We start from the raw sequence: 144,179 nt of genomic DNA on the forward strand, positions 1-144,179 counted from the left end.
ATTTACACTTAAGGTAAGTATTGATAGGTCTGTACTTATGGCTGTTTCGTTCATTGTTTTCTGGTTGTTTTTGCAGTTCTTCTCTGTTCCCTTCTTTTCTTGGTCTCTTCTTTTGTGGTTTGATGATTTTCTTTTGTGTTGTACTTGGAGTCTTTCTCTTTATGTTTTCTGCGTATATTATAGGTGTTTGAGTCATAGCTACCACTAGGTTCATGTATAACATCTTTATTTGTACAGCACTCTCTATAAAATTAATGGTCAGTTAAGTTTACCAGATTCTAAAAGCACTAAACTTTTATGAAGTTACTCTTTTCATTCTACAAAATGTGAGGACAGATATTTTTTCTAAGTTAATTTAACTTTCATTCATCATTTTTTCCCAAATTTTTATTTAAATTCTAGTTAGTTACCATACAGTGCAATATTGGTTTCAGGCATAGAATTCAGTAACTCACCAGTTACATATACTACCCAGTGCTCATCACAACAAATGCCCTCCTTAATACCTATCACCCATCTAGCCCATGCACCAACCACCTCCCTCCATGAACCCTCAGTTTGTTGTCTATCATTAAAAGTCACTTATGGGGTTTTCTTCTCTCTTTTAGTTTTGTTTCTCCACAACCCATATATTCACCTCTTTTGTTTCTTAAATTCTACATATGAGTGAAATTATATGGTATTTGTCTTTCTCTGACTTATTTCACTTAGCATAATACACTCTAATTCTGTCCATGTCCATTCTTGATAAAAACCCTCCACAAAGTACGGATAAAAGGAACATACCTCAACATCATAAAGTTAATATACTAAAGACCAACAGCTAATATCATCCTCAATGTGAAGAAACTGCGAGTTGTTCCTCTTCTGGTCAGGAACAAGACACAGGTGTCCACTCTCACCACAGTAATTTGACATAGTACAGGAAGTCCTACCCACAGCAATCAGACAACAAAAAGAACTAAAATGCATCCAAATCAACAAGGAAGAAGTCAAACTCTCAGTATTCACACACAACATGATACTCCATGTAGAAAACCTGAAAAACTCCACCAAACAATGGCTAAAACTAATACATGAATTCAGCAAAGTCACAGGATATAAAATCAATGTACAGAAATCTGTTGTGTTTCTATACACCAATAATGAAGCAGCAGAAAAAGAAATCAAGGAATTGATCCCACTGACAATTGCACCAAAAACCATAAGGTACCTAGGAATAAACCTAACCAAAGTGTTAAAAGATCTGTACTTTGAAAATTGTAGAATACTTATGAAAGAAAATGAAGAAGAAAAAAAGAAATGGAAAAATATCCCACATTCATGGAATGGAAAAAGAAACATTGTTAAAATGTCTGGACTACCCAAGGCACCCTACACATTTAATGCAACCCCTATTGATTTACCACCAGCATTTTTCTTTCATTATTATAGTAGCCTCTCCATTATAGCTGCAAGTATTTGACTCATATTTCACATTTGGTTAATTTAGCTTTCTCTCAATTAGCCTATTGTAATTTTTGTCCCTTTTTACTTTCAACGTTCGAGTGTCCTCATGCATTAGTTGTTTCTATTATGAGAAGAATGTAGTTAAACTGTTTTACTTCCATCTCTCTTTACTTTAAATCTCTGTTCTCTGGCTCCAACTAAGAGTTTTCTCTTTCCCACGGAGCTTTGAAGCCCAGAGGTCTGTCATTTATCACTCACACATATACTGAAAGCAGCTGCACTTTCACCATTACGCTTCTCATTTTTTTTCTCAGCAGATTCAAATTATATTTGTTTGAGCACACTACTTAGTTTGAAAATATTTATAATTATTGGGCACCCAGATGGCTCAGTTGGTTAAGCATCTGCCTTTGGCTCAGCTCAGGATCTCAGAGTCCTAGGATCAAAACTCAAATCATTCTCCCTGCTCAGCAGGGAATCTGCTTCTCCCTCTCCCACAGCCCCCCCAACTCATGCTCTTTCTCTCTCTCTCTCTCTCTCAAATAAATAAATAAAATCTTAAAATACATTTTTTCTACTCTTTGTAATAGTTTTTTTAAATGATTTTTTTATTTAAATTCAGTTAGCCAAGGTATAATAGATCATTCGTTTATATTTATAATTATTTTATTGAGATTTTATCTGTCTACAAGAAAAGATTTTTGGTTTTCTAGTATGTCATACTGTGATACACTGGAATTGTTAAATATTTTAATAGAAGTCCAAAACTACACAGATAAAAATTTCTGCTATTGATACAAAAAATATGTCTATAAAAATGAAGTGGAAATTGAAGAAATACTTCCAGTGATGCAAATAAATCCAATGTAGAACAACGTGGGTTTCATAAAGTATTTGTAATATATAATATTCGTGTTTTGAGGAATCATGATTAGTATTCACTGTGTGAAGGGAACATAGTTACATTTACACTTACATCACTCTCCATAATTAAATCAGATATAATCAGAAGCATAGAGTAAACTCATGTATTGTTTGGGTTTAAAGTATATAACAGTGTAGACATAAAATATTTTTGACCGATGAAGACAGTCTAGCATAATCAGCAAGTGTAGTTGCTGTAATTTATCTGACAGATACTTCACATTAGAGAAGATCTCTAAAAAAATAAGGGCATCCAAATAATCATGAGCATAAATATTTGACAATTATTTTAGGAAAGGTCAAAGACGGCTCCATCCATGTACAACAGTCTAAAACGTTTTTGTAAAGATTTATTTATTAACTTGAGAGAGAGAGAGAGGGTGTGAGCAGGGACAGGGGCAAAGGGAGAGAGAGAATCTCAAGCAAACTCCCCACTTAGCTCAGAATTTGATGTGGGGTTCGACCCATGACTCTAGCCTAAATCAAGAGTCAGACACTCAATCTACTGAACCACCCAGGCACCCCTCAAACATGTTTATTCCATGTATCTGGTCATTTATTTTGTATGTTCATGACGCTGGAGGGTTTGATGAAGTGGCAAAAGTAATAATTATAAATGCCTTTTCAGAATTTTACCTCCTTAAAATTGTGGTGTGGGAAATTCTAATCACTTGCCCTCTGTGTCAGAGAAATGTGTGAGTGTTTTCAAACTCCTGGGGGAAATAGTTTATAGAGAGGACTTTCTCTTCTTTGCGAAGGCACAGTTTAGGAAGGATCATTTGTTATTTTTCATCGGTACAATTGGATAGATTGCTGGATAAGAAGAAGAGAGAAAAGTAGTGATGTTCTCCAGCCCTTGTACATTACATTTATAAATTCTTTAGACGGTAAGGCAGCTATGGGCTGAGTAAAAACAAAAACAAACAAACAAACAAACAAAAAAACTAAGCAGCTCACAAATGCCAGGATCCTGTGGGTGGCCTTAGTTTCAGGAAAGGGTCTTGGGCAGAGGCTGGTCTTACGGAATGTTACTGTGTACACACTCGTCCAGATCGTGAGGAACACAGACAGGAAATCTCATAAACCCATTCCCCATAGAAAATCAGCCTCCTGGAGTTTATCAGGTTCTCTCCTGCTACAGCATGTCAGATAACACATGTGTGCCACTTCATTGGTGTTGAAGGGGGCCACAGCACTTCTGATGATGTGGATGTAGATCTGATGTTAGTGATCTAGAAAGAAAAGACAGATGGAAAAATGTATGTGAAGGCTTTGGGTGTGAGCCATGCCTATCGTTGTTGTTGGAAGGGATAATTATGGCCTGAAAAATACTGAGAAAAGACGTGGTGCTGATGGAAAGTACCCCCGGGTGTACTAACGTACACCACTGCCATACAACAATGTCGTCTAGAAAATTTCTTACTCCAAAGGCATTTAATACTTTTGGAATCCCACTTAAACGAATTGTTATTAGCTAAAGTGAAATGGGTGGATATCAAATCTATGTGCTTCTTTGCCTGGGGCTGGAATAAGAAGGTGTTGATGAGTAACACAAGGAGCAACGTGTTCCCAATTAACAGTCCCAATTGAAGAATGAGGAACACTACTAAAAGATAGTATCATTTAAAACTATTATGTTCATTGACCACTTATACTATGGATAGACTTTTGCAGAGCTAAAAAGGGAAACAAAATGATTTGTAAGCTTGATGGAAATAAGAGAACCCTAAGAAGACTCCATGAGGTTTGATCACCATCAGCAGTAAGTTGTGCAGATGCTCTACCAATATTCAGGAAATGAAGAATCAGTTCTAGATGTAAATGTCAAGAATTGTTAAAGTCACTTCAGAGGAATGTTAAGGTCAAGACAAATATGCCTTATTTATAATAATTCTTGAGATGTCTTTGGTGCAAAAAGGTGGTTTTATTAAAGCAGAGGGACAGGACCCCGGGACAGAAAGAGCTGTCCTGGTGTCTTGAGGAGTGGCCAATTATATACTTTGAAGTTGGGAAAGCGTTAAGGACAGCACAGGCCTCCAAGATATTTTGGAAACTTTGTTGGAAACGACCTTGAGGGGGTTAGCTTTTGTTAGGAAAAGGTCATTTATTACTGCTTAGTAAAAGTCAGGATTCTTTTCAGGTGTATAATGGTGGGTCATATGCTTTGGGGATGATTGCCAACATGTACCTTGGGGGATAGAGATAAAGGAAATTTCCAAAAGAATTTTTATATGCTAAAGCAGACTAACAGGATCCTGGGGGTTGGGCTAAGATTGCCTTTTGCCCTTAGCAAAGTATTAACTTGAAGGCAGCAGACTTCCTTGAATAACGTCACTCAGCCTGTTTCAAGGGCTTGCCAATCTGCTGTAGGCAGTAAGGAAATTTAAATTTTTCTTTTGCCTTTGTTTCCTACATCAGTATGATATGGTTTTGGAATATAGATGAGGTTCGGTGGGGTGGAATCCGGAACCCATGACTAAGAAAGAATTCTTGAGACGTCTTTGGTACAAAATAGTGGTTTATTAAAGCTCGGGGACAGGACCTGTGGGCAGAAAGAGCTGTTTGCCTGGATTGTGAGGGGTGGCTGATTATATACTATGGGGTTGAGGGAGGTAAGGAAAAAGGGAGATTGAGAAAGGACTTTCATATTTGTTAAAGAAGACTCATAGGATACCAGAGGTCTTGCCATTGACAAGTTAAAGTTGTTTTTCCCCCAAGAAGGCATTAACAAGAAGATATTTGGGAACTTCCTGGAGGAACATTATACTCTGCCTGCTTCAAGTATCTGTCAATGGGCGGCAAGTTATAAGGACATTTAAGTGTATCTACATTTCCTTCTGGAAGCTAGGTTATTGATAGCAATTCTTTGTTCTTGTAGATTGATAAGACATTTGTAAACTGAGGGAGACTCTTGTCTTGCAGGACTGTGATCTCTATTTTTTTTTTTCTTTTCCTTAGCTTTAGGTGAGCCAGGAGTGCCTGAGGAATGTCACATATATGTCAAAGGTTGGGGAGGGTTGTGGGGTTGCAGATTCTGCTTTGTCCTCAGCTTGCCTTCTCTTTCCTCATCAGTAGTGTCTTTTTCTGATTTTTTAATTTTCATTTCCCCGTTGGCAATATTTCTATATACTTTTTGGCATATTGTCCATGTGGATATTTTCCTTCTTTGCTATTATGCAGTTCCTGTACAAATATTTCTCCCATTTATTTATTGAGGTATTTGCATTTTTGATTTATATGAGTGATTTGTATAGCATGGATACAAGTCCTTTGAAAGATATATGTCCTATGAATATTTTTTCACATTCAATGTATTCTCTATTTTCTTACTAAAACCTTTTGATGAATACAATTTTTCAGTTTTCTTCTTCTTTTTTTAATTTTTTTTTTTTTTTTTTGCTTGTTTGAAAGACAGAGAGCATGAGCAGGGAGGGAGTAAAGGAAGAAAGACAAGCAGTCTCCCCGCTGAGCAGGAAGCCCAACTCAGAGCTCAATGCCAGGACCCTGAGATCATGAGCTGAGCCAAAGTCAGATTCTTAACCAACTGAGCCACCCAGGCACCACTTCAATTTTCATGAAGTTCATTTTTCAGTATTTTCTTTATAAGTAATGTTTTTGTGTCCTGCATAAGAAGTCTTTGCCCACCTTAAGGTCACAAGATATTTCTCTATGTTTTATTTCAGAAGTTTTATATTTTGGGGGTGCCTGGGTGGCTCAGTTAGTTAAGTGTCCAACTCTTGGTTTCAGCTCTAGTCATTATCTCAGGGTCATGAGATCTAGCCCCATGACAGGCTCTGTGCTCACCACAGAGCCTGCTGAAGATTCTCTCCCTCTCCCCCACCCTCTGCTCCTCCCCATGCCTCAAACAAATAAATGAATAAAATCCTTAGAAGTTTTCTGTTTTTACCTAGTATATTTAGATTTATGGCCAATACTTTTTGAAATATAAACCCCAATGTTTATTCTTATATTCAATAGATTTAAAAAATCTATCAAATTGTTAAAGAAGTTACTAAGCACTTTCAATTTCTGATTGTATGTTATCATGAACTAATAACAAAAATGCAGAAGAGCATTAGTTCATGGGATTGTATGTTATCATGAACTAATAACAAAAATGCAGAAGAGCATTAGTTCATGGACCGCACTTGGAATACCACTGCTCTGTGTGGGCCAGATCTGACAATGACTTTAAATGTGTTAGGATGGGCTTTGGTTAAACTGAGTAGTCACCAAATAGTATACAAGTGTCCAGTAACATAGACTTGTCAGAAAGTACACTTTCCTCTTGGTATTCCTTCCTTTCTTGTGTTGATTTATTTGTATTATCCTTGACCCAAATATCCTTTTTGAGTTAATATCCCAAGCTGATAAAATAACAAGAGTCATCCACCCACAGTGATTTGGGATTTAAGAATGCCAGCTGCTTTGGACTTCAGATTGAACTCACATATATAAGATACACCATGCTAGGTGCTCCTGTGAGCCCATTGACACAATAGTTCCATAAGGCTGGTATTTTTATCAAAGCCTCAGAAAGGTTAAATGACTTGCCCATGTTCTGTGATTCCAAGCTAGGTATTAATTCTATGGTCAACATTGAATCAATTTTTGTTTATATTAAAAAGATGGTGTCAAGGAACATCTTTGTCTAATGGTTATGTAGTTGTGTTAGCACAAAAACACTGATTTATTTTATGTTCATTGCTACATTATTTATAGTAGCCAAGATATGGAAGCAACTCAAGCATCCATTCACAGATAAATGGGTAAAAATGTTATACACACACACACACACACACACACAATGAACTATTACTCAATCACAAAAAAGAATGAGATTTTTGCTATTTGCAACAGTGTGCATGGACCTAGAAGGTATTATGCCAAGTGAAAGAAATCAGAAGTGAAAAACAAAACCATATGATTTCATTTATATGTGAAACCTAAAATACAAAAACAAATGAACAAACAAACAAAAGCAGAAACTGATCTACAAATACAGAAAATGAATTGGTGGTTGCTAGAGAACAAGGGAGTGCAAGGATGGGCAACATGGGTGAAAGGGAGTGGGGATGTAGAAATGTCCAGTTACAGATGAATAAGTCAAGGGATAAAAGGTACAGCATAAGGAAAACAGTCAATGAATGGTGACAGACGGTAACTACATTATGGTGATCACAGTATAACATAGACTTGTTGAATCATGATTCGTACACCTGATTAATGTAACCTTATGTATCAACTATGCTTCATTTGATATAATAATAATAATAAATGCACTAGTTGATCCTTTGAAAATATCACCAAAAGAGAGAAATTTTTAACTATACCTACTATGTCACAAAGAAAGAAGACTCAAATTACTAAAATAAGAACTGAAAGTGGGGACATTAATGCCAAACGTATTGACATCAAAATGATAAAAGGATACTATAAAAATTACATACCAATAAAGTGGAAAATCTACATGAAATAGATCAATTCCTAGAAACATACAAACTACCAAAGCTAACTCCAAAAGAAATAGGAACCCTAAATAGACTTAGAGTAAGTAGAGACTGAAACAGCAATCCAAACACAGGAAACACCTCTAAACAAAACAAAGTAAAGCCTAGAGCCAGATGGCTTAATTGGTGATATAATGGAGAAATTCTACGTAACACTTAATAAGATTAACACTCATATTTTTTCAAACTCCTGTAAAAGTATCAAAAGCAGACTAAAACATTAGAAGAAAAATGTAGACCAGTATTTCTTATGAACATAGATGAAAAGTACTCCACAAAATATTAGTACACTGAGTCAAGCATCATCTTTTTTGAAGTTCTTATTTAAATTTCAGTTTGCTAACACACAGTGTGACATTAGTTTCAGGTATACAAAATAGTGATTCTCAACTTCCATACAACACCCCGTACTCATCACACCTGCAGTCCTTAATACCCATCACATATTTTACCCATACTCCTGCCCCTATATTTCCCCTGGTTACCATCAGTTTGTTCTGTATACTCCATACAGAATCTTACCAGTTTCTCGGTTTGCCTCTCTCGTTTCTTCCCCTTGCTCATTTGTTTTGTTATTAAATTCTATCTATGAGCGAAATCATATGGTATTTGTCTTTCTCCAACTGACTTATTTTGCTTAGCATAAAACCTGCTAGGTCCATCCATGTCATAGCAAATGGCAAGATTTCATTCTTTTTTAAGGCTGAGTAATAGTCCATTGTATAAATATAAATCTTCTTCTTTATCCATTCAGCATTTGATGGACACTTGGGCTGTTTTCATATCTTGATTACTGTAGACAATGCTGGTTTAAACATTAGAGTGTATGTATCCCTTTGAATGAATATTGTTGTAGTCTTTGGGTAAATATCTAATAGTACAATTTCTGGATCTGAGAGTAGTTCTATTTTTAACTTTTTGAAAAACCTCCATACTGTTTTCCAGAGTGGCTGCACCACTTTCCATTCCCAGCAACAGTGCAAGAGTGTTCCCATTTCTCCACACCCTTGCCTACACCTGCAGTTTCTTATGTGGTTGATTTTAGCCATTCTGACAGGTGCAAGGTGATATTTTATTGTAGTAATGAAGAAGAGTAAGTATTCTTGTTTTTCAAAAAAGATTTTATTTATTTATTTGAGAGAGAGTGAGAGAGCACAAGTTGGGAGAAAGGCAGAGGTGAGTGAGAAGCAGACTCCCCACTGACTGAGGCTCCCAACACAGGGCTCAATCCCAGGACCACGAGATCATGACCTGAGTTGAAGTGAGAAACTTAACCAACTGTGCCCCCCAGGTGCTCTAGTATTCTTTTTTGTTGTTGTTGTTTATTCATTTAAGTAATCTCTACACTCAATATGGGGCTGAAACCCATGACCCTGAGAACAAGAGTCACATTTCTTCCAACTGAGCCAACCAGGCACCTCAGAAGTAGGTATTCTTGTCATCTTGCTGATCTTACAGAAAAGTATTTCTCTTATTTTCTCTTTTTGTATGATGATAGATGTGGGATTTTCTTTATTTTACTTATTTATTTATAATGTATCTTGATTGAGTTATAATTGATACATAAAATTATGTAAGTTGAAGATATGCTACATGTTGTCTTGATATATTTATACGTTGCAATACTGCCGTAGCATTAGCTAACAACTCTATTATGTATGGCCTTTATCATGTTCAGGTAGTTTCCTACTAAAGGTACTTTATTGAGTTTTGTTATATTTATCATGAAAAGGGGATGCATCTTGTCAAATGCCTTTCTAAACCAGTTGCAATGACAATGTGGTTTTTGTCCTTCATTCTGTTGGGTTGATGTATTACATCAACTAATTTTCTTATGTTGAACCAGCCTAGTTTGGATCCACCACATCTTGTTCTCCTCCACATAGAAAGTATACCCTCCTCAGGGCACCTGAGTGGCATCTGCCTTTGGCTCAGGTTATGATCCCGGGATCGTGGGAGAGAGCCTGCTTCTCCCCCTCCCTCTGCTGCTTCCCCTCTTTGCGTATGCACTCTCTCTCTCTCTCTGTCAAATAAATAAATAAAATCTTTATTTAAAAAAGTCTATTAAAAAAACAAAATGAAAAAAAGCATACCGCTCCTCTCCCCAACTGGGATCTGGAGAGAAAGTAAGCCCTGCATTCCTGGCTGTGCAGTCTGCATGATGTCTCCACCTCACAACGTTGGGAGGGGCAGAAGGATATGATCTTGGTTAAAATACCACAGTCTCTCAATTTTTTCCCAAATGTTCATACATTTTCTTGAATAGATATTTCTCCAGATGCTCTGCCTTAGGGCCAGTTCCAGAGACTTAAATTTCTTTGCGTTTCTTTGAGGAAATAATTTACACCACTGTCAGTGGGAATTGGGGAAACAGAGCTCCTTATTCAGTGATGCTAGAAGTCAGTCCTCCTTGTCAATATTTTATTATCTGCAGAAAAATACATTCATTGAGTAGTAAAATTTCTTGGACATATTTTTAGTAATAAAACTTTAATTGGAATCTTTCTTATCATTTCCATTCTAGTTTTTTATTTGTATTTTTTTGTTTGCTTGTTTCAGAGGTAGAGTTTAGTGATTCATCAATTGCATATAACACCCAGTGCTTACATTATGTATCCTCCTTAATGCCCATCACCCAGCATCCCCATCCCCCCACCCACTTCTCCAAAAACTCTGATTGTTTCTTACAGTTAAGAATCTGTTATGGTTTGTCATCCTACTGCTTTTGACTTATTTAATTTTTCCTTCCCTTCCCTTATGATGATATGATTTGTTTCTTAAATTCTACATATGACTGAAATCATAAGATAATTGTCTTTCTCTGATTGATTGATTACACATCACATCATACCCTCTAGTTCCATCCACATCATTGCAAATGGTAAGATTTTGGTGTTTTGATGGCTGAGTAGTATTTCATTGTACGTATATTCCACATCATCTTTATTTATTCATCTGTGATTAGGCATCTGGGCTCTTTCCATATTTTGGTTATTGTGGACATTGTTGCTATAAACATTGGGGTGCAGGTGGCCCTTTGGATCACTGTGTTTGTATCCTTTGGGTAAATACCTACTAGGGCAATTGAGGGGTTGCAGGGTAGCTTTATTTTTAACTTTTGGAGGAATCTCCACACTGTGTTCCAGAGAGTTTGGACCAGCTTGCATTCCCCCCCAACAGCGTAAGAGGGTGCCCCCTTCTCCCCAACAACATCTGTTGTTTCCTAATTGTTCATTTTAGCCATTCTTACTAGTACTTTATAGATTTTTGATACTGGCCCTTTATATCATGATACATTTGCAAATATCTTTTCCCACTCTGTAGGTTGTCTATTGGTTTTGTTGGCTATTTCCCTTGCTGGCAAAAGCATTTTATCTTAATGAAATCCCAATAGTTTGTTTTGGCTTTTGTTTAACTTGCTTTGAAGACATGTCTGGCAGGAAGCTGCTGCTGTCAAGGTAAAAGACGTTGCTACCTGTGTTCTCCTTCAGGATTTTGATGGATTCCCGTCTCATATTTAGTTATTTCATCTATATTGAGTTTATCATCGTGTATGGTGTAAGAAAATTGTCCTATTTCATTCTTCTGCATGAGCCTGTCCAATTTTCCCAACATTATTTATTGAAAAGACTGTCTCTTTTCCATTGCATATTCTTTCCTGCTTTGCCAAAGATTTGATGACCATAGAGATGAGGGTCTATTTTTGGTTCTCTATTCTATTCCATTTTTCTGTGTCTCTTTTTGTGCCAAAACCATACTATCTTGATGATTACAGCTTTGTAATACAGCTCAAAGTCAGGCATTGTGATGCCATCAGCTTTGGTTTTCTTTTTCAACATTCCTCTGGCTATTCAGAGTCTTTTCTGGTTCCATATATATTTTAGGATTATTTGTTACAGATTTGTGTATAATGTTGATGGTATATTGATAGGGATTGCATTGAATGTGTAGATTGTTTTGGGTAGCATACACATTTTCACAATATTTATTCTTCCAATCCATGGCATGAATGTTTTTCCATTTCTCTGTGTTTTCCTCAATATCTTTCAAAAGTGTTCTGTAGTTTTCAAACTACAGATCCTTTACCTCTTTGCTTAGGTTTATTCTGAGGTATCTATGGATTTTGGTACATTTGTAAATGGGATTGATACCCTGATTTCATGTTCTTCTCTCTCATTGTTAGTGTATGGAAATACAACTGACTTCAGTGCATTGATTTTATATCCTGTAACATTGTTGAATTCCTAAGAGTTGTAGAAATTTTGGGGTAGAGTCTTTTCGGTTTCCACATAAAATATCGTGTCATCTGTGAAGAGGAAAATTTTGATTTCTTCTTTGCTGATTTGGATGCCTTTTATTACTTTTGTTGTCTGATTGCTGAGGCTAGGACTTCTAGTACTATGTTGAGCAACAGTGCTAAGGTGAACATCCCAGTCATGTTTCTGACCTTAGACGGAAAGATCTCAGTTTTTCCCCCATTGAGAATGACTTCTGTTGTAAGATATGGCTTTTATGATATTGAGGTATTTTCCCTCGGTCCCTACACTGTGAAGGGTTTTAATCAAGAAAGGGTGCTGTACTTCGTCAAATGCTTCTAGTGCATTTATTGAGAGGTTCATATGGTTCTTTCCTTTCTTTTATTAATGTGGTATATCACATTTATTGATTTTTGAATGTTGAACCACGTTCCAGCACAGGAAGAAATCCCACTTGGTAGTGGTGAATAACCATTTTAACGTACTGTTGGATCCTATTGGCTGGTGTTGTTGGAGCCTATTGTCTCGTATCGTGGTGGGAATCTTTGCATCCATGTTCATCAGACTTATTGGTCCATAATTATCCTTTTTGGTGGGGTCTTTCTCTGGTTTTGCAATTAAGATAATGCTGGCCTCATAGAATGAGTTTGGAATTTTTCCTTTGATGTCTATTTTTTTTATACAGTTTCAGAAGAATAGATATTAATTCTTTAAATGTTTGGTAGAATTCTGCTGAGAGTCCATCTGTTCCTGGACTCTTGTTTATTGGGAGATTTTTGATTACTACTCCAATTGTTGCTGGTTGTGGGTCAGTTCAGGTTTTCTATTTCTTCCTATTTCAATTTGGGTAGATTATTCTTAAGATTGCATCCATTTCTTTCAGATTGTGTAATTTGCTGGGATATAGTTGCTCATAAAATGTTCTTCAAATTCTTTGTATTTCTTCGGTGTTGGTTGTGATCTCTTGTCTTTCATTTATGATTTTATTTATAGCTGTCCTTTATCTTTTCTTTTGGATAAGTCTGGTTAGGGGTTTATTGATATTAATTCTTTCAAGGAACCAGCTCCTGGTTACATTTATTGGCCTACTGTTCTTTTGGTTTCTATTTCATTGATTTCTACTCTAAACTTTATTTATCTCTCCTGTTGGATTTACCCTTTATTTGCTTTTTTTTTTTTTTCCAAATCCTTTAGGTGTAATTTTAGGCTGTGGATTTGACACATTTCTTGTGTCTTGAGAAAGGCCTGTTTGGCTATATACTTCTCTCTTACAATTGCCTTTGCTGCATCCCACAGGTTTTGAACAGTTATTTTTCCATTTTCATTTGGGCCCATGATTTTTTTCTTCTGTAATTTGCTGCTTAACGCATTTGTTCTTTAGTAGATCTCTTTAATCTGCATGTATTTGTGTTCCTTTTAAATTTTCTGTTGCGATTGAATTCAAGTTTTAAAACATTGTGATCAGAAAATACATAGGCATAATCTCAATCTTTTGGTACCAGGTGAGACCTGATTTGTTACCCAGTAGGTGATGTATTCTGAGAAGGTTCCATGTGCACTTGAGAAGAATGTGTATTCTGTTGCTTTAGGGTAAAATGTTCTGAATATATCTGTGAAGTCCAGCTGATCCAGTACGTCATTTGAGCTCTTGTTTTCTTGCTGCGTTCTGCTTAAATAATCTGTCCTTTGTTGTGAGTTGGGTGTTCAAGTCCCCGACTATTTTTGTACTACTATCAATGTATTTCTTCACTTTTCTTATTAATTGGTTTATGTAATTGCCTGTAGCCAAGTTAAGGGCATATTGTTTGGTTGTTGTTTTTTTTTATCCACTTTAATTATGATATAGTGTCCTTCTTCATCTCTTATTGCAGTCTTTGCTTTAAAATCTAATTTGTCTGATAGAAGGATTTCTACCCCAGGTTTCCTTTCATGTCCATCCACGTGATAAATAGTTTTCCACACTCTGACTTTTAATCTGGAGGCATCTTTAGGTCTAAAATGTGTCTCTTATAGACAGCAGATGAATGGGTCTTGTGTTTTTTTTTTTTTACAATCTGATACCCTATGTCTCTTAATTGGAGCATTTAGCCCATTTACAGTCAGAATAATTATTGAAAGATATGAATTTCATGCCCTTATATTATCTGTAAGATTGTTGTTTCTTTAGATTGTCTCTGTTTCCTTCTGGTCTTTGTCACCTTTGGGCTCTCTCTTTGCTCAAAAGATCACCTTTAATATTTTCGCAGGACTCATTTAATGATCACAGATTCCTTTAGTTTCTGGTTCTCCTGGAAGATCTTTATCTCTCCTTCCATTCTGAGTAACAGCCTTGCTGGATAAAGTATTCTTGGCTGCATGTTTTTTCTCATTTATTACTTTGAATATATTATGGCAGTCCTTTGATCTGCCAGGTCTCTTTGAACTGGTCTGCTGCTAGGCTCATGTTTCTACCTTTGTTGCTTAAGGACCTCTTCTTCTGAGCCACTTTCAGGATTTTCTCTTTATCTCTGAAATTTGCAAGCTTCAGTGCTGTATGTCGGGGTGTTGACCTGTTTTTATGGATTTTAAGGGTGCTTATCTGTGTCTTAAGGACTTGAATGTCTGTTTCCTTCCCCAGATTAGGTAATTATTCTATAATTTGTTTAAATAAACCATCTGCCCCTCTCTGTCTTTCCTCTTCCTCTGACCCCAATTATTTGGATATTGTTTTGCTTCATGGTATCAATGATCTCTTGAATCCTCCCTTCATCATCCAGTAGTTGTTTATCTCTCTTGTTCTCAGCTTCCTTATTCTCCATTATTTTGGTTTCTATAGAAAGCAAAATCAGAGAGAGGGAATAAAATTTAACAAGATGTTGCACAGAAGAAAACCATAAATTAGATCCTGGGTGTATTTTGGTCTGTTTGTTAGAAGAAACTAGATCTCAAAATAGGAAAGAAAGAAAAGCTTATATACATTCAAAAATAAAATTGTATACAATGAAAGTAAACCAAAAATGAAATATATATATATCATGTAAATGTAAAAATGAAAATTAAAAAAGATTTAAAAGAAGAGTTCATAAAATAAGAAAATAGTTGAAAAGGAAAAAAAATGTATGACTCAAAGTCTAAAGAGTAATAAGAAAAAACCATGAACGCTAGGTACTGATTTCCTGACAAGCTGAGATTTTGCAGTTCTCTATGATCAGTAAATTCTGTATTAGCCAGAAATTCCTGCTTCTCTTATGGGGGAAGGGCCTGTTGCACTGATTCTCAGCTGTCTTTGCCTGGGAAGAATTGTACCACCTCTGTCAGGTGTCCAGGCTCAATGTAAAGGGCTCCAGTTTGCTTTATGTGGTTGTTTTGTTCCCTGAATGCTTTCAGCACTAATTGGGGAGTGGAGATGAAAATGGCAGTGCCCTGATCTCTAGCCCCAGAGCTGAGAGTTTGCACCCCCCACTCTTCAGTGAGCCCTCACAGAAAAGCAGTCAATCAATAGTGTCTCCCTGGTTTCCATTGAAACTCTATGTTCCCCCAGGATGTGACTGAACATTTTTATCTCAGGCACATGACCCCATTTCGAGTCTCCAAAATTTATGGACTCCTGCAGCCCGCCCTTTCACCACCCCTCCTGGGGAAAGGAGTGGTGTCTCCCTTTGGTTCTGCCTCTTGATGGGTCCCTCCTTGGAGAGCCATCACTGGACCATGTAGCTATTTGCAGTTTAAGGGGACTCTGAGCAGAAAGCCAGCACCTGGACTCACTGTTTGTAGCTGACTCCCCTCGGTGATGTTTGGGAACTGCCATGCTCAGTCACCCCCATTCTTTTTGTGCCCTTGGGGATCCTAAGACTGTGCTTTCCCACCTGGGATTCTGCTGGCTTTGCCCCCTGAGCACCTTTCAGACAGACTTCTAAAAGTACTGTTTGAGTTCCACTGCTTATAACACTTTCTGCTACCAAACTTATGGAAGCTCCCATTCCCCCCAGCCCCGTGGTTTATTTCCATTATGTCACCTCAGATTCACATCTCCACACATCCCACCTTGCAAAATGTGGTCACTTTTCTATTTGTAGAATTGCAGGAATTCTTTTCTCAGGTGTCCAGGTGCTTTCACAGGTGTTCAGAATGATTTGATAACTATCTAGCTGAATTCCAGAGACCAGATGTAAGTAGGGTCCCCTACTCCTCTGTCATCTTAACTCCTCCTCCCATTTCCATTTTGTCTTGCCATGTTCATACTTTGGCCTTTTAAATTCTCTTCCCCAGAGGCAATACAGTTATTTTGAACTCTATGAATGACTTCTGTATCACTTGGTACCCCATCTCTGTGTTTGGTTTTGTTTTTTTTTCATTCCATCAATGATCTCGTTTTTTCTTTCAGGTTATGTTCCCTGGAAGGCTGAGCATGGTAAATAAAACACCATACAAGTATCTGAGGCTTTGGGTTATATCTGCTCAGAGAGGCTTTACATTTGTTCTTTGCAGATAACAAAGGGTTGTATTAACCATGCAGTGATGGTTAAACTATATGTGTCACTTGACCCAGTTGTTTGGTTGAACACTAGTCTGGATGTTGCTCTAATGGTATTTTATACATCTACTTAACAACAATAAGTTGGTTTTAAATAAGGAGGATTTTCTTTCAGTATTGAGGGTGGATGTCATCCAATCTGTTCAAGGCCTTACATGCAAAAATTGGAACTTGCAAGAGAAGAATTTCTACCTCAAGTCTTTAACATAGAAATCCTACCTAGTTTCCAGGTACCATATGGAATTGGATATTATGGCTTCCTCACTCAGGTCAACTTTCTCAATGGTCCAAGTTTCTAAATGGTCTAAATGTACATGTGAAGAAACATATATTCTCTAAACTCAGATGTGAAAATAATTTCTAATATGTACTTTAAATTAAAATTTTAGGCATATTTTCCAATGATACTTATTCTTTTTTTTAATAATGGCTTTATTGAGCTCTCATTTACATACCATATAATTTACTAATTTAAAGTGTACAATTCAATACTTTCTAGTATATTCACTGTTCTGTGCAACCATCCACACAATCTATGTTAGAATGTTTCATTACCCCTACAGGAAACTCTGCACCCAGCCAAAGCATGCCCTGTTTCAGCCCTCCCTCCAACACCCACTCCTGCCCATAGCCCAAGTAGCTACTAACCTATTTTCTGTCTCTACGGATTTGCCTATTTTGGACACTTCATATAAGTGGAATGATACATTATATGGTCTTTTAAGATTAGCTTACTCCAGGGGTGCCTGGGTGGCTCAGTCAGTTAAGCATCTGACTCTTGATTTTGGCTAAGTTCATGATTTCAGGGTCATGAGATCAAGCCCCATGTTGGGTCTGCACTCAGCACAGAGTCTGCTTGAGATTCTCTCCCCCTCTGTCCCTGCCCCATTTATTCTCTCTCTCTCTTAAAAAAAAAAAGTTCCCCTTCTTCCATTTAGCATGTTTTCATGGTTGATCCTTGTATCAGTCCTTCTTTTCTTTTTATTCCTCAATATGATTCCATGATATGAATATACTACAGCTTTTCATTCACTCACTGGTAGGTTGACATTTCAGTTGTTTCCATGTTTTTATATTATGAATAATGCTGCTATGAATATTCACATAGACTTGGTTTTGTTTGGAGAACTCTTCTCAGTTCATTGGGAGTGGAATTGCTGGGCCGTAGGTTAATTCTGTGTTTAACTTTTTGAGAAACTTCCCAGCTGTTTTCCAAAGTGACTGCAGCATTTTACGTGCCCACCAACAGTGAAAGAGGGTTCCAATTTCCCCACATCCTCTCCACCCTTGTAATCATCAGTCTTTTTTATTTTAGCCAATCTAGTGGGTGTAAAGTATCTCATTATGGTTTCGATTTGCATTGATCCATGGTATGTGTTTTAAGTGCACAATTTTTCCCTATAAGGGTATCAATTACTGAAATAATTGTGTGTGAATCTCCCACTAAAATCATGGACATGCTGTCATCTGCTTATAATTTGTCTTCTTATATTGAAGTTAACCTTTTTAGGGTCCAAAATTTTAGGGCAACTTCTTCGTACCAGTTGTCTTAACCTTTATCATTATTATAGTACCCTCTCCATCACAAGTCCCACATTTTGTCTCAGATTAGAAATACTCACATTACCTTTTAAAAATTAGTATTTACCTTTTGTAATTATTTTCAGTTTGAGTGTCCTCATGCCTTCCTTGTTTTTATCTAGCTGATTTTTTTTTTCTTTTTTACCTCATCAGTCAGTCTGTGTTCTCTGGCTCCAGTTCCGTTTTCTCTTTCCCGAGAAGCTGTGAAGCACAGAGGTCTATGCTGTAAGAGGCACTCATGTGCTGAGGACAGCTTCACTTTCAGTGTGATGTTTTTTCCCTTATATTTGAGCATAGTTCTTAAGGAAAAGAATATTTTTAAATACTTTGTTGAAAATCTTAGCTCTTTTCTAGCAGAATTGTTGAGGTTTTCTGATATAGCATAATGTGACAGAAGGGAATGGCTCCACATTTCTTTCTAAAAGTAGATCCACAAAGAAAACATATTTTGCTATTGACACAAAAAACATGCCTTCAAAAAAACAAAACTATTCAAGAAATACCTCCAGTGATGCAAATAGGTTGAAAGGTGTGCATAGAGGAAGTAAAGTGGGGCTTCATAAAGTGTATGAGGATGGTTCTCTGGGGTTTGGGGTGTTATTCATAAGATGAGGGAAACATGATTATATTTACACATATCACTGTTTATGGTTAAACAAGATATAACTGACAACATATGATGAACTCATGTATTGACTCCAAGGTGTAAAGTATGAAATAGTGCAGATGTCTTTTGGTCTAAGCGAAGATCTGTCTCGCATAATCCAGCAAGTGTAGTACCTGTAACTGAACCCATATGTCTGTCATATCAGAAAAGAGCTCTTAAACATAGGGCAGTGCAAAAATATCGAAATGCATTTTTGAGAATCATTATAAGATGATTCCCATCCAGGTGTAACTATCTCAAACATGTTTTGATCCACAAGTCTAGCCATTTATCTCCTATGTTCACAAAGCTGGAAGGTTTGAGAGATGTCCAAAGGGAAAATTCTTAGCACTCATTCACAATTTGACCTTCCCTAAATTAAGGGTGGGATATTCTAATTGAGGCACCTTGTGACAGAAAACTGTGTGAGGGCATCATGTGTTGATGGAAATTGTGTGTTGAGAGGATTTTCTCATCTTTGCAAAGGCACACATCAGAAAGAATTGTTTCTTATGATTTTTGATCAGTACCAAAGGACAGATTGCTGGATAACCATGGGAGAGAATTATAGTGATGTTCTCCAGCCCTTTTATATTATGTTTATAACTTACATAAATGGTGAGGAAGCTATCACTCCAGTAAAAGAAAACAAAGCAGCTCACCAGTGCCAGGATTGTGTGGGTGGCCTTGGTTTCAGGAGAGGGTCTTGGGCTGAGGTTGATCCTGTGGAGATAGTGGACTGTCTTGTGATGTGTGAAAAGGAAATTTACCATGTAAACACTGGTCGAGATCATGAGGAACACACACAGGAAATCTCGAAAGACCAGGGATCCTCGAAAGACAGCTGACTGAATATAGTCAGGATCCTTCCCAACACAGTAAGTCAGAGAATAGAATTTGTCAAGTTCTGTGCTGTTGTATGGCGCCACAATTTTTATGATGACACGGATGTAAATCAGCATGTTAGTGATCCAGAAAGAACAGAAGGCAGGAAAAATGTATGTGGAGATTTTGGGTTTGAGCCATGCCCACCTAGAGTTGCTGGGAGTGATAATGATGGCCTGAACAATACTCAGGAAAGATGTGTTGCAGAGGGAAAGACCTCGGGTGACTCTGTACAGGTACATCACTACCTTGCAACCAATGTCATCTAGAAAATTTCTTACTCCAAAGGCATTCATTACTTCTGGAATCCCACTGAAAAGAATTGTCATGACATTCGCGAAAAGCAAATGGATAAATATCAAATCTATAGGTTTCTTTGTATGTAGCTGGACTAAGAAGCTGTTGATGAGTAACACCAGTAGCAATGTGTTTCCAATAAAACCAATCCCAATTTGAGTGAGAATGAACACTCCCAAAATACTATCACGTGAAACTATCACATTCATTGCCCTCTTTACTTTGATACACTCTTGCACAGATTCAAAAGGAACCCCAAATGGGTTGTAAACCTGATGGAAATTATGGGATCATATGGAGACTCCATGAGGTCTGATCATCCTCAGCAGGAGGTTGTGCAGATGCTCTGTAACAACATTCAGGAAAGTAAGAATTAGTTCTAGAGGTAAATATCAAGGATTATTGATGTGACTGCAAAGGAATATATGGGATGAGATAAAGCATGCTTTTTATGAAAGCATAACTGTAATTCTACAAAATAAATTTAATATTCAGAAGAAGTTGTTTTTGTTTATTAAAAACAACATTTTGGATTTATACAGATTCCAATTTGTTCTATGTGTATGTTCTGATCTTCACCTGAAACATTTGAACGAATTTCCATCTTCTGTCATGAATAATAGAAAACTATTATGTATTTTAATGCATATTATTACCTTTCTACTGTACATGACATACATAATTGTTATAGTCATTCACCATGAGAAGACTCCATCCCCATAGTCGCTCATGACCATCTGGCTCTTTAAAAGTCTTTCCTGACCCTGCTACACACCTTCCCAACCCCAAGACCCTTCCAATGTACATTATATCGCATCATCTCCTGGGTCAGCACACTGCATCCTCTAGTTCTGTTTTGGAAATACACTTCATCTTTTTATTCTACACTAAAGGCACTGATTCTCTTGAAACTCTCTCAGGTAGTGGGATCTCTCTCCCCCCTGTTCCTTATATCACCACTCCTGAAAGTGGGAATGTCTTCCTTGATCCCCAGCACTTTCAATAATTCTTCATCACCCCAACTTTAAAGCAACTTGTCATCAGTCTACATCCACCACTGTCCATTTGGAGGTAATCTACTCACCCCAAATCACTCCCCTTCTAGCACTTGACTCACTGTAACACTCCCCAGTTTACCTCCTGTCATATTTTTGGTGATTGTATGATCCACACAAAGGACCTGTCCAGTATCCTCAGCCTCTCTCACATTTGTGATTTCCTCTCTTCCGACACTCCTGCCTCTGCCTTCCCCACCTCAGCCACACTCTCCTACCCACATACTAGAGTTTGTCAATATTGTAAATTCATTAAGTGTCACTTCCAAGCATCTAATCCTCCTGTTACCAGATATTTCCAGCATAGTTTATGTAATCTCTGTCTCCAAAATAACTTTGACATCACCTGGGTCTGCAAAACATTGATCTCTTTACTCTCCACAATATCTCCCAATCTCTCCTCTTCATCCTAACTTCCTTGATCCAGGATTATAATCATTTCCTGCAAAATCATGTGATGCCATCACTTTTTTTCTGCTTCTATAGCCCTCACACACATAGTCTGCCTAGTTCACATCATTCTACTCAGATAAACAAGGCTAGAGAAAAATAAATAATCATACCAAGTGAACTTATATTAAATTCTTCACCTCTTATCTCGGTCGAGTTTTCATTTCACCCAGCAGTCACACTAAATTTTCTAGACTTTTACTTGAGTATTCATGTTCTCACTCCATTTGATGACTGTTTCATATCTTGACCATTCTCAAACTACCAACAAATCCTCAACTCTCATATTCAAATGATGACTCATTGCATATTTTCTACCGAGATAAAATTGAGATGAAACATTCTGTTGGTTTCAGATATACAGCATAGTAATTTGATATTTGTATATATTGCAAAATGATCAACATAATAAGTCAGTTTAACATCCATCACCATGCGTAGTTACAATGTTGTTTCTTGTAATGACAACTTTTAAATTCTACACTCCAAGCAACTTTCAAATATACAATACAGCACCATTCATTCGGGTCTCCATGTTGCTGATAACATCCCCATGACTTATTTTTAGAACTGGAAGTTTACACCTTTTGACTCCCTTCATCCATTTCACCCACCCTCCAATCTCCACTTCTGTCAACTACCAGTCTGATTTCTGTATCTATGACATCAGTGGAAGTTTTGGGAATGTTTTATTTAATTCCACGAGTAAGTGAGGTCATACAATATTTGTTTTTCTCTGTCTGACTTATTCCACTTCACATAATACCAACAAATTCCATCCACGTTCTTGCAATTGGCAAGATTCCCCTGTTTATTATGGTTGAAAAAACACATTGTGTTTGTATATATATACATATTCCATTATATATGAATAATATACCATTATATATGTATACCTTGTATCTGCATATTATATATAATATTCCATTGTATATATTTGTGTATATATATTCTGTTGTGTGTGTGTGTATATATACATACACCATATTTTCTTCATTCATTCATCCATCAATGAACTTCATATTTCATTTAGAAAAATAAAGCAATGAAAAGATATTCCCCTAAATTCCATCTGTACAACAATCCTACTTTCTGTATCCTTGCTCTGAACCTCAGCTTTGTCCTCTGGCTCTGAGAATGGGTTGTCTATGCCTTTGTCACAGTCCATCACACTTTTGTGCAATAAATCTGGAAGTATCTTTCCTGCTCAAGACACTCTCTTCCATTATTCTTTTCTCTCTCAAGCATTATCAAAGTTCCCCCATCAACATGCAAAAGTACTGTGTGTCTTGCACATTTCTGAATAATTTCTCTTCTTTTCTTTTGAGCAATTCTCCTCTGAGGAATTGTCTCTACTCCCTGTCTCCAATTTCTTACATCTCATTTGCTCTTGATCCTAGGAAGTGGTAGACTTCAAAACTGCGTATAAATTCTCCCCTGACATTGAGGTTGCACCGATGAGGTAGCTTTTCTCTGTCCCTTTAATGTGGGTTGTCCCTTGGCTTGTTTTGGCCAGTCAGTGTAGAGTAAACATGACACAAGCAAAATCTTGATAAGTGCCCTTAGGTGGAGCTTGCTGTTCTGCCTCACTGCAAACCCACCACACCACCATGTGACACATCTTAGCCTTTTATGGGATGAGCATCCACAGAGAAGAAATCTTCAGCCAAATTCCAAAACTATATGTGAAGCCATTTCATTCCAAACAACATCAAAACGCATATGGGACACCAGTCATCCCCTAATTAACTACCGACATGACCACATTTGCATGAGAAAGCCTAGCCTAGAAGTAAAACACTCACAATCAAAAAATCACATATAATATGATTGTATTTATACAAAATATCCAAAATGCATAAATCCTTAGACAGAAAGCAGACATGTGGTTGCTAGAGATTGGAAGGATGATGGATAGAGGAGTGACTGGGTGTGTGTGGGTGGGTGTCTGTGTTTTCTTTGAGGTGATGAAATGTTTTGAAACTTAACTAAGTGGTGGTTGTACAACATTGCAAATATTATACATGCCACTGAAAGGCACATTTTAAGATGGTTAATTTTATGTTATATTCATTTCACCTCAATAAAATATATAAATATCCATCTACATAATTGTAAACTGTATGCACCAAGATATAAACAAGAATAATGGATTGTGAAGAGTTCAGATTTACCAAGAAATGCTAAGATGTCTTACCTTTAGGGAATCTATTCACAAAATTGTCCATACTAACACCCTAAAGAACAAAGGAGCATGACTATCACAGTATTTGGGAAAAGTACATTCATATACATTTAATATCCATTTATGATAAAAATAAAATTCTATACTATATTATAAATATGAAGGGAATTATTAACTTTGTGCAAGGTAGTTACCTAATATAAACAGAACAAACTAATACATTATGAATCCCCACTAATTATTTGTCAGAAATGTTAGAAGTGTACCATATTGCATGGTGCACTGGGTGTTATACACAACTAATGAATCATCGAGCCTTACATCAAAAGCCGGGGATGTACTGTATGGTGACTAACATAATATAATAAAAAATCATTATTAAAAAAAAAAAAAGAAGTGTACCAACTATCTGGTCCACATTTTTTTTTTTTTTTTGCGTTTTATCTCTTCACACATGTGGTAAAGAATTTAAAAAGGATAAGCACTACAAAAGACCAAAAAAGTGATATTACTATCATTTACTGATGAAAATGGTCTAAACTGAAAATTACATTAAAACTCTAAAGAAAAATATTATAATAGGTACTGCAACTCATGATTTTACAAGTTATTTCCTTGACTAGAGAATGAAATTTTAGAAAATAATGGATTTACAAGAGGTAATACTATGATATAAACTCAAATTTCTGCAAAAATTTCATGGATCTTTTATATAACTCAATTGACAGAAGTTAAGAAAGACAGAAATAAGTAGCACTACACTGACATTTGTAAGTCAGAATATGCACTATCATAAAAGGGCAATTCTTATGAATATTTAAAATTTCTTAAATGAAATGTAAAATTTATGAAATGAAATGAAAATGCAATTTTCAATAGAATCTAAACCCTTTTGTTGCATTGAACTTGACAAATCATTTCTATATTTTGTTTGCCAGATCAGAGGATGATGAAGAGCCAAGAAACATGAACAAAAAACCAAGGCAATATGTGGAGAGAATGGTTAAAAGAAATGCGGACATAAGTGGAAGAGGTGAAAGGAAATATAGAAGAAAGAGAATTAAAGTCAGGAGACGACAGTTAACTGAATTAAAAAAGTAAAGAGAACAATAAATATGAAGGAACAAGTGAAACTAAAAAGAACACGATGGTGGAGGTAGTGTCATCCCAGCAGGAAAATCAGCTAAACAGAATGAGGGGAAAGAGAGAGAAAAAGCAAACAACAAAACACAAGTGGAGGGAGGCAAACAGCTAAAGAAAACCGTGCAAATAAAAAAGGCACAGAAGCAAAGAGAGCATTATGGGAAAGGTAAAGTTTAACAAGAAACAAAACAACTATTAAAGAAACAGAACAACTATTAGGATATATTTCTGTCAGAATAAATTAGAAAACATGAGATGGGGAACGTTAGGAAATCAAGAAAAAAGAATAATTTTCCAGAAGCATCAGTGATCTGAGTAAGAGACTGCTATGAAAATATTTACATAAGATTGTGGAGAACCACATAAACTCTCAAAGTTACGATAAAGATTATTTTAAACTAAAGACATTTGAGATTCAACGGTTGCAGAAAAAAGACTTCTAGGAGCTTCCTTTACCTCACTGAAAGCAGGAAATTCTGGGAATCAAACTGTTAAAAAAAATCCCTTCTCTGGGTGGTTTTTATCACCACGAAAAGGATGAAAAATACCACTGACACCTGCATAGACAATGATCATCACAAACTTTTTGTTTCTCCCTTTTCTTCCCCTGGAAACCTACTTGTTCATCTCATAATCCTCTTCACCTTCACTTCATTTCGTTTTTGAGATTAGGTATAAAAGACCATAATTTTAATAATTTACAAGGTTCTCTTTTGTGAGCTCCCATTGGCCATGAACAAATTTGGGATTTTTTCCTCCTGTTCATCTGTCTTTTGCAGGTTTAATTTGCAGGCCCCAGACCCAACATAAAAGAGGAGAGGAAAAGGATTTCCTCCCCAACATAATCAACAGGAATCATAAAGCTCAAAGAAGATATAAATTGGTATAATTTAAATATCAGAAATCACTTACAAGTGTGAGGGACAGGGTGTCAAAGCAATCAAAAATAAAGAACCAATAACAAAATTAACAAACAAACAAAAAAAGAAATTTATTACCATATACGGCAACAAATGGAAAAATGATTTAAAAATTAAAACTCCAGAAATAAGTCAATTATCATATGGTTTCACTCATTTGTGGAACATAAGGAATAGCAGGGAGATCCGTAGGAGAAGGAAGGGAAGAAGGAAGGGGGGATAAACAGAAGGGGGAATGAACCAGGAGCAACTATGGACTCTGGGAAACACACTGAGGGTTTCAGAAGGGAGAGAGTTGGGGGGATGGGCTAGTCTGGTGATAGGTATGAAGGAGGGCACTTATTGCACAGATCACTGGGTGTTATATGCAAACAATGAATCATGGAACACTGCATCAAAAACTAATGATGAGTATACTGTATGGTGACTAACATAACATAATAAAAATGTAAAAAAAAAAAAAAAACTCCAAATCAACAAAAAGAGCTGTGAGACTAGAAAAAAAAGAAAACAAAAAAGAGAAGTGGGCATGAAAGAAAGAGGAAAAAAGACATTAAGAAACAAAGGTTGGGAGGGAGTAGACAGAATTTGTAAGAAAAGAAAAACAAAGAAAAGAAACTATAAACAAAATATAAATTTATATAAACTTGGATAAGTAAAAATCATGGGAGCAAACACCTAGAAATGCACCTTAAAGAAAACAGCTTTTATTTTTGACATTAGTTTATAAATCTGAATGTGGGAAAGATATATTTTATAGAGAGTATTCTATATAGATATCTAAAGTTTGGAATAAATTGAAATTTTTATAGCACCTTTTCTTATGTTTTTTAAAGTTTCTGAATTGTGTGCCACTTTATTGGTCCATAAAAATATTTTAAATGATTTTTAAATTAGACTCACAAAGAGAGACTTAGAAGACTTATACAGGAAAAGAAAACTATACAGGAACAAATGTGAGTGAAAATAAACTCACTAAAAGTAAGTTTATTATAAAATTAGAAAATGTGCAAGAGTAAGGCAGCACATATATGAATCACAGGAACAGGTGCTTAGTCTTATGTGAAAGGACATTATAAAAGAATGAAATATAGTACAGAAACTATGTTAAAGGAGGTAAAGAAATGACAGAAAGGTATAAAATATATGTATTTAATAAAATAGAAGCACAGGGGCGCCTGGGTGGCACAGCGGTTGAGCGTCTGCCTTCAGCTCAGGGCGTGATCCCGGTGTTACGGGATTGAGCCCCACATCAGGCTCCGCTGCTATGAGCCTGCTTCTTCCTCTCCCACTCCCCCTGCTTGTGTTCCCTCTCTCACTGGCTGTCTCTAACTCTGTCGAATAAATAAATAAAATATTTAAAAAGATAAATAAATTAATTAATTAATACAGACAAGGGAGTAACAAAACTGGATGATAAAAGGAAAAGCAGGGGAAAATTCAAGAGGAAATTAAAAACAGAGTTTTAAAGACAATAAATAAAGTCAGAGAAATGAGAATGGATGAGAACAGTCCCAGAAGGTGGAAGATTAGTAAAGGCATAAACAAACATAAAAAGTAAGGTACACTAAAAATAAAACAAATTTCAATATAAGAGTTGAGTTTGAAGATTGCAAAGTGAAAGAAAAATTTTAATTTTAATCAGAGCAATGAGATTTATAGATGAGTAATGAAAGAAGAAGACAGAAGACTAAAAAGTGTAACAGGAAAGAGAGATGAGAGAAATGGAATAGAAATGAAATAAGGGAAAAATGGTAAGTGTGGGAGTAGGACCACAGAGAGAAGAGACTTACTGTGAGACACAAAGGACTTAGCATAAGAAGAATCTGAAACAAAAAAAGAATTGAAGAAGCAAATTCTTGGAAAAGAAGGCCAGGTCTCTCCCTTCATGCAAGAGCTGCAGACAGGGAGAGGACTTACTTCATCTGAGCTCCTCAGCCGTGCAGGGGACACCTCTGATGGCTGCAGCTGGGTGCAGGTGCCTGGATCCAGGGCTGTAGGAGAGGCAGGTTGCTGCATCCCCAAGGACTGGAAACCAGTTTGTGCACGGTGAACTTCTTGATTTGTCCAGAGGAATCACAAATTACAACAAATTCTCTTGATTAACTTAGAAATGTATTTAATTAAAGGCAGCACCTGTGGTCACAAACATCACTTCCTGAATTGATAAGTGATTCCAGAGAGTTCTATAGGACCAGAGGAGGAAGTACACTTAGAGCGCTCATTGTTTTCAGCTGCTAGAAAACAAAGGGCTTTTATTGCTCCAGTCAAAGTACAGCCATCCAGAGAGTAATTTTTCTCTTCTGAGACTTCTACCGATCCTTCTATGTATAGTCAAGTTGGAGTGTCTAAGTCTACACTGATTTAGTTAAAATATACATATTGCTAGTTCAAGGTTAATAACCAAAGCTGAATATTCAATACTTAATACAGAATAAAGACTCTAACTAATGTAACTATATAATTTAAGCAATTTATTCTGTGGTTTTTATTTTTATTTTTTGGAATTAATACAGTTAAAAAATTAAATTTTGTCATAAACCAGTCCAATTGAAAAACAAAATGAAGCTGATATTGGTGTAGGATCCAGGCCAATGAGATAAGTGCTGACGTCAGATTTCTTTGTACATTATCAACATGATCACTTAGCTCCTGTTTCTCCAAAGTGAGCCCTACAGAGTCTGGTCCCATGCTAACATGTGACTTGTGGGAAGGTAGAGGTTCTTTCCTGCTCATAGCCCTGCAGTGTACCCTCTTCTTTAATAACACAGGAACCAGACCCCAAAACATCAGACCAAAGGCACCATCTCTTATCTCAACTGATCACTGGACAACTATGTACCAGGTGGTCAAGGTTTCAAAAGTCAACAATGCACATGGCAACCATCATCCTTAAGGTGGTATATTCAGATGGAGGCTGTTGGTCAGTGAAAAAGGGAGACATAATGAATTAATTGTGCTCCTATTTTTTCAGTGAAAGAAGCCTAATAGTTAATAAATTGGAAAGGAATTATATGTCAAAAGGTTTCCTGGTGAAGGCAGGAGGATTGGTAGTTTGAAAGGAGGGGTCAGAAACAGCCCTGCTTGGAAGGTGAGGTTTCAGCAGAGACTGAAGGAGATGAGGAAAAGGGCATCCAGGAACCTGGTAGGGGAGCACTGCTACCAGAGGAAGAGAGATGTCACACCGCAACTTCCTTAGCTACTTGTCTACTCATGGACACTTAGGTTGCTTCTGTATCTTGACTATTGTAAATAATGCTGCTATTAACACAGGGTTGCCTATATCTTTTCAAATTAGTGTTTTCATTTTATCTTTCCCTGTAGTGGAATTACAGGTTCATAAGGAAGTTCTATTTTTAACTTTATAGAAACTTCTATACTGCTTTTCACAGTGCCTGCACCAGTTTGCATTGCAATCAACAGTGCACGAAAGGTTCCTTTTTTCTGCACATCCGTGCCAACACCTGTTGTTTCTTGTGGGTTTTTTTTTAACCATTATGACAGGTGTGAGGTGATATCTCATTTTTTACCTTGCATTTCCCTATAGGGGAAAGGGGGGAAAACTGAATGGGAAGTCATCAGTGAGGGAGAAAAACCATGACAGATTCTTGACTCTAGGAAACAAACTGAGGGTTGCTGGAATGGGAGGAGGATGGTGGGATGGGGTAACTGGGTGATGGGCATTAAGGAGAGCACATGAAGTGATGAGTACTGGGTGTTATACACAACTGATAAATTGTTGTATGCTACATCTGAGACTATGATGTACTATAAGTTGGCTAAAAGAATTTAAATTTTAAAAAATTTGCATTTCCCTGATGATGAATGATGTTGAGGATCTTTTCATGTGTTTACTAGCCATCTGTATGTCTTCTTTGGAAAATATTCAGGTCCTCTGACCATTTTTTAATTGAACTGTTGTGGTTTGGTTTGGTTTGGTTTGGTTTGGTTTGATTTGGTTTGGTTTTTTGGTGTTGAGGTAAGTTCTCTATATAGTTTGGATACTAACCGTTTATTGGATATGTCATTTGCAATATCTTGTCCCATTCAGTAGGTTGTCTTCATGTTTTGTTGATTGTTTTCTTTGCAGGGGAAAGGTTTTTTATTTTAGTGTATTTTAATTTTGTTTTTGTTTCCATTGACAAGGAGACATATGTAGAAAAATGTTTCTATGGCTGATGACAAACAGATTACTGCTTCTTAATTCTTCTAGTTATTTTATGGTTTCAGGTCTCACAGTTAGATCTTTAATCCATTTGAGAGTTTGTTTTTGTGCATGGTGTAAGAAAGTGGTCTAGTTTCCTTCTTTCTCCATGTAGTTGACCAGCTTCCCAACCCAATTTATGGAAAAGACTGTTTTTTCCCCATTTTATATTCTTGCCTCAACAGTACAGATGTGCACACTCTATTCTGTTCCATTGGTGTATGCATCTACTTTTCCACTAATAACATAATGTATTAATTACTATAACTTTGTAGCATATCCTAAAATCTGGGATTGTGAGGGGCATCTGGGTGGGTCCTTTGGGTAAACATCCAACTTTTAATTTTGGCTCAGGTCATGATCTCAGGGTCATGAGATCAAGCCCCACATCAGGCCCCACACTGAGCATAGACCCTGCTTGAGATTCTCTCTCTGTCCCTCCTCCCCCTCTAAAAACAAAATCTGGCATTGTGAATCCTCCAATTTAATTCTTCTTCCTCAAGATTTTATAAACAACTGGTGATGTATGGAATTGTTGAATCAGTATATTGTACACATGAAACTAGTTGAATTGTTGAATCACTATATTGTACACATAAAACTAGTATAACACTGTATGTTAACTAACTGGAATTAAATTAAGTTAAAAACTAAAAAATCATGTGATAGGATTGCAGGAGCCTTAATCTAGATTGATCAGCAAGGGAAAAATGTCTCAGAAAAAGTGTTATATAAGGTGAAATCTGAATGACAGGAAGTAAGTGACAAAAAAGTGTGGGAGAAAAATATTCCAGTAGGTAAACTCTAAGTGAAAAGATTTTTTTAAAAAAATCCTATGGCTATCTTTTGTGGTTCAACCGAATCTTTATTAGTTCTAGTACCATGAGAAATGCTATTGGTTATAGATAGGGATTTCATTGAATCTATGGATTGCTTTGGGTAATATGGACTTTTTTTTTTTTTTGACATTTTAACCATATTAATATTTCTAATCTACTAGCATGGTATATCTTTCCATTTGTTTTTGTCATGTTAAATTTCTTTCATCAGTGTTTTATAGTGTTCACAGTATAGGTCTTTTTCTTACTTCATTAAATTTGTACCTAGGTATTTTATTATTTTTTTTAATGATTTTTTATTATATTATGTTAGTCACCATACAGTACATCCCCGGTTTCCTATGTAAGGCTCGATGATTCATTAGTTGTGTATAACACCCAGTGCACCATGCAATACGTGCCCTCCTTACTACCCATCACCGGTCTATCCCATTCCCCCACCCCCCTCCCCTCTGAGGCCCTCAGTTTGTTTCTCATAGTCCATAGTCTCTCATGTTTCATTCCCCCTTCTGATTACCCCCCCTTTCTTTATCCCTTTCTTCCCCTACCGATCATCCTAGTTCTTATGTTCCATAGATGAGAGAAATCATATGATAGTTGTCTTTCTCTGCTTGACTTATTTCACTTAGCATTATCTCCTCCAGTGCCGTCCATGTTCTAGGTATTTTATTATTTTTGATACAATTGTAAGTGAAATTATTTCCTTAGTTTTTTCTGCTATTTCATTAGCAGTATATAGAAATGCAACAGATTTTTTAAAAAAGATTTTATAGATCAAGACCTGAGCTGAAATCAAGAGTGGGATGCTTAAGCAACTGAGCCACCCAGGCTCCCCTAAACATTTTATTATTAAGGAATCTCCACACCCAACATGGTGCTTGACATTATTGCCCTGAGATCAAGTGTCGCATGCTCTACTGACTGAGCCAGTCAGGTGCCCCAATGCAATAGACTATGTATATTAACTTTGAACCTTGCTACTTTACTGAATTCATTTATCAGTCTAAAATTTTTTGATAGGGTCTTTAGGATTTTCTATCTATAATATCATGTCATCTAGAAAGTGTTACAGTTTTACTCAAACCTCACCAATTTGAATGATTTTTTTTCTTTTCTGATTGCTGTGGCTAAGACTTCCAGTATAATGTTGAATAAAAGCAATGAGTGTAGACCTGATCTTATAGAAACACATCCAGTTCTTTACCATTAAATATGATGTTAGCTATTGATTTTTCATATATGACTTTTATTATGATGAGTTATGTTCCCTCTATCATTCTATCTTGAATGATTTGTGAATATTGCATCCCTGGAATGAGCCCCACTGGACAATGGTATATGATTTCTTAATGTATAGTTGAACTAGGTTTGCAAATATTTTGTTCAGGGAACTTCCATCTGTGTTCATCAGGGATATTGGCCTGAACATTTTTGTTGTTGTTGTTTTAATTTGTTTTGTTTGAGATGTCTTTGTATGGTTTTGGTATTAGGGTGATTGATGCTGGCCTCATAGAATAAATTTGGAAGTTTTCCATATTCTTCCATCTTTGTAATTTCTTGAGAAGAATAAGTATTAACTCCTTTTCAAGTATTTGCTGTAACGTACCTGTAAAGCCAATTTGTTCTAGACATTTGTTAAAAGCTTGCTTATTACTAATTCAATTTTATGAGTAGTAATCAGTCTGTTCAAATTGTTTATTTCTTCCTGGATCAGTTTTGGAAAATCATATGTTCTTTGGAATTTATCCATTTCTCTAGGTTCCCCAGTTTGTTGACATCTAATTTTTCATAATATGCCCTTACAGTCTTTTCTGTTTCTGTGTGTATGTTGTTATTTTTCCTCCTTCATATCTGCTTTTATTTCTTTGAGTCCTTTATCTTTCTTCCTTTATGAATCTAGTTTGAGGTTTATCAATTCGGTTTATATTTTCAAAGGATCAGCTCTTGGTTTCTTTTTAATTTTCTATTATTTTTAGTTTTTATTTCATATATTTATGCTTTAATCATTATTATTTCCTCCTTTTATTAGACCTGAGCATTATTTGTTCTTTTTTCTACTTCCTGTAGGGATAAGATTAGATTTGTTTATCTCTAGAGATTGGACTGTACTGTCGTAAATATTTTAGAACTGCTTTTCCAAAGATTTTGAATCACTGAGTTTTTATTTACATGTGTCTCCTTTTATTTTCAAATTTTCTTTTTGATTTCTTGGTTGACCTGTTTATTGTTTAGTAGCATGTTGTTTAGTCTCCACGTGTCTGTACTTTTTCCAATTATTTCTTGTAACTGATTTCTAGTTTCATACTGCTGTGATCAGGAAAGATGCTCAATATGAATTTAATCTTTTTAAATTTATTGAGATTTATTTTGTGGCCTAACGTGATCTGTTCTGGAGAATGTTCCTTCTGTTTGAAATGAACGTGTGTATTCTCTTGTTTTTGGATTTAATGTTCTGTATACATCAGTTATGTCCATCTAGTCTGATGTGTCATTCAAAGCCACTGTTTCCTTGCTGATTTGCTGCCTGAGTGATCTATCCATTCATGTAACTGGGTGTTAAGGTCCTCTACTATGACTTAGTACTGCTATTTTCTCCCTGTTAGTCTTTTAATTTTTGCTTTATGTATTTATGAGCTCCTATGTGCGAAGATATTTAGAATTGTTGTATCCTCATGTTGTATTGATCCTTTTCTCATTATGGAGTGCCCGTCTTTGTTTATTTCTACAGTCTTTGTTTTGAAGTCTATTTTGTATGATATAAGTATTGCTACCCCTGTTTTTTTTCATTTCCATTTACATGCCATATGGAAATATGTTTGTCCAGCCCTTCACTTTCAATCTGTATGTGTCATTAGGTCTTAAATGAGTCTTTATAGGCAGCATATAGATGGGTCTTGTTTTTTCATATCCATCAGTCACCCCATATCATTTGATTGGAGGATTTAGTATATTTACACTTAAGGTAAGTATTGATAGGCATGTTCTTATGGCCATTTTGTTCATTGTTTTCTGGATTTTTTTTACAGTTCCTCTCTGTTCCCTTCTTTTCTTGGTCTCCTTTGTGGTTTGATGATTTTCTTTCGTGTTATACTTGGAGTCTTTCTCTTTATGTTTTCTGCATATATTATAGGTGTTCCATTCATAGTTACCATTGGGTTCATATATAACATCTTTATTTATACAGCAGTCACAATAAAGTTGATGGTCAGTTATGTTCACCAGATTCTTAAAGCACTAATCTTTTTTGGAGTTACTCTTTTCATTCTACAAAATGTGAGGACAGATATTTCTTTTCAGTTAATTTAACTTTCTTTCATTATTTTTTCCCAAATTTTTATTTAAATTCTAGTTAGTTACCATACAGTGCAATATTGGTTTCAGCATAGAATTCAGTAACTCACCACTTACATACATCACCCAGGGCTCATTACAACAAATGCCCTCCTTAATACCTATCACCCAACTACCCCATCCCCCAGCCACCTCCCTCCATCAACCCTCAGTTTGTTCTCTATCATTAAAAGTCACTTATGGGGTTTTCCTCTCTCTTTTTACTTTTTTTCTCCCCCTTCCCCCATATGTTCACCTCTTTTGTTTCTTAAATTCAACATATGAGTGAAATTATATGGTATTTGTCTTTCTCTCACTCACTTATTTCACTTACCATAATATACTCTAACTCTATCCATGTCCATTTTTGATAAAAACCCTCCACAAAGTATGGATAAAAGGAACATACCTCAACATCATAAAGTCCATATACTAAAGACCAACAGCTAATATCATCCTCAATGTGAAAAAACTGGGAGTTGTTCCTCCCCTGATCAGGAACAAGACAGGGATATTTGCTCTCACCACAGTTATTTGACATAGTACAGGAAGTCCTACCCACAGCAATCAGACAACAAAAAGAACTAAAATGCATCCAAATCAACAAGAAAGAAGTCAAACTCTCAGTATTCACATACAACATGATACTCCATGTAGAAAACCTGAAAAACTCCACCAAACAATGGCTAGAACTAATACATGAATTCAGCAAAGTCACAGGATATAAAATCAATGTACAGAAATCTGTTGTGTGTCTATACACCAATAATGAAGCAGCAGAAAAAGAAATCAAAGAATCATTCCCACTGACAATTGCACCAAAACCCATAAGATACCTAGGAATAAACCTAACCAAAGTGGTAAAAGATCTGTACTTTGAGAACTGTAGAATACTTATGAAAGAAATTGAAGAAATAAAGAAATGGGAAAACATCCCACATTCATGGATTGGAAGAACATTGTTAAAATGTCTGTGCTATCCAAGGCAACCTACACATTTAATGCAACCCCTATCAAAATACCACCAGCATTTTTCTTTCATTATTGTAGTAACCTGTCCATTACAGGTGCAAGTTTCTGACTCATATTTCACATATGGTTAATTTAACTTTGTCTCAAATAGCCTATTGTAATTTTTGTCCTTTTTTATTTTCAATGTTTGGGTTTCCTCATGCACTAGTTGTTGCTATTATAAGAAGAATGTAGTTGAATTGTTTTACTTCCATCTCTCTTTACTTTAAATCTCTGTTCTCTAGCTCCAACTATGAGTTTTCTCTTTCCCAAGGAGCTTTGAAGCACAGAGGTCCGTGATTTATGACTAACACATGTACTGAGAGAAGCTACAGTTTCACCATTAAGCTTCTTATTTTTTCCCCATCAGTTTCAAATAATATTTGAGCACACTACTTAGTTCAAAAATATTTATAATTATTGGGGCACCCATGTGGCTCAGTTGGTTAAGCATCTGCCTTTGGCTCAGCTCATGATCTCAGGGTCCTAGGATCATGACCCAAATCACTCTCCCTGCTCAGCAGAGAGTCTGCTTCTCCTTCTCCCACTGCCCCCCCAACTCATGCTCTCTCTCTCTCTCAAATATAAATAAAATCTTTAAAATACATATCTTTTTTTACTCTTTGTAATAGTTTATTTAAAATTATTTTTTTATTTAAATTCAAATAGCCAAGGTATAATAGATTATTAGTTTACATTTATAATTATGTTTTGAGATATTATTTGTCTTCAAGAAAAACGTTTTAGGTTTTCTAATATGTCATACTGCAATACACGGGAATTGTTAAATATTTTAATAGAAGTCCAAAACTACACAAATAAAAATTTCTGCTATTGATACAAAAAATATACCTATAAAAATAGAGTGAAAATTGAAGAAATACTTCTAGTGATGCAAATAAATCCAAATAAATACAAATAAATAAAAAGTGACATGTGAGTTTCATAATGTATTTGAGAATATATAATACATTTGTGTTTGGTGGAATCTCGATCAGTATTCACTGTGTGAAGGGAACATAGCTATATTTACATTACATCACTCTCCATATTTAAATCAGATACAATCATAGCATATAGTAAACTCAAATATTATTTGGGTTTAAAGTATATAACAGTGTAGACATAGAATATTTTTGACTGATGAAGACAGTCTAGCATAATCAGCAAGTGTAGTTGCTGTAATTTATCTGATAGATACTTCACATTAGAGAAGAATCTCTATAAACATAAGGGCTTCCAAATAATCATAAGCCTAAATGTTTGACAATTATTTTAGGAAAGGTCAAAGACGGCTCCATCCAAGTACAACAGTCTAAAACGTTTTTGTAAAGATTTATATATTTACTTTAGAGAGAGAGAGGGTGGGAGCAGGGGGAGGGGCAGAGAGAGAAAGAATCTCAAGCAAACTCCACACTTAGCTCAGAGCCCAATGTGGGGCTCAGTCCCACAACCCTAGCCAAAATCAAGAGTCAGACACTCAATCTATTGAGTCACCCAGGCTCCCCTCAAACATGTTTTAGTCCATGTATCTGGTCATTTATTTTGTATGTTCATGACGCTGGATGGTTTGATGAAATGCCCAAAGTAAAATTTTTTAATGCCTTTTCAGAATTTTACCTCCTTAAAATTGTGGTGTGGGAAATTCTAATCACATGCCCTTTGTGTCAGAGAAACGTGTGATGGTGTTCAAACTTCTGAGGGAAATAGTTTATAGAGAGGACTTTGTCATCTTTGTATCGACACACTTTATGAAGGAGCGTTTGCTATTTTTCATCTGTATAAGAGGACAGATTGCTGGATAAGAAAAAGAGAGAAAAGTAGTGATGTTCTCCAGCCCTTGTACATTCTGTCTATAAGTTCTGTAAATGGTAAGGCAGCTACTGGTTGAGGAAAAACAAAAACAAACAAAGAGTTCACAAATGCCAGGATCCTGTGGGCAGTCTTAGTTTTAGGAAAAGGTCTTGGGCAGAGGCTGGTCTTGTAGAATGTTAGCATGGACACACTGATCCAGATCATGAGGAACACACACAGGAAATCTCATAAACCCATGCCCCTACAAAAGCAGCCTCCTGAAATTTATCAGGTTCTCTCCTGCTACACCATGTCAGATAATTTGTGCAACTTCATTGGTGTTGAAGGGGGCCAGAGCACTTGCGATGACATGGATGTAGATCTGATGTCAGTGATCTAGAAAGAAAAGAAAGATGGAAAAATGCATGTGAAACTTTGGGTTTGGGCCATGCCTATCGATGTTGTTGGAAGTGATTATTATGGCCTGAAAAATACTGAGAAAAGATGTGGTGCTGATGCAAAGTCCCCAGGTGACTGTACATGTAAACCACTGCCTTACAACCAATGTCATCTAGAAAATTTCTTACTCCAAAGGCATTTAATACTTCTGGGATCCCACTGAAAAGAATTGTTATTAGTTAAAGTGAAATGGGCAAATATCAAATCTATAGGCTTTTTTGCATGGGGCTGGAATAAAAAGGTGTTGATGAGTAAGACAAGGAGCAACGTGTTCCCAATAAAACAATCATAATTGGAGAATGAAGAACACTCCAAAATAGTATAATTTGAAACTATTATATTCATTGGCCTCTTATACTATGGCTAGACTTCTGCAGAGCTGAACAGGGAACCAAAATGATCTGTAAGCTTGATGGAAATAAGAGAACCGTGAGAAGACTACATGAGGTATGAGCACAGTCAGCAGTAAGTCATGCAGATGCTCTACCAATAGTCAGGAAATGAAGAATCAGTTCTAGAAGTAAATGTCAAGAATTGTTAAAGTCACTTCAGAGGAATGTTAAGGTCAAGACAAATATGCCTTATGTATAAATATATTACTGTAATTCTCAAAAATAACTTTCCTATTGGTGCATTAAAAATAATACTTCATTTTTATAGAGATTTTAAATTCTGTGTATATGTTCTGAACTTTATTTCTATATATATTTTTCAGTTTTGTTATTTTGTTATTATTTTTTAAGTGTTTATTTCAATTCCAGTTAGTTAACATACAGTGTTCTATTAACTTTAGGCTTACAATATAGTAATGTAATGCTTCCATACATCACACTGTACTCATCGCAATAAGCACCACACTCTTTAATCCCCACCACCTATTTAACCCATGCCCCAACCCACCACCCTTCTGGTAATCATCAGTTTGTTCTCTATAGCTAAAATTCTGTTAACTGGTATGCCTCCCTTTCTCTTTCTTTTCCCTTTGCTAGTTTGTTCTCTTTCTTAAATTCTACATATAAGTGAAATCATATGGTATTTGTCTTCTCTGACTGACTCATTTCACTTTGCATTATACTCTCTAGCTCCATTCATGTCATTGCAAGTGGCAAGATTTCATTCTTTCTTATGGCTGAGTAATATTCCATACACACACACACACACACACACACACACACACACACACACACACAAATATATATAGACTTCTTTACCCATTCATCAATTGGTGGACACCTGAGCTGCTTTCAGAGTTTGGCTATTGTTGATGATGCTGCTATAAAGATAGTAGTGCATGTACCCCTTCGAATCTGTATTTCTGTATCTTCTGGGTAAATACCTACTAGTACAATTGCTGGATCCTAGGGTGGTTCCATTTTTAAATTTTGAGGAATCTCCATACTGTTTTCCATAGTGGCTGCACCAGTTTGTATTCCTACCAACAGGGCATGAGTGTTCCTTTTTCTCCACATACTTGCCAACTCGTGCTGTTTCTTGTGTTGTTAATTTTAGCCATTTTGACAGGAATGAGATGATATCTCATAGTAGTTTTTATTTGCATTTCCCTGATGATGAGTGATGTTGAGCTTCTTCATGTGTCTCTTGACCATCTGGATGTCTTTGGAAAAATGTCTATTCATGTCTTCTGCCACCAATAACTTTTAAAACCTTTGATAGTGAAACCTGTACACTCAGTAAATAGTTGTCAATGATTACTTGAGATAAGAGATGTATCTTCAGGTCTGAAGTTAGGGTTGGATGCCTGTGTTACTAAAGAAGGAGATATACTGCAGGGATATGAGTAGGAAAGAACCGCTACCTTCCCACAAGTCACAGCATTAGCACAGGATCAAACTCTTTTAAGCTGACTTCCAAAATACGAACCCACTGATTCTGTTGATATTTTTGTACAAACAAAAATTGAGGTCAGCACTTATCTGATTAATCTGGGCACTACATGAATTTCAGGTTCATTCATTTTTTAGTCTGCAAAATTCAAGATTTTGACAACTGTACAAATTCCACAAGGAAAAATAAAAGGCACAGAATAAATTGCTTAAATTATATACTTATATTAATTACAGCTCTTATTATGTATTATGTTTTCAATTAAACATTCAGTTGGTTTATTAGCCCCAGGTCCTAGCATTTATATTCCTTTCTAATTAAATCAATGGAGGCTTGAATGCTCCAACATAAATTATGGATCAATATTGAAGTCTCGGAGGAAAGATATTACTGTCTGGGTGGCTGTACTTTGACAACAGCAGTAGAATCTTTTTTGTTTCCTGGTAAACTGAAAACAATGAACATTCTACATTTACTTTCTTCTCTAGACTTGTAGAACTTTCTAGAATCACTTCTTATAAATTTAAGGTGTTTGTGACCTCAGGTGCTGACTTTAATTAAATACATTTCTAAGCTTATCAAGAGAATTTGTTGTAATTTGTGATTCCTCTGGACAAATCAAGAAGTTCAGTCTGCACAAACCGGTTTCCAGTCCTTGGGGATGCAGCAACCGGCCCCTCCTATAGCCCTGGATCCAGGCACCTGCACCCAGCTGCAGCCCATCAGAGGTGTCCCCTGCACTACTGAGGAGCTCACATGAAGTAAGTCCTCTCCCTGTCTGCAGCTCTTGCATGAAGGGAGGCACCTGGCCATTTTTGCAAATTTGCTTCTTCAATTCTTTTTTTGTTTCAGATTCTTCTTATGCTAAGTCCTTTGTCTCTCACAGTAAGTCTCCTCTCCCTGTGTTCCTACTCCCCCACTTACCATTTTTTCCCTTCACATTTCTTTTCTATTCCATTTCTCTCATCTCTCTTTCCTGTTACACTTTTTAGTCTTCTGTCTTCTCCTTTCATTGCTCTTCTTCTATAATTCTCAGTGTTGTGGTAAAATTATTTATGCTTCCTCTTACAATCTTCACACTTATCTCGTATGTTAATATTTTTCTTAATTAATCAGTATTTTTCTAATTGTTTATACCTTTAGCATCTTCCATCTTTTATGATTGTTCTCAAAAGTTTTCATTTCTCAGCCTTTAACTTACAGATTTTGCAATTCTATTTTTAATTTCCTCTGGAATTGCTCCCTGCTTTTCCTCGTCCCCTCTATTTTTGATATTCATTTCTTCCTTCTTCCACTCCTTTCTATTAACTTCAATGTATATTTTTTCCTTTCTAACATTTCTTTACATTCTTCAACATAGTTTTCTACAATTTTTTTTCTGTTTTCCATAAAACCCTTTCACACATTATTACTATCTCAGTGAGGGTATGAATGATCACTCATACATATTCTGTCTACTCTGACATATATGCTAATATTCTAAAATCCAAAATTTTCTAATATTCAAACTAAGTTTCTTCACTCTGATTATGACCTGTATATTGTCCCTTTTATGCACAGTTCTTCTGAATCTCTTTAGGAAGATCTAATTTATAAGCCATTAAAAATAATTGTATAAACCAGTATCGTATGGCAGACAAAATTGAAGATGTTTGTAAATCAAGGATTTTTACTGCAGCAACATTACTTCTGGCCAAACCTCACATGTTTTTTCTATAAAATTCAGATTCATAAACCCCCAACTTGAAACATAAACAGCTGTGTTTTTTAAGATGTATTTCCATTAAAGTTTCCTTCTATCATCTTATTTATGTAAGTTAGTGTACATTTATATTGTGTTTATTCATTTTTCTCTCTTTTTTCTCCTTATTACTTCAGTCTATCTCCTGCCACCTTTTGTGTCTACTGTTCCTGTCTCCCTTCCTTCTTCTCTCTATCATGCCCTCCTCTCTTCTTACCTCCTCTTTTCCTCCAAGCTCATAACTCTGTGTTGACTGAATCTTTGAAAAGAAAGAGAGCACACGTGAAGGAGAGGAAGGCAGAGGGAGAGGGAGAGAGAGAATCTTAAGCAGGCTCCATGCCAAGCATGGAGCCCAAGACAGGGCTCGATCTCACAACCCTGAGATCATGAACTGAGCTGAGGTCAAGAGTCCAACACTTAGGGGGTGGGGGATTGGGATAGGCCAGTGATGGGTATTAAGGGGGGCATGTATTGCATGGTGCACTGGGTGTTATATGCAAGTAATGAATCAGGGAACATTACATCAAAAAATAGGGATGTACTGTAGGGTGACTAACATAACAATAAAAAATTATTATAAAAAAAAAAGAGTCCAACACTTAACCAGCTGAGCCACCCAGGCGCTCTTCAATCTTTGATTTTTAATTCATTTCCCCATTGCTTTCCACTTATGGTAAAAATTTCCTCTCCTTTATTTTCTCGCTTTCTCTTTTTTTTTTAATTTATGTTGTTGGTGTCATTTCTCTATTTTCCATTGTTTTTTCACATTTCTCTCACTTGTGAGTACTTTCTAATATTTAAATTATCTGAATTTGTACCCTTCTTGACCTTTAAGATTTCTTACCAGTCCTACTGAGGATGAAATCCTTTCCCTCAACCCTCTTATGTTGGGTATGGGGCTTGCAAATTAACCTGACAAAGGACAGAGGAACAAGAGAAAAAAAAAGTTCATTCAAATGCATATGGGAATTCATAAAAGAAGTAGCTAATAAATGCTAAAATTAGGAGTTTAAATAGCCAACTTCAGAAAAGAAAGGGAGGATGGAGAGGATTCTATGGTAAAAACAAACGGGTTTTGAGGAAAACAAACAGGAGATAAGAAAGTTTGTGATAGGGGCGCCTGGGTGGCGCAGTTCTTAAGCGTCTGCCTTCGGCTCAGGACGTGATCCCGGTGTTCTGGGATGGAGCCCCACATCGGGCTCCTCTGCTAGGAGCCTGCTTCTTCCTCTCCCACTCCCCCTGCTTGTGTTCCCTCTCTCGCTGGCTGTCTCTATCTCTGTCAAATAAATAAATAAAATCTTAAAAAAAAAAAGAACATTAGTGATAATCATTTTTTATGCAGATGCAAGTATTATTTTCTGTCTTTCTCATGGCCATCAAACATCCTCCGAGAAGGGAATTTAGAGCAGTTTCATTCCCAGACATTACTGCATTTAAAGAGATAAGGGAAGCCCTAAAAGACTTCTTCCTGCATTTGATGAATCTCAAATGTGTTTACTTTAAAATAATCATCATATGAATTTGAGGAGTTCAGTGGGTTTCCACAATCCCATCTACATTGTTCTCAGGGCACATTCTTACCAAATACTCTGGCACATTATTCTTTTTTCTTGTTTTCCTAAAATCCCCCATTTCATAGTTTTTTTTAATTATTCTGATAAGTATCCTAATATTTTTTCTATTTCTTGTTAGGCTTCATTTTCTCCACAGTCCTTTCTCTGTGTCTTTTTTATTTGCACAATTTTCATTATATTCTTTCCTGCCTCCACTTGTCTTTTTTTCTCTCCCCCCGCCCCGCCCATTGTTTTCTTTAGCTGATTTCCCTGCTGACATGGCATTACCCTTGTTCTCTTGTCTTTTCTAGTCCTGCTTGTACCTTCAATTTATTGTTTCTCTTTACCTTTCCACCTTGATTAAACATTGTCTCCTGATTTTAATTTCTTCTCATTCATTTTCTTTCACCTCTTCCACTGATCTTTTCACTTATTTAAACATTGTTTAAATTTATTTTTTATTTTTAAAAGTTTTTACTTAGACTCCAGGTAGTTAAATACAGTGTAATATTAGTTTCAGGTGTACAATTTAGTGATTCAACACTTCCGTATAACACCCGGTGCTCATCACAACATTCCCCTCTCACACTGCCTTGTTTTCATGTTCATGTTTCTTGCCTTTTCATTTTTCTCTAATCTAAAAAACAAAATTTACATACAAATTTTCAAAGTCAGTGTAATAAAGTGGTTTAGATTTTGTGGAAAGTCGCATTGAGCATTAAATGTGGTTGATATTTGGCACTTTACAATATTGAGTATTCTGATTTATAAATGTCCTCTGTACTGCTACTGATGAAGGATAGTTGGAAGGCAGGCAGGCAGGGACAAGGGGCCCAGCCCTAAGAAGAAACCATCCTTAAAAGGATTTTGCACCACCTTGGATGGAGTCCCCCACCCTTTCCCATAGGATAGATAGGTGACAAAAACCTGATTGGATGACAGGCACAGGGACGGTTAATCAGATTAAAACAAAGCCTATCAACAAGCCCATAAAAACCCCTAGATTTAGGAACTCTGGTAGCAACCCTCTCGGGTCCCCTCCGGCCTCAGGAGCTTTGTACTATCACTTTGCTATCGTTCAATAAACCTCGCTTTGCTGCCCACCACTCTGTCTGGTCTACCTCTTCATTCTCTGAAGCAGTGTGACCAAGAACCACAGGCACCAATGGAGAAAAAAAATCCTGTAACACTACTATTCTGTCTTAACAGCTTTCAATTGATTCATACAATTTGTTTCTAGAAATTCTAGCACAAATTTGAAGTTATCTCATAGTATTACTGTCATTCTAAATTTTATAGTTTCTTTTTTCTTAAGATTTTATTTATTTGACAGAGAGAGAGAAACAGCCAGTGAGAGAGGGAACACAAGCAGGGGGAGTGGGAGAGGAAGAAGCAGGCTTCCAGTGGAGGAGCCTGATGAGGGATTGCCCAGAGCGGAAGGCAGACAATTAACAACTGAGCCACCCAGGCGCCCCTAAATTTTATAGTTTCTAAACTTACATAGTCTACCCACAGAAATACCAGTTAAAAGAAGTAGCTGTGTTACCAACTGTAATACTTTTCTCAAGAATTTTAAACTTACTTTCAGGCTTGACCATATTATCATCAATGAAGAATAACAGTCACACTTTTGGTTTTGGAAATGCTTATTCTTCTTTTAATTCTTTACCACATGTTAGGAGCTAAAAGACAATAAAAAATGGGGACATGGTAGTGGTACACTTTTTACATTTCTCACTTAAAAGAGAATTAGTTGGGTTTCAGCATTTATTGGTTTGTCTATGTTTATATTAGCTAGCTAACTTTCATAAATTTAAAATCCCCTTTGTATTTATAATACACTATAGGGTTTTGTTTTATCATAAATGCATGTTAAATATATATGAATGTAGCTTTCTTTTTACTAAAATGTCTTGAGTCTTTTGTCTTTCAGATATTAATATGGATAACTATGTTAAGAGATTTCTTTTTTAAAAATAATTTTTTATTGTTATGTTAGTCACCATACAGTGCATCCCTAGTTTTTGAAGTAAAGTTCCATGATTCATTACTTGCATATAACACCCAGTGCACCATGCAATGCGTGCCCTCCTTAATACCCATAACCAGCCTATCCCAATCCCCCACCCCCCTCCCCTCTGAAGCCCTCAGTTTGTTTCCCAGACTCCATAGTCTCTCATGGTTCATTCCCCCTTCTGTTTACCCCCCCTTCCTTCTTCCCTTTCTTCTCCTACTGATTTTCCTACTTCTTATGTTCCATAAATGAGTGAAACCATATGATAATTGTCTTTCTCTGCTTGACTTATTTCGCTTAGCATTATCTCCTCCAGTCCCATCCATGTTGCTGCAGGAAACAACAAATGTTGGAAAGCATGTGGAGAAAGGGGATCCCTCTTACATTGTTGGTCGGAATGCAAGTTGGTACAGCCACTTCGGAAAACAGTGTGGAGGTCCCTTAAAAAGTTAAAAATTGAGCTACCCTATGACCCAGCCATTGCACTACTGGGTATTTACCCCAAAGATACAGATGTAGTGAAGAGAAAGGCCTTATGCACCCCAAAGTTCATAGCAGCATTGTCCACAATAGCTTAATTGTGGAAGGAGCCGAGATGCCCTTCAACAGATGACTTGATGTGGTCCATATATATATGTGGTCCATATATACAATGGAATATTACTCAGCCATCAAAAGGAACGATTTCACAACATTTGCTGCAACATGGACAGGACTGGAGGCGATAATGCTAAGAGAAATAAGTCAAGCAGAAAAACACAATTACCATATGGTTTCACTCACTTATGGAACATAAGAAGTAGGAAGATCGGTAGGAGAAGAAAGGGAAGAAGAAAGGGGGGGTAAACAGAAGGGGGAATGAACCATGAGAGACTATGGACTCTGGGAAACAAACTGAGGGCTTCAAGGGGGAAGGGGAATGGGATAGGCTGGTGATGGGAATTAAGGAGGGCACGGATTGCAAGGTGCACTTGGTGCTATGCGCAAGCAAAGAATCATGGAACTTTACATCAAAAACTAGGGATGTACTGTATGGTGACTAACATAATATAATAAGAAATATTATTATAAAAAAATAATAACCCACTGAACCCATAGATAAAAAGAATAGATTGTGTTTGCCTAAGTTGGCAGCCAGGGGTTTGGAGAAATAGGGTGTCATGGTCAAAGGGTACAAGTTTCCTATAAAAGAAATAAATTATGGAGCTGTGGTGTGCAAAGTGGTGACTATAGTTAGTAATACTGTACTGTCTATTTGAAAGTTGCTAAAAGAGTAGATCTAGAATGTCATGAGAAAGAAAAATTGTGGGGCGCCTGGGTGGCACCGCGGTTAAGCGTCTGCCTTCGGCTCAGGGCGTGATCCCGGCGTTATGGGATCGAGCCCCACATCAGGCTCTTCTGCTATGAGCCTGCTTCTTCCTCTCCCACTCCCCCTGCTTGTGTTCCCTCTTTCGCTGGCTGTCTCTATCTCTGTCAAATAAATAAATAAAATCTTTGAAAAAAAAAAAAAGAAAGAAAAATTGTAACTATGTGTGGTAATGGATGCTAACTAGATCTATTATGGTCATTTTGGAAAATATACAAATATCAAATTTTATGTTCTACACATGAAACAATATTACACATCAATTATATGTCAATAAAAATATGCAGTATGGCATCAGTATAATATCGGCAGAGTATATGTTGGTGGTTCGAGAATAGAGAAAATGTTATGAAGTAGTCATCAAGGGAATTGAGAAAGTGAATACAGTAGAAATGCTTTAGAAAATTACTATGATTTCTGGGCTGAGGTATAGCTCACTGGACTTAGTATTGAGTAATTTGATATAAATTCATATACATTATTTTATGTTTTTCTCCAACTTTATCTGACCAAAATGCCATGGATGAAGCAAAATAATAGATTTAATGTGGGTTGTATTTGTGTCATGAGGAGTATAAAGTAGTAAAAAAAAGTGATGGAATCACATATTTTTGCAGGAAGTGATGATAATGCTGGATCATGGAAGTTTAGGTAAGGAGGAGAGGCTCTGACGATGTTATGGAGAGTAGAAATTTACACACCCTGATGATGACAAAGTAATATTAAAGTTAGAGACTAGATAGACTAAGCTGGAAATACCTGGTAATAGAACAATGAGACACTTGAAAATGACATAATGAGTTTACTATATTTGATAATGACAATAGCTAGTGTGTGAGCAGGACAGAGCAGATGAGGTTGGGAGTGCAACCGGAGTGTTGGAAGAGAGATCACAAATGTGAGAGGCTGAGGCTATTGTGCTAATCCATTGGCATGGATCTACAATCACTAAGACATAATATGAGTTCAGTTAGGGAGCATGGTAGTAAGTAAGGAGCTAAGGAGGTGGGTGACTTGGGTAAGCAGATTATTTCCACCAGGACACTGATGGATATAGACTGATAGCAAGTGTTTCAAAGCTGGAGAGGTGGAAAATAATCTGGATGTGCTAGGGATCAAAGAGAATATTTTCCTGTACAAGCCTCATGATTTAGACGAGAGGGGAGACAAAGATCCCACTACCTGAGAGAATCTCAAGGGAAGCAGTGGCTTCAGAGTAGAATAAAGAAATGAAGCAAATTTTCACAACAGAAGTAAAGGATGCAATGAACTGACGCATGTGTTGAAATATATTCACTGTGTGATTTGTCGGGTCTTGGAGTTAGGGAAGCATGAGCAGTAGGGTCAGGAAAAGGCATTTGCAGAGCCTGATGATTGTTTGCGACTCTGGGGTTGGAGTCTTCTTCTGGTGAATGACAATAAAGATGATGTGTCATCTATAGTAGAAATATAATAACAAACATTAAAATATGTTAAAATTTTCAGTTTTTCATGACAAAAGATGGAAATGCATTCAAAATATAGAAATGACATTCAGGACATATACATAGAACATAAAATCTCTATAAATATGAAATGTTGTCCTTCAGGAAACTCAAGCTATTTTTGAGATTTACAGTAATATTTTTATAAATAAGCCATGTTTGTCTTGACCTTAATGTTCCTCTGAAGTGACTTTAACAATTCTTGACATTTACTTCTAGAGGTAATTCTTCCTTTCCTGAATATTTGTAGAGCATCTGCACAACTTGCTGCTGATGGTGATCATATCTCATGGAGTCTTCTGAAGGTTCTCTTATTTCCATCAAGCTTACAAATCATTGCAACTCCCTTTTTAGCTGTGGAGAAGTCCATCCATAGTATAAGAGCCACTGATTATAATGATTACAAATGAGACTATTTTAGGAGTGTTCATTCTCTCTCAAATTGGGATTGGTTTTATTGGAAACACATTGCTACTGGTGTTACTCATCAACACCCTCTTAGTCCAGCTACATACAAAGAAGCCTATAGATTTGATATTTATCCATTTGATTTTAGTGAATGTCATGACAATTCTTTTCAGTGGGATTCCAGAAGTAATGAATGCCTTTGGAATAAGAAATGTTCAGATGACATTGATTGTAGGGTAGTGATGTACCTGTACAGAGTCACCCGGGGTCTTTCCCTCTGCACCACGTCTTTCCTGAGTGTATTGTTCAGGCCATCAGTATCACTCCCAGCAACTCTAGGTGGGCATGGCTCAAACGCAAAATCTCCACATACATGTTTCCTGCCTTTTTTTCTTTCTGGATCATCAACATGCTGATCTACATCCGTGTCATCATAAGTGCATTGGCCCCTACAACACCACTGAACTTGACAAATTCTATTCTTTGACATACTGTATTGGGAATAAACATGATTACATCCAGTCAGTTGTCTTTTGAGGATGCATGGTCTTATGAGATTTCCTGTGTGTGTTCCTCATGGTCTGGACCAGCGTGTACATGGTAAAGTTCCTTTTCACACATCGCAGGACAGTCCAGCATCTCCACAGGACCAGCCTCAGCCCAAGACCCTCTCCTGAAACCAAGGCCACCCACACAATCCTGGCACTGGTGAGCTGCTTTATTTTCTTTTACTGGAGTAACAGCTGCCTTACCATTTATATAATGTATAGACATAATGTACAAAGATTGGAGAACATCACTATTTTTCTCTCCTGTTGTTATCCAGCAATCTGTCCTTTTGCGATGATCAAAAATGGTAACAGATGATCATTTCTGAACTGTGCTTTTGCACATATGAGACAATCCTCTCAGTCTTGAACACCCTCACACACTTTTATGACACAAGAAGCATTTGATTAGAAATTCCCACTCCACAATTTTAGTGAGTTAAATTCTGGAAAAGAATTAATAATTTATTACTTTGGACATTTCTTCAAATCATCCAGCTTAGTGAACACAGAAAATAAATGACCAGACACGTGGAATGAACATGCTTGGGACTGTTACACCTAGCCAGAGCACTCTTTGTCGTTACCTAAATTGATTGTGCAAAATTCCTACTTAATGATTATTTGGATACCCTTACTTTTAAGAATTCTTCCTTAATGTGACATATCTCTCAGTTAAATTCTGTTGCTACACTTGGTGGATTATTCTAGACAGAATTCATTAAGCAAAAATATTTAATATCCACACTGTTATATACTTTGCACCCAAACAATACTTGCATTTCCTATCTGCTTCTGATTATGTCTGGTTTAATCATGGAGAATGATGTAAGTGTAAATATAACCATACTCCCTTCACCCTGTGAATACTGATCACCATTCCTCAAAGCACAAAGGTATTCCTCATCCTTAAACACTTTTTAAAACCCACATGTTACCTTCTATTTGTACTGTTTTTTTTATAAAATTTTTTCATTATGTTATGTTAGTTCCATGATTCATTCTTGCGTATAACACCTAGTGCACCATGCAATACGTGCCCTCCTTAATACCCATCACCAGCCTATCCTGAAATCCCACCCTCCTCCCCTCTAAAGCCCTCAGTTTGTTTCCCAGAGACCATAGTCTCTCATGGCTCATTCCCCCTTCTTTTTACCGCCCCCCTCCTTCTTCCCTTTCTTCTCCTACCAGTCTTTCCACTTCTTATGTTCCATAAGTGAGTGAAACCATATGATAATTGTCATTCTCTGCATGACTTATTTCAGTCAGCATTATCTCCTCCAGTCCCGTCCATGTTGCAGCAAATGTGAAATCGTTCTTTTTGATGGCTAATATTCCATTGTATATATGGACCATATCTTCTTAATCCACTCATCTGTTGCAGAGCATCTCAGCTCCTTCCACCATTTAGCTATTGTGGACAATGCTGCTATGAACATTGGGGTGCATATGGCCCTTCTCCTCACTATGTCTGTATCTTTGGGGTAAATACCCAGTAGTGCAATGGCTGGGTCATAGGGTAGCTCAATTTTTAACTTTTTAAGGGACCTCCACACTGTTTTCCAAAGTGGCTGTACCAACTTGCATTCCGACCAACAATGTAAGAGGGATCCCCGTTCTCCACATCCTCTCCAACATTTGTTGTTTCCTGCCTTGCCCATTTTTGCCATTCTAACTGGTGTAAGGAGGTATCTCAATGTGGTTCTGATTTGAATTTCCCTGATGGCTAATGATTTTGAACATTTTTTCAGGCGTCTGTTAGCCATTTGCATGTCTTCGTTGGAAAAGTGTCTGCTCATATCTTCTGCCCATTTTTTTATTTGATTATTTGTTTCACGTGTATTGAGTTTGAGAAGTTCTTTGTAGATCTTGGATACCAGTCTTTGATCTCTAGTGCCATTTGCAAATATCTTCTCCCATTCTGTGACCTGCCTCTTAGTTTTTTTGAACTGTTTCCTTGGCTGTGCTGAAGCTTTTATCTTGATGAAGTCCCACAAGTTCATTTTATCTTTTGTTTCTCTTGCCTTTGGAGATGTACCATGAAAAAAGATGCTGTGGCCGATGTAAAAGAGGTTGAAGCCTATGTTCTCTAGGATTTTGATGAATTGCTGTCTCACATTGAGGTCTTTCATCCATTTGGAGTTTATCTTTGTGTGTGGTGTGAGAGAGTGGTCAAGTTTCATTCTTTTGCATGTAGCTCTCATTAATTCTTTCCAAGAACCAGCTCCTGGTTTCATTCATCTGTTCTGTTCTTTTGATTTCTATTTCATCGATTTCTGCTCCAATCTTTATAATTTCACTTCTCCTGCAGGATTTAGGCTTTATTTGCTTTTCTTTTTCCAACTCTTTTAGGTATAAGGTTATGTTGTGTATTTGAGACTTTTCTTGTTTCTTGAGAAAGGCTTGTAATTGCTTCTCTATATACATCCCCTTGGGATGCCTGCATCCCAAAGTTTCTTAACTGTCATTTTTTTCATTTTCATTTGTTTCCATGTATTTTAAAAATTCTTCTTTAATTTCTTGGTTGACCCATTTGTTCTTTAGTGGGAGGCTCTTTAATCTGCATGTATTTGTGGCCCTTCCAAATTTTCTTTTGTGATTAAGAGAATTTTAAAGCACTGTGGTCTGAAAGTATGCAGGGAATAATCCCAATCTTTTGGCACTGGTTGAGACCTGATTTGTGACTCAGTATGTGATGTATTCTGGAGATTTTTCCATTTGCACTTAAGAAGAATGTATATTCTGTTGCTTTAGGATGAAATGCTAATCTGTGAAGTCCATCTGGTCCAGTGTGTCATTCAAAGCCCTTGTTCCTTTTTTTTTTTTTTTAAGATTTTATTTATTTATTTGACAGAGAGCCAGCCAGTGAGAGAGGGAACACAGCAGGGGAGTGGGAGAGGAAGAAGCAGGCTCCCAGCAGAGGAGCCCGATGTGGGACTCGATCCCAGAACACTGGGATCACGCCCTGAGCCGAAGGCAGATGCTTAATGACTGTGCTACCCAGGTGCCCCTCAAAGCCCTTGTTCCTTGTTGGTCTTCTGCTTAGATGATCTGTCCATTTCTGAGAGCAGGTTGCTAAAGACCCCTACTTTTATTGCATTATTTTCAATGTGTTTCTTTAGTTTTATTTAATAGGTTTGTGTAATTGGCTGCTCCCAAGTTAGGGGCATAAATATTTACACTTGTTGGATCTTCTTGTTGGATAGACCCTTTTATAATGATATAGTGTCCTTCATCTCTTATTATAGTATTTGGTTTAAAATCTAGTTTGTGTGATATAAGGATGGCTACGCCAGTTTTCTTTTGATGTCCATTGGCATGATAAGTTGTTCTCTACTCCCTCATTTGCAATCTGAAGGCGACTTTGTGTCTAGCATGACTCTCTTGTAGCAGCATATGGATGGGTCTTGTTTGTTGTTGTTGTCGTTGTTGTTGTTGTTTTAATCTAACCTGATACTCTGTGTCTTTTGACTGGAGTTTTTAGTCCATTTACATTTAGAGTAATTATTGAAAGATATGAATTTAGTTCCATTGTATAACCTGTAAGGTCACTCTTTCTGTAGATTGTCTCTGTTTCTTTCTGGTCTTTGTTACTTTTGGGCTCTCTTTGCTCAAAGGATCTCCTTTAATATTTTTGCAGGGCTCATTTAATGATCACAGATTCCTTTAGTTTCTGGTTCTCCTGGAAGATCTTTATCTCTCCTTCCATTCTGACTAACAGCCTTGCTGGATAAAGTATTCTTGGCTGCATGTTTTTTCTCATTTATTACTTTGAATATATCATGCCAGTCCTTTGATCTGCCAGGTCTCTTTGGATAGGTGTGCTGCTAGCCTCATGGAAGTGGGTCATGCTGGGCTTCTGCCTTTTGCTGTGCGCCTGCTCAGAGAGCAGTCACCCGACCATACAGTGGTTCCCAGTTTTGGCAACACTGAGCAGAGAACCAGAGCCTAGCCTCACTGCTTTCAGCTGGCTTCCCTGCTCTGGTGCTTGGGAACTCTGCCACACTCATGCACCCCTGTTCTTTTTGTGACCCCAGGGATCCTGAGATCATGCTGTGCCACCTGGGATTCTGGCTGGCTTTGCCCCCTGAGCACCTTTAAGCCAGGGACATCCTCAACTGTAGCAGACTTCTAAAAGTTTGGGTTCTGTGCTCTGCTGCTTATAATACTTTCTGGTAGCCTCCTTAAGCAAGTTCCCTCCCCTCTGCCGTTTATTATCTAACATATATCACCTCAGATTCACATCTCTGCACCTCCTACCTTCCAAAAAGTGATCGCTTTTCTATTTCGAGAATTGCAGCAATTCTTTTCTCAGATCTCCCATCTGAGAAAGGTGTTCAGGTGTTCACAGGTGTTCAGAATGATTTGATCACTATCTAGCTGAAATCTAGGGACCAGAAAAAATTAGGGACCCCTACTCCTCTGCCTTCTTAACTCCTCTAATATTTCATTCTTTTTTACGGCTGAATAATTTTTCATATTCATGTATATACAGCACTTCTTCTTTATCCAGTCATCAACTGATGGACACTTAGGCTGTTTCTCTAATTTGCCCATGGTAGATAATGCTGCTATAAACATTAGGGTGCATATATCTCTTTAAATTAGTATTTTTATATTCTTTGAGTAAACACCTAGTAGTGTGATTGATGGACGGTAGGGTACTTCTATTTTTATCTTTTTGAGGAAACTCCATAGTATTTTCTAGAGTGACTGTAGCAATTCATATTCCTGCCAACAGCATGGGAGGGTTCCCTTTTCCCACCATGTCACCAACACTTGTTTTTTTCTTTTGTGTATGTGTGTGCACATTTTTTATTTTTGCTTAGCTTTTATTAAATTTCACTAGTTAACATACAATATGATATTAGTTTCAGATATACAATTTAGTGATTCAACACTTACATACAACACCTGGTGCTCATGATATCAAGTGCACTCCTTAATACCCATCACACACTCAATCCATCATCTCACCCACCTGCCTTCTGGTAACTATCAGCTTGTTCTCTATAGTTAAAAGTCTGTTTCTTGGTTTTCCTCTCTATTTTTCCCCTATGATCATTTGTTTCATTTCTTAAATTTAATATATGAGTGAGATCATATGGTATTTGTCTTTCTCTGAATGACTTATTTCACTTAGCATAATAAGCTCTAGCTCCATCTGCATCATTGCAAATGGGAACATTTCATTCTTTTTTATGACTGAATACTATTCCATTATGTATAAATGTGTGTGTGTGTATATATATATACCACATCAGTTGATGGACATTTGGGCTATTTCTAGAATTTGGCTATTGGTCTACAATTTTTATTTTTCTTTCTTCTTTCTTTCTTTCTTTCTCTTTCTTTCTTCTTTCTTTCTTTCTTTCTTTCTTTCTTTCTTTCTTTCTTTTTTCTTTCTTTCTTTCTTTCTCCTTTGGTATTAGTGCAATGATAGCCTCAGAAAGAGGAAGTCCTCTCTTTTTCTCTATTTTACATGAGTTTGAGAATGAGTGGTTTCAGTTCTTTTTTAAATATTTGGTAAAATTCACCACTGAAGACATCTAGCCCTGACTCCTCTTTATTGGGATACATGTTTTGTTTTGTTTTGTTTTTACAAAATACACAATATTCTTTTGGGCTTTTGTCACTTTAAATACATCTGAATCATTCTGTGTTATACATCCTGTTTTTTTTTCTTTTTTTCACTCTGTTTTTAAAGGTGTAATTTACATTCAGTAAAATATGTAGATATAAGTGTACAGCTTTTATCTCCAAATGTATTATCACTTCATTCTAGGAAATATAAAAACTTCACTCTAACATCACTCCATTTCTTCTTCTATCTTTTGTACTTTTGGGTCCTGAAAATCATATCTTGATTTAAACCCAACAATGTGGTTTTATTATTATTGTTTTATACAGTTTCCTTTAATTATTTTAAAAAAGAGGAGAGAAAAATGTATTTAGACTATCTCTTAGTTTTACTTTTACAGTATTATTTACTGTTTTTTTCCCCTTATTTTCTTCATGTGTATTTGAGGGACTGCTTGGTGTCATTTCTATTCAATCTGCAACATTTACTTTACCATTTCTTGTAGGGTAAGTCCGCTAGCAACAATACCTACCAGTGTTTGCTTATTTGGAAATGTGTTCATTTTGCATTCAGTTTTTATTTAAGTATAGTTGACACACAATGCTACATTAGTTTCAGGTATACAATATAGTAATCCAACATCTCTATATGTTATGCTATACTCACCACAAGTGTAACTACCATCTGTCATCATGCAATGTTATGCAACATTATTGATTGTATTCCCTAGGTTGTACCTTTTATTCCAATGACTTCTTCATTCCGTAACTAGAAGCCTGTATCTCATGCTTACTTCTCCCATTTTGCCCATCTCCTGACAACACTTCCCTCTGGCAGCCACCAGTTTCTTAACAGTATTTATAAGTCTGATTCTACTTTTTATTGTTTACTTATTCGTTTGTTTTGTTTTTTAGATTCCACATATGAGTGAAATCATGTAGTATTTGTCTTTCTCAGTCTGATTTATTTTACTTAGCATAATACCCTCTAGGTCTATCCATGTTGTCACCAATGGCAAAATGTCATCCATTATTAGGACTGCATAATATTCTAATATATATGAAGAATAAGTTCTTTATCCATTCATCTATCCGTGGACACTCAAGTTGCTTTCATATTATGGCTATTGTAAATAATGGTGCAGTAAACAGGGGTGAACATACCTCTTTGAGTTAGTGTTTTTGGGTGCATCTGGCTGGCTTAGATGACTTTTGATCTTGGAGTGGTAAATTTGAATTAGTGTTTTCATTTTCTCAAAATAAATATCCAGTAGTGGAATTGGATCAAATGGAATTTCTATTTTTAATTTTTTGAGGAACCTCCATACTGTTTTCCACAGTAGCTGCATCAATTCATATTCCCACCAACAGTGTACAAAGGTTTCTTTTTCTCCACATCCTTGGCAATACTTGTTATTTCCTGTCTTTTTTATTTTAGCCATTTGAACAGATGTATAGTGACATTTGATAGCAGTTTTGATTTACATTTCCCTAATGATTAGTGATGTTGAGTATCTTTTCATGGGTACACTTGTATGTCTTTCTTTAGCAGAATGTCTATCCAGGTCCTCTGCCCATTTTTTAATCAGATTGTTTTTTAGGCAGTAAGTTGTATAAGTTCTTTATGTGTTTTGGATATTAACCCTTTATTGGATATTTCATTTGCAAATACTTCCTCCCATCCAGTAGGTTGCCTTTCTGTTTTGATATTGATTGCCTTCGCTGTACAAAATCTGTTTATATTGATGTAAGCCCAATAGTTTATTCTTCACTTTTCTTTCTCTTGCCTGAAAAGACACATCCATAGGTATGTTGTTAAGGCCAATGTCTGCAGAAATGTGGTTTCACATCTGTTTTAGGCTTTAATCCATTATTTTTGTGTATGGTGTAAGAAAGTGCTCCAATTTATTCTTTTACATGTAGCCATCCAGTTTTTCAAGAAACATTTATTGGAAGGACTATCGTTTCCCCATCATATAATCTTGCATCCTGTATTGACCATATAGTTTGGGCTTATTTCTGGGCACTCTATCCTGTTCTATTCATCTACCTGCCTATTTTTCTGTTTTAATTACTACATCTTTGTAGTATATCTTAAAATACAGAATTGTGAACCCTCCAGCTTACTTCTTCTTCTGTGATATTTCTATGGCATTCAAGGTGTTTTGTGGTTTGGTCAAATTTTAGTATTATTTGTTTTAGTTCAGTGAAAAGTGCTGTTGGCATTTTGACATGCATTGCATTGAATCTATAGATTGCTTTGTGTAGTATGGACATTTTAACCATATTAATCCTTCCAATCTATTAGTACAGTATGTCTTTCCATTTGACTATGTCATGTTCAATTTCTTTCATTGATGAATTATACTTTTCAGAGTATAGATCTGCACTTTTGTTTGTCAAATTTTTATTACTAATTCAATATCATGACTAGCAATCAGTCTGTTTAAATTTTCTATTTCTTCCTAGTTCACTCTTGGAAAATTGTATGTTTTTAAAAATGTATCCATTGTTTCTAGGTTGTCTGGTCTGTTGGCATATAATATTCTCTTATAATCCTTCATGTTTCTGTGTGTCAGTTTTTTTCCTTCTTCATTTTTGATTTTATCAATTTGAGTCCTCTGTCTTTTTTGCATGGTGAGTCTGGCTTGAAGCTTATCCATTGTTTATATTTTCAAAGAATCAGCTCTTGGTTTTATTGAAATTTTCTTTCTTTCTTTCTTTCTTTCTTTCTTTCTTTCTTTAGTTTCTATTTCATTTATTTCTGCTCTGATCACTATTATTTGCTCTTTCTACTAAATTTGGACACTTCTTCTTTTTCTGCTTCCTTTAGGTGTAAGTTCAGATTGTTTGAGATTTTTCTTGTTTCTAGAGATAGGCCTTTATTGCTTTTTTTTTTTTTTTATTTACTCGACAGAGACAGAGATAGCCAGTGAGAGAGGGAACACAAGCAGGGGGAATGGGAGAGGAAGAAGCAGGCTCACAGTGGAGGAGCCTGATGTGGGGCTCGATCCCATAACGCCGGGATCACGCCCTGAGCCGAAGGCAGACGCCTAACCGCTGTGCCACCCAGGCGCCCCCTTTATTGCTTTAAACTTCCCTTTTAGGGGCGCCTGGGTGGCACAGCGGTTAAGCGTTTGCCTTCAGCTCAGGGCGTGATCTCAGTGTTCTGGGATCGAGCCCCACATCAGGCTCTTCCGCTATGAGCCTGCTTCTTCCTCTCCCACTCCCCTGCTGTGTTCCCTCTCTCACTGGCTGGCTCTCTGTCAAATAAATAAATAAAATCTTTAAAAAAAAAAAAGGAACAAGGGCTTTGAATGACACACTGGACCAGATGGACTTCACAGATTAGCATTTCATCCTAAAGCAACAGAATATACATTCTTCTTAAGTGCAAATGGAAAAATCTCCAGAATACATCACATACTGAGTCACAAATCAGGTCTCAACCAGTACCAAAAGATTGGAATTATTCCCTGCATACTTTCAGACCACAGTGCTTTGAAATTCTCTTAATCACAAAAGAAAATTTGGAAGGGCCACAAATACATGCAGATTAAAGAGCCTCCCACTAAAGAACAAATGGGTCAACCAAGAAATTAAAGAAGAATTTTTAAAATACATGGAAACAAATGAAAATGAAAAAATGACAGTTAAGAAACTTTGGGATGCAGGCATCCCAAGGGGATGTATATAGAGAAGCAATTACAAGCCTTTCTCAAGAAACAAGAAAAGTCTCAAATACACAACATAACCTTATACCTAAAGGAGTTGGAAAAAGAAAAGCAAATAAAGCCTAAATCCTGCAGGAGAAGTGAAATTATAAAGATTGGAGCAGAAATCGATGAAATAGAAATCAAAAGAACAGAACAGATGAATGAAACCAGGAGCTGGTTCTTGGAAAGAATTAATAAGATCACTAAACCCCTAGCCAGACTTTTCAAAAAGAAAAGAGAAAGGATCCAAATAAAATCATGAATGAAAGAGAAGAGATCACAAACAACACCAAAGAAATACAAACAAATATAAGAGAATATTATGAGCAATTATATGCTAAAAAAGTAGGCAAACCAGAAGAAATGGATGCATTCCTAGGAATATATAAACTACCAAAACTGAAACAGAAAGAAATAGAAAACCTGAATAGACCCATAACCAGCAAAAAAATTAAATCAGTAATCAAAATCTCCCAAAAACAAGAATCCACATGTCCTCGCAGGGGAATTCTATCAAACATTTAAAGAAGAATTAGTACCTATTCTCCTGAAAAAATAGAAATGAAAGGAAAACCCAAACACATTCTATGAAGCCAGCATTACCTTGATCCCAAAACCAAAGATGCCACCAAAATGGATAATTACAGACTAATATCCTTGATGAACATGAATGCAAAAATTCTCAGCAAGATAGTAGCTAATAGGATCCAACAGTACATTAAAAGGATAATTCACCACACCCAAGTGGGATTTATTTCCTGGGATGTAAGTTTGATTCAACATCTGCAAATCAATCAGTGTAATATACCACATTAATAAAAGAAAGGGCAAGAACAATATGACCCTCTCAATAGATGCAGTAAAAGCATTTGACAATATACAGCATCTTTTCTGGATTAAATCTCTCTGCAGTGTAGGGACATAACTCAATATCAAAAGCCATACACAAAAAACCCAAAGCGAATATCATCATCAATGGTGAAAACCTGAGAGATTTTCCCCCAAGGTTAGGAACACAACAAGGATGTCCACTGTCACCACTGTTGTTCAAAACTGTACTGGAAGTCTTATCCTCAGCAATCAGACAACAAAAGAAATAAAAGTCACCCAAATCAGCAAAGAAGAAATCAAACTTTTGCTCTTCCCAGATGACATGATATTCTATGTGGAAAACCCAAAAGATTCCACCTCAAAATTGCTAGAACTCATATAGGAATTCAGCAAAGTGGTAGCATATAAAATCAATGCTCAGAAACCAGTTGCATTTCTACATACTAACAATGAGCCAGAAAAACAGAAATCAAAGAATGGATCCCATTTACAATTGTACCAAAATACATAGATACCTAGGAATAAACCTAACCAAAGAGGTAAAAGATCTGTACTCTGAAAATTGTAGGATACTTATGAAAGAAATTGAGAAAGACACAAAGAGATGGAAAAACATTCCATGCCCACAGATCAGAAAAACAAATATCGTTAAAATGTCTATGCTACCCAGTCAACCTACACATTCAATGCAATCCGTATCAAAATACAATCAATATTATTCACAGAGCTGGAAAAAAAATCCTAAAATTTGTATGGAACAAAAAAGACCCCGAATAGCTGAAGGAATGTTGAAAAAGAAAATCAAAGCTGGTGGCATCACAATGCCAGACTTCAAGCTATATTATAAAGCTGTAATCATCAACACAGTAGGGTACTCGCACAAAAACAGACACATTGATCAATGGAACAGAACAGAGAACCCAGAAATGGACCCTCAACTCTATCGTCAATGAAACTTCAAAAAATCAGGAAAAAATATCCAATGGAAAAAGACAGTCTCTTCGACAAATGATGGGAAAATTGGACAGCCACACGCAGAAAAATGAAACTATACCACTTTCTTACAACACATACAAAAATAAATTAAAAATGGATGAAAGACCTAAATGTGACACAGGAATCCATCACAATCCTAGAGGAGAACACAGGCAACAACCTCTTTGACCTCAGCTGCAGCAACTTCTTGTAAGAAACGTCTCCAAAGGCAAGGGAAACAAAAGCAAAAATAAACTATTGGCACTTCATCAGGATCAAAAACTTTTGCACAGCAAAGGAAACAGTTGACAAAACTAAAAGACAACCTACAGAATGGGAGAAAATATTTGCAAATGTCTCATCAGACGAAGGGCTAATATCCAAAATCGTTAAAGAACTTATCAAATTCAACACCCAAAAAACAAATAATCCAGTCAACAAATGGGCAGAAGACATGAACACTTCCCCAAAGAAGACATACAAATGGCTAACAGACAAATGAAAAAATGTTCAACATCACTTACCATCAGGGGAATACAAATCAAAACCACAATGAGATACCACCTTACACAAGTTAGAAAGGCAAAAATTAACAAAACAGGGAACAACAAATATTGGCAAGGATGTAGAGAAAGGGGAACCCTCTTACACTGTTGGTGGGAAAACAGTATCAAGTTTCCTTAAGATGTTAAAAAATAGAGCTACCCTATGACCCAGCAATTGCACTAAATGGTATTTACCCCAAAGATACAGATGTAGTGAAAAGAAGGGGCACATGCACCCCAATGTTCATAATAACAATATCCACAATTTCCAAAATATGGAAAGAGGCCAGATATCCATAGTCAAATGAATGGATAAAGAAGAGGTGGTGTATATATATACAATGGAATATTACTCAGGCATCAAAAAGAATGAAATCTTGCCATTTGCAATGATATGGATGAAACTAGAGGGTATTGTGCTAAGCAAAATAAGTCAGTCTGAGAGACAAATAGCATATGATTTCACTCATATGTGGAATTTAAGAAACAAAACAGATGAACATGGGGAAGGGAAGGAAAAATAAAATAAGACAAAATCAGAGAGGGTGACAAACCATAAGAGACTGTTAACACTAGGAAACAAACTGAGAGTTCCTGGAGGGGAGGTGGGTGGGGGGATGGAGTAACTGGGTGATGGGCATTAAGGAGGGCAGTTGATGTCAGGAGCACTGGGTTTTACATGCAACTGATGAATCACTAAATTCTACCTCTGAAACTAATAATACAATATTTGTTAATTAGATTGATTTTAAATTTAAAAAAATAATGAAATCTTGCCATTTGCAATGACATGGATGGAGCTAGACAGCACTGTGCTAAGAAAAATAAGTCGGTCAGAGAAAAACAAATACCATATGATTTCACTTAAATGTGGTATTTAAGAAACAAAGATCATGGGAGAAAAAGAGAGAGAAAGGCACAGAAGGAACAGACTCTTTATTACAGAGAACAAACTAATGGTTAGCAAGGGGAGGTGGGTGCGAGTATGTGTTAAATAGAGGATGGTGATTAAGGGGGGCACTTGTTCTGATGAGCACCAAGTGTTGTATGTAAGTCTTGAATCACTATATTTTATACCTAAAACTGAAGAAAGAAGAAAGAAAGAAAGAAAGAAAGAAAGAAAGAAAGAAAGAAAACAAAAGAAAATGAAAAAAGTGATCCAAAACCTTTGAGATGCAACAAAAGTGGTTCTAACAGGGAAGTTTATAGCAATACAGGCCTATCTCAAGAAGCATGAAAAATCTCAAACAACTTAACCATACATCTAAAGGAGCTAGATCTAAAGAACATACATCTAAAGAACAACAAACAAAACCTAAAACCATACATCTAAAGAACAACAAACAAAACCTAAAACCAAAAGGAGGAAGGACATAATAAAGGTTAGACCAGAAATAAATGATGTGCAGCTAAAAAGAGAAAAAATAATTGAACAGATCAATGAAACCAGAAACCACTTCTTTGAAAAAAATCAATAAAATTGAGAAGTCTCTACCAGACTTATCAAGAAAAAAAGAGAAATTTCTCAAATAAATAAAATAACAAATGAGAGAGGAGAAGTTACAACCAAACCACAGAAATTCAAACAATTGTAAGAGAATATTATGAAAACTATATGCTAACAACTTGGACAAACTAGAAGAAATGTATAAATTCCTAGAAACATATAAACTACGAAAACTGAATCAGGAAGAAATAGAAAACTTGAACAGACCATTAACCAGAAAAGAAATTGAATCAGTAATCAAAAAACTCTCAACAAATGAAAGTCCAGGACCAGATGGCTTCACAGGCAAATTCTACCAAACACTTAAAGAAGAGTTAATACCTATTTTCTCAAACTATTCCAAAAAATAGAAAAGGAAGGAAAATTTCCAAATTCATTCTATGAAGTCAGAATTACCTTGATACCAAAACCAGATAAAGACTCTACTAAAAAAGAGAACTATAGGCCAATATCATTGATGAATCTGTATGTAAAAATTCTCAAAAAATACTAGCAAACCGAATCCAACAGTACATTAAAAGAATCATTCACCACAATCAAGGGGGATTTATTCCTGGGTTTGAATGGTATTCAGTATTTGCAAATCAATCAACATGACACATCACATCAGTAAGAGAAAGGATGAGAACCATATGATCCTTTCAATAGATACATTTGACAAAGTACAACATCCATTCATGATAAAAACCCTCAACAAAGTAGATTTAGAGGGAACATACCTCAACATAATAAAGGCCATCTATGAAAAGCCCATAGCTAACATCATCCTCAATTGGGAAAAACTGAGAGTTTTTCCTCTATGGTCACAAACAAGACAAGGATGTCCACTCTCATCATTGTCATTTAACATAGTACAGGAAGTCCCAGCCACAGCAGTAGGACAACAAAAAGAAATAAAAAGCATCCAAACTGCAAGGGAGAGATCAAACTTTCACTATTTGCAAATGACATGATACTCTATATAGAAAACCTGAAAGACTCCACCAAAAAACTGCTAGAACTGATAAATGATTTCAGTAAATTTACCTGATACAAAACAACATACAGAAATCTGTTGCATTTCTATACACAAAATCAGGGAATCAATCCCATTTACAATTGCACCAAAAACAGTAAGATACCTAGGAATAAACCTAACGAAAGAGGTAAGATCTATTCTCTGAAAACTATAAAACACTGATGAAAGAAATTGAAGATGACACAAAGGAATGGAAAAGCATTCCATGGTCGTGCACTGAAAGAATAAACACTGTTAAAATATCTATACCACACAAAGCAATCTACACATTTAGGGCAATCCCTATCAAAACACCAACAGCATTTTTCACAGAGCTAGAACAATCCTAAAATTTGTATGGAACCACAAAAGACCCTGAATAGCCAAAACAATCTTGAAAAAGAAAAGCAAAACTGAAGGCATCACAATTCTAGACTTCAAGTTATATTATAAATCTGTAGTGATCAAAACAGTATTGTACTGTTACAAAAATAGACACATAGATCAATAGAACAGAACAGAAAACCCAGAAATGAACCCACAACTATATGGGCAATTAATCTTCAACAAAGCAAGAAAGAATATCCAATGGGAAAAAGACAGTCTCTTCAACAAATGGTATTGGGAAAACTGGACAGCAACACACAAAAGAATGAAACTGGATCACTTTCTGACACCGTACACAAAAATAAATTCAAAACCTACATAAGTGATCTGAAACCATAAAAATCCTAGATGAGAACACAGGTAGTAACCTCTTTGACGTTGTCAATAAACAGAAGCAAAAATAAACTATTGGGAATACATAAAAATAAAAAGCTCCTGAACAGTGAAGGAAACAACCAACAAAACTAAAAGACAACTTATGGAATGGGAGAAGATACTTGCAAATGACCTATCTGAAAAAGGGTTAGTATCCAAAATATATAAAGAACTTATAAAACTCACCCCCCCCAAAATGAATAATCCAATTTAAAAATGGGCAAAAGATATGAACAAACATTTCTCCAAAGAAGATGTACAGATGGCCAACAGACACATGGAAAAGAGGCTCGTCATCACGAATCATCAGGGAAATGCAAATCAAAACTACAGTGAGATATCACCTCACACCTGTCAGAATGGCTAAAATCAACAATACAAGAAACAACAGGTATTGGCAAGCATGTGGAAAGGGGAACCCTCTGCTGTTGGTGTGAATGCAAACTGGTGTAGCCATTCTGGAAAACGGTATGGAGGTTCCTCAAAAAGTTAAAAATAGAAATGCCCTACTATCCAGCAATTGCACTACTAGGTATTTACCCAAAGAATACAAGAACACTAACTCAAAGAGATACATGCATCCTTATGTTTATAGCAGCATTATTTACAATAACCAAGAGACAGAAAGCAGACCAAGTGTCCATGGACTGATGAATGGATAAAGATGCAGTATATATACACACACACACAATGGAACATTACTTAGCCATAAAAACGACTGAAATCTTTCCATTTGTAATGAATGGAAATGAATGAGCTAGAGAGTATAAGGGTAACCGAAGTCAGTCAGAGGAAAGCAAATACCATATGATTTCACTCATAAGTGGAATTGAAGAACAAAACAAAGGAGCAAAGGGGAAAAAATAAGAAAGGGAGAGAGAAAGACAAATCAAGAACCAGACTCTTAACCATGGAGAACAATCCGATGGTTATCAGAGGGGAGATGGTTGGGGGATAGGTGAAATAGGAGATGGGGATTAAGGTGTGCACTTGTGATGAGCACTGGGTGATATATGGAAGTGTTAAATCACTATATTGAACACCTGAAACTAATATTACACTTTATGTTAACTGGAATTCAAATGAAAACTTTTAAAAAAAAGACAACTACATAAAGCATTAATTATTAGAGTGTCGTAATAGGAATACACTAAAGACAAAAAAATTTTGTTTTGAATGAAGTGTTACTGCCTTTTGGTCTGAACTGCCATCTTCTAGTAATTTGCCAAAATGACCAACACAAAGGGAAAGAGAAGAGGCACCCTCTGTATGTTCTCTAGGCCTTTTAGAAAACATGGAATTGTTCCTTTGGCCACATACATGCCAATCTACAAGAAAGGTGATGTAGACATCAAGGGAATGGGCACTGTTCAAGAAGTGCTTCATAAATGTTACCATGGCAAAACTGGAAGAGTCTACAGTGTCACCCAGCATGCTGTTGGCCTTGTATACAGACAAGTGAAGGACGAGATACTTGATAAGAGAATTAATGTACATATTGAGCATATTAAGCCCTCAAAGAGCCAAGATAACTTCCTGAAGTGTGTGAAGGAAAATGATCAGAAAAAGAAGGAAGCCCAAAAGATAGGTACTTGGATTCAACTGAACCTCCAGCCTACTCCACCCAGAGAAGCACACTTTGTAAGCACCAAAGGAGCCTGAGCTGCTGGAATCCATTCCCTATGAATTCATGGTACAATAAGTATAAGAAAAAGAAAAGACATCAAGACTGTAAAAAAAAAAAAAAAAGAAAGAAAAGAAAAGTATTATCATTTAACAGATTAAGAAAATGAAGCATATGGAGGGGAGAAGGATAGGGGATGGGATAACTGGGTGATGGGCATTAAGGAGAACACTTGATGTAACAAGCACTGGGTATTGTATGCAACTAATGAATCAATAAATTCTACCTCTGAAACTATTAATACAGTATATGTTAGTTAAATTGAATTTAAATTTAAAAAAATTTTTTTAAAGAAAGAAGATGAAGCATAGAGGTCTTTACCTTTCCTTAAAGGAATCTGCAGTTAGTTACTGACCAGGGTGACTCTGCACTAGACAAAGAAAAATATGCAGATTTGAAGGGCCAGTGTGGAAACTTATAGAAGTCATGTGATAAATAGAGTTTGGGCCAAATCCATGTCACAGTGGGTCTAGTGTATCCACAGATTAATTCTTTGGTTATTTCTCCTGGTCTTAAATACATAGTTGGAGGAAATAATCTTTCACATAACCGTACGTTGGTTCTTACAGAATGGGAGCTACTATGGTAAGAAGGACTAAGTTGAAGTCCCTGAAAGTATTTTTCCATAGCAAAATCATAATTAAAAACCAATATTGCAACTGTGAGAAAAAAATTGCAGGGATTAAAGCCATCATCAAATATGCGAGAATGATCGTCACTACCCTGTTTCTATTTAACTTGTTTGTTTATCTAATGTCAAGGCCACCATACTTGTGGAACAAGTAGGGATTACCATAAAGTTAATTAGGAAGTTCCAAAAATTGTAGCATCTGCGGAAGATTTTGTATCTTTGCTTTAGCAAATCAACATAGTCCCTTCCCTGGAAAATGAGATTTTTCTTCATGTAAACCAGCAAGAATTATCACAAACAGTACAATATCACTTGACATGTACACCAGTATATCTGTGCTGTCTTTCCTCAGAGCTATCTCAACTGTTCTGCATTCTGTTATAATACAGTCTATAGGAATGTGGATCGTATAGAAATCTCACAATATGTCGTGCTGGTCCACTAAATTAATGATCTCAGGCCAGGTGGAACTGATGTGCACAAAATTGTGAGTATGTTATGCCTTCATAAAATATTTGCATGACAACAGGGGGAGATAAGACCCATGAAATTTCAAGGAACTATCATATCAAGAAGTGCAACACTCATTCATATACAGCATGTAAAGATATCCCCTAAATCTCCTCTAAAGTGAAAAAAACCTACTTCATCTTAAACAGTTACCTGTAAGAAAGAGGCACAGTAATTGCTGAGTCACTTTGGATTTGGAATGCAAGATATACCACGTTCGGTTATGTTGCTCCAACTTTTTCCCCCATTAGTCCGTATGATGTCCCAAGGCTTTACAGCATATCTAGGCTGCAGTAAAAACCACTCTGCCGCTTGGGTTTTAAGAACCATCAGATCCGATTCCAATGTTTCATGAGTCAGGGCAAAATAGGGATTCTGGACAGACCTTCTGAAAAAACCCAATGGGTATATAACACAAAAAGTCTTAGGGTTTCAGTGCAAAGTCACATCCTCTTCTGCCTATATTTTCAAGAAACAATTCCCAGATTGTTAATGGGCCCTGGGGATGTTAATGGGCATATACGGAGAAACCTTTCAGAATGGGCACAGGAGTTGAGAATATTTGTGAGCATGTGAATGTCTGTCAGCCTCTTTCCTCAGCCACTCCAAGAGTTACTCAGTGGACCTGTGTATAAATTGGCAGTGGGGCTGGGAATGGAGGCTATGCATTGGCTCAGTGGTATGGATTTTTCCTTACCACACTGATCAGCCTACCACTAGAACTGAGTGCCTTAATTGCCAAGACTAAAGGTTCACATGGAGCGACAACTATCTGTCATTCTGAATCCTCAAGCAATCTCTCTGAGGGCAGGTTTATGACATTGGTCCCCTTCCAACATAAAAATTGTCATAATTATAACAGGACATATTCTACATATGGATTTGCCTTCCCTCTCTGCTATGCTTCTGCATCATTATCTGTGGACTTTAGGAATGCCTCATTCATCATCATGGTATTCCACATAGCACCCTCCCAAACTCATTTCAGCATAATAAAATGTGACAATGGCTCAGCGTCCATAAAAGGTATTGTTCTTTCCATGCAACACAGTACCTAGAAGTAGGTAGCCTTGGTAGATTTGGATGACCTACTGAAAAATATTATCTCATCAGCTTGGATATAACATCCTTATGGGTATTATATATCATGTATTATATGCTTTGTATATCTGGTGTACTTTTTTCCCAAATACAGAATACATAGGCTCAGGAACCAAGGAGCAGAAATGAATGTGAACACTCTCACCACCTAATATCTCACTTCAGCTTTTCTTTCCTCTTCTGCTCTTGAGGTCTTAGTTCCCTTTTAAAAGATAAATGTGTTCACCAGAAGGCACATCAATGGTTATGACTTCACCTGGTATTGTGGGACCTCATGCCATGATGCCATTGAACTGAGAATTAGTTAAGAAAATTAATTTCTTATGTGGGGCAAATAATCCCAATTATCAAGGGGAATAAGCTGGTTGCTACACAATGAGGAGAAGCAACACTATGTTTGGAACCCATGGAATTCTCTCGGTGAGTCTTAGTACTGCCATGTTTGATAGTTAGCATCATTCAAAAACTATGACAGCCCAACAAAGGCTTCATAACCTCTAGAAACAAAAGTCTGGTACAACTTACCAGGTAGTGGTTGAAAGCAAAGTAACATGAACTGGGTCATAAAATAATGTGATTGAAACCAATACCAGCAGTGGCCTCATGACCCATTACATCAATGAAGACTGTGGCTGTAATGGATATTTTTATGTATATATTAACCAATTATTTTCTTTTTTTTTTTTTAAAGATTTTATTTATTCATTCGACAGAGAGAGAGAGACAGCCAGCGAGAGAGGGAACACAAGCAGGGGGAGTGGGAGAGGAAGAAGCAGGCTCATAGGGGAAGAGCCTGATGTGGGGCTCGATCCCATAATGCCGGGATCACGCCCTGAGCTGAAGGCAGACGCTTAACCGCTGTGCCACCCAGGCACCCCTAACCAATTATTTTCTATTTCATTTGTAGACCATCAGACCCTGAGAAGTTACTCAGACTAGATGAAAAGGACAGTGTATTACCTGAAGTAATGGACTTGAGATGGGCACATAATGACTTGAGATGGACACATAACTGACAGGAGAGTGGGCCTCTTGCTGGAAAGAGGTAGGGAGTTGCCTATCCTAAGCTGAAGGCCTGAATTTCCTATGAGAGAGAAATACTCACAGAATGTGAGAATGTATGCAGACTGAACTAAGGATTAATTGTGCCAACCCCAAGCCTATTGGTCTCCAGATACATTTATTGCCCTTCCCTGATCTAGCCAGTTTGTGGTGGGGTAGAGCTGGTGCGATGAGGTGCTAATGACCCTGTAGGCTGCATTTTCTTAGTTCCCATATCCACAGAATATTGGAGGAGAGAATGAAGGGATAAGGTGAGCTAGTACTATCTCCCATTTTGCTTCAGGTGGCGCCTCAGGCAGCAGCAGTGAAAAGCTGCTCGAGCTCCTGCAAGACCAGTTTGCCATGCTGGCTGCAGTTTCTTCGAGATGACCCTACTCCTTGGGTTCTACTAATACCAACTTCTTTTATCTCAAGTGTAGGGATGTTAGCAGCTTCATACTGTTACTAATCTCAGGGTTTCCTCAATATCTCCTGTTTGGATTTGCAGCCCTTTTATCACTTGGGACACCAATGTTCTGCATTAAATAGCCTCCATCGTAAATACTTAAGTTGTTTCTATTTTCCTAGTTAGACCCTTCCTGACACAGGTGATCAATGACTTCATAAAAATTCAGATATTGTATGGTGACTAACATAATATAATAAAAAATATTAAAAATAAAATAAAAGAATTTAAAAATTCAGATATCAACTTACCTCACTGTTATGAATACACTTGCCTTCATAAATGAGACCATCCATAATATTTATTTCTCTAATTCAGGGCTTCCAACTTCAGTACTGTTGACATTTTGGGCTGGATAATTCTTTGTTGTGGGAGACTATCCTGTGCATTGTACAATGTTTAGCAGCATCCCGGGCCTCTACTTACTAGTTGCCAGTAATCCCTCCCTCCTAGGCTGCGACCACCAAAAATGTCTCCAGACATTGCCAAGTGTCCCCTGCAATGGGGGTGTGGGGCAAAACTGCCTCATGTTGAGAACAACTGCTTTAATTGAAAAGCTGATGAAAAACACTGCAGCCATTTCTTTTTCTCCTTTAAAGCAATGATTTATATTTGGACTAATCCCTCACTATTGTGTTTCAGTGTGGTTGTTACAGTAGAGTTTAGTAGATATGGCTGTAGCCTGTTATATGTATGATAATTTTATTTTTTCAATCTGCACGTTCAGTCACTTGCCAATGCAAAGTGTCCATGGTATAGAATGAAATGTTGCCTATAACTCCACAAAGGTGTCTCAGAGGTATTCTAAACTGTGCTGCCATCTTGTGTGGACATCTCACCATTTTCATTCATTCATTCATTCATTCAACCCATATTTATTGATTATTTACAGAGTGTTAGGCTCCTTTCTAAGCACATGGATGAACAATTTAAGAAGTACAGAAGTAAAGCTTTCAGTCTATCATTAGCTAGGCATAATAGCATGACACCCAGAGCTGCCACATAAGAAAAGGCTGTGTTCTTCTGGGAATGAGAGGATGTTTTTCTCAAGTCCCACTTTAATTAACAGAGACTCCCTCTTATAAGGATACGCCATTAAAGGCTGAGCCAAATGTCAGAAGGATAGGATGCACTTGGGTCCCACATTGGGCCACAGAATGAATGACTGAGCAACCTGTTAATGCCAATATGGATTAGGAACCACGGGATCATGGTCATGTGAGAACCATGTGGATGTAGCAATGCAAATCAAGCCCCATGACTCCCTTTGCTTTCACTTCCCTACTCAAAATAGTGCTTTTTGGTTTTCCTCTTCTCTCTAAGAAGGTAAGCAGAGATTCTATTAGAATCTCAATGACATCAGTTACCTTGTCTCTGCTTAACTAACAGTTCTCTTTATTCAGTTATCATTGTTGTAATTTTGAAATTTATAGACTGTCTTATATATCCAGCAAGCAAATGTGTTTATTTCTGTTATTCGAACACCTCCTCTAAAACTGTTCTAAATTAGGTGGAATTTGACATGTTCTACAGCCTTGCCTTGAATAGTCATGGTATTCCTTTCAGTCCTAAGAAACAGGAATCTTTGGTAAACTGTGTAATCTCTGTCTACTTGTCTTTTGTTCTTTTGTTCTTGTTCTCCATATATTTATTCATGATGGGCAAGTATTGTGCCATATGTTACTGACTAAATCCTCCCTAGTTGACTATGCTTGATAGTTTTGATGATGGTGCAGTGAAGGTGGCGATGGAGAAAATGAAGCGGCTTCTATGGCCATGTAGCTCCTTAATAAATGTAGTAGAATTATCGTTGGTGTTATTATAACATCTAGATATATACTTGGTGGCATTTGAATTAGTTAGTGACTATGCATTGAAAATAGGAAAGCATCAACAGTGGGACACAGAATTACTTGCCAGTGAGGATTGCCTTGGCCAGAGGTTCCTTTAGGAATGGTTAAGTTTCCTTCTGGTGAGTGCCCACCCTGTAAGGATCCCAGAAATAGCTAGTAGATAGAACACAGCAGATTTCCCAATTCCCTCACAGAAAGGTGAAACAAGTGCAGTTAAAACAGGTAGACCCCACATATGTGTCCAGTGGTTGCCTCACCTGTTCTTCCCACTCTCGATCTCCCTACACCTGCTCCTTCCCTAATACCCTCCTGACTGCTTTCTTCACATCCTTATTCCTCAGTGTGTAGATCAGAGGGTTGAGTGTGGGCGCAAGGATCATGTACAGCACTGCCAGTGCTTTGCTCTGGTCCTGGGAGTAGTTGTCCTTGGGCTGCAGATACAAAAACATAATGGTCCCATAGAAGAGTGACACTACCATGAGGTGGGAGGCACAGGTCCCAAAGGCCTTTTTCCTTCCTTCTGCTGAGCGCATTTTTACTACTGCCCTGGCGATGCACACATAAGTGGTCAGGATGATGGAGACAGGCATGCCTAGGATGATTAGCCGGGCAATAAACATTTTAGATTCCGTCGGGCCAGTATCCACACAGGAGAGTTTAACAATGATCAACAGTTCACAAAAGAAGTGGTCCACATGCCGGTTTCCACATCGAGGGAGCACCATAGCCATTGAGGACTGTAGAAAGGAATTGGCAAAACCAGAGGACCAGGAAGCTGCTGCCAGGAGGTGACACAGCCTGGGGTGCATGATAGAAGCATAGCGCAGAGGCCAGCAAACTGCAACATAGCGGTCTATTGCCATCACTGCAAGGAGCACACACTCAGTGGAGCCAAGTGCCAAGGCCACCCAGTACTGGACCATGCAGCCGGCATAGCTGATCTTCTTGTTGCCTCCCCACATGTTCACCAGCATCTGGGGCACAATGCTGGTGGTGAAGCAGAGGTCAAGCACAGAGAGGTTTCTAAGGAAGAAGTACATGGGTGTGTGAAGTCCAGTGTCCAGGATAGAAAGCAGGATGATGGCCACGTTGCCCACAAGGGTTATGGTGTAGAATGTCAAGACAAAGAGGGAGAGAATGAGCTCTAACTCAGGCCGCTCAGAGAAGCCCACTAAGATGAAATCCCCACCTGTGCTGTCATTAGCTGTTTCCATCTCCTCTTCAGCCCTATCACTGCACCCTCTGCAGTGGGATTTAAGAATAATAAGTGGGTAATTAATACACATAATGGATTTAAGGGACAAGGGTGGTCCTTAGATGTGACGTAAATTCTACGTTTTTGTTTCCTTTTGTCCTTTCCATCTTATTTTTCCCCTGCAGTTGGATGAAAACTCCTGCAGGTCCATGATGTCCACAGTAATAAATGTATCACAACCAATTTCAGTTATAAACATAAACAGCATCTAAGTTCACTAATTTGACAGCCCGATCCTATGAATACTAAAAACTCATAAGGTCATTTAACATTCAGTCTCGTCCTCTCCCCAGCTAGGACTCCTTCCTGATGACCCCTTGTGCTTGAGAGAGGAGCTCTGGGCAGCTTCTCTCTCTCCCTGCCCCTTCCCTACCAGCATGTCAGCAGTGGCCATAGGGTCCTCCTGTTTGGGCCATGCATGGGGGGAGGGAAAGTTACAAAACAGTTCTTACTCTCCCAATCTGAGCCTAGGAGGTATTTAAAGAGCTGCCTCTTCTCTCATGGGAAAAGTTCAGGTTCTTAGAAGCCTCCTTACTGGGACAACAGGCCTGCAGGTTCCCAGCCTGGGCTGGTGCATCTTCCTCCTGTGAAGCTTACATCACCCTTTGTAGACTCTGCAGATCCAGCATTCTCTCCCAGCATCGTGCTACTTGATCCATTTGTCCCTCTGATGGCATTACTGGATTAGACTGGGGACAACCCTGCGCTAGCTCTCCCTTCACTGTGGCCCTCCTCCAACACAGACAAATGTCCCTTTCATCATTTGTCTCAAAACCATTGCAGCAGCCAAGACTTTCTTGAATCCACCACTGTAATAGCTGTTGGCTCTTCTCTCATCCCCCAGAATTTCTGATTTGGTTCACTCTGCTCCCTTCCAATTAAAATGTGCATTTACTAAAATGCCCAAGTAGCTCTTTTGAAGTCTCCCACCTGCACACCTATTGATGTGATGGGGCAGATACTTCAAAACACCCTTTCCTGGGGCGCCTGGGTGGCACAGTCGTTAGCGTCTGCCTTTGGCTCAGGGCGTGATCCCGGTGTTCTGGGATCGAGCCCCACATCAGGCTCCTCCGCTGGGAGCCTGCTTCTTCCTCTCCCACTCCCCCTGCTTGTGTTCCCTCTTTCGCTGGCTGTCTCTCTCTGTCAAATAAATAAATAAAATCTTTAAAAAAGAAAACACACCCTTTCCTGTTTGAAAGGGGTGGTTTCAGACTCAGACTACTGCTCAGTCCAAAGGAATCTTCATGAATTCTCTCTCCTCTTCTCTACTCTCTCTCTCTTTTTTTTTAAAGATTTTATTTATTTGAGAGGGAGAGAGAGAGAGTGACCTGAGCCAAAGGCAGACACTTAACTGACTGAGCCACCCAGGCATCCTCCTCTCTACTCTCTTGACCTATTTAATTTGCTATGTGGAGGAAACTACTGTGAATGACTAGTCCAAGAATCATAAAACCATTTAAAAAATCATTTTCTTATAAATTCTACATATGATTGTATCTTTCACAACCTCTTTAACATTTGAGCCAAATATAAGGCAGCGAGATTCATTTTAAAGTACTGGTTCTTATGTACCAGAGGCAGTGGGACACTCAGTTTTGAGAGACAAAATTTTGTGGGACACCCACTTTTTTGGAGTAGCTTCTGTAGATACCTTTCAGGAAAATTGAGTGATAGTAAGGCAACAGATCTCAAATAAATGAGTTAGAGGGTAAAGTAATTTAAGCACTTGTTTTAGGCAGGAATTATAAATAAAGGTACCAAGAAAGAAACCAGAATTAGATAACAAAATTCAATCTACTTGAATAGAAGTTAAAGGAGAAATCAAATAGGCAAAAGGTTATTTCCATCTGTCATTAATAATTTCCACCTTGATTCTTTCTGTGACTTCTCGAGTTGTCCCTCTTCTGTTAAACAGAAATAATTCATAGGATTGTCTTCAAGATAGATTGCCACTGACTTCAGTAAGTTTTGAGATATCCAGGTCTTTCCAATTGTATTTTCCCCTTCATTAATCATATTGAATTAAGAAAGACTTTTTCTTAGTGATACTAGCTCCTCCTGGCAACAGTATCTTATCTCTCCATTGGCATGCAGGTTATTAACTGCACTCTTCATGCCTTTGGACTGAGCATATTGAGATCGTAAGGGTGGGGCACTGGTGTATATACAATGCTCTTTGTGTCTCTGTTCACAATCAGTTTGCTTCATTAGAACCAATGTTTAAACAAATTTGATGGGGAAGGATTTATATAATGGAAGGGTGAATAATTTTTTTACTAATTTATGCTTATATTTAAAAACTCGCAATGAAAATTAAAGCAAGAAGGTGAGAAGCTAGGGGAAGGAAAATTGATGGGGAGTGATTTGGGATTGCACAGAAGCAAGGGGGATACACACGGGATGTAATGGGAGAGCCACTTTATAAGTGAAATATTGGTTTCTCAGACACCCTGGGGACAGAGCTCAGAGATGTGACAATGGAAAAAGAGGAGTGTCTCTTGTCCATTATTAAATCTCCATCAGTTGTCAAATGTCTGGCAAGTGACAAGTGTATAGTCAGTTAATATCTGTCCAAAGATCTTAAGTATGTGACCTTTGAACCAAAACTAGAAACTCATATTTTGTTTGCCTCACATAAAACTTTTAAAATTGGGGGATTTCATTTTTTAATTATATTTTCTAGTATCTCATTTAAAAATTGGTGACCAGTAGCACCAAGCCAATATTCATCTAAGATGCTAATTTGCTGGAGGTAAATTTTAAGCAGACATTCCTCTCCAGTTCCCAGTCCTCACTATTGTCCATCTCCCCACCCCACCCTGCCTCACACAACCACCTTACCCCATCTACTGTCTGTGGCCATTTGAGATTGAACTCCATACATCCATTGCCTAAACCAAAGTCTTGCCATCATGTGACTCTATGGCTCCATCAACTCCAGACCCTGTGAAGACTCTGCAGGTTCCTATGCTTTTGATTGCAAATCATTTCATGTTCTTCCTGGAAGTGGGCTTGGCATATATTATACATCTGAGCAATATGAATTTGGCAAACAGAAACATGGGACAAAAGCCCATATACAGGTGGAGAAAACTCAATTCATTTGTTTTGACCACTTTGAAGTCTTTAAATATTACAAGAGACAGCCGTAATAAAAATAATCTGACAGCTGCTTTTTACTTTTTTATATCATGGTAATTGAACCACAAAATGAACTACCACGCAGCATCTCTCTCATAGGAAACTGTTCAGATTCTCCATGGGGAGAATAAGGAGACAAGAGGAAAGTGGTAATGGTGAAGAGAAAAGGATTAATTGGAATAAGAGGAATGACTTCATCAGGGAGTTGGACAGGTTTGCTAAAATTTGATAAAGGAAAGAATGATATTAAACTCATCATAATCAATGATGGATGAGTTCACTAAGTGATTCCTATTTGAACTGACTCAGAGAACTTGAACAGGCTATAATGTAGAGTCTAGAGCATTAAACATGAAATCAAGAGGACTTTGGCTCAACCACTTACTACATGTGTAAACTTGGGAAGGTCTTTAACTTTTGTGGGTCTTGGTTTACTCATCTGCAATATGAAAATAACAATATCATAATATTTTTTTCATAGGGTCATCTTGAAAATCAAAAAGATTATATACATGAACATTAAACTGTTATCTACTCAACAATTAATAAAATGGAATAATAGGAATAATGGTAACATTTCTCAAGCTTGCAATCTACAAAGGGCTTCATGTATATTGCCTCCTCTTATATTCATATGTAATCTCTGAACTTGTTATCATTATTGTCCCATTTTACAAAATAGAAAACTAAAGCCTATGGTAACTTAGTCCTAAAGCCTAGTCCACATCCCCAATATATGGTAGAACTAGGACTCAAAGTCAGAACTCACTGGTTCCAAAGTTCATGAACACTAAACTATCATACAATAGTGCCGGTATTAATGTAGGTGGCTATGCATATAATCCCTCTGTAGTTATCGCTTTCAGTGCCTGGCACATACCAGGCACTTTACTGAGTGCAGAGTGAAGGGAAGAGCTGCCAGTCATTCAACAAAACTATTGCCAATCCTGACCACTCAGGATTGTAGAAAGAGGAAAGGAAAGATCAAGAGTTCAACATCAGGTGTCATCTTTATTCGCTGAAGTGTCCTTTTAATTAAAAAACAGCGACAAAAACAACGACTTCCTAGAACCTTAAAAGCATTAATGATCCAGTTTTATGCCAGTGTAGAAAGTCTAATTTGGGCACTCGTGAGAACTATGTCTTGGCTTTTCAGTCCTTCCCAGCTACAACCCTGCATCCAGAGAGATTGAAGGTAAAGAAACAATACTCACCTTCACACACATTTTTCAGTCTGATGTGTTAAAAGTCATGTTCTTGTCAAGCTCTTTATCATCCACTTAAAGACCTACTGTGGGCAAGAAATCTGAATTCTTGGGTAGAGAAGGGAAGCAATGCTAGGGCTCTCTCAGACACACAGGTCTCATCTCCCTACTATAAATAAAGTAACTGCCAAAGCAGCAAGATGCAGAACTGAGTATTCTCCTTGCCAAGACTATCAAGCCTTCAGACTGAATAAAACTTATCTGCCACAACAGCATATTAGGACCAAGGACACAAAGTGGGATTTGACAAAAACTGCCAGCACCCTCCTTTGCTTCTCTTCCTATTACTCTTTTCTGCTTTAGCCCACAAACTATTTGGCTTTGTCCCGCCCTCAGAAATGCTTATATGCACCCAAATCATGTCCTCATCCTCTTCTCATTTCCCTCCCAGGAGTGGGAAAAAGACATTATTCTGAGTCTTTGAAAAAGGAGTGGGTGGGGAATGGATCAAGGGTAATGTATATCTAGTATACCTAGAGTTTCTATAAGCTAAATCAGTTTCTGGCACTTCTCAGCTGAAAGCCTGTCCATTGTGCGCAAAGACCCAGAAGACGTTGATTTAACGTGGTGGCTGGGAGTTCTTTCTCCCTGTTCAAAAGACTTAGTTTGTAGTTGCAGGCAGCTTTTATAGTAAGTACCCAGGGAGCTTTGAGAAGTGTGATGACCCCATGTTTCACATCCACTGCAACCTTCACTTGTTTACTCTGCAAAAACATCTCTGAAGGAAGAGCCCCTAAGTGATCAATTACTGTGAGATAGTGAGAGGCCCTGGGGAGAAGGGATAAGTAGCGAAGAGGATGAACTTACTGAGGCACTAAAGCCTGTTGCTCCACATGTCCTCTGAAGTTTAAAAATATCTAGTTAATAAATGTGTTATTAAATGCTTAGCAGTATTTATACAGTTCCCAGCATTTTAGTAGTCTGAATAGAAGGAAGAATAACTAGACACTGTTGGAGAACAGAAGAAAAGGAAATTAAATGAGGCAGACTCCCTATTTGTAAGAGCTTGTCATTTTTTTACTACTACTATTAAGAAGTATGATACTTATAGCAGTGATTTTTGGCTGAATTTACACAAATAAGATAGTTTGAGGGAGAAACAATAAAATAAAGCTGGGCTAAAAAATGTTTTCTGTTACATCCTTCAATTTACCCAATAAAAATTAGTATATCCTTCATTACCATATAATAATTTCCTCTGGATTGAGACTAGGGGGGTAGTATTCACTCACTATGCAGACATCTAGTTTTTAAAAATTCAGTTGGATTCAGTCAAATAATATTTTCAGTTTAAAACATAAAAGGCCCAGCTGTACATTGACTTACTATGTAATCCAGCAATCACGGTACTAGGTATTTACCAGATTTCAAACTTTATGCCCACACAAAAACCATGTGATTGCTGATACCAGTGCTTTTTTTTAAAGATTTTATTTATTTATTTGACAGAGAGAGAGAGCACAAGCAGAGGGAGTGACAGGCAGAGGGAGAAGCATGTTCCCCACTGAGCAGGGAACCTGATATGGGACTCACTCCCAGGACCCTGAGATCATCACCTGAGCCAAAGGCAGACACTTAGCCAACTGAGCCACCCATGCATCCCTGTTGCTACCAGCTTTATTGACAACCCTCCAAAATGAGGAGTGTGCAAGATGTCCTTCAATAGGTGAATGATAAATAAAGTGGTACATCTGTACAGTGGAATACCATTCAGCAGTTTTTTAAAAGGACTACCAAGCAAAGAAATGGATGAAGCTTAAATTCATATTTTTAAGTAAAAGAAGCCAGTCAACATTAAATTCTCAAAGCAGGCTCTCACCATGAAATGGAAGTCTTCTCCTCATGGAATCTTCAGATGCAACAAAAAGTCTGGGTGTGGCAACCATAATTACTTTATAAGCTGAGAGGTCTTAATCCTAGTAAGAGCAGCTCAGAATTTGGGAATTCTGCTGTTACTATGGATGAGTATCAAAGGGCAGAGGGTTGGGTAACTGCAGAGAAGACGCTAATGCCCTGCCAAGTAAGATTCTTGTGTAAATACCAAGAGTTCAATGAAGAAAGAATTGCCTATAGAAATAAAAACAGAACATGCCACAAGGCAGAGGATAGTTTGTGAGGCTTTCTTCTTTGAGAAGGATATCTGTGTGTGCTTGCTCTTGCTCATGTCTTGAATTTTCTTTCAGTGTTTGTACAAGAGAATCATCCTACAGACACTGGTCCAGTCCATGAAGAACATAAAGAGGAAATCACAAATAACTATGCTTCTCATAAATTGAACATTATTCCCTGCTGGCATTTAAGACTTCCCGATAACTACACCCAACAAGAGGTGCTTATATCCATGCTATTTTGTATGTCTGGGGTATCAATTAGCATGTTGATAGTCCAAAACAAGAGAAACAAGGGGAAAATGAAAATAAAAACAGATGCTTTGGCTTGATCTCTGCTCAGTGGAAGTTGCTGGGACTGGAATATGTTCAATAAATATGTTGGGCAGATAGAAAGTTCCTTTGCCTCTTGGGAAATTTACATTATACCCATCATCCAGAATATTTTTTAGTCTAAAAGAACACTTTGTCTCTGGGTTCTTCTAAAAATTTTAATTAACATATTAGCCAAAGTCCACATAATCTCATCTGTGGACTTTGTTAAGCACAAATTAGTAAGTTATTAGTATAGTTCATAAGCATCAATGAGTTACCCCACCAAAACTATGTAATTTTAGAACAAAATCCTGAATATCACATCCCTGAAAATCATTTTTGTGGTGATGGTGTTAAAAAGGAAGTAAAAAACTGAAAAATAACAAAATACTTAAAACAGGATAAGTATTTGTCAGAAATAGTGAATACAGACTTCTGCTTCTGGCTGCGATAAGAGTAATTTTAGAAGAACAATACTGTAACCCAGAAAAACTAAAAATTAAACAAAACAAAACAAATCTTTGAGGAAACTGTTCATGACCAGGATTTGAAAAACTCAGATCATAGAGTAGAAAGAACTGCATGGTTGTGGTCTAACAATTTATGAGAAAATTTTCCCCATGGGAATTATTCCAACCATTGACATGAGACAAAAACTATGAATGTATTGAAAACCTTTTCCAAGGAATAGAGAAGCCAGAAGAGCTTTTGATGACTTCATGGAACCAAAGAGACAAATTGGAGGTTAAGCTCCTAAGAAAGCCAGGATTTGAGTGAGAAGGTTCCAAAGAGAAGGCCCTGAAAAATAATTCATATTTTCCCTAAGGAATCAATCAGTTCTTGCAATGTTTATGGAAAGAGACTAAGAAGCTAAGTAGAAAGTAACCAAACAATTGAGAATAATGTTTGCCATTTCCATGGTACCTCAGGAATTAAATTTTCAGTTCAGTATTTGTTAAAGAGAAGGGACTTACTTTAAGAGTCTGATTTTTTGTCCCTTTTTTTGGTTTGTTCATTTGTTTTCTTTCTTAAATACCACATATGAGGGAAATCCTATGGTATTCCTCTTTCTCTGACTGACTTATTTCACTAACACTATCTAAGTCCATACATGTTTTTAAAAAACTCTTAGTTTCAAACCTAGGAATGGGAAAACTAGTTGATCTGGTTTTAACTAGCTTACCCAAAGCATATTGAACTATGATGATCAAAGGAAATTAACACAAATTTTTAGAGAATAAAATAAATCATGTTCTCTACATTTGCAAAACACCTTATTTTGATTGTTATAACCTTAAACAGCTTAGTTATCCCAACTGATTCAATAAATAAACATCCATAACTTTACCTTACTTGAAGTTTCTCAACAATACTTGACCACAGAAAGCCCTGTAATTGTACTACTAGTAAGTAGTAGTAAATGCAAAATGGTACAGAATTTGGAAAATCTACACATTAAAAAATGAATTAAAAATTTTGTCCTATTAAAAAAAGAAATGGTAATTGCACTAAATGCATAGATTGCTTTGGATAGAATAGGCATTTTAACAATATTTGTTCTTCATGAGCATGGACTATCTTTCTGTTTCTTTGTGTCCTCTTCAATTTCTCTCATCAGTGCTTTATAGTTTTCAGAGTACAGGTTTTTCACCTCTTTGGTTAAGTTTATTTGTAAGTATCTTATTGTTTTTTTGTGCAATTATAAATGGGATTGATTCCTTAATTTCTTTTCTACTTCTTCACTATTGGTTTATAGAAATGCAAGAAATTCCTATATGCTGATTTTGTATCCTGTGACTTTACTAAATTTGTGTTATCATTTCTAGCAATTTTTTGGTGGAGTTTTTCAGGTTTTCTATATACAGTATCATGTCATCTGCAAATAGTGAAAGTTTAACTTCTCCCTTGCCATTTTGGATGCATTTTATCTCTTTGTGTTGTCTGATTGTTATGGATAGGACTTCCAATACTGCGTTAAATAACAGTGGTGAGGATGGACATCCCTGTCTTGTTTCTGACCATAGAGGAAAAGCTCTCAGTTTTTCCCCATTGAGTTTGATGTTAGCTGTGTGCTTTTCATAGATGGCCCATGTTATTTTGAAATATGTTCCCTTTAACCCTACTTTGTTGAAGGTTTTTATCATGAATGGGTGTTGTACTTTATCAAATGCTTTTTCTGCATCTGTTAAAATATCTACTGCTGAAAGCAATCTACAGATTTTATTCAATCTCTATCAAAATACCAACAACAGTTTTTACAGAGCTAGAACAAACAATCCTAAAATTTGTATGGAACCCCAAAAGACCCTGAATAGCCAAAGCAATCTTGAAAAAAAGAAAGCAAAGCTGGAGGCATTACAAATCCAGGCTTCAAGTTATGTTACAAAGCTATAGTGATCAAAACAGTAATGGTACTGGCACCAAAATAGACACATAGATCAATGGAATCAGATAGAAAACCCAAAAATGAACCCACAACTACACGGTCAAATAATCTTCAACAAAGCAGGAAAAAATAACCAGTGGCGGGGGGAGGATGTCTCTTCAACAAATGGTATTGGGAAAACTGGACAACAACATGCAAAAGAATGGAACTGGACCACTCTGACACCATACACAAAAATAAATTCAAAATTGATTAAAGATATAAATATGAGACCTGAAACTATAAAAATCCTAGAAAATAAAACAGGCAGTAACTTCTCTGACATCAGCCATAGTGACTTCTTTACAGATATGTCTCCTGAGGCAAGGGAAACAAAAGCAAAAATAAACTATTGCAACTTCATCAAAATAAAAAGCTTCTCCACAGCAAAAGAAACAACCAACAAAACAAAAAAGCAACCTATGGGATGGGAGAAGATTTTTGCAAATGACATATCTGATAAAGGGTTAGTATCCAAAATATATAAAACTTATAAAACTCAACACCCCAAAATGAATAATCCAATTTAAAAATTGGCAAAAGACATGAATAGACATTTTTCCAAATCAATAGCACAAGAAACAACAAGTGTTAACAAGGATGTGAAGAAAAAGGAAGCCCTCTTGCACTGTGCTGGGAATGCAACCTGGTGCAATCACTCTGGAAAACATTATGGAGATCTCTTGAAAAGTTAAAAATAGAACTACCTTAGTAAGGAGGGCACATATTGCATGGTGCACTGGGTGTTATACACAACTAATGAATCATCGAGCCTTACATCAGAAACTGGGGTGTACTGTATGGTGACTAACATAATATAATAAAAAATCATTATAAATTAAAAAAAATAGAACTACCTTATGCTTCAGAAATTGTACTACTAGGTATTTACCCAAAGAATACAAAAATACTAATTCAAAGGGATACATGCACCCCAATGTTTATAGCAGCAATATCTACAATAGCCAAACTATGGAAACAGCTCGAGTGTCTATTGACTGATGAATGGATAAAGAAGATGTGGTATAAATATATATACAATGGAATATTACTGAGCCATAAAAAATGAATGAAATCTTGACATTTGCAATGATGCGGGTAGATCTAGAGAGTATTATGCTAAGGGAAATAAGTCAGAGAAAGACAAAAACCATATGATTTCACTTATAAGTGGAATTTAAGAAACGAAACAAATGATCAAAGGGGGGAAATGAGAGAAGAAACAGACTCTTGCTTATAGAAAACAAACTGAGGGTTGCTAGAGGGGAGGGGGGTGGGGGGAAGGGTTAGATGGGTGAGGTGTACTAAGGAGTGCACTTGTGATAAGCACTGGGTGTTTTATGTAAGTGATGAATCACTAAATTATACACATGAAACTAACTATGTTAACTAATGAATTTAAATAAAAACTTGGAAGAAAAAGAAAATTCAAAAATAAAGAAAAACATAGGATAAACACAAAATTCAAGAGAGTGGTTACTTTTGGGAGTGGGCTTTAGGGTTGGGATGCAAAGGGGATACGATCAGGAAGGATAATAATGGGTATTTCATCTGGAACTGCATGTTTTTCATTCTAAGAAGTTAGACAATGATGTATAGTTGTTTCATTAGTTAGAGTTCTCTAGAGAAATAGAATCAATAAAATATTTGTCTGGGTATGTGTGTGTACATTCATACATAAAAAGATTTATTATAAGGTATTATATCACATGATTATGGAGGCTGAGAAGTCCCCTGATCTACTGTCTGCAAGCTGGAGACCCAGGAAATCACTGGCATAGTTTAAAGATCTGAAAGACAGAGTCAATAATGTAGATGCCTGTCCAAGTCTGAAGGCACCAGAATCAGCAGCTCTAAGTGCAAAAAAACTGATATCCCAGCTCAGTAGTCAGGTAGAGCAAGTTCAACCTTTTTCCACCTCTGTTCTATTCAGGTTCCCACCCACACTGGGGAGGGCCACCAACTTTACTCAGCCAACCAATTAAAATGCTAATCTCTTCCGGGGATACCCTCATGGACACACCCAGAAATAATATTTAACCAGATACCTGGGCATCCCTTAGTTCACTCAAGTCGACATACAAAATTAACCATTACAGGTGTTTCTTCTTTATAACTTTTGTCAGTCTGAAATATTTTATGATTAATAAACATTAAAACATTTCCTTCAATTTATCCACATTTTCAGAATATCCTTCCCTTTTTATTAACCCATTTATTTTAATTTATTTTTACTGAAATATAACTGACATGTAACATGGTGCTTTTTTGTGTTTTATCCATCTTATTCTCCTAACAACACTTTACCATAAGGAGTATTACTATTCTTATTACATATAAAAATGCTAAGTTTCAGAGGTTAAAAAAGACAGCTTATGAAGACCCAGGTCCCCCTTGCAATATCAGATAGTGTCAGAAGAACCTTGGATCTGCCATCCCCTAGTTCTAACTCAGGTGGAGAGACTGAGTCCAACAGAGGGAGAAGCCCTACCTAGAACCCAGGTGCTTAGCTCCCAGTCCATGTTGATCCCAGCTTAAGCATCATGGAGTAACCCACCTACACTTCAATGACGGGGTAGTGTGGCTTTGGCCAAAGGTAGAGTCACCTGGGGGGCTGAGGGCACTGATGACGGTCCCTGGAGACATAAAGATCCCACCTGGAGAAATGAGTGACCTACCTGAGCCCTTTGAATTCAGGGCTTCTTGCTTCAAAAATTTGTCTGGGTAAAGACAGAGCTCAAAGTGGGTGGGACCAGTCTCCCAGTGCTGACTCACCATTAGCTCACAGAGTCACGTCTTGTCACCACTTTTAGCTACCAGTAAAAGGTCTGCTGATCCCCCAGACACAGCATCGTGTCTGACTAGCCCACTTTGGGTATGGCCTGCGTCTTCCCATTATCTTACAGCATCTTTTCTTATAACTACCATTAACTCCAGCACAGTGTCTGCTAATACCCAATAGCTTAGCACTCTGTTAGACCTTGGTTCCTGAACACTGTGCCCAGAGTCCTGACATCCTTGGCCTGTGACCAAGGTCCTACCCTGTGGACAATCCCCTCAGCATTGGCTCAGCAACTCACTTTATCCCAACTCAGACCTATTGGCTTGGAGCCAAGTGAACACCTCTTTCAGATAAAAATTTTGAATCTGCCATCCCTGAAATGATATTTCTGTAACATCTTGATTACAGGCCTAATTCTGACCTTTGCCCAAGCATGTTGGAGAAAGAGGCAGAAGGTAAGAAAATATGCCTTTCAGGGCTTTCCTCCCCTGACCACATCAGCAATAAGAACTCTCAGCAGGGGCACTGGGGTGGCTCAGTTGGTTAAGCTTCTGACTCTGGTTTTGGCTCAGATCATGATTTCAGGGTCGTGGGATCTAGTCTTGCATGGGGCTCCGTGCTCAGTAGGAAGTTCACTTGAGATTCTTTCCCTCTGCCCTCCCCCTTACCCCCCCATAAATAAATAAATTAAAAAAAAAAAAACCTCCCAGCGTTAATCCTCAGCAGACCTCCAATCACCACTCACTGGCTTCTATGAGTCTTTTCCTGGGAACACAGGAGACCACATCTGAAGCCCCTGCAGCCAGCCTGGCCATGTGACTAATTTTGGCCAATGGACTTTAAGCATAGTGTTGGGTGTCTCTCCTGGGCCATCACTTGGGTAAATACAAAGATGATGAATGACCTAAGCATCATGGCAGTGTGAGTTGCTTCCTATGTCTCTCTTCTTTAATTTGCAATTACTAAGTCAAACATAACCCCAACAAAGGTTCCTCTGCATAACATGCCAGGACCTTGGAGATATCCATACATCTGTACATTAGAAGGTGGGGGAGGGGAGGTCAATGGGGAGTTGGGGTAACTGGGTGATGGGCCTTAAGGAGGGCACTTGATGTAATGAGTGCTGTAGGAAAGACATTAGGGTTTGAAGCTGATGAATTCCTGAGACATCTTTGGTGCAAAAGGGTTATTAAAGCACAGGGACAGGACCTATGGGCAGAAAGAGCTTCAAGTTGCGAAGAGGTTAGGGAGAGTATAAGTCTCTAAGGAATTTTGGAAGCAAGGTTTCCAGGACCTTGAGGGGGCTAGCTATTGTTGGGAAAAGGTCATTTATTACTGCTAATAAAACCTTAGGCATGAGCCCCTTCAGATGTGTATCAGTGGGGTATGCTTGGGGGATGATTGTCAACATATATCTTGGGGGGGTTAGAGATAAAGGAAATTTCTAAAGGAATTTTTATATGTTAATGAGGCTTACAGGAAGGAGGGGGAAGGGAGGTTTCAGGCTAGGATTGCCTTTTGCCCTTAGCAAAGTGTCAACACTGAGGCAATTGAGTCCCTAGAGGAATGTCCCTCTGCCTGTTTCAAGGACTTGTCAATGGGCTGTAGGTAGTAAGGAAATTTAATAATTTTTCTTCTGTCTTTGTTTCCCACCTCAGTGAGCACTGATTGTTATATGTAACTGTTACATGCAAACTAAACACTACCTCTGAAACTAATAATACACTATATGGTAATTAAATTGAATTTAAATAAAAAATTAAATAAATAAATAAAATAGCTAGAAGGTGGGTGTATTGGATCTCATGAAGGCAGCCGAACTGAAGGAGCAGCGACAGGAGCCACCATGACTCCAGTACTCCAGGAATAGTGATACTCATGACCCCTGCCCTTTCCCCAAGCAGCAAACCTTGCAGCAACAGCACCTGCCACCCAGAAGGCACAAGCAGTGACTGTAGGAACACCAGTGACACCTCTACCAGAGGGCGTGGAGAGTAGGAATTGCAGGCTCCCAAATACAGAGCTAGAGGGCAGATTGCGGACAAAAACCCAAAACCTTGTGCTATAGTGCCACCTGCTAGCAAACAGAAGAAAGACCTCTAACTGCTAACCTGCTGAACTGCTAGAATCAAAGTAAACAAAGCTTTACCTAAGTAAAAAAGGCGCTCACTATTTCAAATGCACTGGCAGAGGCACCTCTACCTCATCCAACACCATGAGAAATCACAGTAATATTGTACCACAAAAAGAAAATGAAAATTATCCAGCAACCAAACTCAAAGTCACAGAATATTGGGATCTGATATAGTACTAAAAATAGCTTTCATGAAGAAATTGAATGAGCTACACGAAAACCCAGAAAGGCAGTTCAGTGAACTCAGAAATAAATTAATGAACAGGAGTACCTCACCAAAGAGATTGAAATTCTAAAGAACCAAACACTAAAGAGTACACTTATAATAATGAGCACTGAGTAATGTATAGAATTGTTGAATCACTATATTGTACACCTGTAACTAATATAACACTTTATGTTAACTGATAATGGGAAACAAAGGCAGAAGGAACATTCCTCCAGGAAACTCCCAATCTTAATGTTTGTTTCTGCTTTGCCAGAGGGAAAAACAACCTTAACTTGATAATACCTAGTCCTCCAGTATGTTGTGAGTCTTCTTTAGCATATGATAAAGTCCTTTTGGAAACTTCATTTTGTCTTTACCTCTCCCAACTCCAAAGTGAATAATAAGTCACTCTTCACAACCCCTGTGCAGTTTCTCTTTCTGCCCACAGGTCCTGTCCCTGTGCTTTAATAAAACCACCTTTTTGCACCAAAGACCTCTCAAGAGTTCTTTCTTGGCCATCAACTCCGAACCCCACCACTGCAACCACATCATTAACTACACTGGAATTAAAATAAAAAACAATAATAATAATAATAATAATAATAATAATAATAACAATAACAAATAATAATTCTGGAGCTGAATAATTCAATAAATGAGATGAAGAATGCATTCAAAAGTGCAGGAGCAGAGCAAATCAGATGGAAGAGAGAAAAAGTGATCTAGAAGATAAGAATCTAGAAATGATTCAGGAGGAAGAAGAGAGAGAAGATTTCAAAGAGGTGAAGAAACCGTATGAGAGCTATTGGACTCCATTAGGAGAGCTATCATAAAAATAATGGGTATACCTGATGTAGGAAAGATGTTAGGGTTCAAAGCCGATGGCCAAGAAAGAATTCTTGGGACACCTTTGGTGCAAAAAGGTGATTTTATTAAAGCACGGGGACAGGACCCATGGGCAGAAAGAGCTGCTTCAGAGTCATGAGGAATGGCCCATTATATACTTTCGAGTTGGGAGGGGGTTAGGGATAGCGTTAAGTGTCTAAGGAATTTTGGAAGCAAGTTTTCCAGGACCTTGAGGGGGCTAGCTATTGTTGGGAAAAGGTCATTTATTACTGCTATAAAACCTTAGGCATGAGACCCTTCAGATGTGTATCGGTGAGCTGTATGCTTGGAGGATGATTGCGAACACATATCTTGGGGGTTTCTAAAGGAATTTTTATATGTTAATGAGGCTTACAGGAAGGAGGGGGAAGGGGGCTTCAGGCTAGGATTGCCTTTTGCCCTTAGCAAAGTGTCAATGTTGAGGCAATTGAGTTCCTAGAGGAATGTCACTCAGCCTGTTTCAAGGACTTGTCAGTGGGCATTAAGTAGTAAGGAAATTTAATAATTTTTCTTCTGCTTTTGTTTCCCACATCATACCTACCAGAAGAAGAGAAGTAGAAGGGGGCTATCCTTTTGGGGAACATCCTAAAATATGTGTGGAACTACAAAAAACTACAAATAGCCACAGAAATTCTAACAAAAAAAAGAACGGGGGTGGGGTGGGGGGAGGAGCTAAGATGGTGACTAAGTAGGAGGACCCTCGGCTCCTCTCCTCCCTCTAATACAAATAGATAACTATCAAATCATTCTAAATACCCCAGAAATCAACTAGAAGACTGACAGAAACTCCACAACCAAAGGGAGAGAAGAAGCCACAACAAAGACATTAAGAAGTGCAGAGCCTTGGTTTGGGGGAGAAATGGATCCCCGGTGCTGTGGAGGGGAGAGAGCCAAGGTCACAGAGAAAGTGGAGAGAGACAGAGACAGAGAGAGAGGGGCACACAGTGGAATGCACAGGAGAACATTTCCCCAGAGCCATTGGCTGGGAAAACTCGAAGAGCTGGTTTTCATGAGTTCAAGCAACTACCAGGGCTTAAACACTGGAGTTTTAAAGGTCAGTTGGCTTTCCTGGGATAGAGCCCTGAGAGTGCTATCCTGCTCCTGGAGGGAAGGCAGGCACACAATGTGGGCAGACAGCTTGGAAACAATGATCTAAAGGATGCCTGGGGCACACAAAGGGAAGATTTTTTGCTCCTGTTGGAGTGCCTCCCTGAGAGTCAACTTTCACAAGAGATTCCTCTCTGGTGACAAAAGAGCCAGGAGGCACAATTTCCCTCCCCCACCACTCAGCATAAACACAGAGCCACCTGCTGAAAATAGCACAGCATGACACTGGCTGCCGAACTTGGCTCACACCCCCTGGGTTTGCCTAAGGCTCAGCAGAGCGGGCCCCTCCCCCAGAAGTCCAGCACAGGCTCTTGGCCACACCACGTCCCTAAAGCCTGTAGTTTTAAAAAGTCAGCAAGTGTGGCTGGGTTAAAGCCCTGAGGCCCCTGAGCTGTTCCTGGAGAAAAGGCAGGCAAACAACCCAGAGGCAGGCAGTCAATGTGGAAACAGCTATCTGCAAAACACCTGGGACACACAGAGGGGAGATTATTCACTCTCAGACTGCTTCCCTTAGGAGCAACAATCAGGGAGATGTCTCTCCAGGGACAAAGGAGCCAGCTGGTGCCATTTGCCTCCCCCTGTCACACAGCAAAAACACAGAGTTCCCAGCTGTAATCAGTGCAGTGCCAATGCTGGCTACCTAACCTGTTTACAACAAGTCCCACACCCCTGAGGTCTGGTGGAACTGCCCCTCTAAGTCAAGCTCTGGACAGTCCTAGAGCCACAGGCCCTTCCCCACAAGACAAGCCAAACCCTGCCCCATGCCAGGTCTCCCAACCACAGAGTTCTGCAGGGCTTCAGTTGTAGTGGAAGTAGTATCACATCTCATGTAACCAGCAGACCAAAGCAACTTACCTAACACTCACCAAATTCTGGCCAAGGACCAAGCACTGTGCACTTCGGGCAAGGAGATCCTCTGCAGACACCAGGCTTGAAGGATAGAGCAGCCAAAACACAACAGCAGAGTGAACTCAGCACACACCAGACCTTTCCTTAATTAAATGCCAAACCCTGGGCACTATATGGCCTGTTCTTCATGAAGCCATCACTGTAGGAGCAGGAAACATGAGAACACAGAGAAGGCTGAGAATTAGACAAAAGGCAAAGACAGGAATTCATCCCAAATAAAAGAACAAGATAAGGACACAGCCAGATATCTAAGTGAAACATATAAATAATATGCCTGTTAGAGAATTTAAAACAACAATCATAAAGATACTCACTGGGCTTGAAAAAAAGAGTGGAAGACATCAGGGAGACCATTATCACAGAGATAAAAGAGTTAAAAAAACAGAAATGAAAAATGCAGTAACTGAGATTGGAAACAGGCTTGATGCATGAATAAAGACTGAAAGAAACAGAAGAATGAATAAGTAATACAGAACATAAAATAATGGAAAATGAGGAAGCTGAACAACAGAATTATGGAACATGTCATGAATAGACATTGAGGAAACTCAAAATTTATTTGAGGAAATCCTAGTTGAAAACTTCCCTAATCTGGGGAAGGAAACAGACATCCAGGTCCAAGAAGCATGGAGAATTCCCATCAAAATCAACAAAAGCAGGTCAAGACCAAGACATATTGTAATTAAATTTGCAAAACATAGTGATAAAAAAATTTTCAAGCAGCAAGACAAGGAAGTCCTTAATTTATAAGGAAAGACCCAGATCTCTCAACAGAAACTTGGCAACACAGAAGAGAATGGCAAGATATATTGAACATGCTGAAATGGGAAAAATCTGCAGCCAAGAATACTCTATCCAGCAAGGCTATCATTCAGAATAGAGAGAGAGAGTTTACCAGAGAAACAAAAACTAAAGTAGTTCATGACACTAAACCAGTCCTGCAAGAAACATCAAAGGGGACTTTGAGTGGAAATGATGAGGTTCAGGTGAATATACATGAGGTTCAGTGGGGTGAGGTCCGGAGCTGACGACCAAGAAAGAATTCTTGGGACGTCTTTGGTGCAAAATGGTGGTTTATTAAAGCACAGGGACAGGACCTGTGGGCAGAAAGAGCTGCTGCCCCGGGGTTGTGAGGAATGGCCCATTATATATCCTCAGGTTGGGAGGGTGTTAGGGATAATGTAAGTCTCTAAGGAATTTTGGAAGCAAGGTTTCCAGGACCTTGAGGGGGCTAGCTGTTGCTGGGAAAAGGTCATTTATTACTGTCTAATAAAACCTGAGTCATGAGACCCTTCAGATGTATATCGGTAGGCCATATGCTTGGGGGATGATTGCCAACACGTATCTTGGGGGGGGTTAGAGGTAAAGGAAGTTTCCAAAGGAATTTTTATATGTTAAAGTAGACTTACAGAATCTTGGTGGAGGGGAGGGGTTAGGCTAGGACTGTCTTTTGCCCTTAGCAAAGTATTAACATCGAGGCTGCTGAGTTCCTAGAGGAATGTCACCATTCCTGTTTCAAGGACTTGTCAATAGGCTATAGGTAGTATGGACTGTTTCTTTGTCCTTTAGGGCAGCCAGGAGTACCTGAGGAATGTTGCATACATCCCATGGTGGGAGGGGGGGTTGCAGGGTGTCAGCTTCTGCTTTGTCTTCAGCTTGCTTTCCGTTCCCTCATCAGAAAGACCAAAAGTGACAAAGACAAGAAAGGATCATAGAAAATCTCCAGAAAACCACAAAATGAGTAACAAAATGGCAATAAATACATATCTATCAATAATTACTCTGAATGTAAATTGACTAAATGCTCCCATCAAAAGACATAGGGTATCTGAATGGATTTTAAAAAAACAAAAAACAAAAAACACCTCATCTATACGTTGCCTACAAGAGACTCATTTTAGACCTAAAGACACCTGCAGATTGAAAGTGAGAGGATGGAGAAACATTTATCATGCAAAAGGACATCAAAAGAAAGCTGGTGTCACCATACTTAAATGAGACAAACTAGACTTTAAAACAAAGACTGTAACAAGAGATGAAAACGGGCACTATATCATAATTAAAGGGGCTATCCAACAAGAAGATGAAACAATTGTAAAGATTTATGCATCAAACATGGGAGCACACAAATATATAAAATAATAGCATAAAGGAACTCATTGATAATAATACAATAATAATAGGGGCCTTTAACACCCCACTTACATCAATGGACGGATCATCTAAGCAGAAAATCAACAAAGAAACAATGGCTTTGAATGACACACTGGGCCAGTCGGACATAACAGATATATTCAGAGCATTTCGTCCTAAAACAACAGAATACACATTCTTTTTCAGTTCACATGGAACATTCTCCAGATCACATATTAGGTCATAAATCAGACCTCAGGAAATACAAACAGAATGAGAGCATACCATGCATCTTTTCTAACCACAACACCATGAAACTTGAAGTCAATCCCAAGAAAAAATTTGGAAAGACCACAAATACATGGAGGTTAAATAACATGCTACTAAACAATGAAATGGTCAACCAGGAAATCAAAGAAGAAATCTTAAAAATACATGGAAACGAAGGAAAATGAAAATATAACTGTCTAAAACCTTTGGAGTGCAGCAAGGGTGGTTCTAAGAGGGAGGTTAATGGCAATATAGGCCAACCTCAAGAAGCAAGAAAAATCTCAAATAAATAATCTAACCTTAACACCTAAAGGAGCTAGAGAAAGAATAAACAAAGCCTAAAGCCAGCATAAGGAGGGAAATAATAAAGACAATAACAGAAATAAATAATATAGAGACAAAAACAAATAAACAAACAAACAAACATAGATCAATGGAATCAGGAGATGGTTCTTTGAAAAAAAAAATCAATAAAATTGATTAACCTCTACCCAGACTTATCAAGAAAAAAAAGAGAAAGGACCTAAATAAATAAAATCACAAAAGAGAGAGGAGAAATAATCAATATCACAGAAATACAATTATAAAAGAATATATGAGAAACTATATGCCAACAAATTGCACAACCTAGAAGAAATGGGTAAATTACTAGAAACATATAAACTACCAAAACTGAAACAGAAAGACATAGAAAGCTTGAACAGATTGATACCCAGCAAAGAAATTGAATCCATAGTCAAAAATCTCCCAACAAACAAAAGCTCAGGGCCAGATGGTCTCACAGGTGAATTTTACCAAACATTTAAAGAAGAATTAATACATATACTTCTCAAACTATTCCAAAAAAGAAACAAAAAGAAAAGGAAGGAAAACTCGCAACTTCATTCTGAGGTTAGCATTACCCTGACAGCAAAACCAGATAAAGACTCCACTAAGAAAAGAGAACTGCAGGCCAATATCCCTGATGAACATGGATGTCAAAATTCTCAATAAAATACTACTGAAAAAATAAAATACTAGCCACCAAATCCAGCAATACATTAAAAGACTCATCCACCACAATCAAGTGGGAATTATTCCTGGGCTGTAAGGGTGGTTCAATTTTTGCAATCAACTGATGTGATACACCACATCAATAAAAGAAAGAATAAGAAACATATGATCCTATCAGTAGATGCAGAAAAAGCATTTCACAAAGTACAACAACCATTCTTGATAAAAACCCTCAACAAATAGGGTTAGAGGGAACATACCTCAACAAAATTAAGGCCATATATGAAAACCCCACAGCTAATATCATCCCTGGGGGGGGGGTTACTGAGAACTTTTCCTCTACAGTCAGGAACATGACAGGGATGTCTACTCTCACCATTGTTACTTAGCATAGTACTGGAAGTCCTAGCCTCAGCAATCAGACAACAAAAAGATAAAAGGCAACCAAATTGACAAGGAAGAGGTAAAATTTTCACTATTTGCAGGGACATGATACTCAATATAGAAAACCTGAAAGACTTCACCAAAAATTTGCTAGAACTGATACATAAATTCAGTAAAATCACAGGATACAAAAATCAATGTACATAAATCTGCTGCATTTCTATACACAAATAATGAAGCAGCAGAAAGAGAAATCAAGGACTCAAACCCATTTACAATTACACCAAAAACCATAAGAGTCCTAGGAATAAACTTAACCAAAGAGGTGAAAGAAGTGTACTCTGAAAACTATAAAACACTGATGAAGGAAGTTGAGGATGACAAGAAGAAATGGTAAAACATTCTGTGCTCATGGACCAGAAGAACAAACACTGCTAAAATGTCTATACTACCCAAAGCAATCTACACATTTAATGCAATCCCAATCAAAATACGACCAGCGCTTTTCACAGAGCTAGAGCAACAATCCTAAAATTTTATGGAACCACAAAAGTCCCGGAATAGCCAAAGCAACTTTGAGGGAAAAAAAAAAGCAGGAGACATCAGAGTTCCAGAGTTCACATTATACTACAGAGCTGTAGTCATCAAAACAGCATGGTATTGGCACAAAAACAGACACATAGATCAATGGAACAGAATAGAAAACCCAGAAATGAACCCACAACTATATGGTCAATTAATCTTCAACAAAGCAGGAAAGAATATCCAATGGAAAAAAGAGTCTCTTTAACAAATAGTATTGAGAAAACTGAACAGCAACATGTAAAAGAATGAAACTAGACCATTTTTTTACACCATACACAAAAATAAATTCAAAATGGATGAAAGATAAATGTGAGACAGGAAACCATTAAAATCCTAGAAGAGAATACAAGCAGTAACCTCTTCGACACAGGCCATCGTAACTTCTTTCGATATGTCTCCTGAGGCAATGGAAACAAAGGCAAAAATAAACTATTGGGACTTCATCAAAATAAAAAACTTCTGCACAGTGAAGCAATCAACAAAACTAAAAGGCAGCGTACAGAATGGGAGAAGATATTTAATAAAGGTTTAATGTCCAAAATATATAAGGAACTTATAAAATTCAACTCCCCAAAATCAAATAATCCAATTAAACAGAAGACATGAATAGACATTTTTCCAAAAAGGACATACAGATGGCCAACCGACATATGAAAAAATGCTCAACATCACTCATCATCAGGGAAATACAAGCCAAAACTCAGTAAGATATCACCTCACACCTTTCAGCATGCCTAAGCACAAGAAACAACAGGCGTTGGCAAGGATGTAGAGAAAGGGGAACCCTCTCACACTGTTGGTGGGAATGCAAACTGGTGCAGCCAATCTGGAAAACAGTATGGAGGTTCCTCAAGAAGTTAAAAATTGGACTACCTTATGATCCAGCAATATTGTACTACTAAGCATTTACCCAAAGAATACAAAAATACTAAATTGAAGGGATACATGCATCCAGATGTTTATAGCAGCATTATCTACAATAGCCAAATTATGAAAAAAGCCCAAATGTCTACCAACCGATGAATGGATAAAGAAGATGTATATATCTAGTCATAAAAAAGAATGATATCTTGCCATTGGCAATGATGTAGATGGAGTGAGAGAGTATTATGCTAAGGGAAGTAAGTCAGTCAGAGAAAGACAAATACCGTATGATTTCATTCATATGTGGTTTAAGAAACAACACAAATGCTCATTGGGGGAAAAAAGAGAGAGAGGCAAGCCAAGAAACAGACTCTTAACTATAGAGAACAAACTGATGGTTGCCAGAGGGGAGGTGGGTGTGGGTAAGGGCTGGATGGGTGATGGGATCAAGGAGTGCACATGTAGTGGTGAGCACCAGTATGGTATGTAAGTGTTGAATCACTAAGTTGTACCCCTGAAACTAATATTACAGTGTATGTTAAGTATCTGGAATTTAAATTAAAATTTTCTAAAAAAGAACAAAGCTGGAGTTACCATAATTCCTGATATCAAGCTATTCTACAAAGCCAGAGTAATAGTATGATACCAGCACAAAACTAGACACAAAGAAACAACGGAACAGAATAGAGAGACCGGAACTAAATACCAGCATAACCAGTCACTTAATATTCAGCAAGAAACCTAAGAACCCAATGGGAAAAGGATAGTCTCTTCAACAAACAGTGCTGTGAAAATTGGAGAAACACATGCAGAACAATGAAATTGAACCTCCTTCTCACACCACTTACAAAAATTAACTCAAAATGGATTAAAGACTTAAACGTAAGACCTAACACCATAACCCTCCTAGAAGAAAATATAGGAAAGAAGCTCACTGATATTAGTTTGGGCAATGACATTTTGGGATATGATGCCACAAACACAAACAACAAAAGCAAAAATCAACAAATGGGACTACATCAAACTCAAAACCTTCTGCACACCAAATGAAGCAGTTAAAAAATGAAACAACAGCCTACCAAATGGGAGGAAAAAATTGCAAATCATATACTGGATAAAGGATTAATATCCAAATTATATAAACCAACTTAATAAAAAATAAATAACCTGATTTAAAAATTGAACTAGAGGGTATTAGCTAGGGAAGTAAGTCAGTCAGAGAAAGACAAATACCATAGGATTTCACTCATACGTGGAATTTAGTAAACAAAACAGATGAACATGGGGAGGGGAAGGAAAAATAAGATGAAAACAGAGAGGGAGGCAAACCATAAAAGACCATAAGGGGGTCTGCTTCCCCTCTCCATCCACCCCACCCCCTGTTCGTCCTCTCTGTCTCTCTCTCAGATGATTAAATAAAATCTCGAACAAACAAACAAACAATAAATGGCATAAGAACTAAATAGACGTTTTTCCAAAGAGGACATCAAAATGGTCAATAGGCACATGAAAATGTGCTCAACATCACTAATCATCAATGGAAATCAAAACCACAATAAAATATCAATTCAACCTGTTAGATGGCTATCATCACAAACACAAGAAACAAAAGGCACTGGTGACGATATGGTGAAAAGCCAACACTTACACGATGTTGATGGGAATGTAAATTGGTTCGACTACTAACGTTCCTCAAAAAATTTTAAAATAGATCTACCACATGATCTGGCAATTCCATTTCTGGGTATACACCAAAGGAAATGAAAACGAGATTTAGACAAGATATCTGCACATCCGTGTTTATCACAGCATTGTTCACATTAGCCAAGATATGGAAACAACCCAAATGCCTATCATGGGTAACTAGATTTAAAAGATGTGGTATATATACATGATAGAATATTATTCAGCCATGAGAAGGAGGATATTCTGTCGTTTGTCCCAGCAGGGATGGACCTTGAGCACCTATGCTAGGAGATATAAGTCAAAGACAAGTAGTGTATTGGGCGCCTGGGTGGCTCAGTCGTTGGGCGTCTGCCTTCGGCTCAGGGCGTGATCCCGGCGTTCTGGGATCAAGCCCCACATCAGGCTCCTCCGCTGGGAGCCTGCTTCTTCCTCTCCCACTCCCCCTGCTTGTGTTCCCTCTCTCGCTGGCTGTCTCTCTGTCAAATAAATAAATAAAATCTTTAAAAAAAAAAAACAAAGACAAGTAGTGTATGATATCACTTACATGTGGAAACAAAAAAAGTCAAACCTGTAAAAAAAAAAAGAAAGAAAGAAAGAAAAGAAAAGAAAAAAGAAAAGTAAAATGGTAGTTACCTGGGAATGGGAGGTGGGGGCATAAGATTGATGCAATACGTGCCCTCCTTAATACCCAACACCGGGTTATTGTGTATAAAGCCTAATTCATTTTGAGTTATTTTTAAATGCAAAGTATGAGGTATGTATTGTTCATTTTTTAAGTATGGGTGTCCAAGTGTTCTAGCACAATTTGTGAACAACAACAACAACAAAAAAACCCCATCTGTCCTCAACTGAATTGCCTTTGTGAATCATCAGTTGTGCCGTCTGTTTCTAGGCGCACTATTCTGTTCTACCCATCTATATGTCCATTTTTTAGCCACACTGTTTGATTACTGTAGCTTTATAAGTCTTGAAATTTGGTAATATGAGTTCTCTGACTTTGTTCTTTTTTGGGATTTTTTTTTTTTTTTGGCTATCCTGTTTGGCTTTGGTCTTTGCCTTTCTATACTTTCTAAATAAATTTATAAGTCATTTTGTCAATTTCTACAAAAAAAATTCAATTTTTTTGTGAATTGCATTGAAACTATAGACCAATTTAGAGAAAATTATAATCTTAACTAAGATCCATGAATAAAGCATATTAATTCATTTATTTAGGTATTTAATTTCTCTATATTTTTTAGTATATACACCTTTTATATCTTTTATTATTTATCCTTAAGTATTTCATATTTTTGGTACTCTTGTAAATGGTATTGGTTTTCAGTTTCTTATTGTTTATTGTGATTATCTAGAAACACAATTGGTTTTTGTATATTATTCTTCTATATTCTTCTAAAACTCACTCAGTTCCAGTAACTATTTTGTAGATTCCATTAGATATTCTACATAGATTATCATGTTTTCTGTGAACATAGTTTTACTTCTTCTTTTCCAATCTGGATATCTTTTCTTTTTCTTGTCTAATTGCACTAATTTGAATTTCCAATGGAATGTTGGAGATAAGTTGTGAAAATGGACATCCGTATATGGTCTCTGATCTTAGATGTAAAGTATTTAGTCTTTTACCATCAAGTATGATATTAGTTAAAAATTTTTTGTAAATGACCTGTATCAGATTGAGGAAGTTCCCTTCTATTTGTAGTTTGCTGAGAGGTTTTATCATGAGTGGATGTTGGATGTTATCAAGTGGTTTTTCTGCACATGAGATAATTTTTAAAAGATTATTAATATGGTGAATTACATTGATTTTTTTAAAAGATTTTTATTTATTTATTTGACAGAGAGAGACAGCCAGTGAGAGAGGGAACACAAGCAGAGGGAGTGGGAGAGGAAGAAGCAGGCTCCCAGCGGAGGAGCCCGATGTGGGACTCGATCCCAGAACACCAGGTTCACGTCCTGAGCCGAAGGCAGATGCCAAACGACTGCGCTACCCAGGCGCCCCTCATTGATTGATTTTTAATCCTAAATCAACCCTGCATTCCTGGGACAAGGCCCACATCACTGCTATGCATTATCCTTCTAATATTTTATTGGATTTGATTTGCTGAAATTGTGTTTTGAATTTTGCATCTATGTTAATGGAAGATATTGGTCTGAGTTTTCTTGTAAAGTCTGAATGACAGCCTCATAAAATGAGTTACAGAGTAGTATTTCCTCTTTAATGCTTTTGGAAAAGTTGTGCATAGCTGATGTTATTTCTTCCTCAGATGTTTGATAGAATTCACTGATGAAGCCATCTGTGCCTAGAGTTTACTGTGTGGGATTTTAATTTCTTTATGGCCATTCAGCTTATCTATGTCCTCTTAGTGAGTTTTAACAGTGTTTTTCTTGATTAATTGTAAAAAAAAAACACGCATAACAAAATATTCACCATATTATCTATTATGACATGTACAGCTCTAGACTGTTAAGTATATTCACACTGTTATGCAGCAGATCTCTAGAACTTTTTCATCTCACAAAGCTAAAAATCTATACCCATTGAACAACAACTCATTTCTTCCCACTTTCCCATGGAAATCACCATCCTATTTCCTGTTTTTATCAGTTTGACTACTTTAACTTCTTCATGTAAGTGGAATCACATAGTATTTGTCTTTTTATGACTGGTTTATTTCATTTAGCATAGTGTGATAAAGGTTCATCCACATGGTAGAATGTGACAGGATTGCCTTTCTTTTTTAGACTTTATACAAGGTATGCATAGATTATATATACCACATTTTTTTATCCATTCATCCAAAGATAGATATTTGGTTTGCTTCCACCTCTTAGCTAATTGTGAATAATGCTGCAATGAACATAGTATGCAAATACCTCTTCAAGATCCTGATTTCAATTTTTTCCTATATGTACCCAGCAGTGGGATTGCTAGATCACATAGCAATTCTATTTTTAAGTTTTCTGAGGAAATGCCACAATATTTCCCATAGCAGCTGCACCATTTTACATCCCACCAACAATGCACAACAGTTTCAATGTCTCTACATCCTAACAACTTTTTTTTTTTTTTTTTTTACTGCCCGCACAATGGGTGTGAGGTGAGGCGATAGCTCATTGTGGTTTTGATTTACATTTCTCTAACTGTTAAAATGTTAAGTATCTTTTCATTTTCTTTTTGGCCATTTGTATATCTTCTTTGGTGAAGCATCTATTCAAGTCCTTTGTCCATTTTTCAAATGGGGTATGTGGTTTGTGGTTGTTGAGTTGTAGTTCTTTATATGTTCTAAATATTAACCCCTTCTCAGATAGACGATTTGCAAATATTTTCTCCCATTCCATATGTTGCCTTTTCATTCTGTTGATTATTTCAAGTGCAGAATTTTAAAATTTTGATGTAGTCTCATCTATTTTTGCTTTTATTGCCTGTGGTTTTTGTGTCATATCTAAGAGTTCATTGCCAAATCCAATGTCATGAAACTATTCCCCTAAGTTTTCTTTTAAGAGTTTTATAGTATTAGGTCTTAGGTTTAAGTCCTTAATGCATTTTGAATTAATATTTATATATGATGTAAGCTAAGGATCCAATTTCATTATTTTGCATGTGGTTGTCCAGTTTTCCCAACATCATCTGTTGAAGAGAGCATCCTTTCTCCATTGGGTGGTGTTGGTAACCTTGTCAAAAATCATCTGACCATATTCATGAGGCTTTAACTCTGGGCTTTCTATTCTATTCCATGGGTCTATATCTCTCTTTATGTTAATACTACATTGTCTTGATGACTAGAGCTTTGTTATGTTTTGAAATCATGAAGTATGAAGACTCCTATTTTGTTCGTTTTAAAGATGGTTTTGGCTATTCAGAGTCCCTTGAGATTCCATATGAAACTCGGGATGGATTTCTCTAGTTCCACAAAAAATGTCATTGGATATTTGATAGGGATGCAGTGAATCTATAGATAACTTCAGGCAGTATCAACATCTTAACAATAGTAAATCTTCCAACCCAGTAAACAACAAATACTTTTCTTTGTGTTTATTTCAAAATGTTTTGTAATTTTCAGTGTACAGATCTTTCACCTCCTTGGCTTATTCCTAAATATTTTATTCTTTTTGATATTATTGTGAAGGGTTTTTTTTTATTCCCTTTTTGGATTTTTCATGGTTAGTATACAGAAACACAACTGATTTTTGAGGGTTTTGTATCCTAAAATTTTGCTGAATTTTTTCATTAATTCTAAGAGTTTATTTGTGGATTCCTTAGGCTTTTCTACATACAGCATCATGCCATCTGCAGAGATCATTTTACCTTTTCCTTTCCAATTTGGATGCCTTTTATTTTTTTCTTGTCTAATAGTTCTGGCTAGGAACTCCAGGACTATGTTGAACAGAAGTGGCAAGAGTGAGCATCTTTGCCTGTTCCTGATCGTAGAAGAAAAGTTTTCACTCTTTCACCACTGTATATGATGTTTTGCATACATGGTCTTTATTATATTTAAAAAGTGTCTGTCTATTCCTAGTTTTAGTTTTTATCATGAAATGTTTGAATTTTGTCAAATATTTTTCCTGCACAACTGAGATAATGTAGTTTTGTCCTTCACTAAGTTAATGTGGTGTATTTACATTGATTGATTTTTATATGTAGGACCATGCTTACATTCCAGGAATAAATTCCACTTGGTCATGGTGCATAATCCTTTAAATGTGCTACTGAATTCAGTTGGCTAGAATTTTGTTGAAGGTTTTGCGTTAATACCCATCCTGGATATTGGTCTATAGTTCCCTTTTCTTATAGTGTCTTTTTGCCTAGCTTTGGTATCAGGGTGATGCTGGCCTCATAAAATAATTTTTGCAGTGTTCCTTACTCTTCAGTTTTTGGTAAGATTTTAGAAAGTAGTATTAGTTCTTCTTTAAATGTTTGGTAAGATTCTCCAGTGAAGTCATCTAGTCCTAGGCTTTTCTTTGTTGGGTTTTGATTCAATCTCCTTACTAACTATAGATCTGTTCAGATTTTATTTCTTCATGAATCAATCTTTGTATGTTATGTTTCTAGAAATTTATCCATTTCTTCAAGTTATCCAATTTGTTAGCATATAATTGTTCATAGTATTCAAATATTTTTTATTTCTATGGCATCAGCTTTAACATCCCCCCCTTCATTTCTGATTTTACTTGCGCCTTACCTCTTTTTTCTTAATCTAGATAAGGGCTTGTCAATTTTGTTGTACTCCTCAAAAAACTCTTAGTTTTGTTAATTCTATTGTCTTTCTATTCTTTATTTACCTCTACTTTATTCTTTCTTTCCTTCTGCCAACTTTGGGTTTATTCTTTTTTCTAATTTCTTGAAGTGTAAAGTTGGGTAGATGATTTGAGATCTTTCTCCTTTTTTTAATGTTGCTTTTACCACTAGTCTTATACCAGTGTTCTTTCTGTACTGCTTTCACTTCATCCATAAGTTTTGGTGTGTTGTGTTTTCATTTTCATTTGTCTCAAGATATTTTCTCATTTCCCTTGTTATTTCTTCTTTGACCCATTGGTTGTTTAAAAGTGTGTTGTGCTATGGAGCGGGGGGCGGGGTCTATGGTGTGCAACGTGCAATAAACTCTCTTACCTACTTTGATACAATGCTTCTTGGCTTTGCACTTGCCTGGGGTTCTGCCACCTCTTAACCAGTTTCTAAAGTTCTCAGAAAGGCTATTTGGTTCATATATTGTTATCCCCATTGAAGAAAAGGAGGCTGGGTCTTCTCATTTCACCATCTTGCTCAGGTCTACTATACTAGTAGTTTGTCATTTATAAATTTGTCTATTCCATCTAAATAATTGATTTATTGACATGTTATTGATCTCAAAGAACCAGGTGTTTCATTCATTTTCTGTTTTTCTGTTTTCTATTTCAATGATTTCTGTTTTGATCTCTAAACTTTATGATATCATTGAGCAATCCCACTCTGATATATATATATATATATATATATATATATATATATATATATATATATATCCAAGAGACATGAAAACATCTGTCCATACAAAAACTTATACGTGAATGTTCAGAGCAGCATTACTTATAGTAACCAAAAAGTGGAAACAAAGATAAGTGTGTAGTATATCCACAAAATGGAATACTATTCAGCAACAAAATAAACGAAGTATTGATGCATGCTACAACATGAACCCTGAAAATACCATGCTAAGTGAAAGAAGCCATTCATGAAGGCCACAGCATATTGTAGGATTCCATTAATATGAAGTGTTCAGAATAAGAAAAATCTATAAGAACAGAAAGCAGGTTAGTGGTTTCCTAGAGCTGTGGGGATGTAGGGATTTTGGAATGATAGCTATGGGTTTTCTTTTTGGGGTAATGAAAACATTGTAAAATTGTGATAGATGCACAACTCTGTGAATATGTTGAAAGTCATTGCCTTGTAAACTTTAAAAGGGTGAATTTTATGGTATGTGAATTACATCGCAACAAAGATTTTTATGGTTTTTTTTTTTAATCATGCCCCCCTTAAAAAAAACTATGAAAAGTCAAACTTCACCATACTCTAGCTTGCCAGTTTCATGGATTCTAGTGGAAGACCCCAAACTCCTGGACCATAGAAAAGGGACTTTATTACTCATGATACAATAGACAACATGAGCTTCTTGTTCATGGCTCCCCATATGCCTTACATCACAAAGGGGTGACATGGAAGTGGGATTGGGGGGATAGGTCACAATGGGTTTGTGTCACAGCTGTGGATCTCCAAGCCTAGAAAATCCCCAATCTTTCTATAGCAGCTGCGAGCAAACTTGCCCAAATTTTGTCCTGGAAAGACATTCTCTATTATCCTAGAAACCAAACAAATCTGCTCTCTGCCCTGGAGGAAGACACTCTGCTGAGGCTCCTTGTTAAACAAACCTCAAAAGGATTGTCCAAATCAAAAGACAAGATCCCCCAAGAGACCTGTCTCCCACACCTGGAACTCTCGTCCACCTGACAGCAGTTTTAGATTCTATAACAAAAATACAAATGTAACTCTGGACTCATTTTTCTCAGTTCAATTTCTTGGGGGAAACGAAGGCTGCGTTTGAGTTCTCTATACCAGTCCTGATGTCCTCCGTCCTCACAAATAAATAAGGTGTGTGTTTACAGTTAAGAACTCACGTTATAACAAATGACCCAGGGAGAGAAATCAGACCACAGTTTGACTATTTCTTGACAAGAAAAACTCCGTTTTTCTATTGCTTCCCATGCCATTTTCACATTCACGGAGTAATGTAAAGGGCAGGAAACCATTCCTGAAGCCTCTCTGTGCTGGGGTGGGTGGTGATGACCAAATTTTGTTCTCCGTATACACTAAGATGTGACTTCCAAGTAAAGCCTCATCTACACGGCCTGCACAGATATTCTCCCCTGGGCACATCCTATATCTGACATAGGCTTGCTGCCATCTAAAGCCTTTTCAACATTCCCTAGACACAAACACTTCTCCCCTGTCTCTTCTGATGTGTGACGAGATCTGACTTCAGGCCAAAGCCTTGTCCGCACTTATTACACACAAAAGGCTTCTCTGCTGAGTGTGTCTGCTGGTGTCCACTGAAGGGCTGTTACAGCTAAAACTTTTCATACATTCCCTGAACACAAAGAGCCACTGCTCTTCCCCTGGTGTGCTTTCTGGTTTCTGAAGAGAGCTCCCTTAAAGCTGAAGCCCACACACCCTGCACACAAAGTGTTTCTCTCCCAAGTGTGTCCACAGGTGTCTCACCAGGGCTGACTTACAGCTGAAGCTGCTCCCACACTCCAGGCACATAAGGCACAGCCCAGCCACATGTGTGCACTGGTGTCTGAGGAGACTGGACTTTAGTCAGAAGTCCTGTCCATACTCCCTGCACACTAAGGATGTCTTCTTTGAGTGTATTCTGTGGTGTTTCACAAGGATTGACGTGTCTAAAGCCAGGCCCACAATCCCTACACACATATGGCTTCTCCCCTGAGTGTGTCCTCTGATGTGCAATGACGGTTGATTTCTTAGTAAAAACCGCCTACACTCACTGAATAGAAAGCACTTCTTCCCTGGGTGTGAACTCTGATGTCTGTGAAGATTTGACTTCCAACTGAAGCCTCACCCATGTTCCTGGCACACGAAGGGCTGTTTACCCAGGTGCATCCTCTGGGGTCTCTGGAGGGATGACTTACTGCCAAAGCCTGCCCATAAGTCCTCTCCTCTCAGTGTGTCCCATATGAGGGAGGTCTGACTGCTGGCTAAGGCATTTCTCACACTCTGCCCAACTGACTGCTCCACATCCCGAAAGTCTACACCCTTCATAGGTGTCTGCTTCCTGGGGGCTTGCCCTCTTTAACAGGCTGGGCTCTATGCCTGCCACTCTGTTGCTAGTTCCTCCCTTAATGTGTAGAGGCTGTCCTAGCAGTGGGCTGTAAAGCACCCCTAGGACCCCCTTTTACTTGTCCTCCATAACTAGGACTTGGTATCTTCTTTCTCATGTGCTTCTGCTCTGTTGCTCCAGCAGCTTTGTGCAGAAAGTTGTTGTTCTTGTGTCTTGTGGCAAAGATCCCTTGGTTGAAGGTGATTTTCTGCACCCCAAACTGTGATGGTCCTAGGGGGATGGCTGTGCAGAAGATGTTGGCTGAAGAAGAGTTGGTTGCAGAAGGCCAAGGGGCAGTCGACACAGAAATTGATTTCTGGCTTTGGTTCCACTCAAGAGAAAGCAGTTTTGGGAGGCCTGGTGGCTCAGTTGGTTAAGCATCTGCCTTTGGCTTAGGTCATGATCCCAAGGTCCTGGAATCGAGCCCCACATTGGGCTCTCTGCTCAGCAGGGAGCTTGCTTCTCCCGCTCCTTCTACCTGCTGCTCCCCCTACTTGTGCTCTCTCTCTCTGTCAAATAAACAAATAAAATTTTAATTAAAAAAAATAGAAAGCAGTTTTTGTCAGAGTAGTCATAGGTGGGGCAGCCCAGGCCACCCCTCTTATCTTGAGACTTGACACCCCCCCCCCAAGAAACATGTGACAGCTTTCAAACAAAAGCTTTGTGTCCCACCAATATACCCTCTACAGGAACTACTTTTCATTCCTCTTTTACCCATAACTAAAATCCGGAAAATCCATACCAGTAGAGTTTCTATGTGTTATCCAGACAAGAATCCTTTCAAGCAAGCAGTAGAGGCCATTCTGTAAATGGCTGCAAGTACAGTTGGCCTTTTCGCCCTGCTACACTTATTTGTGATATAAATATCTGACACAACTGTTTTCTCCTACTGAAGATAACAAACTATAGGTAGAAATGCTCACAGGGAACTTCCCTATAAGAAAGGCGACTGACTGGCATATTGGTTGCTTGGTCTGGAGGCACCCCTCCCCTCATATGTATGAGGCAGGACAGGAGAGTTGTTCAAGAAATGTGTGCACTAAATCTGAATTAAAGTCTCCGGGCTCAAGCAGTATATGAGGACCACTGGGGACAGGTGGACCCTCAGAAGACAGACATGGTCCAGGGCCTGTTTACTGAAAGGATTTTGACTCCTGATGCCCACAGAAATTCTAATATTTACAAATCAAAAAGAAAAATCCAGAATTCCAGATCCAACCTCATCATAATGTGTGCCCAATTAATATTAAATTAATAGGTTGTTTTGTTTTTTTTAAGTTTTTATTTAAATTCTAGTTAACATACAGTGTGATATTAGTTTCAGGTGTGCAATGTAGTGATTTCAACACTTATGTAGAACACCCAGTGCTCATCACAAATACACTCCTTAATCCTCATCGCCTATTTCACCCATCCCCCACATATTCCCCTCTGGTAATCATCAGTGTGTTCTCCATAGTTAAAAGTCTGTTTCTTGATTTGTCTCTCTCTTTTTCCCCTATCATCATTTGTATGGTTTCTTGAATTCCACATTAAGTGAAATCATATGGAGTTTGTTCTTCTCTGACTGACTTATTTGGATGAATAGTTTTTTTTTTTTTTTAAGATAATTAAAAACTCTTGAATGTGTCCTGAGACTGAGCAACAGATGAATGGATGGTAGGGTCACTGAGCAACTGAAGCAGGCCTTCCTCACAGAAACAAAATAACATGGGGAGACTGAGGATCACTAATGTTTCAGAAGGATGGAATTAAAGAGGTGGACAAGAAGTGTCAATCAAGGGAATACTAGAGGGAAGTTCATACAGATAGGATTATTGCAAAAACACACATGCCCAGAAAAGATAAGAGTCACAAATGTTGGCAACGGTGTGGTGAAAAGAGAGCTAATCTACACTTCTGGTGGGATTGCTAATTGGAACAGCCACTATGGAAAACAGTACGGAGGTTTCTCAAAAAAGGAAAAAATAGAACGACCACATGATCCAGAAATATCACATCTGGGGATATATCTAAAGGAAATGAGATCACTATCAAAGAGATATCTGCACTACCACGTGCACTGCAGCACTAGTTACAATAGCCGAGACATGAAAACCACATAAGTGTCCACTGACAGATGAATGGATAAATAAAATGTGGCATAAATACAATGGAAACTATCCAGCCACAGAAAAGGGAAATCCTGCCATTGGTGACAATATACATGGACCTTGAGGACATTGTGCTGAGTGAAATAAGTCACACAGAAAGAGAACATACTGTATTATCTCACTTATATGTAGAATCTTTAAAAAGGCAAACTGATAGATAGAAAATAGAATGGTGGTTGCCAGGAGCTGGCAGTAGGAGGGAATGGGGAAATGTTAGCCAAAGTTACATCTTCATCAGTTATAAGATGAGTAAGTTCTGGGGGCGCCTGGGTGGCTCAGTCGTTAAGCATCTGCCTTTGGCTCAGGGTGTGATCCCAGCATTCTGGGATCGAGCCCCACATCAGGCTCCTCTGCTGGGAGCCTGCTTCTTCCTCTCCCACTCCCCCTGCTTGTGTTCCCTCTCTCACTGGCTGTCCCTCTTTCTCTCTCTCTCTCTCTGTCAAACAAATAAAATCTTTTTAAAAAATGAGTAAGTTCTGGGGACATAATGTACATCATGGTGAGTACAGATAAAAGTACTGGCTTATATACTTGAAAGTCGCTAAGAGAGTAAATCTTAAATGCTCTCAGCACACAAAAAAAACACAAAATTACAAGGTCATGGATGTGTTAACTAACCTTATAGTGGTAATCATTTTCATTATATATGTGCATCAAATCATCATGTTGTACACCTTAAACTTGCACAATGCTATATATCAATTATATCTCAATAAAGCTGGGGGGAAAACCCCATAGACTCAAAAATAAAATAGTAGAATTCTGGATTCCAAAAAAATATATACCGTAGCCAAAAGAAATATCTTAAAATGATAATTATGCATATGAACAATAATACATATGAACCAAGAGTGGATAAAAATGCAGTGAAAGTTAATAGTTAAAATAAATATAGGTGGGGGAGCTAAGATGGCAGCAGAGTAGGAGGACCCTAGGCTCTCCAGTCCCATGATCACAATCGAATAACTATCAAATCATTCTGAATATCCCAGAAATCCACCAGAAGACTGACAGAACAAGCTCCACAACTAGAGGGAGAGAAGAAGCCACATGGAGGAAGGTAGGAAGTAAGGAGATGCAGTTTGGGGAAAACAAGAGGGGCTGAATTTCCTCAGTCCTTACAACCAACAGGGCTTGAAGACGAGTTTTAAAGGTCAGAGGGCTTGGCTAGGATATAGACCTGAGGGTGCTACCTTACTCCTAGAGAAAAGGCAAGCAAACAACCCTAGGGCAGACAGCATGGTCTGAGGAACACCTGGGGCACAGAGGGGGAAGATTATTTGCTCTTCTTGGAGCAGTCCCTGAGGGGCAGAGTTCAGGGAAGTACCTCTCCAGAGACAAAGGAGACAGCCGGTGCCATTTCCCTCCTGCACCCCTTAGCATAAACACAGAGCCAGCTGCAGAGAGCAGCTCAACCCCAACACAGGCTGCCTCACCTACTTACACTAAGTCCCACAGCCCTGCACTCTGGGCATAACAGCCCTTCTCTGTCAAGCTTGCCTCAGTCCCAGCAAGGCAGAACCCTCCCCCAAAAGATGAGTGCAGGCTCCTGTCCACACCACGTCCCTAAAGCCTGGAGTTTTAAAGATCAGCAGTCTTGACAGGGATAGAGCCCCAAAGGGTACTGTGCTTCTCCTGGAGAGAAGGCAGGCAAACAATGAGGAGGTGGACAGCGTGGAAAAAGAAATCTGAAAAACTGGGACATGGGGGGGGGGGGAGCACGGAGCGGGGCGGGGAATATTCTCTCTTCTCAGAATGCTTCCCCGAGAGGCAGCATCCACAGAGGCACCACTCTGGGGACAAAGGAGCTGGCTGATGCAGTTACTGCCCCCCACGACCACCACCAGCATAAACACAGAGCTGTCTGCAACAAGCAGCATAGCACCAACACTGGCTGCCTAACCTGCTTACACTGAATCCCATACCCCTCCACTCTGGCAGTGTCAACCTTCTCAGTCAAACTTGCCTCAGTCCCAGTGCAATGGTGGGCCCCTTCCCTAGAAGACCAGCAGAAATCCCTGTCCACACCACATCTCCCAACCAGAGAGTTCTGCAGGGCTTCAGTTCTAGTGGAATAGTATCAGGTCTCATTTAACGAGCACACCTAGTTAGACTCACCATGGCCCAGACCAGACACCACCCTCTGCAGATAAGGAGAGCCTCTGCAAACAACTGACTTGAGGGATACGGCAACCAAAATACAACAGCAGAGTACACAGAGCACACACCAGAGACACTCCCTGAAATGCCAGGCCCTGGACACTATATGATTTCTTCATAAAGCCATTAGTCTCAGGAGCAGGAAACATAACGGGATTTTTCTAACACACAGAAGAAGGCAGAGACTTAGACAAAATGCCAAGATGGAGGAATTCATCCCAAATAAAAGAACAAGATAAGGTTGTGGCCAGAGATCTAAACAAAGCAGACATAAGTAACATCTCTGGTGGAGAACTTTCCAATCATAAGGATATTCACTGGGCTTGAGAAAAGAATGGAAGACAACAGGGAGACCCTTACCACAGAGATAAAAGAGTTAAAAAAAAGAATCAGTCAGAAATGAAAACTACAATAACTGAGATTGGAAACAGATTTGATGCAGTGAACACAAAGCTAGAAAGAGCAGAGAAATGAGTAAGTGATAGAGAGGACAAAATAATGGAAAATAAGGAAGCTGAACAAAAGAGAGAAAGAAGAATTATGGAACATATTAATAGACTTAAACAAAACTCGGTGACTCCATCAACATAATAACATTCATATTATAGGAATCCCAGAAGAAGAGAGAGAAAAGGGGGCAGAAAATTTATTTAAGGAAATCATAGCTGAAAATTTCCGTCATGTTGGGAAGGAAACAGACATCCAGATCCAGGAGCCACAGAAAACTCCCATCAAAACCAACAAAAGCAGGCCAACACCAAGACATATTGTAATTAAATTTGCAAAACATAGTGATAAAGAAAAAATTTTTAAAGCAGCAAGAGAAAAGAAGTCCTTAATTTACAAGGGAAGACCCATAAGCCTAGCTGAAGATTTCTCAAGAGAAATGTGTCAAGCCAGAAGGGAGTGGCATGATATATTCAACATGCTGAATGGGAAAAATTTGCAGCCAAGAATACTCTATCCAGCAAGGCTGTCATTCAGAAAAGAAGGAGAGATAAAGAATTTCCCTGACAAAAAGGAAAGGAGTTCATGACCACTAAATCACCCTGCAAGAAATCTTAAAGGGCACTCTTTGAGTGGAAAGGAAAGACCACAAGTGACAAAGACAAAAAAGGAACAGAGAAAAACTACAGAATAGTAATAAAGTGACACTAAATACATATCTATCAATACTTACTCTGAATGTAAATGGACTAAATGTTCCAATCAAAAGACATAGGGTATCAGAATAGATTAAAAAAAAAAAAAAGATCCATCTACATGTTGCCTACAAGAGATTCATTTTAGACTTAAAGACACCTGCATACTGAAATTGAGGGGATGGAGAAACATTAATCATCAAATGGAAGTCAAAAGAAAGCTGGAGTAGCAATACTTATATATGACAAACCAGATTTTAAACCAAAGACCGTAACATGAGTTGAAGAAGGGCACTATATCATAATATGGGGGACTATCCAACAAGAAGATCTAACAATTGTAAATATTTATGCACCAAACATGGGAGTACCCAAATATATAAGAATTAATAACAAACACAAAGGAACTCATTGATAATAATACAGTAAGAGTAGGGAACGTTAACATACCACTTATGTCAATGGACAGATCATCTAAGCAGAAAACCAACAAGGAAACAATGGCTTTGAATGACACATGGTGCCAGATGGACTTAACGATATATTCAGAACATTTTCTTGAAGCAGAAGGATACAACATTCTTTTCCAGTGCACGTGGGACATTCTCCAAAGTAGATCACATACTAGGTCACAATTCAGCCCTTAACAAGTACAAAAAAAATGAGATCTTACCATGCATCTTTTCCAACCACATCAGTTTGAAACTTGAAGTCAACCACAAGAAAAAATTTGGGAAGACCACAAATACATGGAGGTTAACCAACATGCTACTAAACAATGAATGGGTCAACCAGCAAATCAAGGGAGAAATAAAAAAGTAAATGGAAACAAATGAAAATGCAATGGTTCAAAACTTTTAGGATGAAGGAAAAGCAGTCCGAAGAGGGAAGTATATAGCAATACAGACCTATCTTAAGAAGCAAGAGAAATCTCAAACAACAGCCTAATCTTACACCTAAAGGAGCTAGAAAAAGAACAAACAAAGCCTAAAGCCAGCAGATGAAGGAAACTAATAAAAATTTGAGCAGAAATAAATGATATAGAAACAAAAAAAACAGAAGAGTAATGAAACCAGCAGCCCTTTGAAAAAAATTAATAAAATTAATAAATCCCTTGCCAGACTTATCAAAAAGAAAAGAGAAAGGATCCACATAAATAAAATGATGAATGAAAGAGGAGAGATCACAGCCAACACCACAGAAATATAAATATGAACAATTATAAGAGATTATTATGAAATGTATATGCCAACAAATTGGACAACCTGGAAGAAATGGATAAATTCCAAAAACATATAAACTACCAAAACTGAACAGGAAGAAACAGAAAACACAAATAGACTGATAACCAGTAAAGAAATTGAATCAGAAATAAAAAATCTGGGGTGCCTGGGTGGCTCAGTCAGTTAAGCATCTGCCTTTGGCTCAGGTCATGATCCCAGGGTGCTGGGATCGAGCCCCACATTGGGCTCTCTGCTCAGAGGGAAGTCTGCTTCTCCCTCTGCTTCTGCCCGATTCCCTGCTTGTGCTCTCTCTCTCCCTCTCTCTCAAATAAATAAATAAAATATTTAAAAAAAAAAAAAGAAGAAATAAAATATCTCCAGAACCAGATGGCTTCACAGGTGAATTCTATAAACATTTAAAGAAGAGATAATACCTATTCTTCTCAAACTCTTCCAAAAAATAGAAAAGTAAGGAAAACTTCCAAATTTATTCTATGACGCCAGCATTACCTTGATATCATAACCAGATGAAGATTCCACTAAAAAACAGAACTACAGGCCAATATCCCTGATGAATATGGACGCAAAAATTCTCATTAAATATTACCAAACCAAATTCAACAGTACATTAAAGGAATCATTACCAAAATCAAGTGGGATTTATTCCTGCGCTACAAGAGTGGTTCACAAATCAATCAACGTGACACACCACATTAAGAAAAGAAAGTATGAGAACCCTATGATCCTCTCAATAGATACAGAAAAATCATTTGACAAAGTACAACATCCATTCATGATAAAAACCTACAACAAAGTAGGGTTAGAGAGAATATACCTCAACAAAATAAAGGCCATGTATGAAAACCCCACAGCTAATACCATCCTCAATGGGGAAAAACTGAGAACTTTTCTTCTCTGGTCAGGAACAAGACAGGGATGTCCATTCTAACCACTTTTATTTAAAATAGTATTGGGGGGCACCTGGGTGGCTCAGTCGTTAAGCGTCTGCCTTCAGCTCAGGGTGTGATCCCAGCGTTGTGGGATCGAGCCCTGCATCAGGCTCCTCTGCTGGGAGCCTGCTTCTTCCTCTCCCATTCCCCCTGCTTGTGTTCCCTCTCTCACTGACTGTCTCTCTCTGTCAAATAAATAAATAAAATGTTTTAAAAAATAAAATAAAATAAAATAGTATTGGAAGTCTTAGCCACAGCAATCAGCCAACAAAAGGAAATAAAGGCATCCAATCGGCAAGGAAGAAATAAAACTTTCACTATTTGCAGAGGATATAATACTCTATATAGAAAACCTGAAAGACTCCACCAAAAAATTGCTAGCACTGATATACAAATTCAGTAAAGCCACAGGATATAAAATCAACATACAGAAATCTGTTGCATTTCTATACACTAATAATGAAGCAGCAGAAAGAGAAATTTAAGAATCAATACCATTTACCATCACCAGGCTCTTGGATTTGGAAGAACAAACATTGTTTTAATGTCTATACTACCTAAAGCAATCTTCACATTTAATGCAATCCCTATCAAAATACCACCAGCATTTTTCAATAAGCTATCACCTCACACCTGTCAGAAAGGCTAAAATTAACAATCCAAGAAACAACAGGTGTTGGCAAGGATGTGGAGAAACGGGAACCCTCTTGCACTATTGGTGGGAATGCAAACTGGTGCAGCCACTCTGGAAAACAGCATGGAGTTTCCTCAAAAACTTGAAAATAGAACTACCCTACAATCCAGCAATTGCACTACTAGGTATTTACCCAAAGAACACAAAAATACTAATTCAAAAGGACACATGCACCCTGATATTTATAGCAGCATTATCAATAATAGCCGCATTATGGAAACAGCCCAAGTGTCCTATCGAGTGATGAATGAATATAGAAGATGTGGTATAGGGGCACGTGGATGGCTCAGTTGGTTAAAGAGCTGACTCTTGATTTTGACTCAGGTCATTATCCCAGGGTTGTGAGATCGAGCCCTGTCTCAAGCTCCCCGCTCAGTGAGGAGTCTGCTTGAGATTTTTTCTCTCTGCTCCCCCAACAAGCACTCTTTCTCTCTCTCTCAAATAAATAAATCTTTTAAAAATTTTTTTAATTTTAAAAGCTATAAAAAAGATGTGATACACACACACACACACACACATACACACAATGGAATATTATTCCATTGAATGGAATGAAATCTTGCCATTTGCAACAACTTGGAAGGGGCTAGAGAGTATTATGCTAAATGAAATCAGTCAGAGAAAGACAAATACCATATGATTTCACTCATATATGGAATTTAAGAAACAAATGAGCATGGGGAAAAAAAGACAAACCAAGAAACAGATTCTTAACTACAGAGAACAAACTGATGGTCACCAGAGGGGAGGGGAGTGGGGGATGGGGGAAATAGGTGATGGGGATTAAGGAGGGTGCTTGTGACAAGTAACAGGTGTTGTAAGTGTTGACTCACTAAATTGTACAGCTGAAACTAATATTACACTATATGTTAACTAACTGGAATTGGAATAAAATCTTTTTAAAAATTAATTAACAGTTTGGGGGAAAAATGGGCAGCTATTTCCAAATCTTAGTTTCACCTGACCCTAGCAATGTTATACAGGGAAAGTTTCTTTATCTTCCTAATAAAGAAACCATTTCTCTCCTCTGCAAAATGGAGTGTTTGGTTCATAACTTGAAACTCACTGAGGCAACAGTAATTGCAAGCCCAACACCTGGCTTAGGTACTGCTTTGTTTTCACATCACTGGTGGGCCTGGGAACGCAGCCACCTGGAGGCAGTGGGAGAAGGGCTAGGGCAAAGATGGAGGAACCCTGTGAAAGGGCCACAGGTTTGGGGCACCATTTCCTGTGAAGGCCTTTTCCCTTTGAATGGTCTTGTTTCCTCCAGACCAGCTAGGGCTCCAAATTCCAGATGGGGCATTGCATGGCCCAAGAAGTCAAGGACTAACAAAGGCAGTCCAACTACTATTTGGAGCAGAAAAGACATTACAGGACCACAAAAGATCAGTGGTACATACCTTAGAGTGGGCTGTCGAGATCCTCCCTCCCAACAAGCCATTCTTTCCAGAAAGGCAGGAGGCTGAGAAGCTGGACCCGGGAAAGAGAAGTGTGGTGCTAGCCCCAGGACTGTCACTGGGTTTCCAGACTCCAGGTTGTAAATCTCCAAGCCAAAGCTTGGGGGAAAGGGGGGGGGGGGCTGGGAGGACACAGGGGTGAATGGTGTCAGAAGACCTACAATGGAAGGATAAAGTTCTTCAAAGCTTCTAGAATAGTTAGGACTAAGCACCGTGGAACACAGCCTTCTTGAATGTGCTACGGAGAGTAGAATCCATTCTCTTTGTGGCTCCAGGACCTCAAGGTTTATTATTAATAGAAAGAGTTAATACTCTTTGAGGACTTACTATATACCAAAGACTGTTCAGTCGCTGTATGGGTCTTGCCTCATTTAGGCCTCTCAACCGCTCTGTTTATCATCCGATCTCTTTACAGATGAAGAAACCAAGCCACAGTAAAGCCAAGTATCTTGCTCAAAATAGATTGGCTATAAAGTTGCTTAGCCTGGCTTTAAATTCTGACTGTAGAAGGTCATACACTTAACCAGTCAGCCTAGCTGTAAGCCAGTCCTCAAGTGAGGTTGGGGTTTTGGATACAGCAAGATTGGCCATGGAGATAGATTCATGAGTGTAACTTGCATTATTTTCTCTACTAAAGTGAATGTTTGAATTTCTTCCATAATATAAAGTTTCTGTAATATAAGTTCAGGTGCACCTGCCTGGCCTAGTGGGTAGAGCACACCATTTTTGATCTCAGAGCTGTGAGTTCAAGCCCCCACAATGGGTGTGGAGCCTACTTAAAAAAAAAAAAAAAAGTCATAATATAAAGTTCAAAATAAAGGTCCCAATGCCTGAGGTCCACCAGGGATGCCTTTATCAGTGAATTACGTATCACGTAACAGCCACCAGGGTCTGTGACAAAGAGGCCGAGACCCAGTGGCCACCACCCTATCTCCCCCACCCACCCACCACCAAATTCACAGTCCTCACAGTCCTAACCCTAAAGTTGCCCCTTAACAACCACTGTCTAAGGGGGAACCAGGCAAACCAAACTGGTCACCCAGGTTTCTAGCCAAACCCAAAGACCTTTGAACCAAGCCAGCACCCCCCACCGGAAACAAATCATAGGACAGCAAACCTGTAGAAGGTAATTTGCCCTAACCACCCAAAAAAAAATCCTACGTACTCCCCTCCCCACCTACTCCCACTCCAACCCATTCAAACCTGGGAATGTTTAGCAGTTTCCTCTAAGCCAAACCTTGTCCCACTCTCCAAAATCCCAAGGATCCAAGACCCAAGCAACACCCCTCCCCACAATTGGGCAACGGATGCTAGCCCCGGGCTAGCAAACACCTTCACTTCATTTAGGTCAGAGCTCCAACCCACCATCCCGCCCTGGCTTCACGCCTCTCCCCCCGCCCCCATCAACAGTCTGGGGAGTCACGCCGCCCCTCACCACCACCAGGGGAATGTTTGCTCCCAAACCAGGACTATGTCAACCCCACAAATACCCTAGAGTCTTCCAACTTAGGCCCCACACACCACGTGAAGAAAAAACCAGAGCCGGGCCACCACTACCACCAATAAGGTGGCCCAGAACAGTCCCGCACCGCCCCCCTCAAAAAAGAAAATCCTGGACCCGCAGTACTGGGGCCCCTGCCCAAGCCACGCCCCGCAACCCTAGGATTGACCGCCAAACCTCGCCATCCCTAATTCATTCCTCTAATTCACTCCTGGAATTCACTCCTCAAGCTGCGAGTTGTTAACCGGCCCCCCCCACCGCCACACTCAAATGAAAACCAATCGAGATCGCCACCCTAAGTCTTGCCAGGGACCCCCAACCGCAGCCTCTCCTAACTCTCCTCCATCCCCACCTCGCTCACGCCCCAAAGCTGGAGGACAGGGGATGGGCCAGCACCCTTCACGGCCCGGCTTGCTGGGACACCGGGACTACAGTCCCCAGAATCCTTTGAGGGCCCGGACCAGCGTGGGCGCCGCTGAGAGGACGAGGCCACGCTTCCTGAACTACCGCGACTGGTGGCTCATCTGCTGTTTTCTCAAAACAAGCCCGGGGGTGGGCTCTCAGGGGAAGCCCACTCTCTTCTGACTCCTTCGCCGCAGAGACTACACTCCCCAGAGGCCCTTGCTATCGCTTCCGCCTGCCTGGCCCTTCCGGCGGAAGTATCTAGCGCGCCTGCGCAGCGTTTTACTTGGCCGCGGTGGGTTGGGTTACGTGTGTTTTGTATTCCTTCTGGGCGGGGCTTAGTTCTCCGGCTTGGCTCCGTGGGGTTCTACTAGCTCAGGTTGGAAAAGGTAAAGTGGCCTCGCCGAGGTCCGCCAGGGCCTGCTCCTTTGGCGCGCGTAGCCTCTTTTCGAAAGACCCACAGTTGGTGCTGAACACAACCCAGCTTCTGGGAGCGGGGGTCTCACTCTTCCTGAGAATTGAGCTGCTCTGACGCCCTCTGCCGCCCTGTCCCCAATTCCGGGGCTGGAGATTGGAACCCTCTCGAGCGCATGGGCGGGCGATCCACCCAGGCACCCCAGGTCCGCCTTCTCCAGGGGAGAGCAGGATAATGGCCATAGCGCCTCTGAGGGCCCACTTCCCTGAAACTCCTTCCCGTCATGGCTGTCTCACAATAGACCCATTGCCTCCCCTTAGCCCGGAGACGGCCTTGTTGGGACCGGGCAAAGACAGCCCTGGAGGGGTCACGCATCGTATCTGGCGCCTCTCTCAACAACCAGCTCTAATACACACGTGACACACCCAGCAGTGAACTGCATCCAGCCCACGCAAGAGCAGGTTAAATGAAAGTAATGGGACATCCGTGCCCAAATGCCCTGTGATAAAGTCAAGGGCGGAGACTGCAGAGTCGCCTGTAGCCAGGTGTGCAGGAGAAGCTGTCTGATGTGCCTTCCGCGAGGCCAGAAACCCATGGTCCCGGTCTGAGGCCTCATGAGCCCTGGCCACAAAGTCGGGGTTTGTAATGGCCAAAAATCTTTTCTGTGTGTAGAACCGGAATGCATGCCCTCTCCGCTGCTTTCCGCCTGTGTTTTGTATTTGAATTTTCAGTAATCACTCTAAGTTTCTACTTAGTTCCGGTTTGCCGATTTCTCTGAAAACATCTCAAACAGCTATTTCCGTGCTCACATCTTGATTATTTCCTTCCTTCTGCTGGCTTTAGGCTGTCTTTTTCTGACCTGGAGTTTTGTTTTGTGGTTCCCATGAGGTTTGCATAAAATGTTTCACAGATAAAAATACTTTTTCTGCTGATGGCAATTTATCCCATATTTGCTGCTACTGGTGCCGCTGCCTCTGCTCCCCCGGTTCTGCCACCTACACAGGACCCCTGGGGGCCCCCCAGATCTGGCGGGTGGGGTACTGGGGTTCTCCCCGGGAGACTTGCCCTAGGTGCCCCAGGAACCGGGAGCAGGGGGCGCGGACACACCCCCTCTGCTGGCTCGGGGTCCCCGCCTGAGCTGTAACTGACCGGGGTTGAAAACGAATTAGAGGCGAGAGAAACGACTTAAGAGACCAGAGTCCCCGCCTCCTGGTTTTGAGGCTGTTTACTTACTCTCCGTAAACCCCGCTTGGAACTGCGTTCCTAGCTCTGAAAGGTAGCTGGAGAATGTGCGACCACAGGATATTGACGGGGGAACAGCGCCCCTTTGTGGTCAATGTTTGGTGGCTTCGGAGATGATGGGAAAACCTCCCAAGTTGGTCAAACTCCCTAATAGGCGAATCACAGAGACAGCGGGGCATATGAATACCTTATGAGCAAATTAGAGCAATGGAGCACTGTTTCTCCTACCAGACTGGGGAACGTTATAAAAATAGATGACTGCCGTCATAAACTGCCAGTTGGGAAATTGAAAATGAGATGCTCTCCCTGGGAGCCTTTTGAAACAAGGAATCCAAAGGCTTTCTTAAAAGTGCATCTGCTTTGATCTAGCTCTTCCTTTTTTAATGGATTAATCTTTAAGTAGGAAAAGGGGTAGTAAGTGAAAGGATTACACAGAAGCATTGCTTATAGCAAAATTTTTTAAAAATATGCAATTGTTTAAACACAGTAAGATCCATATAATGGACTACGATGCAATTATTAAAAATGATACTGCGACTATTTTGTCATTGAAATGACTACAAACGTTGCTAAGTTAACCGGAAACAGGGTTTAAAACAATAGGTACACTCTGTGTCACAGGTGGGGTTCTTCAGAGCAGATGATGGCGAGACCGTGGGTGGGGAGGAAGCAATTAGGGACACACATCTATGAAAGAAGCCAGCAGAAGTGGCCTTGGGCAGAGGGAGAAGTTCAACCATAATGCAGGCTCAACAGAGCCTCAGCCAGCTGACAGGGACTCCAGAGCAAGCATGACCCATCAGCGTTGGCTAGGTCAACATGTGGTGGCTGGATCTCTATACCCACACCTCTCCCAGGCACAGAAAAGGGCTGCCAGGGAAGGGCTGACCTCAGGAGGCAGCTCTCTGCAGCTGAAGCCAATTGCTGAAGCTGATAGCCAAGGGCTGTGCACGGAACAAACTCCTCACAGGTGAGCAAGCAAGTCCCCCCTTCGAGGTAGTGCGTCTCTGCACCAACCGCACCACATGTATGTGTCTATATGATCGGTGTTTTCAGAAAATAAATTACACCTGTCTATGCCCCTGGAAAAAAAATCTGAAGGAGGATAAAACAGGGACTCCAGTAGAATAACAACTGCCAAGAAGTGAAGAGGCCTGTGATGGTTAATTTTATGTGTCACCTTGACTGGCCATGGTGATGTAGTTTTGGAAGGTGTTAGTGAGGTCCGGAGCCATCAGCCAAGAAAGAATTCTTGAGGGGCCTTTGGTGCAAAAAAGGTGATTTTATTAAAGCAGGGGGGACAGGACCCATGGGCAGAAAGAGCTGCTGCACTGGGGCTGGGAGGAATGGCTGATTCTATACTGGGGAGCTGGGGGAGGTAAGGAAAAAGGAGGTGTCCAAATGGACTTTCGTATGCTAAAGAAGACTCAGGAGGTGTTGCTATTGCCAAGTTCAGGTGGTTTTCCCTGCTAGTGAGGCATTAATATTAAGACAGTTGAGAGATTCCTGAGGAATGCTATACTCTATCACAATAGGCTGCAGGTTATAAAGAAGTTTAATTTTGTTTACATTCCCTTCTGCCTCTGTTTCCTATATCACTGTGGAGAGGAGGGTGATATTAGGGCTCCAGGAAATTGAGTTAGGGGTCTCTGGAAGTTAGGCTATTGATAAGAATGCTTTTTCCTTGTAAATCACTAAGACACTGGTAAACTGAAGACTCACGTCCTCTGATTTTTATCAGTTCACCATTGTTTTTCCTTCCCTTAGTTTTAGGGCAGCCAGAAGTGCCTGAGGAATGCCACACAGAGCCCACCTGAGGGGGGGCATGGGGTGCAGGGTGTCAGCTTGCCTTCTGCTCCCTCATCAATGGGGTAGCCAGATTAAACACTGTTTCTGGACGTGTCGGTGAACGTGTGTTTCTGGATGAGATTAACTTAGGAATCAGCGGACTCAGTAGATTGCCCTCCCCAGTGTGGGTATCATCCAGTCCCTTGAGGACCTGGATAGAACAAAAGGCGAGGGAAGGGGGAATTCACCCCCTTTCCACCTCATTGCTTGAGCTAGGGCATCTTTCTCCGCCGCCGCCCCCCCCCCCCCCCCCCGGGGCTCCTGGGTCACAGACCTTCAGACCTAGGCTGGAATCTGCACCATTTGGCTTCCCTGGTTCTCAGGCCTTGAGATTCAAACTAAATTACACCACCAGCTTTTCCTGGTCTCCCACTTGCAGATGGCAGGTGGTGGGATTTCTCAGACTCCATAATTACGTGAGCCAATTCCTTGTAATAAATACCAGATACACACACACACACACACACACACACACACACACACACACACACACTTGGTTCTGTTTCTCTGGGGAATCCTGACTAATACAAGACCCCAGGCATCCATGGAGCAAACACTATTATGCATTCTTTAGTGAGGCACTTCTAAAGTACCTGTCAGCTGCAGTATTTTGTTCCCAGGAGGTTAAATCCAGTGAGAAGGCCAAGGACCGGAGGAGACCCGGATGGATAGGCTCAACACCCAGTCCGAGTCCTGAAACCAAGCCTCCCATTACAGGCTAGTCTGTCCCACTGAGTAGAGCTGCAGCAAGACTGAAGAGAGGCATCCTGTGTCTTCCAGGCAGGCCCTGCTATCCATAGCATTGAGTACCATCCCACCAGGGAGGGTCCTAAATACCTGCCCCACATAGAAGTCTGGTCTCCTCGCAATGCTATCTCTGGTCAAGACCTTTGCTCCTGCTGCCTGAGCAGGGCAAATGCTCCCTCCTTCCTCTGCCCCACACAGAAGGTCTCCTGACCCAGAGTAAAGTGATCCACAGACATCTCAAGAAAGGGTGTCCCACAGAACACTGTTGATGGCCATGGGATCCCCACCCCTGCCTCAGTTTCCCCATGCATATAATGAGGTCCTCAAGGCACTGTGGATACAAAAGTGAATGAGACAGAGCCCGTGCCCTCAAGGCAGTAGGAGAAGGATTTGAACGGAAATGCAATGGTGACGCTGCAGAAGAGGATAACGGTATAGGAGGAGACGTGGCAGTTACAGCTGGTAGGTCCTGTGGGGGCTATCGCCTGGGCCCACACCAGATCCCAGATGGAGATTCAGGATCCCAGGGCCTGAGTGCGGCTGTGAGACGTTTGGAGAGGAGGAAGCAAAGCAGGGTGTCAGGCTTGAGGGGAGGGCAGCGATAGTTCCTCCTGAGTTCCTGGAGACCTTGAGCCCCGGAGCCTTCAGTCCTTCCCCTAGGACTTGGATCTGCCTGGTTTCTGCTCCTGGTGGGGTAAGTAGGTAGGGGCCTTGGAGAGATGCGGGACCAGGAGCAGGATCAGGGCCTCGGGGGAGGGAGAAGATGAGACAGTCTAGCTGGGAATATCGGAGGGGAAGTAGAGGAGGAAGAGGACAGCAGTAAGAGGAAAAAATGGAGATGAAAGGAGCGAGTGGGGGGAGGGGCGGGAGCTATGTTCCTGCCCTCTCTCTGGCTGAGGGTAGGAACACGCAGCCTGTGAGTGCGGTCAGATACTGGAGCCCCAGCTAACTTCCCTCTTCCCCCGGAAAAAAGGAGAGTCCATGAGCCCAGTGCTGGCCAGGGGACTGTCAGCTGCTGTTCTGTTACCTGTGCCCCCCCCCCCCCCCCCGTGAGACATCTCTGCCTAGTGCCCTCTGCCCCCTAGTCTCCTTGGTTACAAAGGCTGCCTCCCACAGGCCTATGGTTACAGAGAACCCCTCCCCTCCCTAGAGCTGCCAGCCAGCAGGGGCTCGGGAGCTGGGAGCCGCAGGTCCCTGAGATGGGGAAGCTCAGCAAGCCTTCTGTGGTAAGCTAAATGATGTATGTTGTTTCAAGCCATTAAACTATTTAAGTAAGTGCCAGTGGCAACAGGAAACACACATCCCCCCTGGGGAGCAGTAGGCTGGTGGCTCAGTTCTTCCCCTCAAGGAGCCTGGATGCCACTCCCTCTGATCTGCCCTAAGGCTCCCTGTTCCTGGCAGCCAGGAACCCTTTTGGCCTGGGGAGGAATGGCCACTTGCCCTTGGCAAGCTGGCCAGGCCCTGCCTGCTGGTCCATGGCTGCCTTGCCAATGGGACACCCTGTTGGACGGGAGATGGTGGAGGCATCAGAGATGCATTCAAGCTTCCATGACACCAGGATCTCCTGATTACGGTTTTGGTTTAAAGATGGGTAAGACAGGATTCAGCTTCAATACCTAAGAAACACCTTGGAATGTTCCTGTAGACAGCAGGAGGGAATCTCTGTCCCATGACACGGGACAGGCATTTGGCCTTCCAGAGGAGAGGAACGCTGCACTGAAAGACCAGGGACAGAGTGGGGGATGAGATTGGGGGCGTTGTGCCCCCCTCTCCAGGATCTCCCTCCACGGTTGACTGGTTGCATTCTGGACAAGCAGAGCTGGACAAAAGTCCCCGCAGGTCCACCTCCTGGAACTTCCCCTGCTCTGCTTCCCAAGCTCTCTTCTGCCGGGAGAGCTGAGCCCAACCTCCTAGAACGCCCAGTGCTGCCTCCTTCTGGATGCTGTGAGCACTAAATGGCCACCTAGGCCGTGACCCCAACTCGCTGCTGTCCTTGACCTCCTTTCTCCCTAGAAAGCATGACGAGCTGAGCCAGCCAAGCCTCACCCCACCGGAAATGTTACTGCCGAGTGCCCCCGCGGTGGGAGTGCGGTGAGTAGGGACAGGCGGCCCCGCCTTTATTTTTCCCCTTCTCTGTTCGCGCTCCCACCCTCCTTTTATCCTGTTCTTCCCATATTCTCTGGAAATTCTCCACTTTTTTCCATTTTTCACAATGCTTTTGCTCTGTGCCTTACTGCAAGGAGGGTTGCTATCCCGGGACGACCCAGTTGGGGTCCTCGGGTCCTTCTGGGAGAGCACCTCCGGCTGGGAACTTGGCTTTCGCTCTAGTGGGGAAATCCCTCAACTACAGTTGTGTTTAGCACCGAGGTGGCGCCCGGAGGAAGCGCACCCTCAGGGGTGCAATGCATATGCAAATGAGCTCGGAACCCGCTCGCCTGATTGGTGCCTCTGGGTGTCTGCGTGCAGAGGAGCTCTCCCGGGCAGCCTGGTGGCTCCAGGTTGAGCGCAGCACCGGGACCCTGGCGCCCTGCCAGCTACCTGGTGTCTTTCTGTGTCTCTCCGATTCCTCTGTCCTGTAATCCCTGCGCACTCTCTGAGTCCCCTTCCGTGCTCCCTTTGGTTTCTTTCCGGCCTTGCCTGTTCTGGCCCCCGTTCTTAATTGCCAAATTCTCCCGTCTTGGGTTTCCCACCCCCAATGAAACAAGTATATCCCAATGTTTAAGGTACAGGGAAGCTCGCTCAGAGAAGCAGCCCGCGTCCACAGTGTCCCCTGACCTGGGCACGTCCGACTCATTTCGGGACGCCAGGGGTCGGACCGCGGAGATCACGGGGTATATGGCAATGAGCACTGGGAGTGGGCGCCCTGGGCTGGGTGACACCAGGAGACCGTCACTCGCCCCTTAATGAGCGCACAGCCTGTCCCGGCGTCTCTTCTAGGGCCTCACTTGTTTCCAAGGCGCGGCTCATAGGGATGCTCTGAGAACGTTAGCATGGGCGGTCGGAGCTACCTCTTCCCAGGTCTCCTTCTGGGCGTGTGCGGACCCCCGGGGCGGGGCGGGGGGGCAGTTCCTCGGCGCCTCGGAATGAATGTGTGGGATCTGTTTTCCCACCCAGCTCCCCTGGTCAATGGCTACTTAAAATGGAGAGAAGTTGGAGGTGATAAATCCTGTATCTGGTTGGTGATGAGGAAAAATGGGGCTTCTCACACATCACAGGAGGAAATACCTTTCATTCCGCTTTGGAAAACAATTTGGCAATGTCTCATAGCATTAGAAAGATCCACCCTTAGGCCCTATAGTCTCGTTCCTGGATAGCAATTCTGAGGAAATATTCACTAATTAAGATCACATACAAGAATGTTATTGCAAAAAAATTTCCCGGTGCTCCTCAATAGTGAGGGGGTGCATTGCTGTTTATCTCCCCTGGGGAGTAAGACCTCAAGTCAGCCTTAGGGTTGGTAGGATTAGGGCATGGGGATTAGGGTTCTGGTGAGGACCCTAATGTTAGGATTGGAGTTAGGGCCTTAAATTTAAGACCTTAAGGTTAGGGCTTGGGTTGGTACTTTAGGGTTAAGGTGACACTCAGGATTAGGGTCTTAAAAGGAATATGCTAGATCCCTATTAACTGATTCATGCAGATCTCTTAGATGTGTTAAGAGGCAGAGACGTTATAACCCATTTTTGTAACTTTTTCTGTGTGCCATTTATGTGTATATATATTTATATGCCTTTATGTGTATATACATTTATATGCATTTATGTGTATATACATTCATTTGAGAATGTTGTTAACATTGGATAAATGCAGGGAGAGAAGGGGAGAAAAGAAGATTTTTTTTTTTAAGATGCATTGTAAAGGAAGATGTGCCTACCTCTTTTGACTCCATTGACTTCATAGGAAATTAAGCACTGATCCCCAAGCTTCCCTCTTTTGCCTGGCTCCCATCTACCTTTCTACATCCACTCACTTGTCTGTGGACACCTTGGGTTTATAAGATGTAGGATACAAATGATATCCACATCCTTCAGGAAAGATCCACACCGTGCCTCTCATGGCCACACCAGACAAAATAGAGTACAGTACAAAATGCAGCATCTCAGAGAATAAACCCAAGGCCTCTGGGAGAGAGGCCAGAGCATTGTGTTTTTTCAGGAGATGGTTCAGCAGTGGCAGCAAGGGGGACCCCTGCCTCAGGTCCGCACTTGCCTCATCCAGAAGGCTGCCCCTCCAGGAGCCCAGGATCTCTCAGGCTGTGCTAGACACTCCCCTTGCACATAAGCCATGTGGAATTTGGCCTGTCCTCTGAATCATCCATTATATCTTGAGGCCCCGAGCTGAGGGCCAACCTGTTGTGTATCTCTTTGATCACTGCTGTAGGGGAAGGACCAGGAGTTCTGGACACAGCCTTTTCCAGTCCCCTGGTGCTGCCACCCCTGATGCTCAGCTTTGGTTGTAGTAAACAAATGCCAGGCTCCAACATTAAGCAGTGAGAGTCTTACTGTGCCTGTCACATGTCTGTCATTCACAAAGAGATGCTGCTACGGGACCTCCTCCTCCTCAATCCCCTTGAAAGGCACTTGGGGGATCATCTTTCTCTACCTCTCAGCAGATCTGTTTCTGTCCCTTCTCTGTTCTGGTGTTGGTGGCATGCCTTGCCTCAGTCTTCCCCTCCTCTTTCAGGACTTATCTCTGATTCAGGTCTCAGGCACTTTGTTCTCTTTTAGCTTAAACTGTTGAAGCTCTGGGGAGGAGTTAAGATGGCGGAGGAGTAGGAGACACCGTTTTCAGCCGGTCCTCCGAGTCGAGCTGGATAGGTACCAGACCAGCCTAAACAACCACGGAACCAGCCTGAGATGCAGGAAGACGCATCTGGATCTCTACAAATGAACATCTCCAGCGCTGAGTATTGAGGTACGAAGCGGGGAGCCAGGAAACCTCGCACAGATATCGGAAGATAAACGGAAACGGGAGGGAGCCGCCGCGTTCGGGCGCCGGGAAGCGGTAGCCACTTGCACGGGAGAGCGGGCGGGGCTCACGGTCGGCACCCGCAAAACAGCAGACTGAGACCGTGAGCCGGGTGCGCGCGCCACCAGGCATCTCGCGGAACCCCGGAATCCTGGTGCGCTCACTGGATCCAGACTGAGACCGGGAGATCCGGGAGCGCGCGCGGGGCGGCTGGCGGCTGGCAGCATTAGAAACACAAAGGACAGAGACGCGCCGGCCCTGGAAGTGAGGGCTGGGACGCCGGGTGTGGGGCGCACATCCCGGGACGCTGCAGGGTTGAGCAGCACCAACAGAAACAGAGTTAAAGTGGCCAGAACATTAGTAGAGAACGGGCCGCAATCCTTCTGTTCCGTGACAGAGGCTGAAATTTGGCCACTGCTGCTCTGACCCTCAGAAGAGGCATAGCCGGCCGCCAGGGAAAGCCGCCAGAGAACAAAAGCCTGGAAATACCGGCGCACAGCGTGCCCATCCCCATCCTCCCTCGCAGGGGACGCGGAGACTCTACCCAAACAGGGCTGCCTGAGTATCGGCGCGGCAGGCCCCTCCCCCAGAAGGCAGGCTGAAAAATCAAGAAGCCCACAACCCGGGTGCCTGGGTGGCGCAGTCATTGAGCGCCTGCCTTCGGCTTAGGGCGTGATCCCGGCGTTCCGGAAAGGAGTCCCTCATCGGGCTCCTCCGCCGGGAGCCTGCTTCTTCCTCTCCCACTCCCCTGCTTCTGTTCCCTCTCTCGCTGGTTGGCTGCCACATAAATAAATAAATGAAATCTTTAAAGAAGAAGCCCACATCCCTAAGATCCCTATAAAACAAGGGGCACGGCCTGGGACCCAGTCAATAATTTGGGCTCTGGAAACCCCGCAACCTCTCTTCATCAGAATGACAAGAAGGAGAAGCCCCCCCCCAGCAAAGAAAAGACAGTGAGACTGTGGCCTCTGCCACAGAAATAATGGATATGGATGTAACCAAATTATCAGAAATGGAATTCAGAGTAACGATGGTCAAAATGATGAGTAGAATTGAAAAAAGTATGAACGAAAAGGTTACTGAGAATATAGAATCCCTAAGGACAGAAATGAGAGCGAATCTGACAGAAATTAAAAATTCTATGAGCCAAATGCAGGCAAAACTAGAGGCTCTGACAGCCAGGGTCGCAGAAGCAGAGGAAAGGGTTAGTGAATTGGAGGATGGGTTAATAGAGGAAAAAATGAAAATAGAAGATGGTCTTAAAAAAATCCATGCCCACGAATGTAGGTTACGGGAGATTACTGACTCAATGAAACAATCCAATGTTAGAATCATCGGCATCCCCGAGGGGGTGGAGAAAAACAGAGGTCTAGAAGAGATATTTGAACAAATTGTAGCTGAAAACTTCCCTAATCTAGCAAGGGAAACAAACATTCGTGTCCAAGAGGCAGAGAGGACCCCTCCCAAGCTCAACCACGACAAACCTACGCCACGTCACGTCATAGTGCAATTCGCAAACATTAGATGCAAGGATACAGTATTGAAAGCGGCCAGGGCAAAGAAATTTCTCACGTACCAAGGCAAAAGCATCAGAATTACGTCAGACCTGTCTACACAGACCTGGAATGAGAGAAAGGGTTGGGGGAGCATATTTAAAGCTCTTTCAGAGAAAAACATGCAGCCAAGGATCCTTTACCCAGCAAGGCTGTCATTCAGAATTGATGGAGAAATAAAGACATTTCAGAATCGCCAGTCACTAACAAATTTTGTAACTACGAAACCAGCCCTACAGGAGATATTACCGGAGGTTCTATAAAAGTAAAAAGGCCCCAAGAGTGATACAGAACAGAAAGTCACAGCCAATACAAAAAAAGACTTTACTGGCAACATGGCAACATTAAAATCATATCTATCAGTAATCAGTCTTAATGTAAATGGTTTGAACCATCCCATAAACGCCACAGGGTTGCAGATTGGATAAAAAGAAATGACCCATCCATTTGCTGTCTACAAGAGACTCATTTCAAACCCAAAGATGCATTCAGACTGAGAGTAAGGGGATGGAGTACCATCTTTCACGCAAATGGTCCTCAAAAGAAAGCTGGGGTAGCAATTCTCATATCAGATAAATTGGATTTTTTTTTTTTTAAAGATTTTATTTATTCGACAGAGATAGAGACAGCCAGCGAGAGAGGGGACACAAGCAGGGGGAGTGGGAGAGGAAGAAGCAGGCTCCTAGTGGAGGAGCCTGATGCGGGGCTCGATCCCATAACGCCGGGATCACGCCCTGAGCCGAAGGCAGACGCTTAACCGCTGTGCCACCCAGGCGCCCCAGATAAATTGGATTTTAAACTACAGACTATAGTTAGAGACGCAGAAGGGCACTATATTATTCTTAAGGGAAGTATTCAACAAGTGGATATGACAATTATAAATATATATGCCCCCAACAGGGGAGCAGCAAGATACACAAGCCAACTCTTATCCAGAATAAAGAGACATATAAATGAAAATACATTAATAGTAGGGGACCTCAACACTCCACTATCAGAAATAGACAGAACACCCTGGCAAAAACTAAGCAAAGAATCAAAGGCTTTGAATGCCATACTCGACGAGTTGGACCTCATAGATATATATAGAACACTACACCCCAGAACCAAAGAATACTCATTCTATTCTAATGCCCATGGAACATTCTCAAGAATAGACCATGTTCTGGGACACAAAACAGGTCTCAACCGATACCAAAAGATTGAAATTATCCCCTGCATAGTCTCAGACCACAACGCTCTGAAATTGGAACTCAACCACAAGGAAAAATTTGGAAGAAACTCAAACACTTGGAGACTAAGAGCCATACTGCTCAGGAATGACTCGATAAACCAGGAAATCAAAAATCAAATTAAACAATTTATGGAGACCAATGAGAATGAAAATACAACAGTCCAAAACCTATGGGATACTGCAAAGGCAGTCCTAAGGGGGAAATACATAGCCATCCAAGCCTCACTCAAAAGAATAGAAAAATCTAAAATGCAGTTTTTATATTCTCACCTCAAGAAGCTGGAACAGCAACAGAGGGACAGGCCTAATCCACGCACGAGGAAGCAGTTGACCAAAATTAGAGCTGAAATCAATCAAGCAGAAACCAGAAGTACAGTAGAGCAGATCAACAGGACTAGAAGCTGGTTCTTTGAGAGAATCAATAAAATTGACAGACCACTGGCAAGACTTATCCAAAAGAAAAGAGAAAGGACCCAGATTATTAAAATTATGAATGAAAAAGGAGAGGTCACGATGAGCACCATTGAAATTGGAAGGATTATTAGAAATTTTTATCAACAGCTATATGCCAATAAACTAAGCAATCTGGAAGAGATGGAATCCTTCCTGGAAACCTATAAACTACCAAGATTGAAACCGGAAGAAATTGATTCCTTAAACAGGCCAATTAATTATGAAGAAATTGAGTCAGTGATAAACAACCTTCCAAATAACAAAGCTCCAGGCCCGGACGGTTTTCCTGGGGAATTCTACCAAACATTCAAAGAAGAAATAATACCTATTCTCCTAAAGCTATTTCAAAAAATAGAAACAGAAGGAAAGCTACCAAACTCATTCTATGAGGCCAATATTACCTTGACCCCCAAACCAGGCAAAGACCCCCTCAAAAAGGAGAATTACAGACCGATTTCCCTAATGAATATGGACGCCAAAATCCTCAACAAGATACTTGCTAATAGAATCCAACAGTACATTAAAAGGATTATCCATCACGATCAAGTGGGATTCATACCTGGGATGCAAGCGTGGTTCAATATTCGCAAATCAATCAGCGTGATACATCATATCAACAAGAAAAGACTCAGGAACCATATGATCCTCTCAATCGATGCCGAAAAAGCATTTGACAAAATACACCATCCTTTCCTGATTAAAACCCTTCAGAGTGTAGGAATAGAAGGTACATTTCTCAATCTCATAAAAGCCATCTATGAAAAGCCTACTGCAAATATTATTCTCAATGGAGAAAAGCTGGAAGCCTTTCCCTTAAGATCAGGAACTTGACAAGGATGCCCACTCTCGCCACTATTATTCAACATAGTACTAGAAGTCCTTGCAACAGCAATCAGACGACAAAAAGGGATCAAAGGTATTCAAATTGGCAAAGAAGAAGTCAAAATGTCTCTCTTTGCAGATGACATGATACTCTATATGGAAAACCCAAAAGAAGCCACTCCCAAACTATTAGAAGTTATAGAGCAATTCAGTAACGTGGCAGGATACAAAATAAATGCTCAGAAATCAGTTGCATTTCTATACACGAATAACGAGACCGAAGAAAGAGAAATTAGGGAATCCATCCCATTTACAATAGCACCAAAAACCATACGTTACCTTGGAATTAACTTAACCAGAGACGTAAAGGACCTATATTCTAGAAACTATAAATCACTCTTGAAAGACATTGAGGAAGACATAAAAAGATGGAAAGATATTCCATGCTCATGGATCGGAAGAATTAACATAGTTAAAATGTCCATGCTACCCAGAGCAATCTACACTTTCAATGCTATCCCGATCAAAATACCAAGGACATTTTTCAAAGAACTGGAACAAACAGTCCTTAAATTTGTATGGAAACAGAAAAGGCCCCGAATCTCCAAGGAACTGTTGAAAAGGAAAAACAAAGCTGGGGGCATCACAATGCCGGATTTCGAGCTGTACTACAAAGCTGTGATCACAAAGACAGCATGGTACTGGCACAAAAACAGACACATAGACCAATGGAACAGAATAGAGAGCCCAGAAATGGACCCTCGGCTCTTTGGGCAACTAATATTTGATAAAGCAGGAAAAAACATCTGGTGGGAAAAAGACAGTCTCTTCAATAAATGGTGCTGGGAAAATTGGACAGCTACATGCAAAAGAATGAAACTTGACCACTATCTCACACCATACACAAAAATAAACTCCAAATGGATGAAAGACCTCGATGTGAGACAGGAATCTATCAAAATTCTAGAGGAGAACATAGGCAACAACCTCTACGACATCGGCCAAAGCAACCTTTTTCATGACACATCCCCAAAGGCAAGAGAAACAAACGATAAAATGAATTTATGGGACTTCATCAAGATTAAAAGTTTCTGCACAGCCAAGGAAACAGTCAGAAAAACTAAGAGGCAGCCCACGGAATGGGAGAATATATTTGCAAATGACACTACAGATAAAGGACTGGTATCCAAGATCTACGAAGAACTTCTCAAACTCAATACACGAGAAACAAATAAACAAATCAAAAAATGGGCAGAAGATATGAACAGACACTTTTCCAATGAAGACATACAAATGGCTAACAGACACATGAAAAAATGTTCAAAATCATTAGCCATCAAGGAAATTCAAATAAAAACCACACTGAGATACCACCTTACGCCAGTTAGAATGGCAAAAATAGACAAGGCAAGAAACAACAATTGTTGGAGAGGATGTGGAGAAAGGGGATCCCTCCTACATTGTTGGTGGGAATGCAAGTTGGTACAGCCACTCTGGAAAACAGTGTGGAGGTCCCTTAAAAAGTTAAAAATTGAGCTACCCTATGATCCAGCCATTGCACTACTGGGTATTTACCCCAAAGATACAGACGTAGTGAAGAGAAGGGCCATATGCACCCCAATGTTCATAGCAGCAATGTCCACAATAGCTAAATCATGGAAGGAGCCGAGATGCCCTTCAACAGATGACTGGATTAAGAAGTTGTGGTCCATATATACAATGGAATATTACTCAGCTATCAGAAAGAACGAGTTCTCAACATTTGCTACAACATGGACGGCACTGGAGGAGATAATGCTAAGTGAAATAAGTCAAGCAGAGAAAGACAACTATCATATGATTTCTCTCATCTATGGATCATAAGAACTAGAATGATCAGTAGGGGAAGAAAGGGATAAAGAAAGGGGGGGTAATCAGAAGGGGGAATGAAACATGAGAGACTATGGACTATGAGAAACAAACTGAGGACTTCAGAGGGGAGGGGGGTGGGGGAATGGGATAGACCGGTGATGGGTAGTAAGGAGGGCACGTATTGCATGGTGCACTGGGTGTTATACACAACTAATGAATCATCGAGCCTTACATCGGAAACCGGGGATGTACTGTATGGTGACTAACATAATATAATAAAAAATCATTAAAAAAAAAAAAAACTGTTGAAGCTCTGCCCTGTGGCTCTCAGTGTCCTAAAGGAGGAAACTAAATTTGAATCAGTAAAACTAGCAATGGAGAATATGAGTGGCTGGAAGTGGGACAATGGGATAAGAAGACAAGGGAAATTTGGGGGAGGGGGCAGAGGCAAGAGAGGAGGAGGAGGAGGGTGTATGGGGGATAGCAGATTGACATCTGTCCTTAACATGGTCCCATATACTGATCTGCGCACCTATGGAGAAGCTGATGGTGTTACTGAAAAGAGGTTTTATGATGCTCTGGCCATAAATGCAGATGCTTCCATGTCATGACACAGATAGTAGATCTGGGATGGAGACGAGGTGCTTCCCTGGGGCTCTACATGGAGACCAGTACCACTCTTGGCAGCTTGAGGAATGAGAAGTTGAGAAGCATCTGGGCCAGCGCCTCAGCCAACACATGAGCATTCCCATGACAGCCAAGGGTCATGGGAGGATTTCCTAAGGGAGTGTGGGGCCGCAGACGTGGCCAGCAGATGGGGAAGAAATCATAAGGGATAAAACGTACCAAGCACAAGTATAAGTCACGTACTACAGTTAGCACTTTAGATGATTATCTTATTTAAGTATCAAAATGACCCTACATGGAATGTAATATTGCACTACAAGCACAGAGTAAAGCCTAGACACTCAGATTTGAGGGTCAGCCCCTATGCAGATGAGTCATGATGTCACTGTCCTCGAGTTTGCTCTGGATCTTAGCTTCATCATCTGTAAAAGACAAAATAATAGTGACTACATGAGGAATAAAAAGGGTAATAATGACAAAGCACTTGACATCATGCAGGACTTATATAAGCATTCTATAACTCTCGCTTATGATTATCCCCATTTTATCTGTAAGGAAACAGGATTAATAACTTACCCAACACACGAGTCCACATTTGAATGACTGACCATGAGACCAGAACACAAAATCTTATCCATGGGAAAGTACTTGCCCAAAGACTCAAAACTCATAGTGTCTTCAGATAACCATGCCCTAATATCAAGGTGGTAAGAGGATATATGTATCAACCTAAAAACTTTATACCTATCTATATTATCTTTCAAAAGTAAGGGCTTGGGGCGCCTGGGTGGCTCAGTCATTAAGCGTCTGCCTTCAGCCCAGGGCGTGATCCCAGAGTCCTGGGATCGAGCCCCACATCGGGCTCCTCCATTGGGAGCCTGATTCTTCCTCTCCCACTCCCCCTGCTTGTGCTCCCTCTCTCTCTGGCTGTCTCCCTCTGTCAAGTAAATAAATAAAATCTTTAAAAAAAAAAAAAGTAAGGGCTAAAAAAGTCATTGAAGATACAAAATAATTAAGAGAACTTACTCCCATACAGCCTCACTAAAGGAAGTATTGAAGAATAATTTCAGCAAGAACAAAGGTGAACCTAGAGAACAGACCAGGAATACAGGGAAAAAATGATCCCAAAATGTTTATGTAATATAATTAGTTCCTTTACCATTTAAAAAACAGATTTTAAGTAACAATTGAAATTCATGGGAATATGTGATGGGTAATTGGGACTGTGCTAGGACCCTTGAGAGGAGGATACAAGTGTGGAATAAATGAGACTTTTGTCAGAAAATTTACGATTAAACTGAATTGGGGATGGGGCTTCCAGAATGGCAGAGTGAGGTGGTCAGCAAAGCCTCTCTTCGAAAAGCAATGTTAGAGACACCGGTACCATAACAAGATGATATAAACTTACTATTTCCTGCTTCTCCCTTCTAATGCAACAAAATACCTCAGAAATTATTATACAGATGACAGTAAAAAAACACTCTGAAGGCTGGAAAAATAAAAGTGGACTGACTAGGAACCTCATGATTTTAGTAGTGACATGGGGTGAGTTCCCTGTGTGTGTGTGTGTGTGTGTGTGTGTGTGTGTGTGTGTGTGTGTGTGTTTAATCTCTCGTATATATCCAGGACTCAATGCCAGAGAGATTTGAAACCTGGAACTACCAATGGGTGTCTACTAAACGACAACAGTAATAAAATCCTGCTTTCACTGGCCAAAGGACAAGAAAGGAGAAGCCCAACAGAGACTGAGAGGGGAGATTCAACCCTCACTCCACAATCAAGTCATCAGCAAGCAGCCCCAACTGCCCATGGCAGCAGCAGCAGCAAAGCCCTTGGTCTCCCTGCCCTTTACCAGCGGTATATGGAGACCCAAGAGAAATGGCCTCTAACCCAGGGACACCAGGTAACCCAGTGAGCATTCTCTGTCCCCACAGACAACACCAGCAGCAACTGAGCAGGAGTCCCAGGAGCCCCAGAAGAATGAAGCAGTTCAGAACAGCATTGCAAGGCTCCAAAAGCTACACTGTCGAGCTCATAAAAAATAGGTCAGAATTTAAAGGCTAACCCTCAACAGCAAAACTACCTGCTAAATAAAAGATTAAAATAGGGTAAAGAATCTCTTAACATCATAACAAAAACTTTGAGGATATAACAGAAAAATTGTTCCTCATACCAAGAACCAGTGAAACCACAATTTAGATAAGAAAAGACATCTGGCTGACACCAATACCAAGACAAGTAATATGGATCATCAGACAAGGATTTTGTTGGATTTTTTTAAAAGATTTTATTTATTTATTTGACAGAGAGAGTGAGAGTGAGTGCACAAGCAGGGGGAGCAGCAGAGGGAGAGGGAGAGGCAGGGTCCAGGGAGCCAGACTCAGGGCTCAATCTCAGGATCCTGGGACTATGACCTAAGCTGAAGGCAGACGTTTAACCAGCTGAAGCAACCAGGAACCCTGATGGACAAGGATTTTAAAGCAGTCATCATAAAATACTTCAATAATCAATTACAAATTCTCTCTTGAAACAAATTTAAAAAAATAAAATTTTAAGCAATGAAATAGAAGTTATAAATAAGGAACAAAATGGTGAAAAAAGAACCAAGTGGAAATTGTACAACTGAAACACAATAACTAAAATTTTAAAACTTGCTAGACAGACTCAACAGTAAGTGAAGATGACAGAGAACAGAGTCTATGAACTTGAAAACGGATCAGTAGAATTTACCCAGTCTGAACAGAGAGAACATAGTAGACCAAAACAAACAAACAAACAAACAACCCTCAGGAGCTTAAGAGACTATAGAAACAGGAGGTCTAGCCTTCATAGAACTCATATTAAGAGAGCCCCAGAAGTAGGAGAGGACAATGTGGAGGAAATGAATATGTATTGGAAGAAATAATGGCTGAAAAGCCCATTGGCAAATCTGACAAAAGACATGAACCTACAAATTCAAGAAGCTGAGCAAATCCCAAGAAGGATAAAAGAAAAGAAAAATCCATGCCAAGACACAGCAAAATTAAACTTCCAAAAGCTAATAATTAAACTCCTGAAATCTAACAAGGAAACAATTTTAAAACAGCCAGAGAGAAGCAAGATATTGCATGGAAAGGAGCACCAAGTTGAATGACAACAGAAGTCTCATCTAAAACAGTGGAGGCCAGGCACATTTTTCAAGTGCTGAAAGCAAAGAACTGTCAGTTTTGAATCCCATGTCCTTCCTTCAGGAATGAATGGGAAATAATAATGATACTCTAAGACAAAGGAGAACTAAAGAGAATTTATTGTTAACAGACAGGAAGATCTCCAAATAGAAAGAAAATAGTAATGGAGAGAGGTTGAGACCTTCAGGAAAGAAACAATAGGTAAAAATAGAAGTGAATGTAATACACAATCCTTCACCTCCTGAGTTTCTTTAATCACATTTTATGGATGAAGCAAAAGTTGTAACATCATCTGATCTGGTGTTCAATGTATATAATGGAAATACTTATATTTTAAGAGTGGAGAGTATAAAGGTAAGTAAAGTTTCTACATTTCACTTAAAATGGTAAGACATCAACACTGGTAGGCTGTGGTTACACATGTGTAAGATTATACCCAGCAACTTCTAAAAAAACTACAGAAAAACTGATGTGCTGGAGAACATTATAAACAAATCAAAATTGAACTATAAATGCTCAGGTAACTCACAGGATGGAAGGAAAAAGAAAGAGAAGAATGAGAAATATAGGGAACATATAACAAATAATAAATGACAGATGCATGCCCTGATATACCAATAATTACTTTAAATGCCTGTGGTCTGAATACACAAATTGAAAGAGCTTGGCAGGACTAAGTATATATTGGCTGCAAAAACTCACTTCAAACACAATGATATACATATGGCTGAAAATTAAAAGGATGAACCAAGCAAACATTTTTTTAATCAGAAAAGGCTATATTAATATCAGATAAAGTAGACTTTGGTGCAAAGAAAGTTAGTAGGGACAAAGAGGTACATTACATAATAACAAAAGGATCTATCCACCAAGAAGATACAGCAACTCTAAATGTATATGTACCAAACAATAAAGCTTCAAAATACACAAAGCAAAAATCTGAAAGCTGAAAGGAGAAAGAGACAAATTCACAAGTATAGTTGAGGACTTCAGTCCTTATTTATCAATTGGTAAAATTAACACAGAAAATCAGCAAAATAGAAGAATCCAGCAATGCTATCAACAAAAAGACAGTAAGATACACATTTTTTTCTGACATCCATAGGACACTTATCAAGATAACCCTTATCTGGGGTTATAAAATAAGCCTTAACAAATTTAAAAGGGTAGAAATCATAGAGTATGTTCTCAGACCATACTAGACTAAAACAAGAAATCAATTACAGAATGGCAGCCAAAAAAAAAACTCCAAATATTTGGAAATTAGACAACATACTTCTAAATAATGCATGAGTCCCACAGGAAATAAAATAGAAAGCACAAGGTATCAAAATTTGTGGGATGCAGCTAAAGCAGTGCTCAGAGAGGTACTTATAGCAATAAATGCTTATATTAGAAAACAGAACTCAGTAGAACTCAATAATCTAAGTTCCTGCCTCCAAAAATTGGAAAAAGAACAAAAATAAATACCAAGCAAGCAGGTGGAAAGAATTAACAAAGATAAAAGCAGCAGGGGCGCCTGGGTGGCACAGCGGTTGAGTGTCTGCCTTCAGCTCAGGGCGTGATCCTGGCGTTATGGGATTGAGCCCACATCAGGCTCCTCCGCTTTGAGCCTGCTTCTTCCTCTCCCACTCCCCCTGCTTGTGTTCCCTCTCTCGCTGGCTGTCTCTATCTCTGTCGAATAAATAAATAAAATCTTAAAAAAAAAAAAGATAAAAGCAGCAGCCAATGAAATTGAAAGAAGAAAATAGAGAAAATTAGTTAAACAAAACCTACTTTTCTGAAAAAAATCCACAAATTTTGTCAAGATTGATATAAGACATTAATCACCAATTATCAGTAATTAAAGAAATTATTGCAACAGATCTTGCAGCCATTAAAAGAATAATGAGGGAATACTATGAACAAATTTATGTTCATAAATTTGATAACTTAAAGGAATGGAGAAATTCTTCAAAACCACAAACTACGAAAATTAAGCCAAGATGAAGTAGATAACGGGACTATTCCTAAAATTATTAAAGAAATTGAATCTATAACTATAAACCTCCCCAAGAGAAATCCTTGAGCCCAGATAGTTTCGTTGGAGTATTTTACCAAATATTTAAGGAAGAATTAGTGCCAGTTTTATAAAATATTATCCATAAAATATAAGAAGGGAATACTTCTCAAATCATTTTTTGCTGCCAGTATTGTGATACCAAAATCAGATAAATACAGCACATAAAAGACCAAATCTCTCATGGATATAGATATTAAAATCTTCAGCAAAATTTTAGCAAATCAAATCCAACAATGTATACAAATAATACATCATGAAGAAGTAGGATTTAATTTATTCCAGGTATGCAAGACTGGCTTAGTATTCTAATATCAATCAATATAATCCACCATATCTGCACAGGCTAAAGAAGAAAAATCTTGTATGACCATATCAGTTGGCACAAAAAAGTATTTGACAAAATTCAACAGCCATATTCCTGATTTTAAAAATTCATGTTACTGCAGTAGGAATAGAAGTGATCCTCTCCAACCTTATAAAGAATATCTTACAAAAAAATCTACAACCAACATCATAATTAATGGTAAAAGACTGAATGCTTTTCCTCTAAGATTAGGTACAAGGCAAGAATTTTGGCTCTCATTATTATTCAACATGGAAAGATCTGGCCACTGTAATAAGTCACTTAAAAGCAATACAAGGGATATTAATTGAAAAGGGAAAAATACAACTCCATTTCCAAATGGCATGATGGTCTACGTAGAAAATCCCAGGAAAATCTGCAAAATAAATTCCCCTAAAGCAAATTATTGAGCTTGACCTGCTCTCAGGATACTAGATGAATACACAAAAATGAATTGCATTTTTATATACTAATGGTGAACAGGTAGAAAATCGAAGCCACAATACCACTTATAATTGCTTTGGAGAAAATGAAATGCTCAGGTATAAATCTAACAAAATATGAATAGGATCTGTGTGATAAAAATTACAAAATGCAAATGAAAGAAATAAAAGATGACCTATATTCTTGGAGAGACATACCACATGCAAGGACCAAAAATCTCAACCTAATAAAGATATCAGTTCTCCCTGAATTCATTTATAGGTTGTTTTGTTTGTTGGATTTTTAATTTTTTTTAATTTTAATTCTCGTGTAATTAACATACAGTGTTATATTTGTTTCAGGTGTGCAATACAGTAATTCAACAATTCCATATACTACTCACTACTCAGTGTATACTCTTAGGGGCACCTGGGTGGCTCAGTTGGTTAAAGTGTCCAACTCCTGATTTCACCTCAGATCATGATCTCAGGCTTCTGAGATGGAGCCCCTCATCGGGCTTAGCTCTCAGTGAGTAATCTGCTTGGTATTCTCTCTCACTCCCACTCCTTCTGCCCCTTCCCCCGGCTCTCTCTCTCTCTCAAATAAATAAATCTTTTAAAAAAAGAAAGAGATGTACTCTTAATCCCTTTACCTATTGCACCCATTCCCCCACCCACTTCCCCTCTAGTCACCATCTGTTTGTTCTCTATAGTTAAGAGTCTGTTTTGGGGGTTGTCTCTTTTTTATTCTTTGTTCATTTCTTTTGTTCTCAACTTCCACATCTGAGTGAAATCATATGGTATCTGTCTTCCTCTGACTGGTTTGCTTCACTTAGCATTATACTCTCCAGATCTATCCATGTTGTTGCAAATAGCAAGATTTCATTATTTTCTTTGGCTGAAAAATGTCTCATTGTATATATCTACCACATCTTTTTTATCCATTCATCTATCGATGGACAATTAGGTTTTCCATAGTTTTACTACCATAAATAATGCTGCAATAAACATAGAGGTGTACATATCCCTTGGAATTAGTGTGATTGTTTTTGTGGATTTTCTCTGTTCCTTTCTTCCTTTGCTGTCTTCTCTCACCCTAAGTTTGCTGTCATTAGTAATACATGTGGGTTCCTTTCTCTTCATTTTTTTGCATATCTATTACTGGTTTTTTATTTGTACCACTAAGTGTGTATATAACATCTTCTACATATAGCAGTCTATCTTAAGTTGATGTTCACTTAAATTTGATCACATTCTTTATTCTTCCCCTCCCCACGTTTTATGTATATGGTGTCATATTTTACTTCCTTTTATTTTGTGAGTCCCTTGACTGATATTCTTATTTTTACTCCTTTTGTGCTTCCTATTTTTCTCTTACTTATGCTTTTTCCATTCCATTTACAGAGTCTACTTTAACATTTTTTGTAGGGCTGGTTTAGTGGACATGAAGTCTTTTAATTTTTGTTTGTCTAGGGAACTCTGTATCTCTGCTATTCTGAATGATAGCCTTGCTGAATAGAGTATTGTTGGCCTCATAATTTTCCTGTCAGCACTTTGAATATATTATGCCATTCTCTTCTTGCCTGTAAAGTTTCTACTGAAAAATCCCCTTATAGGGTTTCCCTTATATGTAACTGTCTTCTTTTCTCTTGTTGCTTTTATAATTCTTTCTCTATCCCTCCTTTTTGCCACTTTAATTACTATGTGTCTTGATGTGGACTTCCTTGGGTTGGATATCTGTACCTCCCAGATCTGAATTTCTGTTTCCTTCCCTGAATTTGGGAAGTTTTCAGCTATTATTTCTTGAAGAAATACATTTCCTGCCCTCTTTTCTCTCTTCTTCTTCCAGGATCCCTATAATACAAATGTTTTTACATTTGATAGAGTCACTGAGTTCCCTAAGTCTATTCTCATTTTGTGTAATTTTTTTCTCTCATCTGTTCAGCTTGATAACTTTCCATTACTCTGTCCTCCAAGTTGCTGATTCGTTCTTCTGCTTCTTCTAGCAAGCTGTTTAGTCCATCTAGTGTATATTTAACTTCAATTATTGTATTCTTCATATCTGATTGGTTCTTTTTTATCTCTTTGTTAAGGATCTCACTGATGTGCTCCACTCTTTCTCAAGTCCAGCAAGTACCTTTATGATTATTACTTTAAATTCCCTATCAGGCATATTACTTTTCTCTGTTTTGCTTAGGTCTTTTGCTGTGATTTTATCCTGTTTTTTTTTTTTCATTTGGGATAAATTCCTCTTTCTCCTCATTTTGCCAAACTTTCTCTATTTCCATGTGTTAGGAAAGTCAGTTACCTCTTTGCTCTTGAAAGCAGTGAGAAGAGACAATCTACAGGAACAGTGATTTGTGACCCAGTATGTGATCTGTTTTTGGAGAATGCCCCATGTGTGCTGGAAAAAAATGTGTATTCTGCTGCTTTAGGATGCAATGTTCTGAATATATCCATTAAGTCCATCTGGTCCAGTGTGTCATTCAAAGCCATTGTTTCCTTGTTGGTTTTCTGCTTTGATGATCTGCCCATTGCTATAAGTGGGGTGGTAAAATCCCCTACTTATATTGTATTATTGTCAAAGTTGTTATTAGCTGTTTTATATATTTGTGTGCTCCCAGGTTGGAGGCATGAATATTTACAATTGTTAGATCTTGTTGGATTGTCCCCTTTGTTATGATATAGTGCTTCATCTCTTGTTGCAGTCTTTGGTTTAATATCTAGTTTGTCTGATATAAATATGGCTACTCTGGCTTTCTTTTGACATCCATTAGCATGATAGATGGTTCTCCAGCCCCTCACTTTCAATCTGCAGGTGTTTTTAGGTCTAAAATTAGTCTCTTGTTGGGAACATATAGATGGGTCTTGTTTTTTTAATTGATTATGAAACCCTACGTCTTTTGATTGTAGTGTTTAGTCCATTTACATTTAGAGTGGTTACTGAAGGATATGAATTTAGTGCCATTGCATTACCTGTAAAGTCACTGTTCCTGTAGATTGTCTCTGTTCCTTTCTGGTCTTTGTCACTTTTAGTTTTTCTCTCCCACTCAAATGGTCCCCTTTAATATTTCTTGTAGGGCTGATTTAGTGGTCATGAACTCCTTTAATTTTTGTCTGGGAACCTCTTTATCTCTCCTTCTATCCTGAATGAGAGGATAGAGTATTCTTGGCTGCTTCTTTTTCCCCTTCAGCATGTTGAATATATCATGCCTCTTCTATCTGGCCTGCCAAGTTTCTGAGGAGAGATCTACTGCTAACCTTATTTGTCTTCCCTTATAAGTCTTCCCTTATAAGTTAGGGATTTCTTTTATCTTGCTGCTTTTAGGACTTTTTCCTTATCTCTATATTTTGCAAATTTTACTATGATATGTCTTCGTATTGGCCTGCTTTGTTGATTTTGATGGGAGTTCTCTCTGCCTTCCTGATCTGGATGTCTGTTTCCTTCCCAAGATTAGGGAAGTTTTTAGCTATAATTTGCTCATATAAGCCTTCTGCACCTTTTTCCTTCCCTTCTCTTTCTGGGACTCCTATGATAGGAATGTTATGCTTTATGGAGTTGCTAAGTTCCATAAGTCTACATTCGTGATCCAATATTTTTCTTTTCGTCTTCTTTTAAGCTTCATTATTTTCCATAATTTTATCTCCTATATCAATTATTTATTTTTGGCTTCTTCCATCCATTTATCATTACATCCAACTGTTTCACATCTCAGTTATAGCGTTTTTTATTTTGGCCTAATTTCTAGGTCTTTTATCTCTGTGGGAAGTGACTTCCTTGTGCCTTCTATGCTTTTCTCAGACCCAGCTAATATCCTTATAATTGCTGTTTTAAAATCTGGATCAGGCATATTACTTATAACTGTTTCAATTAGATCCCTGGCCTTGACCCTTTCTTGTTCTTTCTTTTGGGATGAATTTCTCCATCTTGGCATTTTGTCTAGGTTTCTGTTCTCTTCTCTGTGTTAGGAAAGCCTGTTATGTTTCTTGCTCCAGAGAATAATGACTTATTAAGGAGAGGTCACGTACTGTCCAGGGCCTGGTTCTTCAGGAAGTGTTTCTGATGTATGCTGTGTGCACTCTGCTGCTGTATTTTGCCTGCTCTTTCCCTCAGGCCAGCCCTCCTCAGAGTTTCTCCTTGTCTACAGTGGGGAGTTTGGGGACCTTGTCCAGAGTGTGGTGAGTTTTAACTAGGAGTGCTCTGGTCTGCTTGCTAATAGAGATCTGATGCTATTTCCACTAAAGCTAAAGCTTTATGGCACTTTATGGCCAGTAGACTTGGTGCATGCAAAGGGTTTGTGCTGGTCTTCTGGGGGAGGGGTCCCCAGCTCTGGTTCCCAGGCAAACTTACCTAGTAAAGAAGCACCTGCTGAGTGCAGGGGGATGTGGCTTGGTATAAGAGGCTCGGGCCTCCATTGTTGGTGCTCTGCTCCTCACTGAAGGCAGTCCATGCTGATGGACAGGGGAGAAAAAATAGTACCAGCCCTTTCCATTGGCCCTGGAGAGGGGAGTTTTCTCCTGCTGATGTCCAGAAGCCCTAACAGAAGAGCAAACAATCTCCCCTCATGTGTCCCGGGCATCCCTCAGATCCCTGCCTTCACCCTGTCTGTGTCCAAGCTGTCTGCCTATGTGGCAGTACAGTGCACCTGTGCTTTATCCCAGGCAGACAAGATGGGTTTAAAATCTCTAAACTTTAGGGACCCGGTGTAGTGCAGACCCACACTGGGGGGTGAGTCTTGCCACCCTGGGGTCAGTGCAGGTTTGTCCCAGAAGGGCCATTGAACCAACCCACAAGAGCTTGTAGGTTGGAGTAAACCAGAGCAAAAAGCCCATGTCCAGGTTAGCCACACTGAGCAGGTATCTGTGCTCCTATGCTAAGGGGTGGGGGAGTGCAATGGCACCTGCCAGCTCTTTTGTCCCCTCAGAGGCAATGGCACCTCTCCCAGATGCACTCCAAGAAGGGGGAACTCCTTTTCCACAGGAGCACTGCAGCACCTACCAGAGTCAACACCAGCCAGGGTATGGACCTCTAAAACCAGTCTTGGAGCTCCACTGATTGTAAAAACTCATGGTAATCAGCCCCTTTACTTTACCCAGTCAGTGGCATTGGGGAATTATCTTCCTTGTGTGATCCTCTGTGTGCTGCTGTCTCTCCTCTCTCCCACCTCACTCTGTGATCAGGGCTCCCTCCCCTCCACAGTACCCACAATCCTTTTCTTCCCCAAATCATGTCTCTGCACATCCCACCATCCACGATCTGGCCTCCTCTCTCCCTCTAGTTGTGCAGTTTGTTCTGTCAACCCTCAGATCAATTTCTTGGGTGTTCAGAATGATTGTATCTTTATCCAGCTGTGTTCAGGGGACGAGGCAAGCATAGGGTCTTCCTATTAGTCCACCATCTTAGCTTTTCTCATGAAGAAACTTGTTTATAAATGTTTTAACAGCTTTATTCCTGAAAACCCTAAACGGAAAACTACCCAAAGATTTTTCAATGGGTGAAACAGTTAAACAATTTGTGGTACACCCATAAAATGGAATATGATTTAGCAGTAAAAAGGAATGACTGTTGATAATACAGAATTTGGATAAACCTCAAGAAATTATGCTTAGTGAATAAAGCCAGTCTCTAAAAAATATTGTAATTTTGTGACTTATAAGAAATACATATTTGATCTTTGTCCTATTTCTGGTGCAAAGTTCCTAAAATCCTTGGAATTTCCTAAGTAGTCAAAGTAATGGGAGCATCTTTTGCTATATTTTATCTTTTGTCCTCAGTTCCTGAAATAGCATCAGAGCTATAAAGGTGAAAGGAATGTTTTGTTATTCATAACAAACCCCTTCCCCTCACACCTTAGTATGTTAAGGAAGTGAATTTTGGAAATCTCTTAAGTAATCTAAGCCTAGGGGCTGGCTGCCAGGGCATTAGAACTTCTGTCCTCATCACCTGACCACTAGGGAGGGGAGAGGGGCTAGAGGTTGAGTTCAATCGCTAATGGCCAATAATTTACTCAATGGTGCCTATGTAATGAAGTCTCCATTAAAAACCGAAGAGGGCAGGATTTGGAGAGTTTCCAGTGTGGTGAACACATCACATGCCTGGAAGGTAGCACATGCCAGTTCCATGGGGACAGAAGCTACTGCACTCAGGACCTTTCTGGACTCCACCCTATATACTTCTTCATCTAGATGTCCATCTATATCTTTTATAATATCTTTTATAATAAAATGGTAAAAGTAAGTAAATGTTTCCCTGAGTTCTGTGAGCCACTCTAGCAAATTAATTAACCTGAGGAGGGGGTCAGTAACAATTTGGACT

At 39.1% G+C, this 144,179-nt stretch overlaps 3 protein-coding genes, 1 long non-coding RNA gene and 1 pseudogene across 4 annotated transcripts; 2 read left to right on the forward strand and 3 right to left on the reverse strand.

Moving 5' to 3' along the window:
* Positions 1 to 19,313: 19,313 nt before the first annotated feature.
* LOC113261940 (vomeronasal type-1 receptor 3-like) lies at positions 19,314 to 27,833 on the reverse strand. Its single transcript, XM_048220748.1, has 2 exons — positions 27,735 to 27,833; positions 19,314 to 20,333 (listed from the first exon to the last, which is right to left on the reverse strand). The coding sequence occupies exons 1-2, from the start codon at positions 27,831 to 27,833 to the stop codon at positions 19,314 to 19,316; spliced, it is 1,119 nt and encodes a 372-aa protein (XP_048076705.1).
* A 20,017-nt stretch (positions 27,834 to 47,850) lies between these two features.
* On the forward strand, positions 47,851 to 48,818 carry LOC113261941 (vomeronasal type-1 receptor 4-like; annotated as a pseudogene).
* A 15,735-nt stretch (positions 48,819 to 64,553) lies between these two features.
* On the forward strand, positions 64,554 to 64,985 carry LOC113261473 (60S ribosomal protein L21-like). The gene has a single exon (XM_044387267.3). The coding sequence runs from the start codon at positions 64,554 to 64,556 to the stop codon at positions 64,983 to 64,985; it is 432 nt and encodes a 143-aa protein (XP_044243202.3).
* A 5,905-nt stretch (positions 64,986 to 70,890) lies between these two features.
* On the reverse strand, positions 70,891 to 71,823 carry LOC113261942 (olfactory receptor 10). The gene has a single exon (XM_026508243.3). It carries the CDS (start codon positions 71,821 to 71,823, stop codon positions 70,891 to 70,893), a length of 933 nt encoding a protein of 310 aa, XP_026364028.1.
* A 30,715-nt stretch (positions 71,824 to 102,538) lies between these two features.
* Positions 102,539 to 116,296, reverse strand: LOC123001503 (uncharacterized). The gene is made up of 3 exons (XR_006410453.3): positions 116,063 to 116,296; positions 114,153 to 114,366; positions 102,539 to 104,939 (listed from the first exon to the last, which is right to left on the reverse strand). It is a non-coding gene; the product is annotated as an uncharacterized LOC123001503 (long non-coding RNA).
* Between the last annotated feature and the right edge of the window lie 27,883 nt (positions 116,297 to 144,179).

The sequence above is a fragment of the Ursus arctos genome, unplaced genomic scaffold, assembly GCF_023065955.2.
Source record: "Ursus arctos isolate Adak ecotype North America unplaced genomic scaffold, UrsArc2.0 scaffold_5, whole genome shotgun sequence".
NCBI classification, from domain to species: domain Eukaryota; kingdom Metazoa; phylum Chordata; class Mammalia; order Carnivora; family Ursidae; genus Ursus; species Ursus arctos.

What these genes read in the sequence shown, in the direction of transcription:
- LOC113261940 (XM_048220748.1), bottom strand. Translation starts at nt 27,833, where the DNA reads ATGCAGCAACCTGCCTCTCCTACAGCCCTGGATCCAGGCACCTGCACC. An exon ending in GGCTGAGGAGCTCAGATGAA is followed by an intron (nt 20,334 to 27,734) that starts GTAAGTCCTCTC and finishes AATTTCCATCAG; the next exon opens with GTTTACAACCCATTTGGGGT.
- LOC113261473 (XM_044387267.3), top strand. Translation starts at nt 64,554, where the DNA reads ATGACCAACACAAAGGGAAAGAGAAGAGGCACCCTCTGTATGTTCTCT.
- LOC113261942 (XM_026508243.3), bottom strand. Translation starts at nt 71,823, where the DNA reads ATGGAAACAGCTAATGACAGCACAGGTGGGGATTTCATCTTAGTGGGC.